Below are 144,179 nucleotides of genomic sequence, written 5' to 3'. Positions count from 1 at the left end.
TTAGGTGAAACCCAATCCTTAAATACTTGCCTGAGTGTCTAAAATCGTTATAAGAAGTTCTTTCCTGAGAGTCTTTAAGAAAAGAAATTCAGTTTCCTGAAATAGTTCAGGCTTCACGCAAAGCTGTTACTCAGGAGGGTTAAATTAAACAACCTCTAAAAGTTTTTTCCAACCATGGATTTTTTTGTTTTTAATTCTTTTATGCTTTCCCCCCTCTCTCATTTCAGAGACAATCAGCAAGGCTCCTTGGATAAGGTTATTATATTCAAGTCTTGCCAAAAAATGTAAGAAAAGAAACTCCTGTTTGATGGGATCCAGAGGAACAATTATGCTTTCTAAAAATAAGATGAGCCGAAGCTAAGGAAATGAAAACGTTTCTAAAGAAGAAGGTCAGGACTTCTTTTGTGGCCTCCTTTCATCGCTGGGTTATTCACTGTAATAGTAGCCTGCCATTTCAAACTATGACTCAGGGGCCTGGTCATGGGTTACAGAGCATTTCATCTGTGGTCACCCCACCTGCCCACGAAGAAATTGATGGTTAGCGACTACAGAGCAGGTTACTCACTGAATATTATTCTCCACCGTAACCTCCTGACCCTTGCCTCATCGAAAAGATTGGTGCTATTCTGCTTTTACCTACAGAGAAAGAGCAAGGAGGAGATAAAATAGGACCTTGATATTCAGGGTTGTGGCTCATTTCTGAAGGTCGGACATGAAAAGCTGTTTCGAATTTTGCCCCATTCGTTCTTAAAACTGCAGCCCAGGAATTTATAAGCATAGCTGCCCTTTATCTCTCCCAAGAATGAAATTGCTTTCTCCAATAGAGTTTAAAGGGATGAATTAATTCGTGTTTTTGGCAGGAGTACTCTATAATTGCAAAGAACTCTGAGTATCACCATATAGTTTTTTCCTTAGATGGTCCATTAGGAGGAACTATGGCATTCCCAAAGCTATTCTTTAATTAGGTCAGCAGCATCTGCCAAGAATCCACTCTCCTCTCAGACCAGGTTTAATCACAGTGACAAGTGACTTTCAAGTTTATACCCACACACTCTTAGATTTCGGATTTGCCCTAGAAGAAGGTTCTGATCATAGCGTTCTGAGCGCTGGCCTCTGGGCCTGACTTCCCTGTCTGCCTGGATTTGGGATTTTTGGCCTGCCCTTACCTTGTGACTTGCCCCCCTGGATTGCTGACCCATTCTTGACCTCTGACAACAGCACGCTCCTTAACATCTGTTCTACTTGCATAGAGCCTTGCCTTCCGCCCGATTCTTAATTCTGATTATTAGGCTTCTGGACCAGGCCAATCCTCACAGCCTAGGGAGGACGGAGATGTCCTTAGACTAAAATGGCCAAGACCAGAGCTCATGAATGACAAGGACAAATAACCCAAGGACTCAGTGATCATACAAATGTCCAAATGGGGGGCACATGAATTGCTGTAAGGCCTTAGATTTCACATATTATATATATGAGGTTCATATATTACAGTTAGTTACAGGACACTAATGAGAGACAGACTTTTCAAACCTAGGTCACAGAACACTGAGCATAGCCCTCAAAATGCACCCTGGATCATACAGCAAAAGATACGCAGTCACCGAATTGCTGCTGGGCCAATGTGTCAATCACGCCCCGAGGACAGCAGGCTGGGTGGCCACTTAAGACCTGAACATCAAGAAGCTAGAAGAGGTGTGGAAATTCTGAGAAGGTCTTTATCATTTAGAAACAGAAAGGCATAGTGTGTCAAACTACTTCCATTCCATGGGAAACTGTTATTCTAAATGCTCAAATATGTCGGGGTATTTAAAATGACAAGAGTAGTTTGGACAACAGCAGCGGCTGTGGAAGACCAGAAGGAATGAGGAGGGGAGCGAGGAGCTTGGTCACGGAACCTACTCAGGCACTGATTGGGCAGCTCTCAGTTCCTTTGTAAAAGGTGAGGAAGGTAATTCTAAATCACATTTATAGCCCTTCCAGTTCTGAATGATTCTTTGACCTTGAGATAGAATCAGAAGGCTGGAAAGGATCTTAGAAGGTACTTAAGTCAACCTCTAAACTTTCAGCGACATAGAGCACAGCCTCTCCCTGGCCAGCCCAGGCCCTTTCCAAACAGTTCTTACCAGGGGAAAGTCTTCTTTATCTTGAACTCACACCCTCCAACCTGTATTTTCCAACAAGAAGAAAGAGAGTAGCACCTCCCCTCCCCTACTGTGAGCGTTCTACCTCTGTTAATGCAGCTCACATATGAATTAGCATTTGAAGGACAGTCATATCACATCATTGAATTACGTTGATCTTATAATCTTTTTCACATGTGGGCATTAAGCAACACCTCTAATAGTCTGTGTTGTTTAATTGGGATTTTTATTCCAAGTATAGAACCTTAAAATTTACCCCTGTTGGATTTTGTCTTGTTATTGTTGAAAGATCCTGTAAGAAAAGCCCAAGGCAAAAAGGGATCAGTAATGGACCTTAAGAAAAAGGGAATAAGAAATAGGCCTAGGGGCCGGTCCCATGGCCAAGTGGTTAAGTTCATGCGCTCCGCTTTGGCAGCCCAGGGTTTCTCTGGTTCGGATCCTGGGCGCAGATGTGGCATGGCTCATCAGGCCATGCTGAGGCATCGTTCCACATAGCACAACCAGAGGCACTCACAACTAGAACATTCAACTGTACTGGGGGGCTTTGGGGAGAAGAAGGAAAAAAAAAAGATTGGCAAGAGATGTTAACTCAGGTACCAAACTTTAAAAAAAAAAAAAAGAATCAGGAATGGGCATATCTGGAAGACAGCAGAAAATGGAGCATCGCTTTCAAAATTCTGAGGGAAAATGATTCTCAGCCCCAAATTCTATCTCATATATCAATTAAGTGTAAAGGTAAAATGAAGCTTTTTTAGATATAAACAGTCTCAAAGATTTCCCTCTTACGTATAGTTTCTCAGAAAGCTACTGAAGGATGTACACCATCAAAACAAGGAGTCATCAAAGAGAGAGGAAGATACAAGAAACAGAGAAGTCCCAACTTGAGAGAAAAGCAAAGGATTTCCCTAGAATGACAGTGAAGAGATATCCTGGGAAGACAGCTGTGAAGCAGGCAAGAGAGCAGCCAAGTCAGATTGGAGCAAGTTGGAAAGCCAAGGGAAAGACTTCTTCAACAAGACGAGCATGATAGAATACAGGATGAGGTTGACAGTGTGGAGAGGAGATTTAGACAATTGTGGAGAGTTTCTGGTTGATTGATTATAAGTATAGAGGAACCAAGGAACAACAGCAATTTTTTTAAAAAGACACTTATTGACCTCAGGGAAAATAAAAAGTTGTGCAAGAAAGGGTAAATCATCATAATACGCTACCCGGTTCATCTGTGACTACTATCCGCACAGTTATAATAATGAAAATATGGAATCGCATTCTACCCAGGATGGGATGGGGGGACAGGAAGTGTGCATAAATATGGTAGTGGTGTGGTGGAGGGCAGTGATGAAAGAGAATTCAATCCTTTTCTTCCATGGTAGGAAGTCAACAAATAATGTCTAAAATGGAAATACGAAGAAGTAACAATATGAGCATGTTATTTAGAGACAGGAAGATAAATACCAAAAGAATAGTATTAAAGATTTGAAAGTTGTTGCCTCCGAGGAAAGAAATAGGATGCAGGGGAAAGCCATATTCTTTGTAACAAGCCTTGTAGAATTATTTGACTTTACATGCACAAAAGTTGTAATAAAAATAAAAACTAATCTGAAACAAGAATGAATAAAAGAAGTAAGTAAGCCATCTAGCCTCGCTAAGAAAATCCTTTGATGATGAGTGAAGAGGGAACAGAACCCATCCAAGACTTCAAAACCAAGTGGGAAAGGGATCAGAAGTGACGTGAAGGAATGAAGACCGCAGTTTGGACAAGTAATTGGATTTGTGGGAAAGAGGAAACGTAGGTCAACCACCACGGGCTGTCAGTTTCACCTTCAGGATGTTTCTTTACTCACTTCTATCCAGCTCCCTTCTAGCTATCCCAATCAAGGCAATCAGCATCACTCTCCTGGGGGACCACAAGCCTCCAGCTTTAGTCCCTTCCATTCCACTCTCCACGCAGCAGCCAGACAGCCCTTTCTAAAATAGAATTCTGATCATATCACTCTCCTGACAAAATGCATTAATGGCCTTTCATTGTTTATAGCATAAGACCAAGTAATTTGACAGGGACTATATATTTTTGAACGGCCTCTCTGGCTTCATTTCTCCACACCACTAAACTGTATGAAAATGGTCTCTTATCTCCACTTACCTTGCTCTCACTCCACTGAGCCTTCACACTCTTGCCCCTTTCCACCTGCCTAATTCCTACCCATCCTTCAGGACGTGGCTCTGCAAAACATTCCCTGATCCCCTCCAGCACCCCATTACAGCATTTAGCACGCTTATTCCAGTTTCTAGAACTCTCCCACTAGCCAGCAAACTCTACTAAAGCTGAGACAATATCTGTCTTAATTCCTCTATTATTCATGACTCAACTGATTACAAATGCTAGCCCTCCAGTGCAAACCAGCTCACACAAATGGGAATTGATTGGCTCACATGGGTCCAGGCATGGAGTATGTCTCAGCCACAGCTGGAGTCCTCAGCTCTCTTCCTGTATCTTATCAAGGTCTCTCTGAGTGTTGGTCTTATTCTGTCCCACTACAGATGGGCTTTCTCCACTTGGCAAGGACACTGGTTCCCATCCTTTCAACTTTGAGATTCAAAATAAGGAGGCAGTCTTTCCTACTAGCTCCAGAGAATAGTCGGAGGAAAGACTCTGATTCTCCTTGCTTGAGGCAAATGCCAACACCTGAATAAAGGAGCAGAGTCCTCTGGCCAGGCCCGAGTTTTTGTGGCCAAAGGAATTGAGCACTCTGATTGGCCAGGTCTGGATCTGTTACCAGAAGACGGAAGGGACAAGAATGTTCTCAGAACCATACCTGCCACACTCACCTTATGTACTCAGTGCCCAGTAGACACACAGTAGATGTTCAATGAATATTTGTTAAATAGATACACTTATGTTCTGGGTGCATGATGCTGTATCTGTTCTGTTTTCTGGGGATAATTTAGTAAAAGCATGTGATTTCTATAGCTAATTAGTTGGAAGAAAATGATGATAATAGTAGCAAACACTTACCTAACTCTTTTTATGCACCAGGCACTGTTCTAAGAGCTTTATGTATATTAACTTACTTAATCTTCAAAAAAAAAACCCTATATGCTGTAGATAGTATTATTAATGTTGCTGAAATTGGGATGATATCTAAATCAACCAGTCTGGGGGAATCAGCAACAACAATAGATACTCCTTGGTAATTCAGAGGTTGTAGAGGTTGGCAGAGCAGACAACTGTTGACGCCAAGATTAAGTCCTACAAAGAACTAGACTGTCTTTGTCCAGAAGAGGCTGCAGGCCTCTTGAGTGACCAGCCTCTCCTGGAGAAGGGGCCAATAACTGCTAAGACCATGGCTGTGTCATACCAGGAGCTTGCCTCCTAGGAACTATGTCCCTGTCACACACACAGGGCTTCCTTGAAGAACTATATTCTTATTGCACCCCTTTCTTCCCTGTCTTGACAAACATTTTGCTCTAGATTACAGAAGAGCTGCAAACAAGCCCCTCTCCATCCTTCTAACCAAGGTCACAGAAAAGGGAGACACAGGCAGACAAACAGAGAGAGATTGAAATGGATAGTGAATGGGAATGAAACAATTACATTCAATTTTTCATTATGATTAATAGATACCACTTAAAACTATTCATTCATTCAACAAATATTTATTCAGTTTCCACCATGTGCAGGCACTGTAATAGGCAGTGGTGAAATAACAATGCCAAGGCAGTCCCTACGCTCAGTAAGCCCAACCTGTGGGCAGTCTGTCTACTTCATTGTGTACTTCTTCAGAATACGGCCCTTACAAACGGGGACAAGGAGATGGGTGCAGGATAGGATGTCAAAACAGCCAGAGTATTCTTCTGGGCAACACGCCTCCACTGAACTTTGCTCCAGGCAGCTCACACTGTGTATCCTGTAGCCTTTTGACCTTTTCCATGGAGCAGCTTGATCCCTAATCAAATGGCCAGTGATAACATAGATCAGAAAATTGAAACTCAACAAGTTAGGATCGAGGACAAAAGAACCCGACCTCAAGAGACACTAGTTCCAAGAATATTTAGGGGATTCTTGATCATGTTAAGGGGTAGTGAAATGGTTCCTGAAAAGAAGGAGAAAAAATAAAGAAAAAGTAAGAGCCTAAAACCAATAGTCAGTGGGGAAACTAACGATTTCAGTAATAAGCCTAGAAACAAATCTTTTATTGGTTTTAATGCCACAGCCCTTGGCTTACCCCAAATAAAATGATGACGTGTTCCTGTGGATTCCTTGGAGAGTTCATCCTTGTACCATAATTAGGTTTTTAAAATTCGTTTGCTTGTGTGTTGTTTAGAACTCCTTATTCCAAAAGAGATTTAAGGTCGCATGCTGCTATAATATTTTCAGAGAGAAATTGAACAATCTGTGAGGTTTTCTTTACTTCTTATAAAAAGGGATTTCTACTGACTGGAGAAAAAAATTTTCCGAGTGAGAAAGGCGTACAATATGCTGGTGTGCTAAAATAACATTAAGAAATTCTCTGTGTCAAAAGAATGACATCCAAAGTATGCCTTTTAGATCCAACATTTTGCAGAGGAAAGAGTGCTATGCACTACGTAAATACTTAGAGGAAGTTAGATTATTTTTTTAAGATACAGAGATAAAGGTGATACTGTCAGAGATACCGTTGTGGTGTAATGACGGGGCAAGCTTTGTGACAGAAACCCTTTATTGCAAGTGTTTAAAATGTGGTTATAAAAGAATGCACTAATAGTGAATGCCTGACCAGCAATCAACTCTAGTTAATTTTTCACTAGGAAAGAAAAGGTAATTCTTTTTCTAGCCTGTTAAATATATTGATGGCTTTTCAGCAGAACTTTATTATTGTGAATCTCTTTCACTTGAAAAGTTTATTTCTGACATTTGTCACCTCAGCTCTTTAGGGAGATCATTATACTAATGGATTCTTAAGCTTGTTTTATAGGAAATGAAAGCCTAGGAGGATTAAGCCATCTTTCCTTGGTCATTGCTATGGGGACAGGCTGGGAACCATGTCCTTGGATGTTAGTAGCCCTTTGCTGCCATCTCCAATTTTGACCTTCGATGACATTTCAGAAGGCCTAGGAAGTGTCTAAATGTAAACGGGAAGAAAAATAACTTCAGTTTTCGCATTCCCAAGCCTATAGCAGGTCTTCCTGGATCCCAGAAATCTCCATTTCAATTTTCAACATTTCAGTTTCGTTCAAAGATAATGTTGCAGACATTTCTTCTAACCACGAGTATGAGTAAGGTTTAATGAATAATGAGCAATCCCCCACCAACTTGTACAGGTGGAAATGGACCTGAAGGTCATTCATCCATTCCATGAATATTTATAGAGCAGCAACTGAATGTCGGCATAACAAAGTCCCAGCTCTTAAGGATCCCTCAGGCCAGGGGAGAAATAAGATAATCACATATGCAAAATGAAATAATAGTATAGGGCCATGCATCATTAAACCATAAATGAATGGAGCAAGCATTAAGTAGCTATGGTTGACCTTAAACAAATAGACAACCAGTTATTTCTCCAGCAAAAATGCCTTTATTCAGAATCAACAAAAAACTGTAATTTGGCTTCTGTAACCATGGCGAGCCACAGGCAAATTCTGAGCAACAGGAGGAGGAGAAACTCTTTTATAGAGGGGAAAAGGAAGTTGGGAGAGCTATTGTAAACTGAGAGTCCACTGGAGGAGACTGGCAGTTTGAAGTTTAGTGGCTTTTCGTTGGTTGACTTGAGACAGTCTCTCATTGGCTGAGCTGTTGCTGGGCAAGAAGAGGAAGTCTTTCTTCTTCCTGTTGGACTCTGCAGTCATTGTACGAGCATAAGAGCTCCCCCTTCTGGCTCTTGACTTTACATGATGTTTCTGTTTATTAATTTCCACATTTTCCCCTTTTGATCGAGATCTTTCTATGAAAGCATCTTTGGTCAGGAGTCAGGTTTTTCCAGTTTCATCTGTCTTTTGTCTTTCAATGCCAGGAAGGACCTTTTCTGGGTGTCATGACCCACGTCAGAGGAAAAGTGCACAAACTAGAAACCTATTGAGGCCATATTCGAGTAATAATGAGGGGTAGAAGAGAGATCTCTCAGGCATTTTTGTTTTCTAAACTCCCTATGTTATCAGCATCATAGGCATTGGAGATCATCTGAAGCATTATATCATCATCAAAGGTTTGGTAGACAAATTTCCAACAGGCCCAGTCTGGACATCTTGGGAAAGCTGTTTCATCAGACGTCATTTGCTCCAATTCCCAGGAAATCTTTACTTTTAAGTCACCAGATGATGTGAGGTCCAGTCAGGGTTTGGTACTTTCTTTAGGCGTGTCACCTGACTCTAAGAGTCTATTCCCTGGAGTTCTGTGACACAAGGGTTAGTTAACAGTACCTGCTGTAAGCATAGGGAAAGGGGCCTTTCCAGCGAGGTTGAAGAGAGTCCTGAATGTGTCTTTGCCAGCTGACAAAATCTCCAGGTTGAAAGTATGATGTTCGAGGTCCCTGCCTCCTGACCTGTAAAAAGATGCTCTACCAAAACATGGCTATTTTTAGTAGAGTCAGTTAGGCCTTTGCAATATTGGAGTATATCTCCTTTTGTCAACTGTGGGTCAAAAAGGGAGGAGCCAAGTGCATTGGGCGTCCTGTGACTATCTCAAAAGATGAGAGTTTATGAGTTCCAAAGGGGGTGGATCTGAGATTTAGAAGGACCAGTGGCAATGCTTTTGGCCAAGGTATTTGGAGGGTCTCTAAAAATTTTGCCAATTGAGTCTTAATACTGCTGTCAGTGCATTCAACTAAACCAGAAGATTGAGGGTGGTAAGCACAGTGAAAGTGTAAAACCAGCCAAACAGTGCAGAATTGTCGAAGTACATGACCAGCAAAATGGGTTCCTTGATCGCTATGAAACTCAAGAGAAGTTCCCCAGGTGGGATCATCTTTTCAAAAGGACTTTAGCCGGAGAAGAGGCAGCTGTCTGTCCACAAAGGAAGGCTTCAGTCCAGTGAGAAAACATGCAAACATGACTAAAACTTATTTATATCCATAAGACAGGGGAAGTTACATAAAATCCCTTTGCCAAAACTCAAATGGTCCATTAGGCATATGAAATGTCTGGGAGCAGTACGAACACGCTTCCCTGGATTGTATTTTGGACAAGTGTCACAAGTGAGGTAGGCACTTTTTGTGGGCTTATAAATATTTCCCCACCAATATTGATTCACGAAAGCTATCATTTTGTCAGTAGACCAACAGTTTATGCATGTACAGTGGTTCGGAGTGAGAATTTTAGGGGACAGAGCTCTCTTTCTTTATCAAACCAACAATCATTGAATTTCCAATCTTGTTTTTCCTTTTCTGAGGCCAGTTGTTGGGCTTCTCTAGTCTGTTTTTCTAAGTTATCATTTGGAGAATATCCCTTTGGACCATGACAGAGGCTTGGCTGCTGTTGGTTCCTTTAAGGGCAGGATTCCTCGCAGAAATGTCAGCAAGGTGATTTCCCTTATCTTCCTGAGAGTCAAGTTTAGAATGCCCCAGGATCTTAGTGATAGCTGAAGAAGCAGGTAAAAGTATAGCATCCAATAGTTCCTGAACACATGGGCCATTTTTTAATCTTATGTCCACTGGAAGCAAGGAAGCCATGTTACTTCCACAACATTCCAAGATCGTGAGCTACTCCAAAAGTGTATCTACTATGGGCATAAATGTTGTCAGTTTTGCCCTTGGCTAAAGCACAAGCCGGTGTAGAATCATATAGTTCAGCCTGTTGGGCCAAAGTAGCCACAGCTAAAGGTGCTGCATCAACAATATCAAAAGGAGTTGCAATAGCACACGCTGCACAACACTCACCTTTGAACTAAGAACCATCATGAACCAGGAGAAGTTGGCGTTACCCACAGGCGTTTCCTGCAGATCGTCACAAGGAGTCGGGGGGTGATCCTTCAGCTTCAGGCAGCTGTGAGGGACTTCGTCAGGGAGGGGAGAAGAGCAGCAGGGTTAAGGTTATCACAGTGTGAAGGAGTTATGTGAGGAGAGTTAAAAGAATTTCATAGGAGGTGAGGTGGCTGGTCGAAATATGTTGAATGTGACGAGAATTCAGGAGGCCTTCTACCACATGAGGTACAAAATGGTTAAAGGGCACCTCACAATGATTTTCTCGGTGGCCTTAAACAAAAACACAGTGGCAGTAATGGCTCTAAGGCAAAGGGAGGGGGTGTCCCCATGCCACGGGGTTCAGTTGCTGGCTATAACACCCTATGGGTTGAGGGTGGCAGCCATATTTTTGAGTGAGTGCCCCAAGGGCATTTCCTTCCTTTTTATATACGAAAAGGAAAAAGGGATTCTGATAATTGGGATGTCCAAAGGCAGGTGGGTTCACCAAACTCTCCTTTAAGGCCTTAAAGCCTATGCCATTCAGTTCTTCCCATAAAATCGAGTTGGGGCTGTTGTTCTTTAGTAAAACATACACAAGTTTGGCCATTAGAGAGAAATTGGGAATCCAATTTTGGCAATCACCAACTAGACCGAGAAAACCTCACAGCTGGTGTTTAGTTTTGGGTTTGGGGAAACTTAGGACACCACAAAGCCTACGTGGCTCTAGGGGTAGCCCTTGTTCTGAATCAGATGCCCTGAATGTCTAGCCTGTGTTTGGGCAAGCTGCAATTTTTCCTTGGCAACTTTATGTCCCTTTAAGGCTAAACGCTTTAGCAAGTGGAGGCTGCCTTCCTGTGAGGAGACTTGGGAGGGAGAGCCAAGAAGCCAATGGCTCACAGACTGCAAGAAAGCAGAGCCCCTAGGGAGCTTTATAGCATCCAGATCAGCCCTCAGGATTGGTGAGAAATAAGATGCGCTCTCAGTAAAACCCTGAGGCGCCACTGTCCAGGTGAATTGTTTTCCTTCCCTGGTGAAGACAAGAAGGTATCGAGACTAGCTTCATCAGCTAGAATACTAAAGAATGCACTGCAGAAATCAATTACACTCAAGAATTGACTTCCGGTGGGAATGGGTGCTAGCCGCGTATGAGGGTTAGGAGCAACAGAGGGTCGAGGGATAACGATGTGGTTTATCACTCGGACATCCTGGGCAAGCCTCCATCCTCGGCCCTTGGATTTTCCCACAGGGAAAATAGGAGTGTTACAGGGACTACACAGGGATAATGAGGCCTCGAGCCTTGTAATCTTCTATTATGGCCTTTATACCCTGAGGGCTTCTTTACTTATAGGGTATTGATTAATTCCGGGGAGAGGTGTTGAGGGATCTGTTTGAATCTTGATGGGAGGAGCGCTGTGAATTTTACCAGTATCAGTTGAAGGTTTTGCCCATAGAGGGTGGTAGCTGATTCAATAGGGACAAATGATCAGTATTTCCAGAATCAGCTCTCGTACAGTCAGAAATGGAGCAAATGAAAGATGGCAAAGGGTCACTGAATTCAGCTGGTTGGCTGATTGGATGACTGCTGTCAAATTCTAGAATTATTCCCCCCTTTAAATTCGACACGATATTTTTCTGAGAAGTCTCGGTGTAAGAAATGAGCAGGGGTGGAGGAACTAAGGAGAAAAAGGACGCGTGTCTCTCAAACGGCCTAAACTAAAGGGAATGGGTTCCGAGACAGGAACCTGTTGAGGTTTATTAGAAATTTCAATATTTGACCTGTTTGAGTTCTCTGAGGCTGCTCGATAGTAGCGGGGCTGAGCACCAAGACTGTGGCTCCAGTGTCAATTAGGACCGACAAAGATTTATCTCCAATCCAGAGAAATTTTTCTCCAAGCCGATTAAGAGGGAACATTGGGAAAAAGCTTCTGTGGTTCCCCGGAGCCCCATCACTGGCAATTTGGAGGACATTGGAAAGAGAGGGCTGATGGCACCTGAAGTGCTTAAATTTGTAACTCTCTCTTTGCCAGTGTCCTGGCTCTTTGCACTAATAACAGAAACTAGGAGAATTTTGGTTTCGTATAGGGCCTTCATTTGCTGGAGTTGAAGGTTGAGAACTTTAGCGGTCTTTCTTTTAGGCTACTCACCCAGGGTGCAAGAGAGCTGGTTTACCAGATTAACTAAATCTGCAGGGGACATAGTTTTCCATTGCATCCTGGCCCTTTCTGCCCGAAGGGCAAGGTCCCAAGTTCAGCCTATTAATAAACATAGAGTTGAAAGCTACCCGGGTGGAACCCAGATCTGGAGGAAGACCAGAATATTCTTTTAAAACAATCTGAAGTCAACTGTGAAAGTCATCAACAAGTTTTTCATCAAGTTTTTGTTTTGTTTTGTGTTTGGCACAAGCCTGAATTTTGTTCCAGTCAGCAGGCTTTGGGAAAGCCCTAGGAATTGCCTGATGAAATCGTCTAGCGATGGCCTGAGCCTGTTCATACAACAGGTCAGGGGCTGGTCTCCCGGTGGTAATTCAAGAGACCATTCAGGATGTTCTCAGTTAGTGGTTTTCATCCAATGCTGGACCTGGCCTTCACTGACAAGCATATGAACCAGCTGCCATAAGTCAGAGTAGCAAGGTTGATAAGTCTGAATGACTGTATTAAATTCCCCAGCAAATCTGTGAGGATCTCTGGTTACTTTGGGAAAATCTTGGACTACGGTTTGCAGTTCAGCTTTGGTGTAGGGAATCGGAGAAATTAAGGTTTAGCCTTTGGAGCCTCAGAAGGCTTAATTTTAAGGGTCAGGTTCTGATAAGTTCAGAGGAAAAGGAAGTGGGGAGAGGTTTAGGGACAAGGGGAAGTTCGGTGAGAGAGTTTGTCTGAGGGAACTGAGGGCGTAGAGGAGGTGGAGACGATATAGAAGGGAAGGAGGAAGACGGCAGTGGACGTGGGGCCAGAGTGCAAGGAGCTGGGGGAGGAGAACGTGAGGCTTCGGGAGCCATTTTATCTTTCCTCCATTGTTCGTTTGCCTCGGTTAATCTTAAAATTATATTCTGCAAAGAGGCAATTTTAGACTCCTGATAACGTTTGGAAGCCTCAAAATACCAATCAAAATAGGCTTTCCATTCAGTTTTGGAAATTACAGAGCTGTGGTTGTCCAATTTGGCTTTAAGAAAAGTAAGTTTGGGGAGTTCAAAAGTTCCCCATAATGGCCATGAGTAGTCTAAATTACTTTTGGTTAAGTCAGTCCGTTTAGTGAGAAATGTGCATGAAGAATGACCACAGTAACTACACTAAGATATCACCTTACACCCGTTAGATTGGCAAAAACATCCAAAACCAAGAGTGACAAATGTTGGAGAGGTTGTGGAGAAAAAGGAACCCTCATACACTGTTGGTGGGAATGCAAACTGGTACAGCCACTATGGAAAACAGTATGGAGATTTCTCAAAAAGTTAAAAATAGAAATACCCTATAACCCAGCCATCCCATTACTGGGTATCTATCCTAAGAACCTAATATCAGAAATCTCAAGAGTCTGTTGCACCCCTATGTTCATCGCAGCATTATTTACAATAGCCAAGACGTGGAACCAGCCTACATGCCTAGAAACTGATGATTGGATAAAGAAGATGTGGTATATATACACAATGGAATACTACTCAGCCATAAAAAAAGACAAAATTGGCCCATTCACAACAACGTGGATGGACCTCGAGGGTATTATGTTAAGCGAAATAAGCCAGTCAGAGAAAGACGAACTCTATATGACTCCACTCATAGGTGGAAATTAGTATACTGATAAGGAGATCTGATCGGTGGTTACCAGGGAAAAGGGGGGGTGGGGGGAGGGCACAGAGGGGGAAGTGGTGTACCCACAACATGACTAACAAAAATGTACAACTGAAATCTCACAAGGTTGTAATCTATCATAACATTAATAAAAAAAAATATTAAAAAAAAAAAAAAAAAGAATGACCACAGTTTTTGTGGGGGGGGCTACGGTTAGGTTTTTTGAGGACGATTAGCCCTGAGCTAACATCTGCCGTCAATCCTCCTCTTTTTGCTGAGGAAGACTGGCCCTGAGCTAACATCCATGCCCATCTTCCTCTGCTTTATATGTGGGACGCCTGCCACAGCATGGCCTGCCAAGTGGTGTGTATGTCCACACCCGGGGTCCGAACTGGTGAACCCCAGGCCGCCGAAGCAGAACATGCGAACTTAACTGCCGCACCACCAGGCCGGCCCCAGACCACGGTTTTTAAACATAAAATTGGCTGGGGTCCCTGTAGGGTGGGGGCTCTCAAAATATTTAGATAACTGGGTTCCCATTTTTAGAGGTTTTTCTCAAGCAACCTAAACAGATTAAACAGTTTGCAACTGAAAAAGCTTGCACAACTCAAGCAGCATGCAGCCTGAGTATCAGCAGAGTTCTAATAGAAAAGCCTAACCCCAAAGTATCAGGCCAAAGGCTACACAGCTCAGTCCCAATAGGACAGCCCACTTCCAACGGATCAGGCCGAAGGCTGACAGCACAGTGCCAGTGAAACAGTCTGATTCCAGAGGAACTGGACCAAAGGCTGAGCAGCTGGGTCCAATGGATCAGCCTGATTCCAAAGAGTCACCAAAGCGTAAACTGAGTACTCATAGAAAGACAAGGTCTCATGCAGAAAAGGACGAAGCCTTAAAATAGATCCCCAGTAGAGCCTGGAGAGCTTCCAAATGCAAAGAGAGTGGGAGCTCAGGTCCAAGAGAAAGATTTACCTTCTGACAAATAGAAATGGCAAGCAGTAGGATATACTGGAGTATATGAGGAAGACACTTGGTGTAAACCTAATTCGGCCTGACCTTGTTTTTCCAAAAGGGGCTGATATGGCCGTTGAGCGTACATTGTATATCTGCTTTAAGCATTGGCTATGTCCCAAAGACAAGAATGAATGGCCTTGAGAGAAAGGTGCAACTTCCCCCATGTTGGCATTTCCTTAAGGATAAGCATCTCTCCCTGGTCTAGGAACTGATTGCTGCACCCACCCTGTGACCACCCAGCTCAAGACAGCAGACCTGCTCCCTGCTGTGTTCATCCATCGCTGTGCCAACAGAGCAATCTCGAGACTATTATAAAAGGGACATTTCAATCATATGTGGTACACGCTCTTCGAGGGTATATAACCACCCTGTACACCCCACTTCTTTGGTGCCCTTCCTTCCTTGGGGAAGGAAGGCCCTGGGCTATATGGTCCTCACATTTGGCTCCGAATAAACTCACCCCAAATTTTCATTTATAGATTGGTTATGGATTATCTGCGTCCACCTCCAAACCCAGGGCCAGTGAGAAAAGCAGTGAGCTCAATGGGCTCTGTTGTGGGCACTGCACCTGTTTGCTCACCAGCCTCCGAGCTGTCAGGGGTCTTCTCTGGATCCCCATACTGGCCACCAAAATGGTGGCCTTAAACAAACAGACAGTCATTTATTTCTCCAGCAAAAATGGCTTTATTTAGGATCAACAAAGAAGTACAATTTTGGAGCTGCAACCATGGTGAGCCACATGCAAGTTCTGAGCAACAAAGGGAGGAGAAACTCTTTTATAGAGGGAAAGAGGAAGTTGGGAGGGCTACTGTAAACCAAGGGTCCGCGGGGGAGACTGGGAGCTCAAAGTGTAGTGGCTCTCATTGGCTGAGTTGTGACAGTCTCTCATTGGCTGAGCTGTTGCCGGGCAAGAAAAGAATATCTTTTTTTTGGGCTCTGCAATCATCACAGGATGTGAGAGCTCCCCCTTCTGGCCTCCTGACTCCATTTAAAATGAGGCTTCAGTTTATTAATTTTCAGTAGCTACTGAATTTAGTAATTAAGTAGCTGCTAACTTTCTGAGAAGAGAGAGAATTTGGGAATGGAGATGCAGCATTGCACCGTGGAACTCAGCTGCCTACAATCAAAGCCTGGCCAGTCCTATGACCCGAAGCAAGTTACTTTACCTCTCTTTGCCTCAGTTTCCTGATCTGTAAGGAGCCAAGATGGTGGTGAGAGATAATGTAGAAGCAAAAACTGACACTTTGCTTTGTGCTCAATATAATTACACACTTTACGTTCCATAGTCAAAAGGGAAGAACACTTTGAATCCGAGATAAACCAAAAGTAACAGTTACCCTGACTGATTCTGTTCCCAAAATAATAAAATCTTGAGTATTTCCCATAAGCTTGCTAAAAAAACCACAATGTTCTCTCTTATTTCTGCTATGCTGTTGTCTGGAGATAATGTCATGACTTTTGAGACTATGATAATCAGGTGAGAAAGTTGTTGCTTTTCCCCCACAAACAGATATGAAAGCTTGGTAATCTTGGTAACTTTTAGGTTTTATCCTTTTAAATCGTTGTTTGTATTTGCTGAGCAGACCTTCCGAAGTCTCACTCTCTTGAATCTTTTTCTCCTCTTCTAAGAGCTCTGTCTCTGAGTCTTCCTTTGACGTAACAGCAGTACCCACATTCCAAAGCTATCGTAAAGATTAAACTGAGTTCATATTTATCAAACTCTTAGCACAGTGCTAGGCTTTTGCTAAATGATAAAGTGGAGTATAAGAAGGCTTCCCAGAGAAGAGCAGACTTGACCTGGTCCAGAAAAATAAATAAGACTTAGATGGAATAGGGAATGGTGTGAGGAACAGAGCAACTGAAGAACACTGAGTATGGAATGGAATGAAGAATTGGAATGGAATAAAGAATTCACTTTGAGTGTGGCAAGAGAGAGAACACTGCTGGGAATATCATTTTTGAATTACTCATTGAAAGGCATGGTCTTGTTGGTGAAGATAATAGAGAGTTAGTGACATGCTTGTGGCCAGTGACCTGACTTGACCACAATTCTGCTCTAAGAAGTCTTTTCTTCCAAAAATGCCTTTGGCAGCCAGAGCCCCTGTTAGTCGTTTGAAGCTTAACTTTACTTTGTAAGCTGCCTGCTGCCTTTGCTGAAAATGAAGCACACCATTGTTTCCTGCCCACTCGCAACAATCCCCTCAATGTCAATGGCTGTCGTTTCCTGGCAATCTGCTCAGAGGTCACCAGTGAAACTATTTTGTGAACCAATTAGCGAAGCCGCAATTAGCTTCTTTCGTATGTCCTAATAGCATTTTTTTCTGCCCTGCTATTTTGAGGTCAAACCACTTCAGCTCATCATACAATTTCTTCTAGCATATTCTGGGCTGTGCAACATTCATTTCAGTACTAGTTCTACGACTCCTCTACCACTGATCATAATACTAATCAAGAAGACGAATTCATCTGTGGACCAGTCTAGAGAGCAGGACTAATACTCTGTGCACTATTAGTCTGAAGCTTAGTTCTTTTTCGTTTCTGCCCTTTGTTTCCAACCTCTGAAATTCTATGCTTCCTTCTTAACTTGATTTTCTAATTTTTAAAAAATCATGGCATCGTGCACTGGAAACAAAGAGCTTTTACGATTTCCCGCCAGTTAAAATGTTTACCTTCCAAAATCTTTGACCCTACCTGAATCTTCTCATCCTTGGTGTTTTTCTATCTCTGAGATAGAAATATCTCTCTATTTCTATCCTTAATCTTTGTGGATGTGCGTTAATGAATGTAACTATTTTCTTACAGCAGTTCCAATTTACTTGTTGGCTAGATTAAATCATTTAGTCAGCATGGTACTGGGAAAAGAGCACTGAGTTCTTGTCCCAACCTTCACACTAGCTGGTTGCGTGCTCTCAAACAAGACATCTACACTCACTAAGCCTGACTTTGCTCATCTGTAAAACAAGAGGGTTGAACTGGATGAGACAACACCTAGGGCCCTTTCCAGCATTAAAATTCCATAATCTCTGATCTCATGTGCATCTAATCAATCAAGATGTTCTGAGAAAAGTGGCCATACTCTGTGGTCTACGCTGACCGTGATCCAAAGCTTCTGACAAGATTCCCAATGTTCCCTGCCTCTGGTGTGCTCGCCCTTATGTAATCCTCTCCCCTCCACTGTGGGCTGAACCTCGTGGCTTACTCCTAACCAGCAGAATGCAGCAAAGGTCATGGGAGGTCATTTCACGTTTAGGTGCAATACTGCAATGCCACCTGACACTAACCACCTGGAGTGAGGGCAGACGCCACAGATTTAAGGGCACAGTCCCCAACAAGATTGCCTGCTCTTCAGATGCCAGCCACAAGTTTGAGGGTCCCCAAACCACTGGCACTTCTGAGCACCTGGCTACAGATCCAGGGAATTCTCACTCCCCCTCAGGTTCAATAATTCACTAGAACAACTCACAGAACTCAGAAAAGTGCTATACTTAACAATTAACAGTTTTATTGTAAAATATACAAATTAGGACCAGCCAAAGGAAGAGACACATTGAGTAAAGTTGGGGAGGGTCCCAAATGCAGAGTTTTTGTGTCCTCTCCCTGTGGAATCAGGAAACATCAACCTCCTGGCATATCAATGTGTTCACAAGTCAGGAAGCTCACCCAAGCTTCAGTTTCCAAAGTTTTTATTGGAGTTTCATCAACTAGGCTTGATTAATCTAACCATTGGTCATGTGATATGGTTGAACTCAATCTCCAAACCCTTTCTCTCCTTGGAGGTTGAGCTAAAGGTGCCATCCCTCTGGTCACATAGTTGGTCTTTCTGACTCCCCATCTCGAGTCATCAACGTAAACTCAGGTGTGGTTTAAGGGCCCTTCATGAATAACAAAAACACTCCTATTACTCAGGAAATTTCAAGGATTTAGACGTTGTCTCCCAGGAATCAGGAACAAAGACCAGATGAATTCTTTTTTGTATGTGTGAGGAAGAGCGGCCCTGAGCTAACATCTGTGCCAATCTTCCTCTATTTTGTGTGTGGGTCACCACCACAGCATGGCTGATGAGTGGTGTGTAGGTCTGTGCCTGGGATCCGAACCCATGAACCCTGGGCCACCAAAGCGGAGTGTGTGAACTTAACCACTGTGCCACTGGGCCAGCCCCAGACAAATTCTTTATTATACAACATTAGGTTACAAAAGAGTATCACTTTCATCTTGCTAGTAGAATGTCTCTCTTATTGGGTTTTTTGGGGGTTTTTTTGCTGAGGAAGATTAGCCCTGAGCTAACATCTGTTGCCAATCTTCCTCTTTTTTTATTTTTGCTTAAGGAAGATTAGCCCTGAGCTGACACCTGTGTCAATCTTCCTCTATTTTGTATGTGGGTCACTGCCACAGCGTGACTGATGAGTGGTATAGGTCCACACCTGGGATCTGAACTCGTGAACCCAGGCTGCTGGAGTGGAGCACAGCAAACTTAACCACTACACCATGGGGCCCCTCTTGTACTGGTTTTGATGAAGCAAATGACAAGGTACCGAGGGAGGCCTCAGTTCAATCACCCTAGAAGAGCCGAACCCTGTCGACAACCATGAGTGAGGGTGGAAGTTGGTCCTTCCCCAGGTGAGGCTTCAGATAACAGCCTTGATTGCAGTCTTGTGAGAAATCCTGAAGCAGAGGGCCCAGCTAAACCCTTTCCAGATTCCTGACTCACAGTAACTATGAAATAATAAATGTGTGTTGTTTTAATTTGCTAAATTTTGGAATAATTTGTTACACAGCAATACACATTCCTAATACACCGACTATATTGTCACTAAAAGACAGTGATGTCCTGAACACGGAGACTCTAGACGATTAAATCAAACAAACGGATTTCCTACAGTAATGCTGAGTAAATGAAAAAATGAGTGGGATCTGCTTATGCGGAAAACTACCAACACAGAGAAATTAAGTGACTTAGATCAAATAGGAAATAAGCAGTAGAGAGAATTTGAACCCCTAGTGGCCAGACCCCAGAACCCGTGCATTAAAACACTACATTACACTGCCTCCAATAAAAACCCAAACTGCAAAACCACAGGATCATTGCCCACCCTTACTATCAAAGTGTGTCTCCCAGTCAAGTTTTTAACTGCCATTTACTTATATGCCAATGCTTCCAAAGAGGAAATGAAGTGTCTCAGTAATTGTACAATACACTATAATAAAGTTAAAGTTAAATCAAGGGAGGAAATCAGAATGAAGAGAATTTAAGGGTAGGAAAACTAGAAGGAGACTAAAAGGGCTTATTCACCAGGTAGAGACGGGAGTCACAAATTCTGGACTCTGAATGTTCAAGATTCTAGGGCAGAGGGGACAAAAGCGATCAATTACATGATGCACAGTGCTCTGGAAGATTCAAGCAATTAGTTGCACAGGAAAAAAACAACTGCTCCTGGGTGAAATCAGAAAATTTTTTCCTGTAGGCTCTCACAAAGGAAATACTGTGTAATATAGTCATCAACAGCCACAAAAACATCTACAGGGGACTGAAACAATGTTACCAGCTTCCCTCTCATGGATGGCTCAACATACGCACAGATTTTAGAGTAGCGAGAAAAATGGATGCAACGCCTAGCTTCTCTCTCTCTCTCTTTTTTTAAAATGTTTTCTTTCTCAACAACATTTTTTTATTCCTCCTCCTCTCTGATAGCTGCTTTTGGGTGATTTGAGCATTAGTGACAAAGCTGCAAAATCTTGGGCTGAAAAGGAAGACCAAGTACAAAATCACTATGACAATTACTATTATCATAAAGTGGAGGTGGGGGGAGAAAAGGAGGATGTAGTTCTCTAAATAAATTAACTGCTTCCTTCGTTTTGACAGTCCTCCATAGATGTGTGCCCCACATTCGGTTATCCCACCAGTTGAATTTTATACGTGCTATTAGGACACATTAGATACGAACATTTATATTTCCTCTTTCTGCAGCTGCAATATGATACTATTTAATTTCCTTGCTGTGAAATCTAACTCCTCTAACACTACCCTCAACACCCCAGCTGGGGAATGTCCTGCCTCATGTAGCTATTTGAAGTCTCTGGCTAACCTATTTGAATGCTCATTATTTCCTGGATCCCAGTGACCTTATAAATGAAGCTATTATATGATTATGGAAGAACTATTAAAAATAATATCAGGAAGCCAAGGGGTATAGAACAAAAACATGAGTAATTGCTTTGGTCTGTGATCGTTAAATGTTTGATGTCCATAAAAGGCCAAGTACTTAAAATGAGGCAGGATGGGGCAAACACTGTACAACTCTTTCCCAGGATGTCCTTTAACAAAATTTCCATGTGATTATAGACGAGCGATTCTCAAGGGTGAGGACCATCCGCCCCATGAGGGGGACTTCTTTGAAGCTGGAGAAGTGAACTGTGTAAGCCAAAATCACATGATAATGTTATAATGTTACTTTACACTTGGAAAAATGAAATGAATATTTTCATTGTAAAAACTTCTGAAAGTAATGCTCAACAAGAGCTTCTTGGCTGCAGAGAATACGTAAAAGTAGTGACTGACTCTCAAAGTCATAAGAAAGCAGGGAACGTGGGGGCGTGTCTCTTTATGGACATACCCAGCATCTCAGGACAGGGTCATTTTCAAAGAGGACATGGATTTCAAAGTGGAGAAACATTGTTCCAGAAAGTGGACCGTGTCTGATTCGTCTTCCTCTCCCCAGGGCTTATGATTCCATTTACGCAAAACTCTGAGAGAAACAATTCTACACTGCGATGATCAGTGGTTGCCTGAAGCAAGGAGTGTGGGGAGTGGGGATCGAGCGAGAAGGGGCACGTCGCCTTTTGGGGGGATGAAAATGTTCTACATCTTGATTGCGGTAGTGGTTGTAGGAGTCTGTACATTCAACAGAACTCATCAAACTATACAATTAAAGTGCCTGCGACTTTACTGCATGTAAACTCTATCTCTGTAAAGCTGATTTTAAAAGGCAACTTATATTTTCAAAACAAAACTCTTGACTCCCCTCACCCTACACCTCTTCCTCCCAGTCTTCATCTCAAGAATGTCTAGTCCATTCTTTCATTTGTTCCGATCTTGCAGTCATCTTTGACTCCTGTCTTCATTTCATCTCTCTCTTCTTTACTTTTTCACATTTGAAGGATATCTAAAATCTCATCTCTTCTTACTGCCTTCCTCTCCTCCACCTTGGTCCAAGCCACCATCACCTCCTGCCTGAAGCAGTACCTGCTAACTGGTCTCCTGGCTGCCATCTCCCCTGGCTCCTCTACTCTTCTCTCCACTGTAGCCAGAATGACACATTTACAGTAGATCAGCTCATGCGACTCCTCTGCTCCAAACTCCTCATTAGTTTCCTTTCTTCTTCATTCTATACTCCCAGGTGCTTACATGACCTACAAGACCGCACTAGATCTGCTCCCAACTCTTTCTTCCACATTCACATATTCTCAAGCACACATCCGCCCCGGAACCCTTGACTTGTTCCTCTGCCTCCAGTGACATTGACGTTGCCCCAGATATCCCCGAGGCCGCATCAGAGAGGCCATTCCTGATCAGCATACACAAAGAGCATTCGTTGTCACTCTCCATCCCCAGTCCTGATTTATTTTTCTTCATAGACCTGATCATCATCTTACATATTACGTATGTATTTTTTATCTCCCCTAACTAGAATGTATTTTGTATGTTTTGTTCCCTGCTGGATCTGGATCTGAAGAACCTAGAACAGTATCTGGGACATTGAAGATGTTTGATACATTTCTGCTGAATAAATTCAGGAATCCCTTTTCCTTTCCTCTTCTCATTTCAAGTCCCAAGCCCATTGAACATCCTAAAATTGACATGGCGAAAACTCAGCTCTTGATTTCTTTCTCCCTGCTGACGCCTGTGGCTCCCTCAGTCTCACCCTCCCATTAAATAGTGCCATCATTCACCTTGCTGCTCAAAAATGTAGAAATCATCCTTGATTCCTGTCTTTCTCTCATCTACCACTTTCAACGCATCAAAGATCCTTTTTTAGGTCTATCTCTAATATACATCCTTAATTCATCTATTTCTTTATATCTCCACTGCCACCATACCAGTCCAAACCAACATCATCTCTGCCTGGATTGTTAAAATAGCTCCTAATTTGTCTACCCACATCACCCAATCCTCTCCCAAGTCAATCTCCACACAGCAGCCAGAGACCTTTTCAAATTAGAACATGTTACTTCCTGCTGGAAAGATTACAGTAACTTCCTGGAGCGCTTAGAACAAAATCCAGTCTGCTTTCCATGGCCTAGAAGACCTCATGTGATCTTTACCCTACTGTCATTCTCCTTCTCACTATCATCAGCTACGTGGCTTTCTTTCAGAAACACCAAGTTCCTTCTGGCCCCAGGGCCTTTGCATTTGCAGTTCCCTCTGCCTGGCATTCTCTTGCTTGAGTCCTTCACTTGGCTAGCCCCTTCTGGTCTTTCAGGTCAGAGCTCAACCTCACCTCCTTATTATCACCCTCCTGGATTACTCAATTTGAATTAAACTTCACATGCATCCTGTCACACCCTATGTCATTGCCATTTAAAATTACCTTGTCTCCTTATTTGTGTAATCATTTACTGGCTGTTTTACTCCACTATGAGCTCCATAAGGACCTTTTCTCTTTTGCTCCTATGGCCTAGTGACTGGAACAGTAACTGGCATCTAGGAGGTGCCCACTGAACAGTTGTACGAGTAAAATACAATATCAGTAAATTGTACAAATAAAGGAAAATACCCTTTCAAATAGAAAGAGGCAGAGGAGATGTAGTGTAGGTCTGCAAGCATTTTAAATGTGAAAATAGTTAACTGATTTCTACCAATGAGGGAATATTTTATTTTTTTTAATTTTTTTTAAAGATTGGTCCTGAGCTAACATCTGTTGCCTTTTTTTTTTCTTCTCCCCAAAGCCCCCCAGCATACAGTTGTATATTCTAGTTGTAGGTCCTTCTACTTCTGCTTCTACTTCTGCTCTGTGGGACGCCACCTCAGTATGGCTTGATGAGTGGTGCTAGGTCTGTGCCCAGGATCCGAACCTGTGAAACCCTGGGCCACCAAAGCAGAGCATGTGAACTCAACCACTCAGCCACAGGGCTGAGGGATGATGGGAATATTTTATGTTCCAGTGGTAGTCACTTGGACCTTAACATATTCAAGTTTCTTAATTCACTAATATTCCTGAGAAACTATTTAAAAATTTTTTTAAAGGATAAAATGTTTTTTTATTAACCAAAATGTCCAATACTTGGTAAATGGATAGGTAAATTATAGACATTTAACGTTACAATTGCCAGCCTTCTATAACCTCAAGGAAAAATGTTTCTGATATGTTTTGTAAAAAAAAAAAAAAAAGCAGAATAAAACTTTCTGTATTTTTATGTTTACAGGTATGTAAAATGTGAGTGTGGTATACAAGGAATTGTGGAGTTGAGAAACTACTGTATTAGAATGGCAGAAAGAGAGGTAGTTTATGTTTTAATTTTTTCCTCTAATGTTGATTCAACAAATTTTTATAAGAAAAATTTTAAATAAAACAAGATGACGTATATCCTCAGGTCCTGTGGGCCCTATTCAGCAGCATATGCCTGCAGATGGAATTTTCCAAACCTGCTAGATCTAAGAGTTTCTTCCAGTTATTGCTAATGAAGCTATCCTGGACCCACTCCAGCACAGTGAATCCAAATCTCCAGGGGAGGGACCCAGGAATCTGTGTTTTTAGCAAGCCCTGGTGATTTGGCAACCACTAATTTAGGGCAGAAAATGACATCACGGTGACTTGAAAGATTCAGTGTACTTTTCAGTCCACTGATTGATTTGTTCCCATAAGTATAAGTTTCTCATTCTTCCACACACCCTCTTATTAAAGGACCTCAGTGAACTATCTTACTAAGCCTTTCAATGTACTCCTTCTATGAGCTCATGCGGTAGCAATGTTCTCAAGTAATATATGGAAATAGAAAAGAAATGTGGAGCCTGACTTGGGTACTCAATGAATTACAGGTAGAGAATAGAACAAGACATTGTTTATGAGATCTGGAGAGGGAGAGAAGGAAGCTCTTCTTTTTAAGTGGCATTAAAGTGATTGAGATGACAGTTTAGGGAGAGGATAATAACAGAAGATGTGGCTGGAAACACAAAGTAGAGCTTCCTATGGTCAGAGGGAAAGGTGCTCCTGTTTCTTCATCTCCTCCCCGCCTTCAGTCCAGGGGAAGGGAGAGGACCGGGGCCCAGGGGGTGCAGACCCTATGCGGGGTCGCCACTCAAGGTCTACTGGGTAAATGCTGTGAAGTTCCCCAGGAGGAAGTGGTGTTCATGTATTCATTGCCAACGCGTGATGACGTGGAACGGTGTTTCAAGAGCCTGTCAAATGAACTGTGAGGATATATAGCAGGGGAGTCAAGAGAAGGAACAGGGGACAAAACAGGTCAAAAGGCTCAGTGACTAAGTCCTTGAGTGGAGCGTACTCACCTTCTTAGGCAACAGCCCAACTTTGATGGTGAGGGCGGCAGAGTTCCTTAACGCCCTCCACTGTACTGAGCGAGAGCCCCCTCTACTGTTCACTGTGCTGGCCCCGCCCATAAGGTTAGGTCCCTGTCGGCCATGGTTTCCCATTTAACTCTGCAAGTCCACACTTAGTATCAGAGTCCAGCCCAGAACATTATTAGCTCAGCTAGAGATTCTGACACATGCCTTCCTCTCACTGCCCAGCCGCCCCTTTGCCTCCTGCTCTCTTAGATGATTTCTTAGAACCACAGTTCTGCCAAATCTTGCCCCAACTTGTCTCTGATAAGAATGTCATGGCCCAGTTTGCCAAGCCTCTTGGTATAATGGACTGCTGGCTATCCCATCCTAGGCATCTGTTTCTCCTGCTCTGGTTCCACCTAGGGTCCTTCATCCCAGCCCTTGACACTATGCTCAAGTGAGCATAAGAGATGACCAATACATAAAGGATATCTGAGTGATACTCAAGAACCTTAGCTACCTGCATGCACCTAACATTTTGTAACAGGGCCAAGGATAAAGACACCTTCAAAGAGGCAACAATTTCTTATTCTATAAGCGGCAACAGTGCCTCAAAAAGCTCAGAACCTGAGCAGGAAGGCTGGCACCCAGCTCTTTCAAAGCTCTTCTCACTGGTCCACACTTTTTGAGATGCATTTGAACCCAGCAGATGGGGTCTGAACCACAATTGTTAGTTAGATTCTGAAATACACTAGGCACTCCAAGTCTATAGCTCTTGCCATTTCATTCTCTTCTATCAGTTTTTGACTCTTGGCTCCCGCTCCATGCCTCCAATTCTGCAATCTACCCTTTCAGCTCTTGGCATCTTCTGTTCTGACACATGATAGATTGACTTAGCTCTCTGACTCTGCCCTCACTTCCTAATCTGGCTCTGATGCATTCCTGCTGCACCTGCTTCCAGTACCGATGCCCTAAAACATGCCCCCCCCCCCCCCTGCAGTGGGTACAGGACAATGACCAAGGGATGATGAAGACATTAGAAATGATGTATGTTGGTAATTCCATTCAAGGTTTGCAGGCTTTTCTTCTTTCCAAAGCTGCAGAATCATTCCGGCTTGTTATTTATGGCTTAGGACTTCAAACCATGGTGTCACATTTAGATGAAGCCTGGAAATATACAAAGCAGTTATTAATGAGTCATATCATCTCCAGGACCATAATTTCTGTCAATGACTCTGTAGGCAGGAGTCTCTAGCTAGTCTTGAATCAGAACCACTTTTGATCCTGAAGCTATGTAGATCAGGATTTGACTTGGGGAACAATTTTCTTCAGACTGCAGATTGGCTGTGACTCACACTGCTGACAGCTCCTCTATTTACCACAGCCCAACCCCTGCAGATGGCAGGAGGTGATGCTGACACTCTATTGTCAAAGAGCTGACCCTCCCTTTCCATTCCAGTGACTAATAACTATAAACACTCCCCACTCTGCATCCTTATTATTTAATCTAACTAATTAGATGTTTGTTAGCATCTGCTATGCCAATGCGCCATGCCAGGTACTTGAGGCACACAAAGATAAATGAGACACAGTTTATCTTGAGAATTACAAAAACAAAGTTAGAAAGAAAAAAAGCAAATGTATTTATTTATCAAAAAAAGTTAGATGACCTATTCTCCACAAAGCTTTATGAAAGTCACTAAAGTAGAGGCCAGTGCCTGAAAGTAAGAAAAAAAAAGGCAAAAAAAGTTCCAACAGTTAACTGATGAGAAAATCTGTGTTCTAATAGTACTATGAACTTGAGTACACAATTACCTGATCTATAAACAGAAATTTCATCACAGACTGGGCTTCTGATGCAAGTTTCTGACCACAATTTTGAGAAACACTGACCGATAGCAAAAGGAGACAGGGGCGGATCACGCCTAGCTGCCTCCAAACTTAACTGGAATATTGAGATTCAAATATCTAGCTGCCCGCTATCAACCCATTGTCCCTCACCATTCTCCATTAAAATGTTCTCTAAAAATGAGAGAAAGGGACCACAGCAAGCGAAGGATCTTGAAGCTGAAGCTATATTTGCTTTATGGAAAATCCACATTTGTGAAGAAGTGAATCATGGAAACATCTAGGTAAAGGACTTTCCAGGCAGAGAGAATGAACCTGAGGAGGGAGAATGTTGGGTGTGAGGAGGAGGAGAGGCTGGTGTGACTGAGGCACAGGAGTGATGAGGAGAGCAGCAAACGATGAGGTCAGAGCTGTCAGGGGGGCCAGAGTTTATCAGGTCTTGTGGGCCCCTGTAGGAACTTTGGCTTTTACAGAATGGGATGGAAACCATCAAGCAGAGAGATGTGTTATGACTTATGTTCCAATAGGATACTCTCGCTGCTGGGTGAGAATAGACTGAAAGAGGACCAGGGAGGATGCCAGGACACCAGTGAAGACATGGTCACAAGATTTCAAAGCCTGCCTCTAGGAGTGAAGTCAGCATAAAGGCAGAGTGCGCTGTTCCCTTGGTCTCACTCCCCTAAGTTACAACTAGGTGGACAATCATTGACCAATAGAGGATTGCCTATGGGGCACAGTAGGACATCTGAGAGATCCACACAGCCATACATATGAAGGTGGGGATACTGGGTCCCCAGGAAGCAGTGGAAGGAGTTGAGTGGATCCCTGCCTCCTCCCCAGTGTCAGCCATCTAGGGGGTCCTCATGCAGCAGCCAGAGAGCAGCTGTAAAAAGGAGGCAGGGGAGCAGGCAGGCCTGCATGCAAACACTTTCACTTTTGGAGTTGCAGCCTAGCCCTTAGGAACACTCCACAACAAGTGGTGTGACTCAGCCACCGTGTGGGCACCCCTACCAAGCACAGTAACTGGGGCAAACTTGCCCACGAGTGCAGAGTGGCCCACACAAGCATGAAAGAAAGTACCCCTCCCCTCCCAACCAGTGCACCTGCTTAGCCAGTTCCTCAGCCAAGGCAGCAGATCTACATCAGAGCACCCGCATGTCCATGTGTGACCCACCAAGCTGCTGCAGCCAGTGGGCAAATGCAGGAGCCCTATCAGCATAGCTTCCAATAGACATGCTGGGTTCAGGAAACACAGCTCCTGCTCCACCTCAGTGATGGCAGGTGGAATCTGTGACCTGATATGACCACTATGCACCAGCAAAGGATCACTTCATCAAACACCATGAAGTACTACATTAACACTCTAGAGCAGAAGAAAAATGACAAGTTTGCAGAAACCAATCCTGAAGTCACAGAAATTTACAATTTAAATGGCAGAGATTTCAAAACAGTTGTCATAGAGAAACTCAATGAGTTACAAGAAAACTCAGAAAGACAGTTCAATGAACTCAGAAGCAAAATTAATGAGGAGAAGGAATTCTTCACAAAGGTGATAGAAACTCTGTAAGAAACCAAACAAATTCTGGAGATGAAGAACACAATGAATGAGATTAAAAAAACAGTCTAGAGGGGCCAGCCCCATGGCGTAGTGGTTAAGTTCAGCATGCTCCACTTCAGCCTCCCAGGTTCAGATCCCAGGCGTGGACCTACACCACTCGTCAGCCATGCTGTGGCAGCAACCCACATATAAAGTGGAAGATGATTGGCACAGATGTCAGCTGAGGGCTACTCTTCCTCAGCAAAAAAAAAAAAGGAGAGAGACAGAAAAGAAAAGAAGCACTCTAGAAACCTTAAAAAACAGAGCTGATGTTATAGAAGACAGAATTAGTAATTTAGAAGGTAGAAATATAGAAATGCTTCAGGTGGAGCAGGAGAGACAACTAAGACTTAAAAAAGTGAAGCAATTCTTTGAGAAATATCTGACTCAATTAGGAAATGTAACATAAAGATTATAGGTATGCAAGAGGGAGAAGAGGGGTTGAAAGGAGCAGAGAGCTTCTTCAAAGAAATAATAGCTGAGAACTTCCCAAATCTGGGGAAGGAACTGGACTTACAAGTATACAAAGCTAATAGAACTCCTAATTACATCAATGTAAAAAGAACTTCTCCAAGGCATATAATAGTAAAACTGGCAAAAGTCAACGACAAAGAAAAAGTATTAAGGGCAGCAAGGCAGAAGAGAATAATCCACAAAGGAACCCCTATCAGGCTTTCAGCATATTTCTCAGCAGAAACCTTACAGGCTAGGAGAGATTAGAATGATATATTTAAAATACTGAAAGACAAAAACTTCCAGCCAAGAATACTCTATTCAGTGAAACTATCCATCAGATACAATAGAGAAATAAAAACTTTCCCAGATAAACAAAAGCTGAAGGAGTTCATCACCACTAGACCTCCCATACAAGAAATGACTAAGGGTGCCCTCATACCCGAAACAAAAAATATGATCCACTTTGGTGGCCCAGATTCACAGGTTCAGGTCCGGGGCACACACCTACACCATTCATCAGCCATGCTGTGGTGGCAACCCACATACAAAATAGAAGAAGACTGGCACAGATGTTAGCTCAGGGCAAATCTTCCTCAGCAAAAACAGAAAACAAAAACATCCTGGAGACGAATGAAAATGAAAATATATCATACCAACTCTTATAGGATGCAGGAAAAGCAGCTCTAAGAGGGAAATTTATAGCAATACAGGCCCACGTCAACAAATAGAAATCTCAAATAAGCAATCTTAAACTACTGCTAACAGAATCAGAAAAAGAAACACAAACAAAGCCCAAAGTCAGCAGAAGGAGGGAAATAGTAAAAATTAAAGCAGAAATAAATGAAATAGAGACCAAAAAATAGTAGAAAGGATCATGAAACTAAAACTTGGTTCTCTGAGAAGATAAACAAAACTGACCTTTAGCCAGACTCACTAAGAAAAAAAAGATAAGTCTCGAACAAATAAAACTAGAAATGAAAGAGGAGAAATTACAATAGATACCACAGAAATACAGATGATTATAAGAGAATACTATGAAAAACTATATGCCAACAAATTGGTAATCTAGAAGAAATGAATAACTTTTTAGACTCATACAACCTCCCAACACTGAATCAAGAAGAAATAGAGAATCTGAATAGATCAATCACAAGCAAAGAGAGTAAAACAGTAATCAAAAACCTCGCCTGAAATAAAAGTCCAGGATCAGATGGCCTCTCTGGAGAATTCTACCAAGCATTAATGAGGATTCAATACCCAGGTTTCTCAAACTATTCCAAAAAATTGAAGAAGACAGAACACTTTCTAACTCATTCTATCAGGCCAACATTACCTTGATACCAAAGCCAGACAAGGACAACAGAAAGAAGGAAAATTACAGGCCAACATTGCTGATGAACATAGATGCAAAAATCTTCAACAAAATATTGGCAAATTGAACACAGCAATACATTAAAAGGATCATACATCACAATCAAGTGGGATTTATACCACGGATTTAGGGATAGTTCAACATCTGCAAATCAATCAATGCGATACAACACATTAACAAAATGAGGAAGGGCCCAGCCCCATGGCGTAGTGATTAAATTTCGATGCACTCCACTTTGATGGCCCAAGTTTGCGGGCTTGGATCCTGGACACAGACCTACACCACTCATGAGCCATGCTGTGGTGGTGACCCATATACAACATAGAGGAAGATTGGCATGGATGTTAGCTCAGGGCTAATCTTCTTCAAGCAAAAGAAATGAATTAATTAAAAGAGGGATAAAAATCCCATGATCATATCCATAGATGCAGAGAAAGCATTTAACAAGATCCAACAGCCATTTATGATAAAAAGCTCTCAATAACATAAGTATAGAAGGAAAGTAGCTCAACACAATAAAGGCCATCCATGACAAATCCAGAGTCAACATCATACTTAGTGAAAAACTGAAAGCCATCCCTCTGAGAACAGGAACAAGACAAGGGTGCCCACTCTGGCTGCTCCTATTCAACATAGTACTGGAGGTTTTGGCCAGAGCAATTAGGCAAGAAAAAGAAAGAAAATGTATCTAAATTGGAAAGGAAGAAGTGAAACTCTTGCTGTTTGTGGATGACACGATCCTATATATAGAAAACTCTAAAGAATCCACCAGAAAATTATTAGATATAATCAACAACTACAGCAAAGTTGCAGAGTACAAAACCAACTTACAAAAATCAGTTGCATTTCTATACACTAGTAACAAACTAGGAGAAAGAGAAGTCAAGAATACAATCCCATTTACAACTACAACAAAAAGAAAAAAATATTTAGGAATAAATTTAATCAAAGAGGTGAAAGACCTATACACTGAAAACTATAAAACATCACTGAATGAAATTAAAGATGACATGAAGAAATTGAAAGATATTCCATGCTCATGGATTGGAAGAGTAAACATAATTAAAATGTCCATACTACCTAAAGCAATCTACAGATTCAATGTAATCCCAATCAGAATCCCAATGACATTCTACACAGAAATAGAACAAAGAATCAAACAACCTGATCAAAAACTGGGCAGGAGACATGAACAGACATTTCTCCAAAGAAGATATACAGATGGCCAATAGGCACATGAAAAGATGCTCATCATCGCTGTGCATGAGGGAAATGCAAATCAAAACTACACTAAGATATCACCTTACACCCATTAGAATGACAAAAATAACTAAAACAAATAGTAATAAATGTTGGAGAGGTTGTGGAGAAAAAGGAACCCTCATACACTGTTGGTGGGCATGCAAACTGGTGCAGCCACTATGGAAAACAGTACGGAGATTCCTCAAAAAATTAAAAATAGAACTACCATACGATTCAGCTATCCCACTACTGGGTATCTATCCAAGGAACCTGAAATCAGCAATTCCAAAAGTCCCATGCACCTCTATGTTCATTGCAGCATTATTTACAATAGCCCAGACATGGAAGCAACCTAAGTGTCCATCAACAGATGATTGGATAAAGAAGATGTGAGATATATATATATATATATATATATATATATATATATATATATATGTATATACAATGGGATACTACTCAGCCATAAAAGAGAACAAAATTGTCCCATTCACAACAATATGGATGGACCTTGAGGGAATTACGTTAAGTGAAATAAGCCAGATAGAGAAGGACAATCTCTGTATGACTCCACCCATATGAGGAATTTAAACATGTGGACAAAGAGAACAGATTAGTGGCTACCAGGGGAAAGGTGGGGTAGGGGGTGGGCACAAAGGGTGAAGGGGTGCACCTACAACACAACTGACACACAATAATGTACAACTGAAATTTCACAAGATTGTAACCTATCATTAACTCAATAAAAAATAATTTTAAAATAATAAAAAAATAAAAAATAATAAAAAAAGAAATAGAACAAAGAATCCTAAAATTTACAACAAAAGATCCCAAATAGCTAAAGCAAGAAAAAAAGAGGAAAGCTGGAGGCATCACAATCCCTGAATTCAAAACATACTACAAAGCTATAGTAATCAAAACAGCACAGTACTGGCACAAAAACAGACACATAGCTCAATGGAACAGAATTGAAAGCCCAGAAATAAAATCACACATCTACAGACAGCTAGTCTTCAACAAAGGAGCCAAGAACATACAATGGAGAAAGGAAAGTCTCTTCAACCCATGGTGCTGGGAAAACTGCAAAAGAATGAAAGTAAACCATTATCTTACACCATACACAAAAATTAACTGAAAATGGATTAAAGACTTGAAGGTAAGACGTGAAACCATAAAACTCCTAGAAGAAAATATAGGCAATACAATCTTTAACATTGGTCTTAGCAGCATCTTTTTGAATATCATGTCTATTCAGGCATGGGACACAAAAGAAAAAATTTAAAAATGGGATTACATCAGACTAAAGAGCTTCTTCAAGGTAAAGGAAACCATGTACAAAACGAAAAGACAACTCACAAGGGGCTGGCCCCACAGCTGAGTGGTTAAATTTGCATGCTCTGCTCTGGCGGCCCAGGGTTTGCTGGTTCAGGTCCTGGGGCCCAGACCTACACACCACTCATTAAACCATGCTGTGGTGGCATCCCACATAGAAGAACTAGAATGACCTACAACTAGGATATACAACTATGTACTGGGGCTCTGGGGAGAAAAAAAAAAAAGGAAGATTGGCAACAGATGTTAGCTCAGGGCCAATCTTCCTCACCAAAAAGCATACTTAAGAAATAAATAAATAAAGGGGCTGGCTCCGTGGCTGAGCAGTTAAGTTCGCGTGCTCCACTGCAGGCAGCCCAGCGTTTCGTTGGTTCGAATCCTGGGCGCGGACATGGCACTGCTCATCAAACCACACTGAGGCAGCGTCCCACATGCCACAACTAGAAGGACCCACAACGAAGAATATACAACTGTGTATGGGGGGGCTTTGGGGAGAAAAAGGAAAAAAATAAAATCTTACAAAATAAGTAAATAAAATAAAATAAAAAAGACAACCCACTAACTGGAGAAAATATTTGCAAATCATATATCCAACAAGGGGTTAATATCCAAAATATATAAAGAATTCATACTGCTCAACAACAAAAAATCAACTCAATCAAAGAGTGGGCAGAGGCTATGAACAGACATTTTTCCAAAAAAGGTATACAGATGGCCAGCAGGCACATGAAAAGATGCTCAACATCAATAATTATTATGGAAATACAAATCAAAACTACAATGAGATACCAACTCACACCTGTTAGAATGGCTATAATTAACAAGACAATAAATAATAAATGTTGGAGAGGATGTGGAGAAAAGGGAACTCTCAAACACTGTTGGTGGGAATGCCAACTGGTGCATCCACTGTGGAAAACAGTATGGAGATTTCTCAAAAGATTAAAAATAGAAATACCATGGGGCCGGCCCGGTGGCACAGCGGTTAAGTTTGCACGTTCTGCTTCTTGGCAACCTGGGGTTCACTGGTTTGGATCCCAGGTGCAGACATGGCACCACTTGGCAAGCCACGCTGTGGTGGGCATCCCACATATAAAGTAGAGGAAGATGGGCATGGATGTTAGCTCAGGGCCAGTCTTCCTCAGCAAAAAGAGGAGGATTGGCAGTAGTTAGCTCAGGGCTAATCTTCCTCAAAAAAAAAAAGAAAGAAAGAAAGAAAGAAAGAAATATCATACAATCCAGCTATCCCACTACTGGGTATTTATCCAAAGAACTTGAAATCAATAATTCGAAGAGATCTATGTACCCCTGTTGATATCGACCCTGATATCAGTTTTCCCACATTAAACCCAGCATACATGGGGTTAAAACCAAAACCGTCATTTCCTGCTTACTCTCTGGCTTCCTGGCTCCAGAATCCACTATCCTCCATGGAGACAGACACCACCAAGGACAAGCACCTGGATTATCTCCTCCCCACAAAGAGATACAGGCTGGTGGGAAAGCTGCTCATCAGCAAGGTCATGAGCTCCCTCCTCTCTGCAAGAAGTCTCAAGGCCAAAGACAGGCTGGTGGGAAAGCTCCGACCAGCAAGGCCATATGCTCCCCATCTCCTACCTAAAACCCCAAATAAAAACCCTTCCTTTTAGCTTTTCGGGGAGTTTGGGATTTCAGAGTTAGCTGCCCTCTCTCCTTGCTCAGCGCTGTGCAAAAATTAAATTCCTACTTTCTTCCACTACACCCGGTGTCAGAGATTGGCTTGCTATGCAACAGGTGAGCGAACTCACTTCAGGTTCGGTATCACTATGTTCATTGCAGCATTATTCACAATAGCCAAGATGTGGAAGCAACCCAAGTGCCCATCGACTGACGAATGGATAAACAAGATGTGGTGTATATATACAACGGAACAAGACAATAAATAGCAAACTCAGCCATAAAAAAAGACAAAATCATCCCGCTTGCAACAACATGGATGGAACTTGAGGATATTATGTTAAGCGAAATAAGTCAGATAGAGAAAGACAAACATCACATAACTCATATGTGGAAGATAATCAAACACATGGATAAGGAGAACAGATTAGTTCTGTTGCCAGAGGGGAAGGGGGTTCAGGGTAGGTGAAAGGGGTGAAGGGGCACATATACATGTTGTGGATAAAAATTAGACTATTGGTGGTAAGCACGATGCAGTCTACACAGAAAGCGACAGATAATAAGGTACACCTGAAATTACACGATGTTATAAACCATTATGACCTCAATAAAATAATTGGAAAAAAAACGAGGTTGTCCCAATAACCCAGGCAAGAGGTGATGGTGGCTTGGATAATCAGTGGAGATGGGGGGAAGTGGAATATTCAGAATACATTCTGAAGGTAGAGCCTACAGGATTTGCTGATGGATTGGATGTGGACCGTGAAAGAGAAGAGCCAAGAATGCCTTTAACTAAGTGGTGCAGAATTTCCTTTTGGAGTAACAAAAATGTTCTAAAATTGACCATTGCACAACTTTGAATATACTAAAAGCCACCGAATTGTACACTTTAAACCGGTGAATTGTATGATATTTGAATTATATCTCAATAAAATTGTTTTAAAAAAAGAATGACTTCAAGGGTTTGAGTTTGAGCAACAGGAAGGGTGAAGTCACCATTAATTGAGATGAGCAACACTCTGGAAAGAGTAGGTTTGATGGAGCTCAGTTGGAGATATGGGAATTTGGGGATGTATTAAGTTTGAAACGCTTATTAGACATCCAAGTGGAGATAGGTAGTTGAATCTCAAATTCACAAGAGTGGACTGGCTGGAGATATATTTGTTTTAAAAGGCACTAGGTGAAATCCACTAGAGAGTGAATGCAGACAACAAAGAGAAGGCCAAGGACAGAGCCCTGAGTCACTCCAGTGTTAAGAGATCAGGGAGAGAAGAGAGACTGAGAGGAGAGGCTAGTGGATTAGAAGGAAAATAAAGACGTATGACCTGAAAGCCAAGTGCAGAAAGTGTTTTAAAGAAGGTAGAGCAATCAACTGTGTCAAACGCTCCTGACAAGTCAAGTAAAGTGAGAACCAAAAATTGGCCACTGGATTTAGCAATGTGTAGATCCCAGAGACCTCAATAAGAGCAATTTTGAAGGTACAGTCAGGATAAAAGCTTGACTAGAGTGGATCAAGAGAGAATATGAGAAAAGAAATTAGAGGCAGCAAGCTCAGCCAACTCTTTTAAGAAGTTTTGCTGTGAAAGGAAGGAGAGAAACAGGTAGAAGTTGGAAAGGTATATGAGGTCAAGAAATTTTTTGTAGATGGGGAAACCAACGGCACATGTGTATGTTAAGAATTATTAGGTAAAGAGAGAAATTTTAATGGAGAGAAAGGAAAATTGCTGGAGTGATTCCTTGAGTTGAAGAGAGAAGATAGAATCTAGACGCAAACAGGTTAGCCTTGGCTGAGAACAAGAAAGGTTCATTCAAAGTAACAAAAGAGATGTCAGAGTACAGGGGTAGGTGCAGGTCAATGGGTAGATGTGGATGGGAGCTTGTGGAAGGTCTCTTCTGATTGCTTCCATTTTGTCATTGAAGTAAGAAGCCAGTCAATGACTGACTGCAGATGGGGAAGTGGCAGGGTATTGAAGTTTTGAGAAGAGAGGAGAAAGCGTGAAATAATCATTGAGAAAAATGGCAGCAGAAGTGAACTTGGGAAATAGACAGTGATTACAGAGCAGCAGGAAGGCCCACTTAAGGGTCATGATCATGGATTTAAAGTGAGAAGAGACAGCATGGATGCATATTTTTTTTGGCAGCCATGTTCAGCTCTCTAATACAGGCAAGAGTAAGTAGAGAGTTGGATCTAACCATACTTTAACCATATTTTAAACCATATTTTAGCCAGAAGCACAACAAAGCATGAAAGGACAAGAAAGCAGGGGGCTTTGCAATGATAATGACTATCAACGGAATTTAAGTGGAGTTAGGTGGTGTAGGAGAGAAAGACATTTCTTCTACCCCCTCTAGGTCCTTCTGGATCAGCTACAAATTAAATGGACATGAGACAGGACAACAGGAGAAAATCAAACAAAGCTTTATAACATGTATACATGGAAGAGACTCAGGAAAACCGAGTAACTCACCAAAATGGCAGACATCTTCACCTTAAATACTCTTTTCAGCTAAAGACAAAGGAGGATGTTGGGGGTAGTGGTTTGGGGCTTCAAAGGGGAGGAAGGCAATTCACACGGAGACAGAAAGCAAATATTTGGTAAATAGAACCTTGATAAGAGTGGGCTTAGCTCTGGGATGGTTTGAAACAGATATAAAAAGTTGCAGTTACTGATAATGACAAGGACTATGACATGATTATGAGAGTAAGTAGCTGAAAAAGAATGGAGGACAAGATCATAGGGAGCAGAGGGGAGCTTAGGATTATCAATCATGTTTTTTATTTTCTATATTTTATGATGCTTTGACATCTTTGGACTTCTGGGACACAGAGAGGGACTGCCCCTCCTGGGGTTAACATATTCCTAGAGATAGCAAACAACTTGCCTTTGAATACATCTTTGATACCAAACAAACCAATCCAGAGTCCACCCACCTCCTTTTTATCAGCCTCTGGCAGTTCAGAACACAATCTCCTTGCCTCAAATCACCCAGGGCCAGGTACCAGACAACTAGAGACAATCCCTGTAGCCCAGAACCTGCTGAAATTATTCAAGCTATCCAACCCTAAGCTCTCTCAGCTCACCTACCCTGCTTCGCCCATTCCTTCGTATGAAAACCACAATAAAGACTCTGGGCCGTACTTTCCCCTCTGTTCCTTCTGCCTCCTGACTGACCGATCAAGGTGCCTCCTCACGTGGTTTTGCATGGCGTGGGTGGTGTGCCCCTTCCTCTCGGGAACTATAAGTAATAAACTCTCCTTTCAAGGTAGTTGTCTCTGTGTCTGTCATCTTACCAAACCTGATCAAAAGAAAATCCCAGGTACATTTAAAAACAGAGGATAAAGAGAGAATTAGGGCCTCTGGAACAGTCCTTGGTACACAGTAAGCATTTAGTAAATTAGAGCTATTGTTATAATTCTCTGAATGCCTCACAGGCACTCAACCTCAACACGCCCCAAATCAAACTCGTTTTCTCCCCTCCCACCCCCAACCTAAGTCTTTCTCTGCAATCCGCATCTTCATTAATAGCAAACCCCGTCATCCTATTGCTGAGTTTATATAATAGTGTCATCTTTAACTTCTCCCAAGAGCTTATTTCCAACATCCAGTCATTAAATACTGTCAATTGTTTCTCAGTCCTGTCAATTTTAACAGTTTTTAACTCTCTGTGTATTTCTCTTTTCCATCCTAAAAGTCACTACTCTAAATCAGGTCCAAAATCACACTTTTCCTTAGCCTACACTATCCTCCTAACTGGTATCCCAACCTATCAACTCTCCGCCTTCCAATCTAGTCTTCCCACTAGAATTATTTTCCCAAAACACACACCTGATCAAGTCCTTCCTCCACTTCAAAATGGCTCCCAATTGCCCACAGCAAGAGATTTGCAGAGTGGTAGGTTTTTGAGAAGCTGCCTCAGCAAACAGGAAAAGATTAAATGGGGAGAGTCTTGGTCCTTCCACCTGGCTTCACCTGGAAAAGATTTGCTTTGAACTGTTCTATGCATTAGGGCTCTTGAAAGATTTTCATGTAAAAAAGGGATTTCACTACTGTATCAGTCTGGGTCCAATCAAGAGAGAGAAAGCATATAGTAATTTGAACAGAGAAAGTTTAATATCAAGATTTAATAACTATAGCAGTGGATTGGAACAATGAGAGATTGGCTAGTAAGCAGCAGACAGAACTCTGGAACAGCAAATATAAAGAGTAGCCATATCCACCGAGCTGAGATACAGCATCCAGGGAAGAGGCTCCCCCATAGCCGAGACCCAAACCTTATCGGAGGGCACAGCTGTGGCTCACAGGATGGCAAAGAAGTTGCTGTGGTGCTGTGCTGGCAGAACTTGCTGGAAATCCTCCCTCTGGAACTTACAGGAAGTCTATTCTCTAGGATGCCAGGGAAAGGTGTTCTTGGGGAGGTGTCTCACCAGAGGCACATCACTATGAAACCATCCAAGGGAGGAGGAGATGCCAGAGGAAGCTGCTGGCCACTGGATGCTGCTGACTACCATGCACTGCAGGAGCTGGTGCTGGAGAGGCCGCCCATGTGCGGCAGGAGTCTGCCAAGAGCACACTGGACCCAGTAAGCAAACCCCTTTCCTTTGGCGATGCCTCCGGAGAAAGGAAAAATATTTAAAGGGCTCATATCTCTTTTCACAAAGCAGGACAAAAGGGTGACTTTAGAGTTCAAAGGCAATAAAATTGAAAACTGGCTCAAGCACTTTAAAAGAATTCAAAAAAAAAATAATCACCATTAGTCTACAGAATTAAAATCCCAAATCCTGTACATACGCACACTTCCCTCATCTTCTAGAGGTTTACATAGTTCATGTTGTTTGCTCATACGATTCACTATGTTTGAAATGTCCTCACACCCTCCTTCACTTTTTAATTAAGAAAGCCTCTACAAGCATCCCAACCTTGTTTGATCTACATCATCCCTCAAGGTCAAGCTGAAATGTAAGCTCTTCTGTGAAGCTTTCCCTGATCCTGCAAGTCAGAATTAACCACTCCTGCTTACACGTTCCCATAATTTCTGTTTACACTCCTTTCTAATGGCAGAAGAACACAGCTAGCTGAATCACTTTGTCTGATGAATAGTCCAGGAAATTCAACTTTCCTTTCTGAATATACAACTTTAGCAAGACTGTATATGAGGAAATAAGGAGACACCAGTCCAGCGAGCCAAGTCATGGGAATCAATTCAGTGGATCCATGTCGCGAGCAATGTTGCAGCCAGATTCACATCCTCTCAGGGGTGGGAAACATTATATCTTAGTGTCTTCTCAGTGCTTTATCTATTTAGCAACCAATAAATACTTGCTGAATTGAAAGTTTAGTGGTAGAATCAAAGCTTTAAATAAAAAAGAATGCACCTAATGATAGAATTTCAGACATTGGCCATGACAGGAGCCTTTTCGTCTAATCAAAAGATGGATCTTAAAAAAGAGTTAAAGAAGAACAAAGTTGGAGGCCTCACACTTGCTGATTTCAAAATTTATTACAAAGTTACAGTAATCAAAACAGTGTGGTACTGGCATGAAGGCAGACATATAGACCAAAAGGATGGAAACAGAGATCCCGAAAATAAACCCTGACATATATGGTCAAATGATCTTTGACAAGGGTGCCAAGACCATTCAATGGAGAAAGGGCAGGCCCTTTAAGAAATGGTGCTGGGAAAACTGGATATCCACATGCAAAAGAATGAAGTTGGACACTCCCCCAACATCACATATGAAAATTAACTCAGAATGGATCAAAGCCCTAAATGTAAGATCTAAAACTATAACTCTCCTAGAAAAAAACAGAGGAGGAAAACTTCATGACATTGGATTTGGCAGTGACTTCTTGGATATACCTAAGAGCAAAGATGACAAAAGCAAAAATAGATAAGGGGGACCACATCAAACTTAAAAACTTCTGTGCATCTATGGATACAGTCAACAGAGGGAAAAGGCAACCTACAGCATGGGAGAAACTATTTACAAATCATCTATATGATAAGAGGTTAATTTCCAGAATATATAAAGAGCTCCTACAATTCAATAACAACAACAAAAAACAAATAACCCAATTAAAAACTAGGCAAACGGCTTGAATAGACATTTCTCCAGAGATGATATACAAATGACCAACACAAGCATATGAAAAGATACTCAGCATCACTAATAACTATGGAAATGCAAATTAAAACCACAAGGAGATATCACTTCCTACCCATTAGGATAGCTACTATCCAAAAAACAGAAAATTACAAGGGTTGGCAAAACTGTGGAGAAATTGGAACACTTGTGCCCTTTTCTTCTGAACGTAAAATAGTGTAGCTGCTATAAAAAACAGTATGGCGGTTCCTCAAAAAATTAAAAATAGAATTACCATATAATTCAGCAATCCCACCTCAGGAATATATCCAAAAGAACTGAAAGCAGGATCTTGAAGAAATATTTGCATACCCATGTTTAAAGCAGCATTATTTATAATAGGCAACAGGTGGAAGCAACCCAAGTGTCCACTGATGGATGAATGAATAAACAAAATGTGGTATATATACACATAATAGAATATTATGCAGCCTTAGAAAGGAAGGAAATTCTGACACATGCTACAACATGGATGAACCTTGAGGACATTTTGCTAAGTGAAATAAACCAGTCATGAAAAGACAAATACTGCTATGATTCCATTTATATGAGGTATCTAGAGTAGCAAAATTCACAGAAACAGAAAGTAGAGTGGTGCTTGCCAAGGGCTGGGGCAAGTGGGGAATGGGGAGTTGTTTAATGGGTACAGAGTTTCAGTTTTGCAAGATGAAAGAGTTCTGGAGACTGGTTGGACAACAATGTAAATATATGTAACACTACTGAACCGTGTGCACTCTTAGAAATGGTTAAGATGGTAAATTTCATGTTCTTTACCACAATTTAAAAGAAAAAAGAATAATTATAATCCATAGAAAGTCTCAAATCTCTTTTTATTTAGTCTATGAGCCTCATCCTTCTTTCTATATCTGTTACAAATCTGCTAACAGATAGGAAAGACAATGTCTTGTTTTAGTTTCCTGTTTCCATATATAAAACCCATCTTCCTGTGGCGGTGCCATTAAATGGCTGAGATCACCTCCCACCATACCTCACTGCACCCAACCAGACCCTATCCCCTGACACCTTTAAAGGCAGATTTACCAGTTACATTACCCTCAGAATGGCTTTATTTGGGAATAGCCAAAGGAAACACAATTTTGAGATGTGCACACTACAGCAAACCATAGGCAAAGCCATAAAACAAAGGGGAGGAGCACCTTTACAGAGAAAAAGGGGGAGTAAGGAGCGGCTGTTCTAAGGGAAAGGCCAATGGGGGGAAGTAACAATTCAGGGTGGTAATGGCTTCTCATTGGCTGGGCTGTTGCCAGGTGGGGAGAGAAATCTTCCTTCTGTAGTTAGTGGTTTTACCTCCTGTAGAAGATGCAGGCCTCCCTTTCTTCCTGTGTAAGGTAACTGACAGGGTGTGCCAGGGCATGAGTGCTCCCTCTGCAGGCCTTCTCAACTCGGATTTATTTAAGGTTACTTTCGTTAATCGCCCCCCCCCCCCCCCAACACACACCCTGACTAGGAAGGCAGATTGATGAGGCAGACCAGGATAACACACAGTGTCTGCATTACAGTAAATTGACTTGAACATCTTTAATCTGAGGAATTCAACACTCCTTCCATTTGCTATCTCAGCTCATCCACATATTAACTTTGTGAGATAAAAGAAGGAAAGTAATATTATTCCCTCTTATAAATATGAAACTAGAAACACATAGATCTTCAGATGCATATGCCCATCCTGTACTTGAGATCACTATCTTGCTATCTTGCTGAGGTCCTATGGTACTTTGCTGGCATAAAATCACATTTAGAACCCAGAACTCCTCCTAAAAGTTCAAATATTTGTTTTAGTTTCAAGTTTTTGTTTTGATTGGAAAGCACCTCCAAAACGAGCATTGGTTTCAGTAATTGAAACAAAGCAACCATTTGTTTTGAAGTTTTCCCTATTAAAAAAAAATGTGTAAGGAATAGAGTGGCACAGATCCAATATACATAAACAAAGGACAATTTGAATGGGCTTACTGGCAGGAAGTGGCCTAAATTGTTTCCAAAGTTGTATTCTGTTGTTTAGATCAGTGGTCAGCCTACCCTGGATGTCAACTAGTTGACCACATGTGGAGAGAGAAGGAAGTAGGAAGGCTTTCATATGCCATTTCAAGCAAAACAAAATTGCATGGAACTAGTGGATTTATAGAATAGACAAACTAAGTTAGGGAGTGACGATTCCTTTTTTAAAGGATTTTCTATGGGTTTCCTTTATAATGAGCTCCCATAATGTATTTAAAGCATGATTCCATTTACAGAAATTCTATTTCAACCCAACCTACCAAAAAAGTATCGAACTTTAATAAAACAAGGTAGAAAATGGATTCACTTCAGACAAAATGGTAATAGGTTCTATGAAAAGACATCAATACCCAATGTAGAAGTGAAATTACAATCTGTTAATGAAAATAAAACTAACTTATAAATATGCAAATGTGTCAGACACATTTAGGCATAAAGCATCTATTGAATGCTAAACAGTCTGCAACAATGGTGGGTAAAATGACCAACGGCTTACATGCCCTGATTTGGGAAAGGATGCCAATTCTGACAAGCCAGGCACCACCACCACTTCCAGTTAATCTCCTTGCTTTAGCTGTCCCCCTTTCTTCTAGCCTTAGTCATGCTTAGCGCTTTCTCTGCAGTTTCCATACTACCGTGCAACAATTAGATTAGAACAAAGACACAAAAGAAAGGATATATTGGAAACTTTAAGATTAAGACCCAGAACTAAAGAACAAAAGCTTCAAAATTTAGTGATTTGTGCACCTTTTATCTTTGTCACAGAATATTATACAAGGATACAAAAATATGGAAATATTAAGTAACCTTTAAAAACTTTTATTTTGAAATAATTGCAAGATAGTATAAGGGACTCTAGTATTCTCTTCATCCAGATTCACCAATTGTTAACATTTATCATATTTGCTTTATTAATCTCATTCTCTATCTGTTGAATCATTTGAGAGCAAATTGAGACATCATACCCCCTGACCCCTAAATTCTGCAATGTGTATTTCCTAAGAACAAGATTGTTCTAAGACCACAGTAAAATTATGCAAATCTGGAAATTTAATATGATTGCAATGTTATACAGTCCATATTCAAATTTTGCCAATTGTCACATTAATGTTCTTTATCGCTATTTTTCCTAATCCAGGATCACCCATGCATTTAGATGTCTTCTTTAGTCTTCTCTATTTTTCTTTTTGACTGGAACCTGAGCTAACATCTGTTGCCAATCTTTTGTTTCTTCTTCTTCTTCTCCCCAAAGCCCCCCAGTACACAGTTGTACATTCTAGTTGTAAGTCCTTCTAGTTGTGGCATGTGGGATGCTGCCTCAGCATGGTTTGATGAGCGGTGCCATGTCCACGCCCAGGATCCGAACTGGCGAAACCCTGGGCCACCAAAGCAGAGCACTTGAACTTAACCGCTAACTTAACCACTTGGCCATGGGGCCAGCCCCTTCTTTAGTCTTTAATTTACTCTTTGAATCTGGCACAAATCCTTAGTCTTTGTCTTCTATGATATTAACATTTTTGAAGAGTATGGGGCAGTTATCTAGATTTGTTGGCCTCAAATACAGGTTATGCATTTCCTTTTGCAGGAATACTACATTATGTTATGTCTTTTTCCAGAGATTTTATCAGGAGGCACATGATGTTCATTTTCCCCATAACCCGTGATGTTACCTTTGATTATTTGATTACGGGGATGCGCACCAAATTTCTCTATTGTAAACTTTTTTATCTTTGTAATTAATATGTAATTGTGGGGAGTCATTTTGAGGCTATGTGAATATTATGTTCCATATCACACCTTTATTTTCTAGTTTTAGCATCTTTTGATGATTCTTGACTAAATTAATTTTGTATTGAGATATAATTCACATATTATAAAATTCACTATTGTAAAGCGTACAATTCAGTGGTTTTTAGTATTTTCACAAGGTTGTGCAACCATCACCATTATCTAATTCCAAAACATTTCATCACCCCAAAAAGAAACCCCTGCACCCCTTAGCATTATTCCCCTTTCCTCCGCTCCCTCCAGCCCCTGGAAACCATTAATTTACTTTCTGTTTCTGTGGATTTGGCTATTTCACACATTTCACTTAAATGGAATCCTACAGTATGTGGTCCTTTGTGTCTGGTTTCTTTCATTCAAGATAACGTCTTCCAGGTGCATCCAGAAGGTAGTTTTAATCAATACTTCATTCTTTTTTATTTGCCTAAATCAAGTATTACTATGATTATTGAAAACGATGATATTCGAATTACATCGTTCTATCTACACTTATTAGGCAACATTATTTTTATCACTTATTTTACCATTTATCATATTTTATCAGGAAGCTCTTCAAGAAAACTACACAGGTGAATTTTAATAGACATGGTTCCCCCGCCCTCAAGTCGTTTCCAATCTTAGATAAACGGCCTACAGAGATCCCCTTTCCAGGAGTGTACATGATCGTCCCTCATTTCCACTTGAACAAACAGCAATGTGTTCCTCTGTCTCCGCCTGTCACCCCATTGGCTCCGCCCCCTCCTCCAGGTGCCCCCGCCGCCCCCGGCGGCTCAAGAGGAGGAAGTGACGCACCGGAAGTGTCCCTGTTCCCCTTGCAGTGGGGGAAGGAATCAAACCCCCAAGATGGCGGCGGCGTCGGAGGAGCGGATGGCTGAGGAAGGAGGCGGCGGCCACGGCGAGGGCGGCTCCTCCTCGGCCGTCGGCTCTGCTCAGCGCCTGCCTCCCCCGCCCCCGCCGCAGCCCCCGCAGCCGGGGTCCCAGGCGCCCCCAGCCCCGGCGCTGGCTCCGGACCAGCTGCCTCAAAACAACACGCTGGTGGCGCTGCCCATCGTAGCCATCGAGAACATCCTCAGCTTTATGTCCTACGACGAAATTAGCCAGCTCCGCCTGGTGAGGCCCCCGCGGAACCCCCGCCGCCCTCTCCGCCGGGCCGAGGTCTGGGGAGGGACGGAGAGGGGGCGCGTTCCCCGGGGAGGGAGACCCCCGCGAGCGCCCGCCGGCGCCGGAGCACGTCCCTCCCGCCCCGAAGTCTCTCTCGGCGCCAGTCCGCGGGGCTTGTCCCCCTCCCGCCCTTCCAGTCGGGGCTGGGGGCGACTGCCCGAGGCCACTCGGCCTTGGGGGGCTCCGTGTCCCCGGCCCGGAAGCGGGGCCGTGGGCGGGAAGGTCGCGGGAGTTGGGCTTCCCACCTGCGCCCGGCCGGAGCGGGGACCGGAGGGGGCTGGCCACCGCCTTTGGATCTGTCACCTTGCAGCCCCGGCCGGGCTGGGGGCGAAAACTCCGAAGCAGGCGAAACGGTCCCGGCCAGCTTTGGGTTGTCTGCCAGGATAACGTATTGTCCCCTCAACCAGCCAAGTTTCCTTGTTGGAGAGGACAAAGTAAGGCTGGTCAGTTACCCCCAAACCCGGTAGGGGTTCTGAGGAATTGGAGCACGTCTGCGTAGCCCCGACCCCGGCGCCCCAGGAGTGGACCCATGAAGTGGGGCCCTGAGAAATTACCTTTCCGGCTTCGCCTCGCCCCTGACCCTTCGCACCCAGAGGGAAGGTGCCCCTTGACACCGTGGCTCCTTGACGCGGTTGTTTTCTTTCTTGCAATTCATTTTCAAACTACTCTAATGGTTTACGCCCACCTGCCAGCTCCAGGAGAGGTTTTAGAGCTTAAAATCAGTAGTTGAGTCAGTGATTTATTTAAAAAAAAAAAAAACGTCATTGGGGTTTTGCTTCACCCCAGAGGTTTGCCGGCAGGTTTGATGTCTTAGTTCGCGCAGGTGTTTTGCTTCCTTTCAGTGAATTTGTAAGTGGTGAGGAAATTGAAGGAGGTGGACATTTTGAAGTGATTGCAAACCGACTCTGTGTAGAAGCTGAATCTGTGGTCAGAATTGTTTGTAAGAGGACAAAGACATATTTCTGAATGTGCTGTGGAGAGCATTTCTTGTTCATCAATATACCATATTTTAGGTTTGCCCCTCCAGTTTAAAACTGATCATAATTGCATTTTGGAAAGGAGCTCACACTTATTTTTTAAAGAAAGCTTGTGAATATTAATTCAAACCGATGACAGGTTTTTTTTTTCCCAGTCAACACAGCAGTTCAACCCTGCCGGTCTGCGAGGATGGAAATGCTTCATTTGAAAAGTGATGTTTCTAAATGGATGGGCCCTGAATTTCCAAATCATGTCACCCTAGAATTTCACGTAGGATCTTAAATATTTCTTCACGCTTCTATACAGGATGGTGTTTGATCAAGATTTGTGCTATACATTCGTGATGTCTGCAAGTTGGGCATAACGTTTGATTGAATTGAGCCTTTCAGCCAGACAATGGCTTTGTAAAGCTTGGAATGTCCACAGTTGTCTTTTATAAGTGTTGAGGAAAACTGTGGGTTTTTTGTTCATTCATTAGTCGTTTTACTTTTTTAAAAATTAAGAACATTTTTAAACGGGGGGAACTAGCCTATCCTAGGGGACAGGGTTAAAACACATCCCATAGTTCAATAAATGACATCTCATTCAAGTGAAATATTCTTAATTTTTAAGCATTTATCTATTCTAGGCTTTTAAGGATACAAATTTGGAGTTCCAAACAAAGACTTTTCATAAAGAGTCCCTTACCACCACACCAACCCCCTTCTCCAAGATTCTATAGCCAGTTTGCTATGGCGCAGACAGTTTTTTTCCTCTCCTTCAGTCACTATTCTCTGATTCTTCTCTTTACTTAAGGTTAATGGATAATTTTTAGATTAAATGGATATCTTTGTGGGGATTTGGAGATGTCTTTGGTTTTAGAGTCGTTGGTTTGGTATCGTAAGTTAGAATTCAGGTGATATTGGAAGAGGAAGGTGTTCCTTCTTGCCACTAGATGTCAGCATTAACTTAATTATGATCTGTTTATGAATTTGGCAGTCGAGTGGCAGTTCCTGGCAGGTGCTTTATATGCCTCTTCTATATAAGTGGCCATTGATACTTAAAGAATTGTTTGCCAAAAAAATCAAGGAACTTTAGTATGTATGCTGCTATCTGGTGTAGAAATGACATAGTCCCTTTTATTGTAAGTATTTTTTGGAGTGGAATTAAGGCTGGATGTGTTTGGAAGAGTATGATATTAATTGAGAACAGAATTAGTTTCCATAAAGCTAAATGTTGACTTTGTGGTGGCTGATGAGTGAGCTGATATATTTTCAGATGTCTGGTTTTTTCTTCCTTCCCAATTTACTTGCCTTATTAGCACCTCAATCATAATTATCGTTAGCACCTAAATTAGAGGACAGGTCCACAATCCATGTACTTGTTACTATGTATTTTCTTTAAAAGATTTGCTCCAAGTTGAAATTGCTAAAATGACATTTTTCAATTATTTGTGCAGTTTAGTTGATGATAGCCTTTGCTTCCTGCCACCATAAATAATTGAAATTTGACTCTTCAGTCCAGTTATTTCCAAGGGACTATCCAAATGCCTTATTAACTTTTTTTCTGCCATTGTCTATTGCTCCAAAAACGTACCCAGAGCCTGGAGATCCTGGTTACACAGAAATAGTTCTTTAAATATTTAACTCCAATGTACTTAAAATTATTTAGCTGAACACAACTTTTGAAATGACAAAACATGTACTTTGAGTTGTTTTTCTGGTGAATCAGGCAGTTTGTGCTGATGTAGCATTAGACTGTTTGCCTAAGCCCCCTTGACAAGTATGATGGTTTCTGAAACAAGTGGCAAAGGTTAAGAAGGGAGGTCCTACCCCTAGTTAGGGAGCAGATCAAAGCAAGCTTTGAAGGTATAACTGACTCATGAGTACAATGTTCACTCACTGAAAAACGAGTATGGAAGGCTTTTTAAAAGATGTTTTAGGGGCCAGCCCGGTGGTGTAGTGGTTGAGTTTGCACTCTTCACTCTGGTGGCCTTGGGTTCACAGGGTTGGATCCTGGGCACAGACCTACACAGGGCTCATCAAGCCATGCTGTGGCAGTGTCCCACATGCAAAGTGGAGGAAGATTGGGACAGATGTTAGCTCAGGGACAATCTTCCTCACCATAAACAAAAGATGCTTTAGAGAGGTCCTATCAGATTTTTTCCTGTGGGATTCGAGTGGAACTCCTTTAAATTTAATGGAATCCTATTAGTGGTTCAGGACATAAATTTGACTGAAGGTTAAATTCAGAAGTCTTGCTTATTTGGAATGAAATTTTCCAGTCAGTAACAAAATAAGTGAATACATGCTTTCATCTCAAGATCTTTCTCTAGAGCACTCTACCTAGTTAAATCTGTTACCCATTTATAGTTCCTTTCACAGCTTTTCTTCAGATGTGTTAGAAAGTTTCAGTTATAGAGAGGGTTGATTGGTAGGAAATATGAAGGAAAATGAGAAACCATTCCTTTCTTTTTTAATAGGAAATCTGTCTTCCTCATATCTCTTGCTCTGTACCAGTGGTTCTCAAATTTTTTTGTCCTAGGGCAGCTTTACACTCTTAAAAGTTATTGAGGACTCTAAGAGCTTACCTTAGAAAATTCTCGAAAACACAAGAATACATAGTACGTATTTCACGAGCCGTCAGAACAATATCACCATATGTCGTGTTGCCTCTGGAAAACTCCACTGGATGTTGTGAGACGAGTGAAAATGGCAAATAACATCTTAGTATTATGAAAATAGTTTGCCCTAGCAGACCGTCAAAAGGGTGTTGGGGGGCCAGCCTGGTGGCGCAGTGGTTAAGTGCGCACGTTCCGCTTCTTGGCAGCTCGGGGTTCGCTGGTGCTGATCCCGGGTGCAGACATGGCACCGCTTGGCAAAAGCCATGCTGTGGTAGGCGTCCCATGGATAAAGTAGAGGAAGATGGGCATGGATGTTAGCTCAGGGCCAGTCTTCCTCAGCAAAAAGAGGAGGATTGGCAGTAGTTAGCTCAGGGCTAATCTTCCTCAAAAAAAAAAAAATGGGGTCTTGGGAACCTCAGGGGCCCCTAGATCACACTTTGAGAACCAAAGTGCTCAAAGTTGCTGCTGTCTATTGCTGTATTATAGAGAATACACTCTCTATATTGCTGAGTTTGTTTTTTCCCCACCATCTCATTGTCAGGTTGTTGATTTTATTAATGGGTACTTAAGTACAGGTGACAAGATAATATCTTGGGGACAATTCATTCTTCCTGCAGATTCTAGTCTCAAGGTGAAGGGGTTCAATCAGTAACCCTGTTCACAGTCTCTTCACTGGGACAGAACGCACGCACCTTCCTTGAGCACACTTACACAGCACCTGGATAACAGATGCAAAGACTGTGAATGCAAGAGTGTTGAGGTTGGTCAGGAAAGACCTCCTCAAGATAATGAGTTTTTATCCAGTCAGTAAGGTGGAAGAACATGCTCGGCAGAAAAGAATGATGTATAACGTAATGCAGTAATTGGAGATCGGTGACTGCTTAGAGGGCTTAAGGTGGGATTGAATTGGGATATGTGAAGTTTGAGATGTCCTAGATTAGTGGTCACACTCCCCGCCTACTTTCCACCTTTCGTATTGCACAGACCAGTCAAGTTTAAGAAACTGTTTATGAGAACCTTCAGGGTTGACGGTGTTTGGTAGGGAAAGTAAGTAAGGATGTTAAAAAACCAAAAGTTCCATCTCTTGTCATCATCCTCATTTCATATAAGAGACCCGATGCCCCTGTACTCCCTGGTATACTGAGTAGCATAGATTCTTACAGTATTGAGGCGGGTGCTATCTTCGAGGGATGGCCTATGCATGTAAATGCAATTTCATGATTTTTGAGAGTAGGAGTAAAAGATAACCTTGGATAGAGGTTTCTTCCAACCCCCTACATCTAGCATCTTGCACTGCAGATTGATTAAAACCGGCATTGAGGGGCTGGCCCCGAGGCCGAGTGGTTAAGTTCGCGCGCTCCACTGCAGGTGGCTCAGTGTTTCGTTGGTTCGAATCCTGGGCGCGGACATGGCACTGCTCATCAAACCACGCTGAGGCGGCGTCCCACATGCCACAACTAGAAGGACCCACAACGAAGACTATACAACTATGTACCGGGGGGCTTTGGGGAGGAAAAGGAAAAAAAACAAAATCTTTAAAAAAAAAATAAATTAATTAAAAAAAAAACCCCGGCATTGAGCTGTTTGGTTTCTCAGACATCTTAGGCCTGTCCAGTCACATGCTCTTTCCTCTGCCTACAGCCTCGCCTTTGTTTCCCTCTCATAGAAAATATCTGTACATTCAAGACACACCCGAAGTGTTAGTAGCTCAGTAAAGCCTTCTGTGGTTCTTCTCTGAACTTTCCCGTTGCATCATTATTGCACTTATATGTTATATTGGAATTATCTTTGGAAGGGCCTGTTTTCCACTAAATTTAAGCTCCACATATCCTTTCATCACAAATCCTGATGGCGTTAGTCTGTGATACAATATAAGTAGTCAGTATTTGTTGAATAAATGAAATAGTTTTTAAAACATTTCACTCTTCTGAGTAAACAGCAGAAAGTATGTCATTGTGAAATAAAAGTATTTTCTGTATAAATTATAATATTGTTGAAAAATCACTTGCTTAATATTTACCCCCAACAGAGGAGATTGGAAAATTTTTAATAATTTAAAGTTTTTGTTCACCCAGAATGTCTTTAAACATTCTACAAGACCATTTTAAGAAGCTAGGTGGCTAAAAAAAGTGCTCTTGATAAGAATAAAAATTGATAAGGTAATCTGAAGCTAGTGTGTAATTAATAAGAATAGCCATTTATAGTAGTGCCTCAGGCTCCTTCATTATAATCAGTACTCAGTTCCTGCATTAATGAGGAGAATAATGGTAAAGATAATAAAAAACTGCGAATAATCAGAAAGGCTTTTCTCTTTGGCTTTTAGGATACGTTATAGAAGTCCTGGGAACAGACTTCCCAATTGTTTTGCTCAGGCTAATATTAAAATTATATTTATAATGAATATTTATTTTATCCCACACACATTTTATGACATTATATGTAATGTCATTTTGCCCCTAAATACTTATATAATCACAATATCTTCACTTCCAAAGGATTTAACATTTCATTTTATATTCACATTTCTCTCAATTGTCCCGAAAATATCCTTTATAGCTGGGGGTGGGGGTAAGGGTCTTGAATCTAATAAAACAGTCTCTTTAATCTAGAACATTCCCCCCACTTTTTTCACTCTTTCACACGTTGACTTTTTGAGGAATCCAGCCAGATGGCTTGTAAAATGTTCCACAGCGCAGATTCGTGTGATTGTGCCCTTGTGATTCACTTCTGGCTTTGAACTTTGATGGGAAGATCTTGGTCCAGCTCCATCTCTCTGAATTTTAGTAGCGTGGTGAGAGCCCTTAATGTCCTTAAAGTCCCGTATTGCCTCAGGAAGTCCTGCTTTCTAGACTGGTGCCAACGCTTTCTGTGTTGAGATCCTAATCAGTTGAGATAATTAAGGTAATTATTTCAATCTGTATAGCTGCAGATTACTAAATTTAAGACACTAATTTGAAGACCTGGATTCTTAATTTCACTTTTGCCACTGAATAGCTAGATGACCTTGGACAAATGACATAATATCTTAAAGCCCCAGTCTTCCCACTGTAAAAAGAAAGGATAGGTTCTGGTGTCTAAGTTCCTTTCAGTTCAAAGGTCATTAACAAGCAGCCTAATCTTTGGATATAGCTTCTGGATTAATTGGAGAAAAACATCAAGTGTTTGATGCATTTGAGAACTATAGAGCACTAAATGAGCACATAAAAAATATAGTTCTGTTACAATATTTCCTTGATTCTAAGATATAGTTTCATATTAACATTTTTTGAAATCAGAATGCATCTTGATCAACTTGTATGTATATTATTGTGGCAGTGCTTTTTTTTTCCAGAAGAGTTTTTATTAAATTGATAACATGTCTTATAGTTTCTATGGCATCTTGAATAAAACCAAGAAGTCTAGCATACAAGACATCTAAGACATCTAAGAAAGAAATGCTTCAATTATAATTGTAGGGCATCATACATTGTAAAACTATTCCAACATCAAGTATTAAAATATGAAAAAATGTGTATCTTAGAATCAACTAAGATTTGATATTAAAGATTAAGTTTAATAGGAAAATTGTGAGTTTCACAAATGTATGGCATATGTGTCTTCATTGTTAAGAAGGGCCATGGTGGCACAAGAATTCGAAAAAGATGTCTAAAGAAACACAAGTGAAGAGAATTTTTTGTTACTGACCACTTACGTTGGAAATGATGAAAAAGATAAACATGGCATTTTTAAATCCTTAAGTAATTAACAAAGAAAAACCGCATCTGTTCTCTCACACTAGCACAGCAGGTAACAGTGGGGCCCAAGCTAAATTTCTTCATTCTAGACTGATTTATTCCAGTAGTTCTCTTTTGTTTTTATAGTGTATTTTTGCTAATTTCTAAATGCACTGATGGTTTTTGACATAGTCATCATCTTTGTCTCTTAGATTCCAGAATTTTATTCTACTGTCTTGGGTAAATTGCCAAATTACTAGGATTTTTGTTTAGTTGTAATAGGGAAATAAAAAAATTTTCCTTTAGCCTTGGGAAATTATTAAAATACCCATAAATATAGAGCTAGACTTTAAATGAGATAATTTTGCGTTGCAAGTTAGCATCCATTGTCTGCAGTTATCGTTAAACTGCTTACCTTTGGGAAAATCAGTGTTTCTGTTTTCCAGAGGTCACTTTGCTTCTTTCTGAGTCCTGAGCAAAAGATAGAGGATCTCTCGTGTCTGTGTTTTTGTGCTATCGGTCCATCAGTGCTTACTGAACGTGAAAGGAAGAGTACCACATTAAATACTGCTCTCTTCTTACAATATTGACTAGCGCTTAAAATATTTTTGACTTTGGCTTTTGTGGTGCTGTTCTAATTTGTCTGTCTTTCTGACCTCTTATTTTCTGGTCTTTTTACCAGCTTTTAACTTAAATGTCAGCTGAGCCTCTGTTTTTAAGCCTTTATTTTCTTACCTCACACTTCTTCCTTTGGGGGTTCATCTACAGTGATTTCAGCTATCCACACATGAGATTTCCAGAACCGTAACTTTAGCGCTAATATTATAGTTGCTTACAGAAATTGATGAGTTAACTGTCCCAATACTAGATCTTTCAGAAACCGGGTGGTCTTTTTAAAGTTATTTCTCAATCCTATCTGATTTCCCTGCTCAAAATGTGGGAGATTTTATTTCTCCCAACTTTGCCTACACATCAGATCTAACTTCAGAAGTAGTTTGCTTGCTCATGGCTTATTCATTCCACATTTTGTGCCTCTGCATATGCCACCACCTCTGACTTAGCAGGCCTTGCCCTCTCTTCCTTCGAAGCCTAATTCAAATCTTGTATCATCTGAAGTCTTCCCTGGTTGACCTTAATGGTTATTAATTTGTCTTCTCGTCACCCAGTCAGCACTCAGATCCTCATAATAGTCAGCACTCAAATATTCCACTGAGTTTCTAGATTATTAAAAGACAGCTGATTCCTAGGAGTTAACTAGATTCAGTGCAGCAAAATTCGTGTATAATAAAATAACTTAGACAGTACCTTAGAAACTATTACAGTAATAACTGACCTTAATTTTTTCTTTGAAATTTATTGCTGCTAAAATATTATTTCCAATATTTCATCACAGAAGTTATCGTAGAGGTTTTAGAGTCCACAAAGACAAGAAGTGTTTTTCTACAAGATTGTCCGTCACATCAAATAGTTTTAACAACAAAAAATCGTTTTTACAACCCCTAATTTTGTTCTCCAAAGGTACCACTTTCAAGTCTTTGAGCAGCTTTTCTTTTCTTTGATGTCATCTGTTTGCTTTGTATTACGAAAGATGAAACTTGAGTCTGCTCTGATCGCCCTCATCACACATACAGATAGACGCCCACTTCTTTTCTTCCTCCAATAACACAATAAAAGCTTCTTTTTTCCTCACATAAAGTTCAGTACTGGCGTTTGTGACAATGTGATTATTCAGAATTGGGGTACTGGTTCTCAAAGTGTGATCCAGGGATCCCAGAGGGGTTCCCAAGACCCTTTCAGGGAGTCTGTAAGAGCTGAAATATTTTTATTATAGCACTAAAATGTTATTTCCATTTTTAACAAGTATGTAGTGGAGCTTTCCAGTCGCTATGTGACACGTGATGGATGTCATACTGATAGCTGATGAAATATGTGCTTGTGACTTGTGTTTTCTAGAATTTTCTAAGGAAAGAATACCTCAGTAGATTGAGTGCAGCAGCATATATGAGGATTCACTTCTGTTCTATTAAACTACAAATCAAAGAGATTTGTAAAAATGTAACTCACTAAATATTTTGTTTTAGAGAAGTTACTTTTTCTTAAAAAGTTATGTTAAAATGTATTAGTTTTACTGGTTATTTTTTCAGTATATGCTGAACAAATGTTAACTGATTTAGTTTAGTTAGAAATAGATTCTCCTATATTTTAAAATATCATTTATTAGGAATTACTCTTAGTATCAGTATTTAAAATTTGTTGTTTTAATTTATTTTGAAATTGAAAACAACTGTTTTCCTTAATACCTTTCATTTGGCATGCTGTGATTTAGGAAGGATCTAGTATTTAATATTAGACTATTTAAGCCTTCATAAGCTTCAACCTAGTTTGCCAGAATTTTTGTCCGTATATTCTCAGGATAAAGCAAACTTATATCAAGGGTTTCATCAAGATTTCATTTCAACAAGTATTTGACAAGCATTTGTGCTTGGATGCTTGCCACGAGAGGTCGAGGCACAAGACAGCTGCTGCCTGATTGATGGGGCCTCCATACAGAGTTATCTCAGTGTTTTGCCTTTCAGCATCCACACCTATATGGTGAGAATTAGCTGGTTCAGGTGGATTTTCAGGTTGATGATTCTGAGTCACTGCAAAATCTCAGGGATCAAAGAACAAACAGATTTTGTGCACTAGATTCCATTAAGGTAAGAAAGATGCTGGGATATCTCAGAAATAGAACTAAGTATATAGAGCAAAGTTTTCGAGTTGGTACTAAGTTAAACAAAATTTATTCAACATAATTTTTACCAAGGGATTTAGCATGTATTGTTTCATTTAATCCTAACGAAATTCCTCTGAGTTAGATACTATCCACAGTTTACAGACGGCTGGCTCAGGCTTTCAAATGGTAGCTGACTTGCTCAAGGATGCATAAAGGTTAGACTCAAATTTAGGTGTTCTGACTTTTGATCCTGTACTTTCCCTGTATAAAAACACCATTTTCCTTAAGGATTCAGAATAGTTGAGTTCTGCTGCATATGTTAAGATATTTTGGAGGATATGACAGTAGTGTAGACTAACTTTCTATAGTTAACGCTAATCACTAGTGGAAATAAATTAGCATTCTCATTCTGGTTATAGATCATATAAACTTTGTGGGAGGTTGAAGTTAAGTTTGAGTATACATTTTTGGCTAAAGGAGAATTTCTTTATTCCAAACCGTTAAAACCTTTGAGTATGTTGTCTTACTTATCTTTAGTGCTACAGTTTCTGACCATAATAGTGGGGATGCATTCAGAACATTAAACAAATGCTTGAAGTAAAGTAGTAAATTATTGCTCGCCTACACATATTAATTTCTTAATGTGATAGTGCAAGAGTTACAAAGTATGAGGGATTCATCCACATATATACTGATTCAGAGATTCGATGGCAAACTGAGGAATGGTACCAGCACAGAGAACTGTCAGCCATCAGTTACGAGTCTAAGTTAATTGTCTTTTATTAATTTGGTTATTGCTTTTTAAAATTCTTCTTTCTCTTCCTCTCTCCCCATAGGTTTGTAAAAGAATGGATTTGGTGTGCCAGAGAATGTTGAATCAGGGATTTCTCAAAGTAGAGAGGTACCATAATCTATGTCAGAAACAAGTTAAAGCACAACTCCCAAGGTATGTTATGGCTAGCAGTGGCAATAATTTACAGTTGGGGGTTTTGGTTTCGCTTGTTTGTTTCTTGATTTCTTTAAAGAAATCTCATTGACAGTTTACATGTTAAGTGGTTTCCAAGTTTTTGTAGCAAAGGGTACACAGATGACAGTAAGTGATTTTTACTATGGTTTGTCCACTCTCCCCGTTTCTGTTCAACATTTTACTGGAGGTTCTAGCCAGGGCAGTTAGACAAGAAAATGAAATAAAAGGCATCCAGATTGGAAAGGAAAAAGTAAAACTCTCTTTATCCACAGATGACATGATCTTGTATGTAAAGACTACACTAATTATTAGAGCTACTAAACAAGTTCAGCAGGGATACAGGACACAAGATCAATATATAAAAACCAATTGTATACACTAACAATAAACAATCCAAAACTAAAAAAGACAACTTCATTTACAATAGCATCTAAAAGATTATAAAATACTTAACAAAAGGAGTGTGAGACTTGTACGCTGAAAACTACAAGACATTGTTAAAAATAATTTAAAAAGACTTAAATGGAAAGACATTCTGTGTTCACGGGTTGGAAGACTTCGTATTGTTAAGATGATGGTACTCCCCAAATTGATCTGTACTGTCACTGCGGTCCATACCAAAATCTTAGTGGTTTTCTTTGCAGAGATTGATAGGCTGATCCTATAATGCCTATGGAAATACAAGACTCAGAATAATCAAAGCAGTCTTGAAAACAAAGAACAAAGTTGGTGGAGGACTACCACTTCCCAATTTCAAAACTTAGTACAAAGCTACAGTAATCAAAATAGTGTGGTACTGACTTAAGGACAGACATAGGGATCGATGGAATAGAATTGAGAGTCCAGAAAATTAACTCTTACATTTTTAGTCAATTGATTTTCAAGGCTGCCAAGACAATTTAGTGGAGAAAGAATAATGTTTTCAAAAAGTGATGCTAGAACAGCTGAGTATGCAAAAGAATGAAGTTGGACTCCTTCCTCACACCAATACAAAATTAGCTCAAAATAGATCATAGACCTAAGTGTAAATGTCACTGCTATACTATAAAACCCTTAGACAAAAACATAGCACTAATCTTCATGAATGTGGATCAGGCAGTGGTTTCTGAGGTATGACACCAAAAGCACAAATAACAAAAGAAAAAAGTAGGCAAACTAGACTTCATCAAAATTTAAAACTTCTGTGCCTCAAAGGATAACATCAAGAAAGTGAAAATACAACCCACAGAATGGGAGAAAATATTTGCAGTTCATATATCTAATAAAGGACTTGTATCCAGATTGTATGAGGACCTCTTAGAACACAACAATAAAAAGAAATAACCCAATTTAAAAGTAGGTAAAGGATTTTAATAGACGTTTCTCCAAAGAAGATATACTAAAGGCCAACAAGCACATGAAAGATGCTCAATCAACATCATTAGTTGTCAGAGCATTGAAAATCAAAACACTATGTGATACCACTTTCTACCCACTAAGATGGCTGAAACAAAAAAGACAAAAAATATTGGGAAGGATGTGGACAAATTGGAACCTTCATAAATTACTGGTGGGATTATAAAACAGAGCAGCCAATTTAGAAAACAGTTTGTTCCTCAAAAAGTTAAACATAGAGTCATGTGATGACCCAGCAGTTTCACTCCTAGGTATACACCCAAGAGAAATGAAAATATATCCACACAAAAACTTGTACATGAATGTTCATAGCAGCATTTTTCATGATAGCCAAAAAGTGGAAGCAACCCCGAAGTCCATCAGCTGATGAATGGATAATCAGGATGATGGAATGTCCATATAATAGAATATTGTGTAGTAAAAAGGAATGAAGTATTGATACAGGCTACAACATGGGTGAGCCTTGAAGACTGTGCTAAGTGAAAGATAACACAGAACGCCACATAACGTGCAATTCTAGTTCCTTGAAAGGTCCAGGATAGGAACATCCGTAGAAACGTAAAGTAGATTAGTGGTTGCCAGGGGCTGGGGAATGGAATGACTGATAGTTGTAACAGGCTTTCTTTTTGTGGTAATGAAAATGTGATGAAATTAGGTAGTGGGGATGGATACACAAGTGTGAATATACCAAAAACCACTAAATTGTGTGCTTTAAAAATGAATTTTATTATGTGAATTATTTCTCAATAAAACTGTTTAAAAAGTTTATAAGCTGATTTTATGGGCAAAAACATATAGTCTCTTGTCTATATATCCATGTGTAATTCTTTCATTTATCTCTGATTCAGATAGCCATTAGGCTTGATAGTCAAAACAGAAGACTAATATTTGTATTAGTCTTTGGCAAGGATTTCTGGATATAGTGATTAATTTATCATTACAGTTAAATTATGACCCAGTTGTAGATTTCTAAATTAACATGTAATTGTTAGACTGTTCTCTCAAGGCATTTTGACTGGGTGACATTTTAGTCTGTGGTGGCTCTTTAATGGTTACTTTTTGTTTAATCACAGGAGAGAGTCGGAAAGGAGAAACCATTCATTAGCTCGCCATGCAGACATCCTTGCTGCTGTTGAAACAAGGCTATCACTATTAAATATGACTTTCATGAAGTATGTGGATTCCAATCTCTGTTGCTTCATCCCAGGAAAGGTAAAATAGAATTGCTTACCTAGAACAGCTGGATTGTACTATGTAAACCTTTTTTTAATGTCAGAATTGTTCCTACTCCTCTGAAATGAGTTTCTGTGGGTGGATTTGTATAGCTTGTTTACAGTAACTAATATAAATATGTATCATTTATGTGATCTTTATATTTTAAGTTCTAATTATGAACTATGCAGTGGAAGTTCTACTGTTCTCTAGGCAAGCTTGTTAAGAGTTCATACTGAGGAAAAAATTCTCAGCTTTTACTCTTGGTTAAGATGCCAGACGTACAGCAGTGAACAAGATAGGTATTGTCCCCGCCTTCAGGATTGTTATAATTTGGGGGACGTGGAGGAGGAGGGACAAGCTGGTTTTTGTCTTGTTGAGAAACGTTTCATGAAGACAACTTAGAAACTTCCAGATTTGACAGAATCAATAATTACTGTATAGCAGTGTCCTCAGAGCTACGCCATAGTGCTAGTTAGAAATAAGGGTATTATGGCATATTTACTGTTACTAAATTAATAGACCCCAGCATTTAGCATGCTCTCAAACCTTCAGGAGTATCTTGCTTCTTGAATTCGTAAATTCAGATGATACATGTCTGTATCTCTTTATATGGAAGGGGCAGAAATGGAATTAACATTTTGCTGCCTAGTTGATACTAGCAAAAGCTTCCCTTAACACGAAACGAATTAATAACTACTAAAATTTGAACGTTCTCTTTTTATTGTTTCCATAGATAATTAGCATTGGCATTATTTTGTATGTACTTTCTCCATTTTCAGTTTTCTATGATGTTTGTTTTGGGGAAGACTCCTGTGTCTTATTTTATTTGAAATATTCTTTGGTATATCTCACTTTCCTGATACTAGCCACCAGTGCTTTCGTAGGGTACTTACTGTAAAAGAGTGACCAGTTAGAAACTTCAGATTCTGATTCTTATGCCAGATTTTATCCAGGTCTGATTTATAGGCCTTAACATTTAAGTTTTCCTGGAAAGTTCATTGAACTAATGTCGATTGCCCCCTATAGCCCTGTAGTTTTTAGTGCATATCTTGTTGTTAAGAATGTGAATATTTAAGAAACATCTTACAGTTTTCATAACCCCAGAGACAGTTCAGTCAGTCGTTACTAATGAGACTTGAGTAGTTTGCAGCAGTCCACATGGCCTGCAAAGCCTAAGACATTTAGCGTCTGGCCTTTGCAGAAGTTGCCAGCCTTTGTTCCAGTGGCTCAGGATCATGTGGTTGGAATGATGATATTTACTGTCTAAAGAATTGAGGTCAGATCCATCTGAGTCTTGTTTTCTTTTTTTTTTTTGAAACCACTTGTTGGCTTTTCACTTTAATTTCTAATACCAAAATAAAAGAATAAAACCAAGGTGGCAGTAATGGAGAATGTCTTCCATTTTCAAAATGCACTAGGTCCCCTTGGGCATTTGTTCTGGATGGCTCCTTAACTGAGCCTTTACCTTGCCCGCAATAGAAGTGCAGTGGAACGGAATATTGTACCTACCTTTACTTTATAATATAGATGTCTCCCTATCCCTTTCTCTTGTCACTGCTCTCAGCTTATATTTATGAACTACTTTCTAATTCCCAGAGCACTTCATGTACACTCTCTCATTTACTTGCCATCTCAGCATGTGAGGCAAACAGAACAAGTATTACCGTTCCTGTTTCACTGACAGGAAAACTGGGGCCTAGGGAACTGAAGTGACTGGGCGAAAGCTCTGCTCGAGTGCTCTGATTTCTCAACTGTGTTCTTTGCTGTTTTCTTCCATTTTTCTTTAATAGTCCCCAGTTCTTCACAAGAACTTATCCTAAGTTCTTTTTCTCCTGCATACCTGAACTTGACTGGAAAAACAAGCCTAAAAAAACAGAAATAATTTTTGTTTTTATTATCACACTTAATTCAGTTTGGATTATTTTGTTTCTTAAAAATGCCATCTTTATAGCTTATATTTTGCCTAAAAACACTGTGTATACTCAGAATATTACTTTTTGTGTTTATGTAGCTGATACTTTTTAGTTTACTTAAACTAAAACTGAACTGCTAACTTAACACAGTTTGCAGTATTTGGGTTGTTCTATGATCATTCACTTTTTGTACTTCTCCTTGAACTTTTCACATTCTACCTTCAGAACATAAGGACGTGGCATTTAATTTCCACGTGCGTAAGTGAGGACATTCGAGAAAATAATTTTCTTTTGTTTTAACATATAATCTTGATTTGGTATATGATTTCTATGGTAGGTTATTCTTGTTTTCCCCAAGGTATTGCTCCTGGGTTATGCTTAAAATAAAAGTTCAGGAGCTTTTATATTTTCTAAGTGAACTCCTTTTTGTGGTTTTCTATAGAATTTATCCATTTTGTTAAAATTCAGATCTACAGTAAGCATTTCATATCATAAATTACTTTTCACAAATTACTTAAGTGAATCTTGGTAGTATCATTATTGTAGTTTAAATTAGATTGCCTGGTATGTACCAAAATTTGGGGCCTTTTAATTAATAGTTGGAAAAAGAATTTTTTAAATTATTTTCTGAAAGGGCAATCACATTTACTCTTAAAATTAAATGGTAGGTTAACGATGGCAAATTGAATACGTGTTTACCTCTGATTCCTCCCAAAATTTCACTCATACAGTAAATGTGCTAATTTTAAAAAGGAAAACAAGACCCCTGAGAATGAGTCAGGAGAGGAGGTGGCAGTAACATAATTTTGGAAGCTGGAAAGGAGATGAACGTGTGGTAACTGAGTTAGCAGAACTGAGACAGTTCAATCGTAAATGGCAGTGGGGAAAGCTGAGAGGCTCCCAGTCTGTACAGCTGAACCTCAGAAAGCTCCAAGCACCTCTGAAAGTGGTGCTCAGACAGGAGGGTTGGTTGAGAGTCTATATTTAAGACTGATTTAAACCTACAGGTCCCCTCTCCAACTGCAGACAAGCTAAGTCATTGCCCTCCTACTCAGCGCAAACCTAGGTCTGATTCACTGGAGGGGTTTGAAAGGTCTCTTGACAGGGAGACCACAGTGACAACAAGGGCATTCAAAGCAAAGCTGTCTACAGAATTCAGACTGGTTGGGAGTTTGCACTATTATCTATGGCAGGAATCAGCAGACTTTTTCTGTAAAGAGCCAAATAGTAACTATTTTTGGCATTGCAGGCTGCGTGGGCTCTGTCAGAACTGCTCAACTCTGAGAAGCAGCTATGGACAACATGTGGTAAATGAATGGTGCGCTTGTGTTCCAATAAAACCTTTTTTTACAAAAACAGGCGCAGGTCAAATAGGGCCGTAGTTGCCCACCCTGACCACTACAGTGATATTCCGTTCGTCTTCTCTGAGAACTAAGAGGTTATAGATTGTTAGCTTACTCCTATGTACATTTCTCAAATCTTAGGACGTATAGAAGTCAAACTTTTTACAGTAAGTTCATGGTCAGTATCAGCAATTCACACATACCGAAGCACACATGTTAGCAGAGGCCAACCAGCCATCCTGGGAGCTAGAATAACGGAAAAAGACATAGACAGTCCCTGCTCTTGATTGTTGCTAGGGACCCTGCTCACCCTTTTGTGCTTATTGAAACACAGTGGCTCCCCAAAATCGTGGTATTCACGGGGTAAATGATTATGCAAGGTCATGAAGCTAGATTGCTCTGAACAAACTTAGAATCTACATATAAGGTGGTGTCGGTTTGTTTTTAATGTTTTGAGGGGAAAAAACTGGTGGTGGTGCACTTTTTAATTCCTTTTTTTCTTTTTTTGTTAACTTGTCTTGATACAATTTCATATGTACACAAAAATTGCAAGAATAGTACAAGGAACTCCCATATGTCTTTTATCCTGATTCAGCAATTATTTACCTTTTGTGCTGTTTGCTTTTATGCTCTGTATATGCATTTTATTTTTTCTGAACCATTTGAAAATAAGTTGGAGATATTATAACCCTATATTCTTAAATATTTCAGTGTATTCCCTAAGAACTGGGACAGCCTCTTAATACAGATATCAAAATCAGGAAGTTTAACATTGACACAATGCACTTAACTAATCGACAATCCATATTCAGATTTCATCGCTTATCCCAATAATTTACTCTTCCTAACTAGTCCAGAATCCAATCCAGGATCGTGCATGGACTTCTTAATCTTCTTTAATGTGGAATAGTTCCATATGCTTTCTTTGTATTTCTTGATCTTCACATTTTTGAAGAGCATAGGTCAGTTATTTTGAGGAATATCCCTTAATTTTTAAATTAAACAAAAGAGGTAGAGGGGAAAGTTAAGGAAATCTCACGTATAACAAAAAGACAAAGAAGGAAAATGAGAACATATTAGGTTCAGTATTCTAATAGGAGCTTTATTTGCTAAACAGTAAGTTAAACAAGATAGAAATTCTCTTTAGAGTGAAATCCATATGTTAGAAATGGGATAGTTGCGCACATTTGGTTTGTACCGTACTTTTTTAAAACTTAAAAATATTTTTCATAACTATTATTTTATTATCTCAAGCCTGGGTAGGATTCAGTGTGTGTCATATTATTTGCAAGGTGTACAAACAGCCATTAAAAGCGACCAGCCTGAGGCCTCTGATCTTCCCACTGGACTCCAGACTCATACCATTACATTCTTGCTGCTAAAGGAGTTTTCAGAAAGTGATTAAACCTACTCAGAATATGAAATATTTTGAAAATTGAGTAAATACTCTGCTTTCTTACTATGTGCCTCGAAAGCCACTGCAGCCACTGATTGAATGGTAGAAGCAATATGGTTCTAACATGCTGTGTCCTTTTCTTCATCTTGTCCTTTGCTTATAACTTTTGGACAGAGGAGGGAGAAGATTTTAATTTTATTGAAAACATGGATTATCCCACATGACTAATCTTTATATAGCGAGATGTGAAAATGTTGCTTTCCCTAATGGAAGACTAGAGCAATTGGAAAGAGATGCTCTCTTTCACACTATATTTATAAGACTAAATACAGTAAAGAATATTTCACAATTAGCTGATGGATGTAATTTAATATCAATTAGTAATCTCTGTGGGATATTTTGGTAGGAGATTCATTCTGAAGAATAAGGGTTATGGAAGAGGATTAACTGCATAATTTATGCTTTTTTAAAGTCCTAGAATAAATTCATGGTAGGTAATTGTACTACATACATGCTGATTTTCTACGCTGTCGCCTGTCCATCCACATCATCCATCCACTGAGCTCCACTCTTTCTTTAGCCAGGTGCCCTCCTCCTGCTCCATCTTTCCTTACCCTTTGAAATTCTACTTATTTCTCATTGCCAAGTCCTTCCTTAGGTCTCCCTGATTCTCTCAAACAGAGCTTTTCTCTCTACTTTCCTTTTTTCCTCACAGCACTTTGCTTATACATTGAACATATTACCATTTGAGCTATGCTTTTCTGTTTGTGGGTCTTTCACTGAGTCATCTTGCATTGGATAAGATCTCTGTCTTATTCATGCTTGAATCATTACAGCAGTCATTTCTAGTCCAGCTCAAACATACTGTAAATAATCTTCTGTCTACCAGTATTTATGAACACAAACATAATATAAATAGATCCATTAATAAAGCTGTGGATATTACATTAAACATATAAGTACTCTCTCAAGTATTATATATTTTTTAAAATCCCTTTCAATAGAAATTCTGTTAACTGTGACTTTTATGTTCAAAACAAAATCTGGCCAATAAAAATCATATCTTGTATTGAATTTAATCCTGTGGCTTGCCCCTAAACAGTTTTATTTAGATATGTCAATATAACATTTGACCATCCTTATCATTCATTTAACAGACATTTATTGAGTATCTGCCATGTGCCAGACACTGCTAGGCTTGGGGATCTGCCAGTGAAACTAGCTATGATCTCTTCTCTCATTGAGCTTACTATATTATGGGGAAGACAGAAATTAACAGAAAGATACACTTGCAATTTGTAATGTGTATTCTGAAGGGAAAATGAAGGATTCAATGGAGATATTAACATAATTTAAACTGGAAGAGGGATCAGAAAAGACTACTCTGAGAAAATGAAATGTTACTGAGACCTCAAGCATGAGTAAGGAATTTGGGGTTGGAGAAGGTGGGGGAGATATGCAGGGAGAACATTCCAGAAAAAGGATCATAATGTGCAAAAGCCCTGGGACAAAAAAGGGAGAGAGGGCTTGATTTAAATCAAAGAACTAATGGTTATTTTATATCCAGAGATGCAACATACTAGCTTTGAGGACAACGTAAAGTAATACTGGAGTGTTGCAGTGCTTTTCTTATTTATAATGTACATATAAAACTTTGATAAACACAAAACTATGGATCAGTTAATATCCTAGCATTAGTACATAGCATCTCAGTCAGTATGAAGGACCTTTATTTATTTATTTTTTGTTGGGAAAGATTCACCCTTAGCTAGCATCTGTTGCCAATCTTCCTCTTTTTTTTTTCGGTTCCCCAAGCCCTCAGTACATGGTTGTATATGCTAGTTGTAAGTCATTCTGTTTTTCTATGTGAGCGGCTGCCATAGCGTAGCAACTGACAGACAGCAAACCTGGGTCACTGAAGCAGTGAGCGCTGAACTTTAACCACTAGGCCATCAGGGCTGGCTCTTTTTTTTTCCTCCCCAAAGCCCCAGTACATAGTTGTATATCCTAGTTGTAAGTACTTCTGGTTCTTCTATGTGAGATACCACCACAGCATGGCTACTGACAGACAGCTGGTATGTTTCTGTGACTAGGAACCGAACCCAGGCCACCAAAGTGGAATGCGCCAAACTTTAACCACTGGGCCATCAGGGCTGGCTCTAAAGGACCTTTAGAAGAAAAATACTGTATTCCTACTTCGGCTTTTATTTTTATTAATCAGTTCTTAATTGTGTATAAATATTAAATCTTTCAAAGCTTTGAGCTTCCATAAATAGATATAGATAGCATATTTCTAGCTATCGAACTCCTTAAACAGGCCAAGCTGACTCTGACCTTGGAGCCATTGCCATTATTATTCCTGCCCAAAACGCTCTTCTCCCCAGATCATCAAGTGACTAGTTCCTCCTCATCTCTCACTGTTACCTTAATTATGTCAGAGAAGCTTTTCCTGACCACCTGTCTCATGCTATTCCCTCTTTCTCCACTAGTAACTATTGCAGTTTCCTCTTTTTCCCTCGTGGCACTATTTTAAATTATTTTATTATTTGTTTACTTTAGCTTTATGAGAATAAGAATCTTGTCAGCCAGTTCACTATTTTTACCCCAGTGCTTTGAAAAAGGACACGTACATAGTAAGAACTCAATAAATACTTGGATAATGTTTATCCTACATGTTAGGATATGCTCACATAATTAAATTGTAAGCCGAAGGGAAGGTACTCTTTTTCATTTCTTTTTTTTTTTTAAATATGTGTAATTGTTCCTAACAGGGTAGTTCAGTAAGTTATTATTGAAAAAATGTTATCTTCTTCTAAAATGAGTTCATAATCTAGTAGTAATGCCAAAAATAAATGTATCACTAACCATTAGCTCCTTGGGATTCTGCCTTTGACTGTCTTATTCTGCATCTTCTCACTTGGCCCTCTTAGGCCATTGGCTACTGAGGCCTCCCCGTCATCTGCACTTTCTCTCCTGAACTCCTACCTTGTATCTCCTGCTGCCTGCTGGCTGGTATCACCTGCATGTCCCATGGAATTCAAGACCAGCATAACTCATCTCCCGTTACATTTGCCTCCATGTACACCACCTCAGCCCAAGCCAATTCCTGTTCACAGCTCCAGGCTCACAGATGTGGCCTCTGCAGTGAAGTCTTCTGGGATTCACGATTGGGACACATCCTGACTATTAATTTTGCTGACATTCATTAGGCACACGTGATGCTGGACTGAGAAAGATCATCTCATTGCACTGAGCATCTGGAAACTGTTAAGGACTGTCACTTGTCCTGGTGCCATCCTGCAAGATTGTGTGTTTCTCTAGTAGTACTCAGCAGCCTGAGTGAAGGAGAAGAGAAGGTAGATTCCAGGGCTGTTCCAGAGACGGGTACTGGCTAGATAATGCAGTCGGAGGAGTGAATGGGATTCAAGGTGACTTGAGACATTTTGGTGACACAACGGTTTGGTTGATTAACCCGCAATTCTTGTGAGGGTACAGACCCTTTGGAATAGATGTCATCCAGACCTTCAGAGATGTGAATTAGCATCTTGAGGTCTATGCTGAAGCCATGGGCAGTATTAAGGATCACATCACAGGGACGAAAGCTGAGGGCAGAAAGGCCTAAGGAAGGTTCAGTTACCGTTCTAGCAGGGGAATTAGGAGCTCTTCCTAATTGTCAGAACTTCGTTTCTTCTTTACGTGTGCTATGCCTTGCGTTTCCCCATTGCAGTTATCATTAAAATGAAAAAGGATCTCTTGCTACCCTTTGGTGATAGCAAGAAAGCGGGATCTGAGGAGACCTCATTGCAATCCATAGCAAGTTTTTGCGAAAGAAAACTTCAAGGGACAGAGCCCGTGGTGGCGTGTGAAAGAGAGCAGGCGATCAGGCTGAGTCCCCGGGCTGTGGCAGGCAGATTCAGGCTAGCGTGGAGTGGGTTTGGAGGCCGGAAGACTGTGGCTGTGGCTCATGCCCTACCTCTGCCCCTGCTCACACTCAGGATTTAATTTCTTAGTATAGTCCTCTTGTTTCTTTATATATCCCTCTTTGTGTCGCTTATTTACACATCTGTCTCCCCAATTATACTGTGATTTTCTTCAGGGCAGGAGCTATATTTTATTCATCCTGATTCTTAGGCTCAGCACAGTACCTGATACAGAAAAGATGCTTAAATGGTATGAAATATAAAGTATTATAACAAGCCCCTTAAAGCCGTGAGTTACAGATGGTAATGTTATCAATGGCCAGTACATCAGTTAAATGGCCCTGTGGGTCTTTACAGGACTTACAAAACAAGCATCACTTCTCTCCCTATTTAACTATTTTCTTTGGGGAAAAAATCAAAAGTGGTAATGAGAGCTCATTTTTTTAGGTGATCGATGAGATTTATCGTGTGTTGAGATATGTCAATTCTACCAGAGCCCCTCAGCGAGCTCACGAAGTCCTTCAGGAGTTGAGGGACATTTCCTCCATGGCCATGGAGTACTTTGATGAGAAGATCGTTCCGATTCTGAAGAGGAAGTTGCCGGGATCAGATGTGTCTGGGAGACTCATGGGCTCCCCTCCAGGTAGCTCTCGTTTGTTAATGACATGGTCGTTTTCTAATAACCTTCCTCCGTCGTTTCGTAACTGGCTTTTTCCCCACTTAACTGTCTGTCTTAACTTTTCTCTGTCTGTAAATATGTATCTGCAACATCGTTTTTAATGACAACTTGGATCATAGACCATAACCTACATAACTGATCCACTACTCTTAAGTACATTTGTCTCTGGTTTTCCGTTATTTAAACTGCACGCTGAAGAACACACTTGTGGCTAGATCTGTGCACATATCCACAACTGTTGACTTAGAGTGAATTATCAGAGTTCAATTGCTAGGTGAAAAGCTACGTATATATGTGTTTCTTATGTTTCTGACTAGTTAATATTCATTATGCTAAAGCAGAATTAAACATACCAGATAAAACCCCAGAAATTCTTCAAAGAAATATCCAGTTAATTATTTCAGCCCCAGAGCTTCTGGCTGCTACTTTAAAAGACAGGGTGCGTAAGGCTATTTTGAACACTGTCCGTTCTCTTGTGGTAGCTGTTTTGCAAAAGTATATTGGGTCCTAGAGATTTGTGCCCTTCTCTACCGAAAGCCTAACTTGTTCAGTGTCTTCACCCCTTGCAAATATGTTAAATCAGGAAATAAACTTTAGTGAAACGTTTTGTTTTGTTCGACTTACTTAGCTCCCTGGAGTAGTCAGTGGGGTCTCTGAGCGGCTCTCTAATGTAATAATAAAGCCTGCAGTATCTCAGCATTTATTTCTGTCATTGAGTACCTGTTATGCGCACAGCACTGTTCTGTGGCCTGTGGAGACTGAAAAGAAGCGTAATACGTGCTGTCTGCTCTCAAGGGTCTGACTATTCAAAAGGCGGGACACATCCAGCCTCAAAGGTGAACTATCGTGGGCAGAGAAATATTTTAAAGGTGTGTCCTAAATGCCAAATGAGTAGCAGAGACAGATCTTCTTAAGGAAGCTCAGATCATTGTGGGCTGGTCTGACTGAAACTTCACAAGAGCTAAGAATTATTCTGAGCTTTGATGTGTTAGTGGAAGCTGGATAAAAATAAGCAGAGAGAGAAGGAAGAATGCATCAGTCACGGAAAAATTCTGGTTATTTGGAGGCACAAGGAGAAAATGAGCATGATGGGTTTAGAGGATGAACTGACCCAGCTGGCCCTTTTAGAAGACCTGCAGGAGAGAAGGGTTATAAAAAAATAGTGATTTTTATGCCCATGTTACATTCTGTTATTCCTAAAACAAAATAGTTCCAAAGCCTTCCTATACCATGTCAGAAATTCTTCCTGATCATCATGTGGATATAATCCACTTTTTGCTGCCATCCCTCTTGTTTTGCTAAAGTCGAAGCTTTTGCATATAACTAAGTGCAGAGAGAACTTAAGAACATGGTAGGTCTATACTTCTAACTTGAATGTTTATGTTTGCTTGTGTGAAATAAGATGGAAACTAATTATATTCTAATTTTACTACTTGTATTTTCTTATTAGGTCCTAAAAATGTTTTATAATGAAGTATTACTGGTAGCGAGACATTGTAAGTGCTTAACCGACCATTTTTAATTATTTCTCCACAGTTCCAGGACCTTCTGCAGCCCTGACAACAATGCAGCTCTTCTCTAAGCAAAACCCTTCAAGACAAGAGGTTACCAAGCTCCAGCAGCAGGTCAAGACAAATGGTGCTGGAGTGACTGTTCTCAGGAGGGAGATTTCTGAGCTTCGCACCAAAGTGCAAGAGCAGCAGAAACAGCTTCAAGACCAGGACCAGAAACTGCTAGAGCAGACCCAGATCATAGGGGAACAGAACGCACGGTTGGCAGAGCTGGAACGGAAACTACGAGAAGTGATGGAAAGTGCAGTAGGAAACTCCTCAGGGTCTGGGCAGAATGAAGAGTCTCCTCGGAAACGAAAAAAGGCCGCAGAAGCCATAGACTCTCTGAGGAAATCGAAGCGTCTCCGGAACAGAAAGTAGACTGGAACGTGGCTCTAGCTCCAGAGGAAGGCCCGGCTCAGTGGCTTCAGCAGTTATGCATATCAGGATGCCACGAGCAACACGGGGTCCTGTAGGCTTCCAGGCTTTCAGAACACAACTTAAACTTGAACTCTCATGGTTGGGACATTCTTTTCCTGCTTCTCCTGGTTGAACTGATGCACAGAATCTTTTTACTTTGCAATAGATTTGTACTAACCAGACCTGTTCTATCATGTTTTGAGGAGTTAACTTTTTTTCTGTGCAGATAATGTTTAAAGTAAGTTTATTTGTCTCTGCATATATGCACATTATATAAGGATCTTAAATCAGTCTTGACAGACTAGAAGTTAAGTTGAATACAGAAAATGTCCTGTTCACTTGAAAGAAAAGACCTACTTTTTAAATGGACAGTATCTTGTTTTAAAAAACAAATGTTGACTTTTTGTTATAAGTGACCTTTGTCTGGAATGTCTGAGAAGTAGTAAATGCTTTTTGGTATTGAAGTAATGGGTAACTAAACGGACTTCCATAGCATTGACTGGAGAAGGGCCTCTACAGTATTGACTATATATTTTTATAAACTACTGGCAAGGGACTTATCCAGTTGTTATATACACGTTTTCAGTTCTCTTTTGGGGCCATGTCCTACATTGCATGGATGGATGCATGCATTGCCTAGTCAACTCACTTAAAAAGCTCTTGCACTGGCATTGATCTTGAACCTCTCTACTTGTTCACTTTTTAGAGCAGCATCTTAGTTTAAGTGCTTAACATCTTCCACCACAACAGCTTGCCTCTGGGGGGAGGTTGTTAGTCCATTTGTCCTCCAGTTTTACAGAAACAAGAGAATATTAAAGCCCATTGCTTTATCTCTTCTCTGTAGGGTTCAGGTACACTGGCTAAGGCAGAACCCCAAATTCCAAGGCTCTATCAATATCAGACCTCTGGTAACCAGTACTCTTCCTTACTCACCACTGGGTGTGCTCATTGATCAAATGTGGTCATTACCAGTGGTGTGAGTAGGGGACCCAGTGTGTGGGATGCAGTTTTACCAGTGAAAGAAGGTTCATTGACAAAAATTGTGTTATGAAAAAGCATTTTGATCATTTCATTTCTGGGGGATGACCCGAGGGAAGCTTTTTAACATTAATTTCAAGCTTTCCTTACCCTACAACTGTAAACAAAAGCTTTAATTTCGTTTGCACTCCTGTTTTGAGCTTGTAACTGGAAAAGCATGTCTTGCACTGTTCAACCTTCTAAGTGGTCACTTTACAAACCTCCAAATTGTGTACAGTGGTTATTTTCCCCAGTTGTCCATTTTTGAGACATTCAGTTATTACTGTCCTAGTATTATTTTAATGTACTAAATTATGTAGTTGTTATTTGACTGTTAAGTTCTTTTAAACAACTGTTGCCTTGGGCTTCAGTTGGGAGTCTGACACCTGTATAAACCTAAGGGTTCGGTAAGTACCTTAGTGGAATAAAAGCACAAGGTTGCCATCTTTATCCGTCCAACATGACATGGTTATGCATCCTTTAGATTGACCTCACCAAATGAAACTTTTTCTTCTCCATTTTTAATATTGTCCTTACATAAGATTGTCCTTAGATTTTGATCAATTCTATGTCTAACTTTGAAACTCCATTTACAATGTAGTATGTTTTCAGTGAAAAACCATAAAATAACATCCAAGTGTTTCATGGTTTGTCGGGAAGGTAATTTTAAAATAAACAATTTCCAAAAACCATTTGTCAGTCAAGGTCCTCCATAAAAGTCCCCGTCTGGAACTCATTTTCTCAGCAGGTCTCATTTTTGTAATTGTAGGATTTAGCCATATTGTCATACCTTTGGAGGAGGCCTCCTGGAATACTCTTGGCCTTTAATAGTCTGCTTTCCTGGTAATAGGAAGATTTTTTAAGTAACAAAGTACATGTTTACAGGTTTACAAAGTATGATCCTTATGCATCAAAGGGATATGACCTCAGCTGATTTCTTTAATATTTGTTAATGACTTATTTAAAGTTTCCTGGGTTTCTTTTTAAACTATATCTGTACACCCTGAATGTTATCTATAGTCTTCCATAGTAAACATGAGGATTTGGCTTTCCTAATAAGCATTCACACTATTAGAAGGTAGATTTTCTGTTCCAAGTCCACATTTCTGCAGTACACACTTGTAAGCACCTAGCCATAGGGTTAATGAGTGGCACTTGTCAGTGCGTGAATGTTCCATAACAGTAGGAGAATAAAGCACTACGGCTCAGTACTTTGTTTTCAGTCTTAAATATTACTTAGACTGTCGAGCGAAAACATGTTAGGATATTGCCTTGACCAATTGGATAGCTGTTATACCTGCTTTTGGATAGCATAATGGTATTTAAGGCTAAATCAAATTATTTTGATCAGCTGAAACTGACATGTTATAGGAAAATTGTACATTAGCCTCCTGAGAGGACCATCCGGCCCTGGGTTATACGTCAGTAATGTAAATGCTGTTTGTTAGCATTGTGTCGTCCTAGAGCAACATTTCCTGAAGTATTCTTGTCGTCTTCCTTGACTGTTTTTCAGAGGAGACTTCTCTATTTTAATGGGTCACTCCCACTTATAAATTGATTATGGTACAACACTACAGACAGATAAAAATGTGAAAAGACAAATAGAAATGAAGAGGACTGCTCCCCCCTCACCCCACAGGATCCTCTGCTTACCTCCCACATGGACTTGGCTTTGATAAATATGAATTACTTCAGAACATGAGGATCTAGGTCCTGTTGTTTTTCAAGCTCCTCTCTTGATGTACAGAGCCTGGAAATAATGGGGCAAACTCAGATGTATTCAGAGTAACCATACTGTTTGGAAACTCTTGGGGTGCCATCAGGTCTAAAGCCACTGGTTTTGGAAGCAACGTTTTTTGTAAAACGTGTTTTTTGGAGTACAGAACTTTACAGGGGCTTGCCTTAATCTCTCTTTAGTAGTTTCAAGATGTACACGCTATTATTCTACTTGTTAAAATGTTAAAATATTCTATGTAGCCCCAAAGCGGGTAAAACAGAGTACAAGTAATGCCTAAATAAATAAGCTAAAAGGTGTCACTACAGCTGGATTTTTGAGAGAAAATGGACATATGAACATAGGCTATGTGTAATAAACAAAAATAATGGCACCTTAAGATTGCACTATTTTATGGATTATTTTATATGCCATTTCATAGCCTGCACTTTAATCTCCAAAGAAACGATGTATGATGTCCCAGTTGTTCCTTATTAATAAACGTTTTCCTAAGACAGGGCACTTAGTTCTATTTTACTATACTGAGTGAGCTTCTTGGAGGCAGATTCCTTTTCTGAGTTCTCTATTTCCTCAGCCATAATACTTTCTAGGATCTAGGAACTCCCTATCTTGTCTATTTCCAACAATATATAATTTTAATTTAATGTAATGTAAAATGTCATACTTGGTGATCAGCACATTCTTACATCCTGCTCTGGCAATGAGTACCCATTTGTTAACACTTATCAAACCCTCTAAAGACAGCATATGCTGTAAGTTAAGATTTGAAGCCAGGAATAAAAGGCATTCTGAAAAGAAATGTCCTGCATGATGCAGTCTCTTGGAAATGGCTGTTTCTAATATAAAATCCAATTTGATACGCTGTCCAATTCTTTGACTTGGGACCTATCTGAATTCCTTTAGTCCACAAAAGGTATTAACTTATTAAAGTTAAAACTGCTTAAAAATAACAATCTTCTGTGGCCTGCCACCTGAGTTGAGTTATTTTCAAGAAATAATAAAGTAATCTACAAAATGAAACTAGCAATTGGTTGACTGCCACCTACCATGACTTTATTTTTAATAGCAAACATTTATATTCGTGATGAATATGATAGGCGTCAGTAATGTTGGCCTTTTCCAGCTTCCTGAGAATCTTTGTTAAATTTCTGAAATGCAGAAGCTAAATCCAGATTCTTCCTGTGTCTTTGAAGAGAACCATGGGATTGCGAAGCATATTGGTAATCGGTTAGGTCCATTACCAAAGTCTACTGGTTCATCTCAAAGCCATAGCAGAAGTTCAGAAGTGTGTAAAATTCCTTGATGTGGTACCATGTCTGTTTACTTATGCTCATGAGCATCAATAAATTATTAGTTTACCTTCTGGAATTTTAATTGTTATAACCTAATTCAATCATTGGAAAGTGAAAACCCCTCCCGGTCACACAACAGGGTACGTAAATAAATGTGTTGTTACCAGTGCTACTTGTTTTCTTTGTATTTCATGCACAAAAGATTATGGAGCTCGGCCTCTAACAAATACCGTATTAATAGCCACCGCCTCTTGAAGCACTATACCTTGTGGGCTTTACAGATGTTATTTCAGTCCTCACAGCTGCCTTATAAAGCAGGTTTTACTCTATATAGGGAAGTTAAACTCATTAAAAAACACAACCTCAATGTTATGCAAGTAAGTGCCCACATGCCTACACAGGATCTGAACTCAGAACTCCCAGTCTCCACAGCTTAGGGACTTCCTGCTACACTCTACTACATTCTGAAACAGCTGGGAGCTACAAGACTCAAGGTTACATTAACTCTAAACGTAAATATATAAGCATTCCATACATCCACTAGACACAGCGCCAAAATCACTAACTTTAACATATAGAACTTAAAATCAGGAAAAAGGCTGGGCTTGGCAGAGGCAACTTTTGTCTTAAAGTTTTTTGGCATTGGATTCACCCTAGACATACGGGTAAAGCATCATTAAGGCTTCTAGAACCTGTGATCTTAAATAGGAGGCAGCGCTAGCAGTGGAGGTGACGTGAGGCCACTAACAGGTCCACAGGCGGCTCACTGGAATCTCTGCTGCCAATCAGTACAAAAGTAGTGACCACCAGTTCTTTTGCTCTGCCAGGGGAGAATACCGGTTCTCTTTTCAAAATCACTTCCACTTCCAAAACTAAATATTCAGAATTTCAGTGAAATAAAAACCTACAAATCAATTTCATCTCTGTTCTGTAAAGATGTAACCATGATTTGCACAGGCCACACTCCTTGAGAATGGCAACTCAGGGTCACTTAAGTGTCTCCTAAGTTCACAGGACTTTTTGCACTGCCCCACCCTGCCTCCTTAAGAGCCACAGGAGAGAAGCCAGTTGCTCGTGCTTCTCTGCCTTGGGCTGAGAGGACTGAGAAGGAAGGGGCACCTTGGGCTGCACCCGGTAGACTGAAGAGAGGAGCCTCTTCAGAACGCCTTGCACCTTAAGACACAACTTAGAGTAAGGGTCAAGCATACGTGCTCTAGGATCAGAACACATGGGCTCCTAATCCCAGCTCTCCCACTTCCCAGCTAGGTAATACCGGCTTGGGCACTTAATATCTCTGAGGCTCAGTTTCATCATTTGTAAAAGACGTCCTACCTCAGAGTTGGTCCAAAAATCCAAAGAAGATTCTGGGAAGATGGCAGTGTAGGAAGCACCAGGACTCTATCTCCCCACTTAGACAACAACTATACTGGCAGAATGTGACAAATGTAACTATTTTGGAACTCTAGGTTCCAGCAACAGCTTGCACGTTCAGGGAAAGACTTGTGGTTAATTTTGGTCAGTTTCAGCTCTTAGTACAGTAGCAGCCACCCATCCCCTACCCACGGCCACTTGTCAGTCAGGCAGCTGTGCCCATGTTCCTGGAGCAGCCCACACACAGCTTGCAGGAGCCAGGGCAGCCCCAAAAGACCCTGTCCTCCAAATGTTTGGGATCTGTGCTCTGATCACTGCTTGCTTCTTCTGATCACACAGGTGCAAAGAGGCAGGAGGCCTCTGTCGCACATCCTCCCATTGTACAGGGCCCCTTCCCCACTAGCTCAAGCACTTTCCTGGGGCCTTAAAGGGCCAGCACCCTCCCCCTGCCCCTGCTTCATTTTTCTCTTTTTTCCTTTTTTGGGAGCCAGACATTAAGACAAGGACATTCAAAAACAACTGTATTTATGGGGAAACTTAGAAAGTGACTGGTCATGCTGAGGGAAAGACCTGAGAGGACATTAAGTTTACAGTTCAAGGGGACCCTAAGCATGGAGACAGCCCACAACAATAAAAATAAGTAAATGAAAACAATAGCAAAACCCAGCACATCCTGTGGACAGGGGAGAATGTGATTTCCAGAGTTACCACATTATTAAATTCAAATCTGGTCTTCAACCAAAGACTAGACTTCAACAAAAAAATTACAAGGCATACAAAGAAACAGGAAAATAAGGCTCATTCAAAGAAAAAAAAAAATCAACAGAAACTGTCCCTGAAAAGGATCTAATGGCAGATATACTAGACAAAGACTTCAAAACAACTGTTTTAAAGATGCTCAAAGAACTAAAGGAAAATGTGGAGAAAGTCAAGAAACTGATGTATGAACAAAATGGAAATATCAATACACAGATAGAAAACCTAAAAAGAAACCAAAAAGAAATTCTGGAGCTGAAAAGTACAATAACTGAAATGAAAAATTCACTAGAGGGATTCAAAGACAGATCCGAGCAGGCAGAAAAAAAGAATCAGCAAATTTAAAGAGGACAGTAGAAATTATTGAGTCTGAAGAACAGAAAGAAAAAGATTGAAGAAAAACTAACAGAGCCTAAGGAGCTTATGTGACAGCATCAATAGGCCAACATACACATTGTGGGAGTTCTAGAAGGAGAATGGGGAAGGAGCAGAAAGAATATTTGAAGAAATAATGGCTGCAAACTTTCTAAATTTGATGAAAGACCACAAACATAAATATCCAAGAAGCTCAATGAACTCCAAGGGAGATGAACTCAAAGAGACACACAATGAGACACATTAGAATCCAACTTTCAAAAGCTGAACACAGAGACAGTTGAAGTCATCAAGAGAGAAGCAAATCATTACACACAGGGGATCCTCAATAAGATTATAAGCAAATTTCTCATCAGAAACTTTGGAGGCCAGAAGGCAGTGGGTCAATATATTCAAAAGGCTAAAAGAAAAAAGTCAACCAAGTATCCTATACCTGGCAAAACTATCCTTTGAAAGTGAGGGAGAAATTAAGACACTACCAGATAAACAGAAGCTGATGGATTTCATTTCCACTAGACTGCCACAGACGAAATGCTCAAGGGAGTTCTGTAAGATGCAATGAGAGGACACTAGATAGTAACTCAAAACTATGTGGAGAAATAAAGATCTCAGTACAGTTAAATACATGAGTAATTATAAAAGCTGGTGTTATTGTAACATTGGTTTGTAACCGTACTATTTTCAACATGAATTAAGGGATTAACACAATTAAGAAAAAAATTTACTAGTCTAAAAGCTAGTATTATCATAACTGTGGTTTATGACTCCAAATCTTGTTTTCTACATAATTTAAGAGATTAATGCATTTAAAAGAATTATTAGTTCATGTTCTTGGGCACATGATGTATAAACACATAATTTTGCAACATCAAAAACTGACAGGGGTGGGGACAGAGCTTGAAAAAGCAGAATTTTCATGTTATTGAAGTTAAGTTGGTACAAATTCAAATTAGAGTGCTATAATTTTAGGATGTTAAATGTAATCATGGTAAACACCAAGAAAAGAGCTATAGAATATACACAAAAAGAAATGAGAAAGGAATTTAAACATTTCACTACAAAAAAATTGACTAAACACAAAAGAAAGACAGTAATGCAGGAAGTGTGAGGGAAAAAAGCTATAATACATACAGAAAACAAATAGAAAAATGACAAAAGTAAGTCCCTCCTTTTTTTGGGTATTTTTAGTATTTCATTTTGTTTTATTGCGGTAAAATTGCTTTATAGCATTATATAAATTTCAAGTGAACATCGTAATATATTTTGAATTCTGTGTAGATTACATCATGTTCACCACCCAAAGACTAAGCACCATCCATCACCACACACATGTACCTAATCACCCCTTTTCCCCACCTCCCTCCTCCCTTCCCCTCTGGTAACCACTGATCCAATCCCTATCTCTATTTGATTGTTTGTTGTTGTTTTTATCTTCTATTTATGAGCGAGATCATACGGCATTTGACTTTCTCCCTCTGACTTATTTTACTTAGCGTAATACCCTCAAGGTCCATCCACGTAGTCACAAATGGCCAGATTTCATCATTTCTTATGGCTGAGCAGTATTCCATTGTGTATATGTGCCACATCTTCTTTATCCATTCGTCCCTTGATGGGCACCCAGGATGCTTCCAAGTCTTGGCTATTGTGAATAATGCTGTGATGAACATAGGGGTGCATGTATGTTTATGCATTAGTGTTTTCAAGTTCTTTGGATAAATACCCAGCAGTGGAATAGCTGGATCATATGGTAGCTCTATTCTTAATTTTCTGAGGAATCTCCATACTGTTTTCCATAGTGGCTGTACCAGTTTGCACTCCCACCACCAGTGTATGAGGGTTCCCTTCTCTCCACATGCTTTCCAACATTGTTGTTTCCCATCTTGTTAATTATAACCATTCTGACGAGAGTGAGGTGAGATCTCATTGCAGTTTTGGTTTGCATTTCCCTAATAATTAGTGATGTTGAACATCTTTTCATGTGCCTGTTGGGCATCTATATATCTTCTTTGGTGAAATGTCTGTTCAGATCTTTTGCCCATTTTTTAATTGGGTTGTTAGCTTTTTTCTTGTTGAGATGTATGAGTTCTTTGTATATTTTCGATATTAGCCCCTTATCTGATACATGGTTTGCAAATATCTCCTCCCAATTCTTAGGTTGTCTTTTTGCTATGTCTGTTTGCTATGTTGATGGTTTCCATTGCTGTGCAGAAGCTTTTTAGTTTGATGTAGTCTCATTTGCTTATTTTTTCTATTGTTTCCCTTGCCCAGTCAGACACAGTATTTGAAAAAATGCTGCTAAGACATATGGTGAACAGCATACTGCCTATATTTACTTCTAGAAGTTTAATGGTTTCTTGTCTTACCTTCGAGTCTTTAATCCATTTTGAGTTGATTTTTGTGAATGGTGTAAGATAATGGCCTACTTTCATTCTTTTGCATGTGGCTGTCCAGTTTTCCCAACACTATTTATTGAAGAGATTTTCCTTTCTCCCTTGTATGTTTTTGGCTCCCTTGTCGAAAATTAGTTGTCCATAAATGTGTTGGTTTATTTCTGGGCTTTCGATTCTGTTCCATTGATCTGTGTGTCTGTTTTCGTGCCAGTACCATGCTGTTTTGATTACTATATAGCTTTGTAGCATATTTTGAAATGAGGGAGTGTGATACCTCCAGCTTTGTCCTTTTTTCTCAAGATTCCTTTGGCTACTTGGGGTCTTCTCTTGTTCCATATAAATTTTAGGATTCTTTGTTCTATTTCTGTGAAAAATGTTGTTGGAACTTTGATAGGGATTGCATCGAATCTGTAGATTGCTTTAGAAAGTATGGACATTTTAATTATGTTACTTCTCTCAATCCAAGAACACAGAATATCTTTCCATTTCTTTGTGTCATCTTTGATTTCTTTCAACAATGTATTATAGTTTTCAGTGTACAGGCCATTCACTTCTTTAGTTAAATTTATTCCTAGGTATTCTATTCTTTTTATTGCAACTGTAAATGGGATTATATTCTTAATTTCTCTGTCTGCTACTTTATTGTTAGTGTACAGAAATGCAACTGATTTTTGTATGTTGATTTTGTATCCTGTGACTTTACTGTATTCATTCATTATTTCTAAAAGTTTTTTGGTGAATTCTTTAGGGTTTTTTATATATAAAATCATGTCATCTTCAAATAGTAACAGTTTCACTTCTTTCTTTTACTTCTTTTTCTTGCCTGATTTCTCTGGCTAGGACTTCCAATACTATGTCAAATATGAGTGGTGAAAGTGGGCATCCTTGTCTGGTTCCTGTTCTTAGAGGGATAGCTCTCAGTTTTTCTCTGTTGAGTATAATATTAGATGTGGGTTTGTCATATAGTACCTTTATTATGTTGAAGTACTTTCCTTCCATACCCATTTTATTCACAGTTTTATCATAAATGGATCCTGTATCTTCTCAAATGTTTTCTCTGCATCTATTGAGATGATCATGTGACTTCTATTTTTCATTTTGTTAATGTGATGTATCACATTGATTAGTTGTGGATGTGGAACAACCCTGCATACCTCGAATAAATCCCACTGGATCATGGTGTGTGATCCTTTTAATGTATTGTTGTATGTGATTTGCTAATATTTTGTTGAGGATTTTTGCGTCAACATTCATCAGTGATATTATCCTGTAATTTTCTTCTTTTGTGTTGTCCTTGTCTGGTTTTGGTATCAGGGTAATGTTGGCCTCATAGGATGAGTTAGGGACCTTCCCCTCAACAACCTAACTTTACAATTTAAGAAACTAGAAAAAGAAGAACAAACTAAACCCAAATCTAGCAGAAAGAAGGAAATAAAGATTAGAATAGAGATAAACAACAGAGAATAGAAAAACAATAGAGAAAATCAGTGAAACCAACAGTTGGTACTAGGAAAAGATCAATAAAATTGAAAAACCTTTAGTTAGATGGACTAAGAAGAAAAGAGAGAAGAGTCCATTTACTAAAATCAGAAATGAAAGTAGGGATATTACTATGGATCTACATAAATAAAGAAGATTGTAAGAGAGTGCTATGAGCAATTGTGTGCCAACAAATTCGACAACATAGACAAAATGGATAAATTCCTAGAAACACAAAACCTACCAAGACTAAATCACATAGAAATAGAAAATCTGAATAGAACTATAATTAGTAAGGAGATTGAGTCAGCAATCAAAATCTCCTGAAAAGGAAGGCCCCAAGTGTGATGGCTTCACCAGTGAATTCTACTAACAGTTTTTTTCTTTTCTTTCTTTCTTTCTTTTTTTTTTTTTTTGCCGAGGAAGATTTGCCATAAGCTAACATCCACTGACAATCTTCCTCTTTTTTATGTGAGCTGCCACCACTGCATGGCCATTGACAGACAAATGGTGTAGGTCCGTTCCTGGGCACTGGACCTGGGCCACTGAAGGGTAATATGCTGAACTTAACCACTAGGCCATCAGCGCTACCCCTCTACCAACATTTAACAAAGAACTAATACTAATTCTTGTCAAATTTTTGCAAAAAATTGAAGAGGAGGGAACACTCCCTCATTCTCTAAGGCCGGCATTACTTGGATAGTAACACCAGATAAACACACAAGATGAAAAGAAAATTGAAGACCAATATTCCTTATGAACATTAATGCAAAAATCCTCAACAAAATACTAGCAAACTGAATTCAGTAGCATATTAAAGTATTATACATTATGACCAAGTGGGATTTATTCCTGGAATGCAAGGATGTTTCAACATATGAAAATCAATGAAGTAATACACCACATTAATAGAAATCAAGTGGAAAAACACATGATCATCTCACCTGATGCAGAAAAAGTATTTGACAAAATTTAACACCCTTTCATGATAAAACACTCAACAAATTAGGAATAGAATGAAACTATCTCATCATAATAAAAGTCATATATGGAAAACCCACAGCAAACATCATGTACAATAGTGAAAGACTGAAAGCTTTTCATCTAAGATTAGGAACAAGATGAGGATGCCCACTTTTCACCATTTCTATTCGACATAGCACTGGAAGTCCTCGCCAGAGAAATTAGGCTAGAAAAAGAAATAAAAGGCATCCAAATTGGAAAGGAAAAAGTAAAATTATCTCTTCTGATCTTATGTGCAGAAACCCATAAAGATTACACACACACACACAAACCATTAGAACTAATAAATGAATTCAGCAAAGTAGCAGGATTCAAAGTCATCAAAATCTGTTGCATTTCTATACACTAACCATGAACTATCTGAAAAGTAAATGAAGAAAACAGTTCCATTTACAATAGCAACAAAATGAATAAAATACTTAGGAATTAACCTAACCAAGGAGGTGAAAGGATTGTAGAAGGAAAGCTATAAAACACTGATGAAAGAAATTAAAGAAAGACATAAGCAAATAGAAATTCACCCTGACTTCATCAATTGGGAGACTTAACAGTGTTAACATGTCAATATTCCTAAAAGCGATCTACAGATTTAGTGCAATTCCTATAAAAATCACAATGACTTTTTTTTTTTTCTGAAATAGAAAAACCCATCCTAAAATTTCATACGGACCTGAATAACCAAAACAATCTCGTAAAGGAACAAAACTAGAGTACTCACACTTCCTAGTTTCAAATCTTACTACAAAGCTACGTAGTCAAAACAGTGTAGGACTGCCGTAGAGACAGACATACAGGCCAATGGAATAGAACAGAGAGCCCAGAAACAAACTCTCGCAAATAGGGTCAAATGATTTGTGACAAGGGTGCTAGGACCACTCAATGGAGAAACACAGTCTTTTCAACAAATGGTGCTGGGAAAACTGGATATCCACATCGAAAGAATAAAACTGGACCCTTACATTGTATACAAAACTTCACTCAGAATGGACCCATGACCTAAATGTAAGACCTAAAACTATAAAACTCTTAGAAAAGACAAATCTAATGTATAGCAATAGAAAGCAGATCGGTGGTTGTCTGGGGCTTGTCTTGGGATGGGCATTGACTGGGAAGAATCAGAGAAAACGTTTTTAGGGTGGTGAAAATGTTCTCTATCTCAGTTGTGATGGTGGTTACATGGGTATATATATTTGTCAAAATGTAAAGAACCATACACTTAAGATGGGTGCATTTCATTGCATTTAATGTATTCCTCAATAAAATTAGTTTTAAAAAAAGATGATGGATAACACAATCATCAGTTCTCTGAAGTCCTTAACCTTCTCTCCGCTTCTTTCCCCTCATCACTGACATCATATGTGCCAAAATTCAGCTATAGCAAATGTATACTATTTTCAAAGGAAGAAACATAATTTATGTTCTTTCTTTTTGTTAATTTAATTTTTGAATAGGTAATACATTTCCACAGTTCAAAAATTGAAAAATACACCAAAATTATCTAGTGATAAGCTCACCTGGACTCCTGTTCCCTGTTGCCAAGTTGCTCAACACCAGCGTACAACCACCATTGTTAATTCCTTGTCTATTTTTCTAGAGTTTCTTTATGCATGTACGTGCAATTAGATAGCAGTATGTCATTTCCCTCTCTTTTTTTTACATAAAAGTTAGTATACTATAATACTGTTCTGCACATTGTTTATTCCTTAGCAATCAGTCTTGTAGATCTTTTTTAGTATCTAAGGAATTTTTTTTTTCAATTTTTATTGTGGTAAAATACACATAACATGAAATTTACCATCTTAACATTTTTAAGGGTACAATTCGGTGGTATTAAATACATTCATAATATTGTGCAACCATCACCACCATCCATCTTCAGAATTCTTTACATCTTGTAAAACTGAAACTCTATACCCATTAAATCATAACTCCCCATTCCCCTTCCTCCAGCCCCTGGCAACCACCATTCAACCTTTTGTCCCTATGATTTTGACTATTCTAAGTACCTCATGAAAGTGGAATCATGCCATATTTGTCTTTTTGTAACTGGCTTACATCACTTAGCATCATGGCCTCAAAGGTCATCCACGTTGTAGCATATGTCAGAATTTCCTTCCTTTTTAAGGCTAATACTATTCCATTTATTTATATACAACATTTTCCTTATGCATTCATCTGTCAATGGACACTTGGGTTTCTTCCACATTTTAGCTATTGTGCATAATGCTATTATGACCAGGGCTGTACACATAACCTCTTTGAGACCCTGCTTTCAATTCTTTGGGGTATATAACCAGAAGTGGAGTGGCTTGATCATATGGTAATTCTATTTTTAGTTTTTTGAGAAACCACATACTGTCTTCCACAGCAGCTGTACCATTTTACATTCCCACCAACAGTCTAAAAGACTTCCAACTTCTCCACATCCTTTGCAATACTTGGTATTTTCTGTTAAAAATTTTTTAGGAGTTCTCTATATGTTCTGGATATTAACCTCTTATCAGATATATGATTTGCAAATATTTGCTCCCATGCTGTGAGCTGCCTTTTACTCTATTGATAGTGTCTTTTAATCCATAATGTTTTTTCATTTTTATGAAGTCCAGTTCATCTATTTTTTCTTTTCTTACCTGTGCCTTAAGTGTCACATCCAAGAAATCACTGCCAAGTCCAAAATCATGAAGCTTTGTCTCATATTTTTTTGATTGGGACTGCATTGGATCTATGGATCAACTCGGGGGGGGGGTTTGATATCTTAACACGCTACCCCAAAATATGGCACCTTGGCATATTGCATATTTTAAGCTGAAGGAGTTTGAGAAAACAGCAGACGCAGGAAGGTCACTTTGACCTTGCCCCACCCTTCTCCCCTGAGCCATGAAACCCTTCTGTGAGAGGTGCCCTTCCTATACTCAGAGGAAGGAGCATCCTTATCTCTGAAGACAAAGGGGTGCTGAGAAGAATCCTAACAACTAGGACCTGCTAAGTTTCCTCCAGTTTACTACCCTTATTTCATGTTCCTTAACCTCTCATATTTATCCATGACTGTTTATTCTTCATCAAACCTAGCATAAAAATCTCAGGTTTAACTATTTCTTTGGGTCTTCATCTCCTGATGGAGGCTCCCATGTCACTAAAACTTATATTAAATAAATGTGTATGTCTGGCTCTTGTTAATCTGTCTTTGTCAGTTTACTTTTCAGACTCTAAGAGGATAGAGAAAAACTTTTTCTTCCCCTAGAGTTTCTGGCACCCAAACAGAGACACCTTCGGCTGGGGACCCCTTGCTGGGTCTGGAAACTGCGCTTAAGAGATGCTGGACATCTGACAAAAGGCAACAGAGGTAAGAATTCTTACCCATCAGTCTCTTCGATCTCTGCCTGTGGGGACCTGTCGACAGAAGGTGGTTAAGAGTCTTTTCCTTTCCAAATTCAGATCGGCAGAGGAGAAACATTTGTAAAAATTAGTGCTTTGGATTATGACTGGTTAAAATTTGGTTTGGGGGCATCCCTTGGTTATTGATCCTTTTCCTCCCGGGGGCAGCTTTGCTTCCCTGTCTGTGTCTCATTTTTGCCATAAGAACTTGGCTTGGCTCTCCCTGTGGGTGCAGGCAGGTTCTGTGAGGGCAGGCGACCAAACGTCAGGTTGGGGACGCCAGAAATACGGTGGGACAGAAATGTGGGTCGCACCTCTTTTGTGGCTAGTGTCCTACTGACTGTTGCCAGCTCTGGGACGAGGGTTGTCTAAGTCTTCCTATCTTTTGGGTGTCTTTGGGAGTGGCTCCGCATCTTGGGAGGGCTGCATCTTTTGCACCCTCTTTGGGATGCCTCTTGCCTTCATGGTTAAGTCATAAAGGGCCTATTAGCTTTGGTTTTGAGTCACTTGATAGGGATACCTTTGGTTTAAAAAAAATAAAAGAGCTATTTGGAAACTGGGCAAACGAAAAATCTTGAAGGTCTTCTCCACAAATATGAGTAAAAAGCTTTAGCCATCTGAGTAGGTAACCTTAACTTATTCCATCTGCCAGAAACACAGTTTGGATCCAACTGTTCTCCTGTGAACTAATGAGTTTTATATCACTGTACCTGACACATGGCTAAAATTTTTAAACGAAAGCTGTAAGATCTCTGATTTTGTCTGCCTTTACATTTATGTACGTTTATGTATATGTGTGTGTATGTATGTTATGTACACGTGATATTTTTCTACCTCCAGATAGTATTACCAAATTAATTTATAATATCCCTTAAAGGAGTTTCTATTCAAATTGGCTTAGAGATATGTGAGTGCTCATATAAATTAAGTATTACTAAAGCTCTCAGAAATATAGAAACTAACCCAAATGTTTTTTAAATTCATGTGATCTGGGATAATCTTTGATAAATAAAGTTAGTTTTTGAAGTGTTGGTAAAATAAAAATAGGCATCTCTTCAGAGTTGTAAATATAATGCAAACATACAATGTTTTTTCTACCTAGGTTTACTAGTCAAACAAACTTATATTATCTCTACTAGATGTTTAAGATTATAAAACTACAAATCCAACCCATAAACAAAATGTTCAATAAAAATGAATTGCTTGATGCATGTCAAGCATAGTGGTAAAAACAGAGAGAGAGAGAGATAAGAACCATACTTTTAGGTTTTTTTCCTTTTGTGATATTTTTGATACTTCCTGATTTTCTTTTAAAGATTTTATTTTTCCTTTTTCTCCCAAAGCCCCCTGGTACATAGTTGTGTATTTTTTTTAGTTGTGGGTCCTTCTAGTTGTGGCATGTGGGATGCCGCCTCAGCATGGCTCAATGAGCTGTGCCAGGTCTGCACCCAGGATTCGAACTGGCAAAACCCTGGGTGGCCGAAGCAGAGTGCATGAACTTAACCACTCGGCCACAGGGCTGGCACCGAGACCTGCCTGATTTTTTAACAAGAAAAATAACTTAAGATGAAGGCTAGCTTTGTTTAATGTCTCGTGAAGTCTTCCTGAGTAGTTTAAACATAACTGTTAAGAAAAGTGAATTAAAAAGATGTAAGTAGGATAAAAGTTTATAAATGAACTTTTCAACAATTATGCTCTCTAGTATATCCACTTAAAAGTCATTTCAAAAACCTTTTTGATAACTTTAAACCTTAAAGCTATACTAAGTTAAATGATGGATATTTATTGAATATCTAGATCATTTTCAAATAAGATACAATACTGAAACACTAACCACTGAACATACCTTTACCTACTTTTGGCATCTTGCTTTTATACAGTATAGAGAAGCTACATATATTTGGGTCTGTTGATAAACATGAGAAGTTGTACTACGAAAAAGACATACACCTCTAGAAACCTATAAAATGTATTCATAAATTTGCTACAGAATGATAGTATGTGGCAAACAGTTCACAACTATGTGGTTCCTAGTTTTCTTAGACTCTAAGTCTGCTCTTAATAAGAAATGGTAAAAAAAAAAAAAAAAAAAAGGAGGCGGGGGTGGGAGGGTCTTTACCTCTTAAGTAGTCTACCCGGGAAACCAAGATTTTGTGTTTTAGAATAAGTTCCTGTGCTTCACTTTGTCTTTATCGGGTTGATTACTTAGGAAAACCAAGACTTCTCGATATTAAAAGAGCTAAGATTTGTTCACAACTATGCAACCTTCTGTATTTGCCCTTAAAATCTTTGTCACTTTGATTAAATAGATCATTCAGTGTTATTTCATAAGGATCTGTGATCCTATTTAATCGAGTGTTCAAACCTTTTGACATTTTTGACAACTTTCAAAAATCAAATTCTAAATAGAGTCTTTTTGTCCTTGAACTAACTTTGAGATTTCCCAGAGGGCCTCTGCAAAATCTCAAAGGATTTGTCTCTCACCTTGTAATAGAAGATGTTAAACTGATTAGGTTTATTTGTATGTTAAATTACATGGGAGGCACTGTCGAATAATAAGTGGTGATAAACCCCCATAGGTTTTATGTGCATGGATATGTTACTAATTTAGGTATTCCAGAAGTGGTGTGAAGTTCATAGAAATTTGTCAATCCCTTTGTTATCCAGTTACTATCTTAAGATATTGTATGCCAAAGAAATAACTAAATTTCCTTATGAAATGAACTCTCTTCAGATCTTTAACCACGGCCATTTCTAAGTCTTTGTCATTCACAGTTATTGATTTACTCTGATTCTTCTCTGAACATGTTTACAACCAGCTCCTGTGAGAATGATCCATGAGGGCATCACTTGAATAACTTTGAGACCATGCCACTGGACTGAGTAAGAATTTCCGGAACAAGTGAAGAAGATGATGGATTCATAAAACTGCTAACCCAAGATCAAGCAGAACAAGAATTAATTACATGGGGCTGGATGAAGTGATGAGGATGCTTATAAATTTTTTGATGACTTTTTGTTTGAAATATTGCTGGTTCTTCAATGTTTTGTCTTCCAAATTTAAGAAAAACTTTTTCTCTCTTTTTTTAAGTTATCTATATAGCAATTTGGTAAAGTACACCTTCTTCCCTATTTCTTGGTTTATTTTATAAACTCTGAGCTCCAAGTAAATTGGCCTCAAGTTCTGGATTTTGAAAGGGAATTCTCAAAAATAATCAACAGTTAGAAGGTATATTAGAGGAAAATACTGATTTATATAAGCAAAAAGCAAAGGGAAGCTTCAGGTGAGCTTTCCATATATGGGGATTAGTATTTATTTCAGGCCAGCAGAAAATACAGACCAGGACCCCGAGCCAAACCTGCCACCATGCCTTCCTATTTCAAGGAGTCACCACCATCCTCATGCTGACCCTCAGCAGGCTGTTGCCCCCAGAAGTGGTACAAGCTATCTAGGTTTGGGGGTCAGCCACGTTTCACCTTATGGTCTCTTTCTGTCTGTCCAAGTCTCCAAAGCCCACTTTAGCTTTCACATTACTAGCTACAGGTTCTTTATGGGCACTGTAGAAAGGTAACATTTTCCTGCAATTAAAAGGGAAAGAAGGATACACATGCTACTCTGAACTCTTAGCAATTGCCATGTAAACATTTCCACTTAGGGGCTATTCTTCCCACCTGGATTGTAGAGTTAAAATACATAGCAATTTCTACACAGCAATTTGCCCATTTTGCCCAAGCCAATCACAGTTCTGGTAGACATTTCAGGCCTTGAGTTGGTATTACCAGAACCACCCCACCCCCTCTAGGAAGAAGCTTCATCCTTTAGACATTCTCATCAACAAATGTGAACAATGTAGTGTTTTCCTCTTAACCTCCTGCCTTCATCCTGTATATCTGCCCAGGAAATTCAGAGCATTCTATAGTGCCCTTTCAACTTTAGTTGTACGTCCTAGCAACCCACTGCTTTAAAATCAGCAGAGACCTCAAAGAGCCTTTCTGCACAGTTCCTCTCATGGACTAAGGCCTTAGCTGCAAAGTGAATTTTTTTTTTTTTTAAGATTTTATTGTTTCCTTTTTCTCCCCAAAGCCCCCTGGTGCATAGTTGTATATTCTTTGTTGTGGGTCCTTCTAGTTGTGGCATGTGGGACACTGCCTCAGCATGGTTTGATGAGCAGTGCCATGTCCACGCCCAGGATTCGAACCAACGAAACACTGGGCCACCTGCAGCAGAGCGTGCAAACTTAGCCACTCGGCCACGGGGCCAGCCCCTGCAAAGTGATTTGATTCTCTAATTTCAGTCTAGAGATTTTGTAATGAGCCAATAATGCAGATATTAGCTATACAAAAAAAATTTTTAATTTAAAAAAGTTTATTTCCTAATTTTTAGATTTATTGTGAAATATAGCAAAAATAAAATTAGTTTTTCTTGTACTGATTTATGTTTAATTAATTGTGAAATACAGCATAAAATAGTACTGTATGATAACGTGTATTCACTGTATAAAGAACAACAAAAATCACTGTGTACTAAAGAAGAAATCAGCCCCTTCATCATCAACAGACAGAATTTGAGTTAAAAACACAGCTAACAACAACAAAAATACTTAATGTTCTATTGCCTTCCACAATCATCACGACCTCTTTACCTTTTCCATTCTTCTGAGTGAATAACGTGACTTCATTTGTTTTCAAAATGTATGTTTGAATGTGTTCCCAAATGGCCTGGCCTTCTGAAGTCTGTTTAGTTGTGAGCTCAAAGCCATCCCCTCTGAGTGGATCTCAAAGCATTTCACTGAATCTGTGGGTCAATTTGGAGAGTACTGCCATCTAACAATAGGAAATCTTCCAATCCATGAATATGGGATGTCTTCCCATTTATTTAGGTCTTCTCAAATTTCCCTCAACAATATTTTATAGTTTTCAGAGTATAAGTTTTACACTTCCTAAACAACTTTATTCCTAAATATTTTATTCTTTTTGATGCTATTGTGTATGGAATTGTTACTTAATTTAATTTTTAGATTGTTCACTGCAAGGATAGAAACACAGATGACTTCTGTATATTGCTCTTGCCTCCTATGACCCTCCTAAATTTATTTATTTGTTCTAACTTTTTGGTGGGTTCTTTAGGATTTTCTATGTACAAGATCATGTCATCTGTGGATGATATAGTTTTACCTTTTCCTCTCCCAATCTGGATGTCTTTTATTTCATTTGCTTGCCTAATGACCTTGGTTAAAACCTCCTAAAGTTTATATGGATTCTCAAGGGGTCCCAAATAGCCAAAAACCATCCTGAAAAAGAAGAACAAATCTGGAGGACTCACAATTCCTGATTTCAAATCTTACTACCAAGCTACTGTAATCAAAACAGTGTGGTCCTGGCATGAAGAGAGTCTGGAAATAAACCCTTACTGATATGGTCAATGATTTTTGATGGAAATGTCAAAACCACTTAACGGGGAAATAGTCTTTTCAACAAATGGTGCTGGGAAAATTGGATACCCACATGCAAAAAAATCCTAAAATTGGACCCTTACATAATACCATATAGAAAAATTAACTCAAAATGGATCCATGATCTTAATGTAAGACCTAAAATTATGCAGAAGACACAGGACAAAACCTTCATGACTTTGGATTTGGCAATGGTTTCTTAGATACGACACCAAAGGCACAGGTAATAAAAGAAAAAATAGACAAATTGGACTTCATGAAAACGAAAAAAGTTTGTGGATCAAAAGACACTATCAACAGAGTAAAAAGACAACTCACAGAATAGGATTACATATTTGCAAGTCACATATCGGGTAAGAGATTAATATTCAGAACATATGTGCATTTTCCAAATTTCTTTCTATTTTTGACTTTTAATTTCATTCCATTGTGCTCAGAAACATACTTCATATGATTACAATCCTTTTCAACTTTTCGAGGCTTGTTTTATGGCCTAAAATGCAGTGTGTCCTAGGGGATGTTTCATGTGCTCTTGAGAAGAATGCATATTCTGCTGTCCATGTGTAGAGAGTTCTATGTATATTTTTTAGGTCTAGTGGGTTTATAGTGTTTTTCAGGTCTTCTGTTCTCTTGTGGATCATCTGTCTAGTTGTCCTATCTATTACTGGAAGTAGGGTATGGAAGGCTCCAGCTATTATTGTTAAATTGTCTATTCATCCCTTCAATTCTATCAATTTTTTTTATTGAGTTAATGATAGGTTACAATCTTGTGAAATTTCAGTTGTATATTATTGTCTGTCAGTCGTGTTGTAGGTGCGCCCCTTCACCCTTTGTGCCCACCCCCCACCCCACCTTTCCCTGGTAGCCAGTAATCTGTTCTCTTTGTCCACCTGTTTAAATTCCTCATATGAGTGGAGTCATACAGAGATTGTCCTTCTCTATCTGGCTTATTTCACTTAACATAATTCCCTCAAGGTCCATCCATGTTGTTGCAAATGGGACGATTTTGTTCTTTGTTACGGCTGAGTAGTATTCCATTGCATATATATACCACATCTTCTTTATCCAATCATCTGTTGATGGGCACTTAGGTTGCTTCCATGTCTTGGCTATTGTGAATAATGCTGCAATGAACATAGAGGTGCATGGGACTTTTGGAATTGCTGATTTCAGGTTCTTTGGATAGATACCCAGTAGTGGGATAGCTGAATCGTATGGTAGTTTTATTTTTAATTTTTTGAGGGATCTCCATACTGTTTTCCATAGTGGCTGCACCAGTTTGCATTCCCACCAGCAGTGTATGAGGGTTCCTTTTTCTCCACAACCTCTCCAACATTTGTTACTATTTGTTTTAGTTATTTTTGTCATTCTAATGGGTGTAAGGTGACATCTTAGTGTAGTTTTGATTTGCATTTCCCTCATGCACAGCAATGATGAACATCTTTTCATGTGCCTATTGGCCATCTGTATATCTTCTTTGGAGAAATGTCTGTTTATTTCTCCTGCCCATTTTTTTTTTGAATTTTTTTTTATTGAGTTATTGATAGGTTACAATCTTGTGAAATTTCAATTGTACATTAATGTTTGTCAGTCATGTTGTAGGTGCACCACTTCACCCTTTGTGCCCACCCCCCACCCCACCTTTCCCCTGGTATCCACTAAACTGTTCTTGGTCCATAGTTTTAAATTCCTCATATGAGTGGAGTCATACACAGATTATCTTTCTCTCGCTGGCTTATTTCACTTAACATAATTCTCTCAAGGTCCATCCATGTTGTTGCAAATGGAATGATTTTGTTCTGTTTTGCAGCTGAGTAGTATTCCATTGTATATATGTACCACATCTTCTTTATCCATTCGTCTGTTGCTGGGCACTTAGGTTGCTTCCACATCTTGGCTATTGTAAACAGTGCTACAATAAACATTGGGGTGCACAGGACTTTTGGGATTGCTGACTTCAGGCTCTTTGGATAAATACCCAGTAGTGGGATGGCTGGATCGTAGGGTAGTTTTATTTTTAGTTTTTTGAGGAATCTCCATACTGTTTTCCATAGTGGCTGCACCAGTTTGCATTCCCACCAGCAGTGTATGAGGGTTCCTTTTTCTCCGCAACCTCTCCAACATTTGTTGCTATTAGTTTTAGATATTTTTGTCATTCTAATGGGTGTAAGTTGATATCTTAGTGTAGTTTTGATTTGCATTTCCCTGATGATCAGCGATGATGAGCATCTTTTCATGTGCCTATTGGCCATCAGTATATCTTCTTTGGAGAAATGTCTGTTCATGTCTCCAGCCCATTTTTTGATTGGGTTGTTTGATGTTTTGTGGTTGAGTTGTGAGAGTTCTTTATATATTATGGATATTAAGCCTTTGTCAGATATATGACTTGCAAATATTTTTTCCCAGTTAGTGGGTTGTTTTTTTGTTTCAATCCTGTTTTCATTTGCCTTGAAGAAGCTCTTTAGTCTGATGAAGTCCCATTTGTTTATTCTTTCTATTGTTTCCCTTCTCTGAGAAGGCATGGTGTCCAAAAAGATCCTTTTAATACTGATGTCAAAGAGTGTACTGCCTACATTTTCTTCCAGAAGCCTTATGGTTTCAGGTCTCACCTTTAGGTCTTTGATCCATTTTGAGTTTATTTTGGTGAATGGTGAAAAAGAATGGTCAATTTTCATTCTTTTACATGTGGCTTTCCAGTTTTCCCAGCACCATTTGTTGAAAAGACTTTCTTTTCTCCATTGTATGCCCTTAGCTCCTTTGTCAAAGATTAGCTGTCCATAGATGTGTGGTTTTATTTCTGGGCTTTCAATTCTGTTCCATTGATCTGTGCACCTGTTTTTGTACCAGCACCATGCTGTTTTGATTACTGTAGCTTTGTAGTACATTTTGAAGTCAGGGATTGTGATGCCTCCAGCTGTGTTCTTTTTTCTCAGGATTGCTTTAGCAATTCGGGGTCTTTTGTTGCCCCATATGAATTTTAGGATTCTTTGTTCTATTTCTGTAAAGAATGTCATTGGGATTCTGATTGGGATAGCATTGAATCTGTAGCTTGCTTTAGGTAGAATACACATTTTAACTATGTTTATTCTTCCAATCTAAGTACATGGAATGTCTTTCCATCTCTTTATGTTGTCATCCATTTCTTTCAGAAAGGTCTTGTAATTTTCATTGTATAAGTTTTTCATTTCCTTAGTTAAATTCACCCCAAGGTATTTTATTCTTTTTGTTGCGATTGTGAATAGTATTGTGTTCTTGAGTTCTTTTTCTGTTAGTTCATTATTAGAGTATAGAAATGCTACTGATTTATGTAAGTTGATTTTATACCCTGCAACTTTGCTGTAGTTGTTGATTACTTCTAAAAGTTTTCCAATGGATTCTTTGGGGTTTTCTATATATAAGATCATGTCGTCTGCAAACAGCGAGTTTCACTTCTTCCCTCCCCATTTGGATTCCTTTTATTCCTTTCTCTTGCCTAATTGCTCTGGCCAAAACCTCCAGTACTATGTTAAATAAGAGTGGTGATAGAGGGCATCCTTGTCTTGTTCCTGTTCTCAGGGGGATGGCACTCAGTTTTTGCCCATTGAGTATGATGTTGGCTGTGGGTTTGTCATATATGGCCTTTATTATGTTGAGGTAGTTCCCTTCTATCCCCATTTTGTTCAGAGTTTTTATCATAAATGGCTGTTGGATCTTGTCAAATGCTTTCTCTGCATCTATTGAGATGATCATGTGGTTTTTATTCCTCAGTTTGTTGATGTGGTGTATCACGTTGATTGACTTGTGGATGTTGAACCATCCCTGTGTCCCTGGTATGAATCCCACTTGATCTTGATGTATGACCCTTTTGATGAATTGCTGAATTCAGGTTGCCAAACTTTTGTTGAGAATTTTTGCATCTATGTTCATCAGCGATATTGGCCTGTAGTTCTCCTTTTTCGTTCTGTACTTTTCAGGCTTTGGTATCAGCGTGATGTTGGCCTCGTAGAATGTGTTAGGAAGTGTTCCATCCTCCCTAATTTTTTGGAATAGCTTGAAAAAGATAGGTATTAAATCCTCTCTGAAAGTTTGGTAGAATTCCACAGGAAAGCCATCTGGTCCTGGGGTTTTATTCTTTGGGATGCTTTTGATGGCTGTTTCAATCTCTTTCCCTGTGATTGGTCTGTTCAAATTGTCTGCTTCTTCTTGACTAAGCTTTGGGAGACTGTAGGAGTCCAAGAATTTATCCATTTCCTCTAGGTTATCCATTTTGCTGGCATATAGTTTTTTGTAGTATTCTCTTATAATCCATTGTATTTCTGCAGAGTCTGTTGTTATTTCTCCTCTTTCATTTCTGATTTTGTTTATTTGAGCTTTCTCTCTTTTTTTCTTTGTATGTCTGGCTAGGGGTTTGTCAATTTTATTTATCTTCTCAAAGAAACAGCTCTTTGTTTCATTGATCCTTTCTACTGCCTTTTTTGTTTCAATAGCTTTTATTTCTGCTCTGATTTTTATTATTTCTCTCCTTCTGCTGACTTTGGGCTTTGTTTGTTCTTCTTTCTCTAATTCATTTAGGTGTAGTTTAAGATTGCTTATCTGGGATTTTTCTTGTTTGTTAAGATGTGCCTGTATTGCGATGAATTTTCCTCTTAATACAGCTTTTGCTGTATCCCAAATGAGTTGGTATGGCATGCTATCATTTTCATTTGTCTCCAGGTATTTTTTTATTTCTTCTTTAATTTCTTCAATGATCCATTGCTTGTTCAATAGCATATTGTTTAGTCTTCACATCCTTGTGCCTTTCTCAGCTTTTTTCTTGTAATTAATTTCTGGCTTTACAGCATTATGATCAGAGAAGATGCTTGTTATTATTTCAATTTTTTCAAATTTGTAGAGGTTTGCCTTGTTTCCCAACATATGGTTTATCCTTGAGAATGTTCCATGCATGCTTGAGAAGAACGTGTATTCTGCTGTTTTGGGATGGGGTGTTCTATATATGTCTATTAAGCCCAATTGTTTTAGCTTTTCATTTAGCTCCACTGTTTCTTTGTTGATTTTCTGTCTGGACGATCTGTCCATTGATGTGAGTGGGGTGTTGAGGTCCCCTACTACCATTGTGTTATTTTTGATTCTTCTTTTTAGGTTTGTTAATAGTTGCTTTATGAACTTTGGTGCTCCTGTGTTGGGTGCATAGATATTTATAAGTGTTATTTCTTCTTGATGAAGTGTCCCTTTGATCATTATATATTGGCCCTCTATGTCTCTCTTTACCTGCCTTATCTTGAAGTTTGTTTTGTCTGATATAAGTATTGCAACACCTGCTTTCTTTTGTTTGCTGTTTGGAGTATTGTCTTCCACCCCTTCACTCTGAGCCTGTGTTTGTCCTTGGAGCTGAAGTGTGTTTCCTGGAGGCAACAAATTGTTGGATCTTGTTCTTTAATCTATTTTGCCATTCTGTGTCTTTTTATTGGAGAGTTCAATCTGTTTACATTGAGGGTGAGTATTGATGTATGAGGGCTTAATGCTGTCATTCTGTTGCTCATTTTCCAGTTTTCCTGTGTTTCCCTTGTTTCTCGCCCTGTGTGTTTTAGCCAACCCATTGACTTCTGCAATTTCTTATGCTGGGTTTCTTAGATTTTTCCTTATTTATGTTTTTTATCTCTGGTCTGTCTTTTCGTTTAGTGGCTACCCTGAAGTTTGTATTCAGAATCTCGTGTATAACACAGTCCATTTTCTGGTGGTCTCTTACTTACTTAGCCTAGACTGTTTCAGTCCCTTTCCTCCTCCCATCCTAAATTATTATTTTCATCTCTTATTCCAACTTCTGCTGTGAGTTTGTGGTTAGAGTGATAAGATTGTCTTTGCTTTGGTGATTTACTTCCCTTTATCCTAATGCTATAGTTGAATATTTGCTATCCTATTCAGATTCTATCTGTCTCCCTACTCTGTGTTTTGTGACCCCTTTCTCCCTTTTTTTCTTATTTCAGGTATGAGAGCCTACTTGAGGATTTCTTGTAGTGGAGGTCTTGTGACTACGAAATCCCTTAGCTTTCGTTTGTCTGTAAAAGATTTAATTTCTCCCTCGTATCTGAAGGATATTTTTGCTGGATAGAGTATTCTTGGCTGAAGATTTTTATCCTTTAAAGTTTTGAATATGTCACTCCAATCTCTCCTAGTTTGTAAGGTTTCTGTAGAGAAATCTGCTGAAAGTCTGATAGGAGTTCCTTTGCAGGTTATTTTCTTCTGCCTTGCTGCCCTGAGTATTCTTTCTTTGTCATTCATTTTTGCCATTTTTACTACTATATACCTTGCAGTAGGTCTTTTTGCATTGACAAATCTAGGAGATCTGAAAGCTTCCTCCACACACATTCCTCTCTCAATCCCTAGATTTGGGAATTTCTCTTCTATTATTTCTTTGAGCACACTTTCTGCTCCATTTTCCTTTTCCACGCCCTCAGGAATTCCGATTATTCTTAAGTTGCATTTTCTCACTGAGTCAGCTATTTCTCTGAGATTTTCTTCAGTTTTTTTAATTCTTAGTTCTCTTTCTTCCTCTGTCTGGAGCCATTCAGCCTGTCTATCTTCGATTATGCTAATTTGCTCCTCTATGGTGTCTACACGAGCATTCAGGGAGTCCATATTCTGTTTTATCTGATCCATTGTATTTTTCAGCTCTGGTATTTCTGATTGATTCTTCTTTATAGTTTCAATCTCTTTTGTGAAGTAACTCCAGAACTCGTTGACTTGTTTCTCTATATTTCCCTTTACCTCATTGAGTGTTTTGATGGTAGCTATTCTGAACTCATGTTCACTTAGTTAACCTATTTCCAAGTCCTCAGGACATAATTCTGTGTTTTTGTTGTTTTCCTTTTGGACTGGAGCTTTTATAAATTGCTGGATGGTAGAGGAGAGGTTTTTGTGCATAATGCTATTATTTGGTTGCAGTTACAGCCTGTCGCCACTAGATTGGGGTTGAGAGCTGAGCATCCTGAGCCGTCTGCCTTCAGCTCAATGGCAGTGCACAGCGCAGGTTCAGGGAGGAGGGGCACTTTCTTTCCTTCGCCGACCTGGACTCAGATCAGCTCTCGCTCTCTGGTCTCCCAGGGCCCTGGCTTGCTGGGGTTCCCCCACAAGAAAGCTTTCCCCATTAGAGGGTTTCCACTGCATGGGTGGTGGGAGTCCTGGACGATCTCTGGATGTGTGGCCCCTCCCCCGCTCCTTCCCGCACCCGCGGCAGCGATCCCAGTCTCTAGGGGAGGGAGCAAAGTTCTCTCTTACCCCATTCCTGCTCCTCCGAGGACGGATCCAGCCTCTCCGCCCTCTGTCATTTGGCTGCTGTGGGTCTCTGACGACTTCTGTTATTAGGATTTTTTTTTTTTTGGTTGGAAAGCAGTTGCTCTTTTTGGTTGTAATTGGGAGGGGAGAGAGTCCCGGGTGAGCTCACACCGCCATGTTGCTCCAATTCTATCAATTTTGCTTCATATATTTTGGGGCTCTGTTCTTGGGTGCCTATCCTAATGGAATAACCCTTTTATGATTATAAAATGCCCCTCTTTTTTTTTAAGATTTAATTTTTCCCTTTTGTCCCGAAAGCCCCTCAGCACATAGTTGTATATATTTTTTTTAGTTGTGGGTCTTTCTAGTTATGGCATGTGGGACACCGCTTCAGCATGGCTTGATGAACAGTGCCATGTCCATGCTCAGGATCCAAACGAGCAAAACCCAGCGAAGCATGCTAACTTAACTACTTGGCCATGGGGCCAGCACCCAAAATGTCCCTCTTTATCTCTAGTAACATTCTTATTGTTTTAAAGTCTATTGTGTCTGATATTAGTAAAATCACACCAGCTTTCTTGTAGTTGCTGTTTGCATGACATATCTTTTTATGCCATTCTTCTACTTTCAAGTTATTTGTATCTCTGAATCTGAAGTGTTTCCCTGGTAGTCACCATATAGTTGGATCTTATTTTTTTATCTAGCCTGTCAATCTCTGCCTTTTGATTGGATTGTTTAACCCATTCACATTTAGTGTTATTATTGATACAGCTGCATTTACAATTGCTATTTTACTTTTTGTTTTTCATATGTCTCATGTCTTTTTTCCCTCTATTCCTCTTTTACTGCTTTCTTTTGCATTAAGTGAATATTTTCTTGCATAAAGCATTAATTTCTTTAATGATTTTTTTCACTATATGTTTTGGTCATGTTCATAGTGGTTGCTCTAGGGCTTTCCATAAACATTTTAACTTATCAGAATATTTCAAATTTATTCTAACTTAATTCCACCCATGAGACAGAGAAATGTTACTCCCATATAGATCTATTTCCTTTTCCTCCATTACATGCTATTATTGTTAAACATATTACTTCTATATATATTACAAATCTAAAAATATGCTGCTATAATTATTACTTTATATAATTGTATGCCTCATAAAGAAACTGAGAGGAGAGAAAGTATATCTAGAGTTTGTTTTACAGGCCTCTTTATTTACCATTTCTAGTTCTCCTCATTTGTTCCTGTGGATTTGAGTTACCATCTGCTGTCACTTCCTTACTCCAAGGCAGTTTGCTCCCATCACATGTTTTGGGCTGTTATTATCAAATATTTTACATTTCTATCTCCTATAGGCCCAATCATGCAATTATATATATATATATATATATATATATATATATATATATATATATATATTGCTTTATAAAAGTGTTTTTTAAATCAGGTAAGAGAAGAAAGTAGAAGAAATAAGCATTTATTCTTTTATAATTACTTAAGTATCTTTACTGCAGCTCTTCATTTCTTCATGTGGACTCAAGTTACACTCTGGGGTCACTTGCTCTCAGCCTGAAAAAATTCCTTTAGTACTTCTTATCAAGTGGCTCTTTGAGCAAAAAATTCTCTCAGTTTTTATCTAGAAGTGACTTCACTTTGCTTTCATTTTTGAAAGATAGTTTTTCTGGATATAAGATTCTTGGTTGACAGGGTTTTTCCCCCTAGCACTTTGAATATGTCATCCCACTGCCTCCTGGCCTTCACTGTTTCTGATGAGTCAGCTGTTAATCCTTTGGGGTCTCTTTGTATGTGATGAACCATTTTTCTCTTGCTCTTTCAGGATCTTTTTCCTCCTCTTTCAGCATTTTTATCATGACATGTCTGCGTATGGACATCTTTGTTTTATGTGCAACCTGCTTGTAGTCCTTCAAGCTTCTTGGATGTGTAGAATAAGGTTTTTCATCAAATTTAGGTAGTTTTCAACTATTTTTTTCTTTGAAATGTTTTCCTATTCCTCTCTCTCCTCTCCTTCTTGTATTCCCATTACATATATGTTGATGAGCTTAATGGTGTCCCACCTTTCTTTGAGGCTCTATTCAATTTTTTTTTTTTTTTGAGGAAGATTAGCCCTGAGCTAACATCTGCTGCCAATCCTCCTCTTTTTGCTGAGGAAGACTGGCCCTGAGCTAACATCCATGCCCATCTTCCTCTACTTTATATGTGGGACACCTACCACAGCATGACTTGCCAAGCGGTGCCATGTCTGCACCTGGGATCTGAACCAGCGAACCCCGGGCCGCCAAAGCAGAATGTGCGAACTTAGCTACTGTGCCATTGGGCTGACCCCTCAATTTTTTTTTATATGTGGTAAAATATTCATAACAAAATTTATCATCTTAATCATCTTTAAGTGTCTAATTCAGAGGCATTAAGTACATTCACAACGTTGTACATTGTGAAAGTACTTTTCCATAACTTTTTTAATCACCCCAAACCCCTCTGCCCCCACCCTCCAGCCTCTGCTAACCTCTATTACTTTTTCTGTCTCCATGTCTGGCCAATGTTTATACTTAAACCACAGCTCCCTTTTTATCAGGTTTTCATGAAGGGAAGGAGGGGTAATTCTTTGGCTTAAAAATATAATTTGAAGAAAATCCCCATTTTTTCCCAGGGGAAAAAACTCTAGAAAAATATAAGCCATTGGCCACAGGTTGGGGTGGGAATGGTAATGATTTATCACTTTTTCCACCCTGAAATAATTCCAGACAGTCCAGGATATCTATTGGCTTTCACGTGTTTATCAGTAGGACAAATCTCAGCTTAATTAACAAAGGAAAATATGAGAAATTAGTTGATTCCCTAATCTGACCACACAGCACAGACAGATGATTGCAAGGGCAAGCCTGGAGAAGGGAATGGTGCCTGAATATATTGTCGACTGGTATTCCCAAAGATTGTGGACCCCAAAGTTTGGAGTTTTAAGGAACTCCTATTTATATCATTGGTTTGCTGTAAGATGGTTAAAAGAGTTATTGGCACAGGATTTAACATGTTCTTCAAATAGTAGGTTGGTCAGCCAAGGAGAGATGCTCCTATTATAATCAAAAGAATTTTTAAAATGTCACTGAAAGTGCATTCAAAAATTATTAGAGCACTCGTACTTCCTGAGCGTGATAGCCTTGCTATTTAGCATCCTTTTCAGGACTGAGGGTATATGTCCCTCTGAATGTCCAGGGTGGAGAATCTTTTCTTTTTCTTCTCCCCAAAGCTCCTCAGTACTTCATTGTATATTCTAGTTGTGGGTCCTTCTGGTTCTGCTATGTGTGATGCTGCCTCAGCATGGCTTGATGAGCGGTGCTAGGTCCACACCCGGGATCTGAACCTGCAAAACCCTGGGCTGCCAAAGGAGAGCATGAAGTTAAGCACTTGGCCACAGGCCAGCCTGTGGAGAATATTTTAAGTGAGAGTAGCTAAATTGTATCTGCTCCTGTGACACAATAAGAAATATACGAGCGAGCCCTCCCTTGCCTCACGTGGTTCTTTCCTTTCTTGGGGCCCTCAATGATTATCCTTCTTCTATTACTTTTCAGTCCATGTCTCTTTAATCTATTGGGAAAGTTTGTATCTTTCAGGCTTCAGCAGCTTCATATCAAACTAATGATAGCACAGGAACACCAGAGTCCCTATGGCTCCTTAGAGCAGTCAGTGAGAGATTTTTTTAGTCCTCCAGGATCTAGGATCAGCATCGCTGGGCAGCTGAAAGTAGCTCCAGAAGACGAGACCACCAGTCTCTATCCCATTAAGAATGAAGAGGGTAAAATCTCTCCGGGGAAGGAGACAGAATAGGGACGGGACTCCGCCCCTCCCCCTCAGCCACCTGATCAGGCACCTCCCAGCTCAACTATTTTCCAAGTCCAGATAAGCAACCTTCCAGCTGCAAAACTTCCCCCAAGCAATCACCCAATTTCCTCATGCACACAAAGCCTTGAGATGACCACTATATGACCCGCCTGGGGTGGCGGTAGTGAGCAATACTGCCATGTTGGACCTACTGGGCAGACGCAGAGACCACAAACACCTCCACCCCGCTCCCCCACTCCCCCACCCCAAACCCACTCTTGCAGCCTGGGGCGTGCAAAGAGGACATGACCAGGACGGGGGAAACAATGCCTCTGGAGGAGGAGAATCGTGCCCAGTCTGCTCCCTCTCCCCGTAAAAGACTCAGGACGACTACCTTCGGGGAGCCAGCCAGAGAGCCATTTCTCCTGTGCTGTCTCCTTGCGCTCGAGCATAAGCCCCAATAAAACCTTGTCTTACACTTTGAAAAGAAAAGAAAAGGAATATATATATTTGGTCTTCATCCCTGGTTCTTGACATAGAGCTCCTAAATGCCTTGGATTTTCTTGAGTGATAGGAGTGTCTTTTTTTCCAATGAAGCAACTCTTGGCAGGCCCCTAGACAGCTTCAGGCTGGGGCCTCTCACTAGAAAGGCCAAAGCATGATTAAAGGGTAGGAATTTTCACCCCTACCCCATGACATCTGGGGAGTGGAGGGGGCTGGAGATTGAGTCAATCAACAATGGACAGTGATTTCATCAATCACGCCCACGCAATGAAGCCTTCATAAAAACCCTTAAAGGATGGGATTCAGAGAGCTTCCAAGTTAGTGAACACATCAACCTGCTGAGATGACACGCACATTGAGGTGGTGGTGTGCCCAGAGTGGACGTGGATGGAAACTCAATGGGCCACCCTCTGGTCTATGCATCTCTTCCACCCAGCTGTTCCTGAGTTGTACCCTTTGTAATAAATCAGTAATAAGAAGCAAAGTGCTTTCCTGAGTTCTTTGAGTCATTCTAGCAAATTATTGAACCTGAGGAGGGGGTGATGGGAACCCCTGATTTATAGCTGGGACTGGTCAAATGTACAGGAGGCCCAGGACTTGTGGTTGACACATCTGAAATGGGAGACAATCTTACGAGACTTTACCCTTGAATCTGCGGAATCTGATGCTAATTCCAGGTAGTTAGGGTAAAAGAGTTGGAGAAGAGGTGTTGGGAAAAACACCACATTATTTTGTGTCAGGAGGCAAAAACCTCTCATTTGGTGTCAGAAGTGTTGCCATAAAAACAGCAAAGAAGCTCTTCTAAACATTTGCCAGAAAAAGAACTAATTTATTTTCATGTTCAGGCTCAATGCATTCTACGGGCAATAATGTTGAAAATCTTTCCATTTTTTTTCTTTCTTTGTATTTTTTTCCCCTGAATGGTCCTGTAGAAATTCTAATCCTATTGCAGGCAGCAATGGAGGACCAGAAACATAGTATTTTTAAGAAGACATTGGCCTTTTATGGTTTTATTTTGGATGTGTATTATAAAAGCCCAGAAAACAGCCTCTGTTTTCTAGAAAACCCAAAGCCTGGAAAAGCGCAAGTGCCTTGTAAATTTATTATCAATTCCAGGCACTCACCCTGCAAAACTCAGACCCTTGAAAAATGAAAGCTATACACCATTAGCTCCACTCGTTCTATGGCTGGCTTCACACAGGTGGACAAAACCACTTCACCCTACAGAAAAGTTCCATCACCGGTTCGCGGTGTTCACTGGATCCTGAACACTGCCTTCCCCACAGCGTGAGCTCCTCTGGATCCATTCCCTCTTCCATCTGAGATCTGGAGCCAGACAGCCTTGGTTGCTTTGTAGCCTCTGCCACTTTGTAAGCTGTGTGACCTAAGATATGTCACTTATCCTCTCAAAGCGTTAGCTTCCACATAAAATGGGGGCAACACAGGACATATCCCTAATCACAAGCCTGAAGTTTTTACTTCAGTGCTCACAAGTCCACGGCTTTTCTTCTAGCCTCTGCCCCTCGCCCCTCTTCCAAATGATAAATGTCCTTTTCCAGGGGCTGGAGCTGCTGGAGACTGAGTCATCAGAGCACAGCTGCTTTGGATGAGCTGGACTCAGAATGGTGCGAACAGGAGCACGTTTAATTTTTCTTCGGTAACTGCCCCTTTACAAAACTGTTCTGTTGAATTGCTCTGCCCTGACCACGGATGAAATCTCAGGCAGATCACAGAGCCTTTTAGTCTTTCTTGGTCACTAACAAATTAAACACCTCGATCTAGGTATCTAGAACTCCACTCTCGTCCAAATAAACTTGTTACTGTCTCCCTCGACTAAAAGCTTCTTTCCTCTACCAGACAGGCCTCCTCGGGCTCAGATGCTACAATGGAGCAGGGCCCCCAGGAGGAAGTCTTCCATTTCTTCTCTCTTCCTTGTTGTTCCTCTGTCTCCTCTTGCATGACTCTGACTCTCGGGCATCTAACTCTGGGGGTGGGGAGGGTGACAGGCAGATTAAAGAGAAAGGACAAAGTCCCACATTACTGGGATGGTTTTCATCCGCCGTGCATGGCCCCTGCTTGGCACTTCCGGTTGGTTCTGAAGCTCTTTCCCCTCTGGATACCTCCACCGTAAGTCTTCCTTTTGAGAGCTACACCTCTTACAGCTGGCCCGTGGGACTCCATCCTTAGTTCCAGGATCTGGTGATCAGTGTCCCTTTCAAGAAGAGCTGTCAGGCTGCATGGGCTGTGAGGCTGCATCCATGAAGGAGCAAATCCAGCCCCCGCCGATGGTTATAACCTGGCCCATCTCACCTGCCTGCCACCTTAGCCTGCCGGCAAAGCCACTACCTGCAGAGACCTGTCCACACTCAGCCACCACACACAGCTTCCGATCACCTCTCACCTTGAGGCATTGTCATGCCCAAGTCGGGTCCCCGTCCCTGTGTATTCCCAAACACAAGAGACAAGCTCTACAAGGGATCCTGGGAAACACTCCTTACTTGGCTGGGATTAACAAAGCGGCAACTCTTCCTGCCACCAGAGAGTGTGGCCGGTGTGTGCAACAGGGAAGGAAAGCACAGCCCACCACCAACTCTCTCTAAAGAAATTGCTACCTTTCTTGATTATTCTCTTTGTTTCTTCTTATAGACGCTTCAAGGGGGGTGATAAGTTGACAATAGCAAAACCTATTTCATCATCTTTGAGTATGTCCTACACAGAACATCTAGACCCTTCTGTTCACCCTTTCTGGAGCCTCTGATGAAACTCCAAAACAAAAGGAAAAGTCAAATTTGTATCCAATTGTAATATATTTAGGGTTACATTTTAAATTTGCCATCTGAAAATGTTCTCACATTCTATAACGTGGAATTCCCTCTCTGAGTTCATGTCTGCAAGTGAGCAGACAGATGTAACACCGTTTGCTTCCCGCATACACTAAAAACGCATGGACAGTGCTCCGTGATACCAGACCATCAGGAAGCACAGGCCTCTGGCTCCTTCAGCAGAAGCAAGTGAAAGCCACTAGAGCAGGGGGTAGAGCCATGTCTGAGGGGCTTTCTCCTGAGATTGCCTCCTGACACACTGACTTGTCACTTTAGCTTATAGTCTGTGTCGCTTCAATACCTCTAGGAGCGACAGAAAGAAATAGATTTGGGAAATGTGATGGCCTTTCCCACCAGTCTGCTCTTTGAGAAATCAGGCCACAAGAGTAGCTTCTTCTAAAGTGTCTTTCTACAGTAAAGTGTCACTTTACCCCTATTTTCCAAATACTGACACAGGTGAAAGAAGACGTGAACGAATCTGTTCTGCAGTGTGCGTGGACCCATTATGGGTCAGCATTTTTCGCTCACCGTGACCACTTCAAAGACCCAGTGGAATTGGTCGTATTCTTTTCTTAGTTGGAAATGCATGCTATTGATGAATCAAAATTTATGCTAAAAATTTGTCAGACCCACTTTGGAGAGATTAGCAGCAGATGATAGATTGTTGCCTGTATTAGTTTCTAGGGCAAACCCACCAACTGGGCGGCTTAAACCATAGAAATTTACTGTCTCACAGTTCTAGAGGCTAGAAGTCCGAAGTCAAGATGTTGCCAGGGTTGATTTGAGGGCTGAGAGGGAAGAATCTGTTCCAGAACTCTCTCCTTGGCTTGTAGATGGCCGTCTTCATGTTCACACGGCATTTTCCCTGTATCTGTTAATTGTTCTTCCTTTAAAAAAAAAAGCTCTGGGGCTGGCCCCATGGCCAAGTTCACACGCTCCACTTTGGCAGCCCAGGGTTTCACCAATTTGGATCCTGGGCACGGACATGGCACTGCTCATCAAACCACGCTGAGGCAGCATCCCACATGCCACAACTAGAAGGACCCACAACTAAAATATGCAACTATGTACCGGGGGAATTTGGGGAGAAAAAGCAAAAAAAAAAAAAAAAAAAAGATTGGCAACAGTTGTTAGCTCAGGCGCCAATCTGCAAAAAAAACAACAAAACTGTTTTTTGGATTGTTTCATCTATCTAAAAGTTCAACATTTTTTTCTCCTGCCAGTTCAAATCTACTGTGGAGATTCTAGTAGGTTCTTAATTTTAGTTATTGTACTTTGCAACTCCAGAATTTCCCTTTGATTCTTTTCTATAAATTTCTCTCTCTTGATTTCTATTATCTATTTGATGAAGCATTGCCACCATACTTCACTTCTTTAAGCACAGCTTTCCTCAGTCCTTTGCACATTATTTATCCTGACTGCTTTAAAGTGTTGTGAAGTCTAACATTGGGCCCCCTCTGTCACCTGCTTTTTTCCCTATGTAAGGATCACACTCTCCTTTTTCTTTGCACGTCTTTGATTTTTTTAAAAAAAGAAGTTTAGCTAATACATTGTAGCAACTCTCAATACTGATTCTTCATTCCCTCTTCCCCAGGATTTGTTGTGGTAGCTGTTTGCTTGTTTATTTGTTAAGTGACTTGGCTGGACTGTTTTAGTGAATTCTACTTCCCCCTCAATGTGAAGGCTTTGATGTTGCTCACCAGGGGGCACAGCCTTGGGCGTGTGCACAATGGCTCCAGGATAAGAGTGGTTTTAGCAGGCACTCTCTGATTACCCCTTACCTTGACCTAAGTTGTCTGCTTCTGTTGGTATTACACCCAGCTGTTGGTTCCTCTAGTTGCTGTCTGATTGCACTGTTGTTTTTGGCATTGCCCTGGAGCGTAAATTGCTCCACAATCTGATTCAATTAAGTTTGAACAACCTTCCAGAGATACAAACAAGGTGAGTGAGGGTGATCAGCAGCCCAGTATTCTCAGTCTGCCACAACTATTGTAAAGCCTCTGCTCCATGAGTCAGGACTGAGTGGATGAATGGAGCCTTTGACTTCTCGGCTACACTCTCCTGGGATTTAGCCTCTGCCACACGGAACTGTGGGGAGAGGGGAGAGGTGGGAGCATGAGAAATGCTGACAACCTGTGCCTCCTAGGGAGACCCATAGCCCTTGACTAGGAGCTGGGGGAACAGGGAGCCTTATCTTCTTGGCCACACCTGTCCGAAGTGGAGCATCCGTTACGCTGAGGTGGGGTTGAAGGGAGTTATGGCTGTGCTATAGACATTTGCTGTCCTTACTGTAATTTAGTGGATTTCCCTGAATAAATATTTCTTCACTTGCTTTATGCCCTTAGGACAATTTCCAGAGACTTCAAATAGTTATTGTCGTTTTCTAAAATTTCTACCAGTTATGGTTGTTTTGCCGGAAGTGAGAGCTTCTAAAATAGTACCTTATTGTGGGTTTTCATTGCACGTCCTCAGTAAGTAACAAAGTTGAACGTTTTCACGTCATCCTGGGTCACCCGTGCAGGGCGTGCCTGTTTGCCCTCAGATCCATTCCTCGCGTTTTCCTGCACTGCACTGCAGAGGGGTTCACCCCACAGCCTGTGTTTTCCAGGCTCTCATGTCAGCTCTATTCGGGCTGAGTTCAGCCAAGGGGAGACATCGGGGGCATGCTGGGAGGCAGGAGGGTGAAGCCTGGGGTTTATCCCTTCCCTTCTCTTCCCTGGACTTTGCCTGCTCTGTTTGTGGCTTGAGCTCCTGCCAGACATGCCCACTGTGGCTCCAGCTTTCACTGGGTAATGCTGAATCCTGGGGTCCTAGGACACTTTCTTCTACCTTTGTCCTCCCAGCTGAGGGAATGGGAGTAGCTTCACACATTGTCCTTACTGTCCCATTTGCCTCTCAACTCCTCCATCACCTATGTCTTTTGGTGAACGGTTCTTAAAGTCAATGAAGTAGTCTACTTTTAAAATATATTTTCTTGATGGTTTGTGCTTTTGGTGTCCTATTTTAAGAAATCCTTTCCTAAACTTGACTAAACAAAATATTCTCCTAAATTCAAAAGTTTCTTACTTTAACCTCTCATATTTAAGTCTCTAAGATACTTTGAATTAATTTTAGCATAAAGTATGAGGTGGGTTCAAATTCATGTTTTCTCATACTGATAACCAATTATCTCAGCACCATTCTTATTGAAAATCTTCCCTTTTCCTCACTGATCTTATATTTCTCTCTCTCTCTCTTTTTTTTTTTTTTTTGCAGGGGAAGATTTGCCCTAAGCTAACATCTGTTGCCAATCTTCCTCCTTTTTTCTTCCTTTTTCGCCTCCAAAGCCCCAGTACATAATTGTGTATAGTTGTAAGTTCCTCTGGTTCTTCTGTGTGAGCCCCCACCACAGCCTGCCACTGACAGATGAGTGGTGTGGTTCCATGCCCAGGAACCAAATCTGGGCCACCAAAATGGAGCGTGCCAAACTTTAACTGCTGGGGCATCAGGGCTGGCTCTGATCTTATATTTCTTTCTTTTTTTTCTTTTTTTAAGATTGGCACCTGAGCTAACAACTGTTGCCAATCTTCTTTATTTTTTTTTCTCCTGCTTTTTCTCTCCAAATTCCCCCAGTTCATAGTTGTATATTTTTTACTTGTGAGTCCCTCTAGTTGCGGTATGTGGGATGCCGCCTCAGCATAGCCTGACAAGTGGTGCCATGTCCGCACCCAGGATCTGAAGCAGCGAAACCCCGGGCCGCCAAAGCAGAGCGCACGAACTTAACCACTTGGTCACGGAGCCGGCCCCTTATATTTCTACATACTGATAGGATTTATTTCTGGACTTTCCAGTCTGTCCCATTAAGGGAAGTGTCTATACCCGATGGCTTTGAGGACAAACTCACAGAATCCTGCACAACTAACCCCTTAGGGACGAGGAAACCAGCTAAACAAAATCCTTCCTCCAAAGAAGTGAGGTCCAGCAGCTTTGAGAAGGCTGTGGCTGGAAGAAACTTCGGGTTCATGGGAGACAGATCTGGTGTGTAGATTCCGAGACTGGAGACCATGGCGGGACTAAAGATTTCAGCAGTCATTAGGGACACATGATGCCCCCAAACTGGGCAAGACCAGATAGAGTGAGTGAGGCCACCAGAGCAAAAGATGGAACAGGCAGGGTGTGGTGTTGCCCCCACCACACTAAGTCAGCTTTAGTTATAGACAGATGTGTGAACTGTTGTAACTGTCCATTTATATGTGCTAGTTTTCAAATTAAATAACACAGTCTAAAATAAGTAAGAAAAGATATTTATTGGCAATTAACTACTGACTTGAAAGAGTTGTCTTTGTTACTTGGTGTCAAAGAATAGATGACATAAAATTATTATGATTAAGGTCCATTTAAAGGGAATAAAGAATTTCTTTTGTAATTACTCTTCCACGAATTAAAGTTGGCAAAGCTACCCACAGGCTAGTACCTTGTAATACTATTATTAGATCTCAACTGTGAAATTATCAAAGTAGTCTTACAAATGAATTGCCCATTTAAAAAGCAAACAAATGGAAAATGAAAAATCTACACGGAAGAATACCTTGATTTCTTTCTTTCTTTCTTTTTTTGAGGAAGATTAGCCCTGAGCTAACATCCTCCACCAACCCTCTCCTTTTTGCTGAGGAAGATTGGCCCTGAGCTAACATCCGTGCCCATCTTCCTCTATTTTATATGTGGGATGCCTGGCACAGCATGGCTTGATAAGTGGTGCATAGGTCCGCACCTGGGATCTGAACCTGTGGACCCTGGGCTGCTGAAGCAGAACATGCGAACTTAACCACTGCACCACTGGTCTGGTCCACACTTTGATTTCAAAAGTTCAGCTGCCGTCATCTGAAATTTCCTAATGCCATCAGGAACTATTGGGATTCACTACATCTTTTAACAGCAGACTGCATAGTGTCTTTCTAGAATAACTGGTATGATTGCCTCAAAACAAATTACCTGGCAAGAGTCAGGAAAAGATGTGAGAGCTAGATAACACATTAGGAAGTTTCAAAAATGCAAACTAAAAAAACATGCCTAGGTGTAATTAAAATATTTGTCAAGACGCACAACAATCCTCAGCCAGATTTGTTTCCTTTTTTTCAGGTTGTCAAAATCCACATTCAATTCAGATGTGAAAAGTAAAACAAGGTTAAATGAAAACTTTTCCTTTCAACGCTTTCCCCTAGATTCCCACTTACTCTCCTACAATGTAATCATTTCTTGGGGGTCTTTCTAAACACATTTTATGCATATCCAAGGAAACATACATTCTATACGTGTTATGCATACACTCCCCCACCGTACCCCGTGTTTTGCATTTACCAGTACCTTTTGCAGATAATTCATATTAACACATAAAGAACTTCCTCATTTTTTTTTTAGTGGTAGTATAACATTGTATATGGTTAATTGCATGTACCATAATTTATTGCTTTGTTTTTAGTTTAGTGAGGTTTTTTCCCCTAGGATGAATCTCTAAAAGATACAGACTTAAAAATCTATAACCATGATACTATCATCACAGTTAAGAAATTAACAATAATTTCTTAATATCATCACATACCCAGCCGATATTTGAATTATCTCATGTCAATTTTTAACTTTGACAACTTGAATCAGAATCTAAATAAAATCAACACATTGCAATCGTCTGATATGCCTTTTAAGCCCCGTTTAATCTAGAGGTTTCCCCTCTTTTCTTTTTTTCTCTTGCTTTTTACTTATTAAAGAACCCAGAACGTTGTTCTATAGTTTCTCACAGTCAGGAGCTTGCTGATTGCATCTCTGTGGTGGAGTTTAACGTGCTCCTCGGCCCTGTCTATTTTCTGTACATTAGCTGTTGGATCTAGGAACTCGATCGGCTTTGGTGGTGTGTGTGTGTGTGATTTTATCATTAGGCACACCATATATGGTTATCTTCCTTTTTGAAATCTTAGTCAAAGTTTCTTTTTGAATGGAGAAGTGGTAACTAATTTCGAAACAAAAAATATCCCTTTTTTCAGGAAGAGGTTCTGTGACAGACGTCAGGTTGAGCAACCACCGTGCAAGAGAAATGGTCACACCAGAATCATTCAGGCAAGACAACAAATTCCTTATTCTTCCCTCTTAAAAATGGTGTTTTCTTTTTGCTTAATTAGCTTTTAATGGCCACACGCTCCACATTGTTTCCTGAGGTATTATTCCCAGGAGGCCGCCCAAAAATGGCTCAGTGAATAATCTGCTTTTCAAAAGCAAACATAACTTGGGCCAGCTGCCACGTCCTAATGACCCAGGAGCCTCGTGACCGAGCTCCAGCCTTCCTGAACTGGAGACCTTCCCTGCCTTTACCTTCTTTCCGGGCTCGGGCGCGAGCTCCGCGCAGGACAGGCGGGAGGCAGCCGGGATCCCCCGGACGCAGCATCCCCGCCGGCGGCCGAGGGGCGGTCCCCGGGCCCCGCCGCGCCGCGCATCCCCGACCCGCCGGCTCACGTTCCCGCCCGCGCTGGGGGCGGGGCCTCGGGGCTCCGCCCCCGCCGCGGTCTCCTCGGCCGCCCCGCCCGCCGCCCACTGACAACAGCCCGGGAGCCGCCGCCGCCGCTGCCTCGGAGCAGCCGGGCCGGAGCGAGAGCCGAGAGCGGGCCCCCGAGCCGCCGCCGCCGCCGCCATGGGGAGCCGCGTGTCGCGGGAAGACTTCGAGTGGGTCTACACCGACCAGCCCCACGCCACCCGGCGCCGGGAGATCCTGGGTGAGGTCCGGGCCCGCGCCCCGTTATATGCGCGCGCGGCCTCCCGCCGCCGGGGCGCGCTCTCCCCGGCGCCCTGCGCGCCCGCGGCCGCCCGAGGCCCGTTACCAGCCGCGTCCTGCCGCCGCCCGGCCGCGCGGGAAGGGCCCGGCGGGGCGCGGGCGGCGGGGGAGGGATGGGCCCCGGCCCTTCCGCGGAGAGGCGCGGGCGCGGCCCCGAGCGCGGCGTCCGGCGGGGGCGAGCGCTGCACAGCCCGGGCCCCGCGGCTAGGCCGCCCCGGGGGGATGCTCCGGCTGGGAGAGCCCGTGCCCCGGGCGGGTGCCGGTCCCTCGCCGCGGGCGCCCGGCGGAGCCAGGCTGCGGGAGTGTGCGGGCAGGGCGTGGTCCCCGAGCATCTGGGGCCCGCGCGTCGGCCACGCTCGCGCAGACGCCCTCCAGCCCCTGGGCCGCGGGGAGCGCTGGCACCCGAGCCGTGGGACCCCGGGGGCCTGTCGGGCGGGACGGGTGAGCCCTCGAGGCCTAGGGTCCTGGGCGGTCTCGCGTTTTGTCGCAATGCTCCTCACAGCTAGCCTGGGGCGCGAGAAGGACAGATTCCTGCGTATTTTTCACCCATGCTGGTTTAGGGCATGAAAAGACTGAGTTTGGAAGACTTGCCAAGATCAGCCTGCTGGTCCGCCTAATTTAGGGCCCTTTACCTAAATCAGGCGAAGTAGGCCTTGTCTAACTCTCGGGAGGTACAGGGCGCGCGCTCAGCTTCTTGGAGCTTGTATATTAGTCATGTAGAGAATTCTCTCCTCTCCCCCAGGATGTCTTGCTGCTAAGTCAGGCAGATGTGTTGAGCGCTCTACAGACATTACTCAGTTCAGTCCTCCCGGTGACTAGGTCTGTGTTTTCCCTATTTTAAGAATGAGGTAAGAGTGAATAAGTAAACGTTAGAGGGAGATTCTAGTCTGGGGTAGGTCGCCTCCAAAGCAGAAACCCTTAACCCGTTTGCTGTTGTCTGAAAACCCAGGAAACGGCTGGGCGCTAAGTTGAATAGGAGGAATTCTTTCTCATACAGAGAATTTCCCTAGTTTTTTCTTCTCAGCATCCATTTGCCCCGTGAAAAGAAAGAGCGAGCTCCTGACTTTTGCTAGGATATCTAAAGTCAGAAATTTTATGTTTTTACAAAAAGGACTTAGTGGATCCCATTAAAATGGATTTTAAAACATTGAATCAGTAAACAGGGAGCTTGAAGCTTTACAGTGACTTTTAAGGGTAACCTTTTAAGAGACTGGTTCTCCGATGCTTGCTTGCTTTTTATTTTTAATTAAAATGTGTATTTTGCAAATCACACATAAAGATAGCATATGATACATTCTATCCATACCGTATCAACCTATTGCATAAGAATAATCGGATGTCTGCCCTGTAAAAACCAACTCCTGAATCCTGGCCCTTGGCTGTCTATTTAAAATTCCGAAAATTAAGGAAGTAAAAGGGTGCTTATTGATGCTTATCTCAACACTGAGCTTTTTTTCCCACAACCTTGTTATCACCGAACCATTTCACTTGGAAAGTAAAAGGACTACATATTTCTCAATGAAAAATATCATAATTTTTTCCTGCAGGTGTAAATATGCTCAGTGTTCCATTTCAGAGGCGGAGATGGAATAACCTCAGGAAAGATAAGAATCTGGAGATGTGTTTAAATTGTACTTAAATGATAAGAGATATTTCTGAAATTTGTCAAGCTTTTGGGAAAGAGGCATGAGAGAACATGGACAGAATGTTTAATCACCAATATCTGTACCCTAAGCTTACATTTAGAGTTACATTAAAGGTTCATTTAAAAGGCGTCTGCTTGAAATTAATGACTGTTATTAGTGAGTCAAATAATAAAAATCTAGACTAGACCATTATTAGTGGGTTAAATAATAACTCTCAAGAAATGCTCCCTTTATTGCTATGCTTACACAGGGAAACAGTATTTTCTAACAGCTTTATTAGGATATAATTCACAAACTATAAAATTCACCCATTTAAAGTGTACAGTTCAGTGTTTTTTTAGTGTATTTACAGAGCTCTGTAACTATCACTACAATCTAATTTTTAGAATATGTTGTCACCCCAAAAGAAACTCAAGCAGTCCCTGTGCCCCCCCACCCCAGTCCTAGGCACCCACTAATCTGCTTTCTGTCTCTCTAGATTTGCCTATTCTGGACATTTCTTATAAATGAAATCATGCAATACTTGGTCTTTTGTGACTGCTGCTTTCACTGAGCATAGTATTTTCAAAGTTCATCCATGTCGTGGTGTATATCAGTACCTCCTTTCTTTTTATGGCAGAATAACATTCCATTCATTGTATGGATATATCACATTTCATTTATCCATCCATCAGTTGGTAGACTTTTGGGTTTTGACTCTTATGAATAATGCTGCTCTGAACGTTCATCAACAGGTTATTGTATGGATGTATTTTCATTTCTTTTGGGTATCAACGTAGGAGTGGAATTGCTGGGTCATTGGTGACTCTATTTTGAGGAACTCCTAAATTTTTCCAAACCAGCTGTACCATTCTACATTGTCACCAGCAGTGTGTGCCAGTTCCAATTTCTCCACATCCTTGATAGTGCCTTTCTTATTACAGCCATTCTAGTGGGTGTGAAGTGGTATCTCATTTTAGTTTCAATTTGCGTTTTCCCAAAGACTAATAATGTTGAGCATCTTTCATATGCTTATTAGTCACTTGTCTATCTGCTTTGGAGGAATGTGTATTTAAATTATTTGCTCATTTTTTAATTAGATTATTAATTATAAGTTTTAAGAGTTCTTTATATATTCTAAATACAAGTCACCTATGACATATATGATTTGCAAATATTTCCTCCCATTCTGTGGATTGTCTTTTCACTTTCTTGATGGGATCATTTGCAACAGAAGTTGATGCAGTCCAGTTGATCTTTTTTTTCATTTATCACTTTTTCTTTTCTCATTTCACTAAGAAAACGTGAAACTCACAACGATTTACTTGTTTTCTTATGTTTTATAGTTTTCTTGTATTTAGGCCTATGATCCATTTTGAGTTAATTTTTGTGCATGGCGTAAGGGAGCGGTCCAGCTCCATTTTTTTGCATGTGGATAACCACTTGTTCCAGCAGCATTTGTTAAAAAGAGTATTCTTTCCCCATTTAATTATATTGGCGCTCTTGAGTTTTATATACTATTAACAGCTTTGGAAAAATTTGGTACATTATTACTTGGAGCAGGTTGATTCGTCTGAGAGAACTGTGCATGTTTCATCATTTTAGAGTATCTACAAAAATGTGTATTATCTTCTATCTTTTGTCAGATGTGTCAATTTAATCATGTTTTATATACGGTAAAGATGCTGGAGCTCTGCCTAGACAGAAATAACACGTTTTAATACAAAAGAGTTATTACTTATCCACCAATAAACTGAACAGTTGTTATTCTGTTCCTGGAGAACTGCTCAAAAATGCTCATATTTTAATGAATAACTTAGTTGAACTTTTCATTTATACCAGGAAAATTAGTTTTAGACTAATTCACTTCTAGGCCTGTAGGATTACTTATTTTGGTCTATTGCCTAGGAAATTCCTAACATTTGATAAAATGAACTAATCCTAAGAAAGATTAGAAGTTCAGGAATGGAGAGAGAAAAGGGGAAAGGAAAGAAACTAGAGGTTACTCACCTTGAGTTAACCTGCCCTTACTTCTTGTATATAAAACTGGACTTAAAATAACATCCTGTCTTGCATTTTAAGCTTTTGTTGAATTCCTCATCTCACATTTAGAGAAAAGAGGATGGAGATGCTCTTTTCCCTTCTTTATCTTTTCAAGAACATTCTCCCGGCCGGCCCCGTGGCCGAGTGGTTAAGTTCGCGTGCTCCGCTTCAGCGGCCCAGGGTTTCGCCAGTTTGGGTCCTGGGTGCAGACATGGCACCGCTCGTCAGGCCATGCTGAGGCGGCGTCCCACATAGCACACCCAGAGGGACCTACAACTAAAATACACAACCATGTATTGGAGGACTTTGGGGAGAAGGAAAATAAAAATAACATTCTCAATGACCTGTCCCAAGAAAAGGGTCCTCCTCCTTTTTGCCATCCTGGGTCAAACATACGTGGCAACGCATCAAACCAGGGGCATTCATTCTATGTGGGTTATGATCTCTGGGTTGGGAGGACACAGAGAAGAAACTCCATTTACCCTTAGGGGACACTTGCCTGAAATGCTGAGTTTTTCTTATTGGCCTTTTTCATAATACTTGGATATTTGCGTGTAGATTCAACAAAGAAAATAAAAATGTAACACAAATTAGCACTGTGCAATTCTAACACAAAAATAAATAAACAAGGAAAGTGGCACTGTAAATCCATAGAATTCTTTGGAAATTATCCTAATTTCCAGATGACTAGAGTAAGTCTGCACTGGCAAAAATTTTAAATATCTAAGTGTCTAAAAATAGGGAAATGGTTAGAAATTACAACTAGCAATTAGAAGTGATTTAGTCATTATAAAGGAAATGATGAAATCTAAGTATGTGTTATATTGTATATGTGTAAATATATTGCATATATATTGTATATATGAGTATATGATAAGTATGTAATAAGTATGTAGTATGTATAAGTATATAATATATTCTGTCAGACACAGAATAGATTTAGCAGACTTTGCAAGTTTTTAAAGCTTATAAATTTAATATATAAAGAATCGTTAGGGGCGAAAAGGGAATTGGATAACATGAAATCTACTCATTTGTGACTATCTTCCTGTTAATGTGGAAAGTCTAGATATTGAGGCTAATTTATTCTCAATTTGTTGTGACATGGTATTTAGTAACTTTACTATTAGAATAAACTCCTTCCCTGTGGTAGATAAATATTTGATAAAGTCTCTAATAGAGCGCATGCAATGATTTGGAAAAAGAAAAAAATTAATGTGTTGATTTAATTTAATTGCTGTTAATTTAGTTATAATTACAGAACTATTATGCACTTGCCTCAGTTCCTCATTTTTTTGTTTGTTTTTCTTTACAGCAAAGTATCCAGAGATAAAATCCTTGATGAAACCTGACCCCAACTTGATATGGATTATAATTGTGATGGTCCTCACTCAGTTGGTTGCGTTTTATCTAGTGAAGGACTTGGACTGGAAATGGGTTGTATTTTGGGCATACGCTTTTGGCAGCTGCGTTAACCATTCAATGACTCTGGCTATTCACGAAGTTTCCCACAATAGCGCCTTTGGCCACTACAGAGCCATGTGGAATCGCTGGTTTGGAATATTTGCTAATCTTCCTATCGGCGTTCCGTATTCAATTTCCTTTAAGAGATATCACATGGATCATCATCGGTACCTCGGAGGCGATGGCATCGATGTGGATATTCCAACCGATTTTGAAGGCTGGTTCTTCTGTACCACTTTCAGAAAGTTTATATGGGTCATTCTTCAGCCTCTCTTTTATGCATTTCGACCTCTCTTCATCAACCCCAAACCAATTTCTTATCTGGAAATTATCAATACAGTGATCCAGATCACTTTTGACATTATAGTTTACTATGTTTTTGGAATTAAATCTTTATTCTACATGTTGGCAGCATCCTTACTTGGTCTAGGTTTGCACCCCATTTCTGGACATTTTATAGCTGAACATTACATGTTCTTAAAGGGACATGAAACTTACTCGTATTATGGCCCTCTGAATTTACTTACCTTCAATGTGGGTTACCATAACGAACACCATGACTTCCCCAACATTCCCGGAAAAAGCCTTCCCCTGGTAAGTAAAGGATTTGATACATGTTCTAACTTCTGATGGTCATCTGATCAAAATTAGTCTTGACCTTGCTCATTTAAAAAGGAACTGAGTATATTTTCCCCATCTAGGCCACTCCTCAGAGAAGGCAACAAGAGTGTAAGTCCTGAGTCTGCCAGCCTCAGTTTACGGAGTTCACGCTCCCGGATCCCTAAGCCTGGTGGGAATGCTTAGGGTTTAGAAGTGTTGGATCTGCAAAATCTGCTAACTTAGGAAGTGGTTCAGAAACGGAGGACGAAATCCCTCTGTGAAGTAAGCAGAAGTTCACATAACCATCACCACTGTTAAACGGAATAGGCTGAGCCAGGAGTCGTGTGTTGGCTTGCTGTGAAATACAGGTGTCCCACAAAATCGATCTGCAGAAGAAACGCTCATCAGTTTCCAGCCCTGCAGACCTGTGGGCAGGGGGCCGGGGCTTCCCTTCACGGTAGACCTGTAGTGTATTGTTCACGGAGTAAATGAAAGAAGACATTTTCACCCTCCAAAAAAGGACCGCCTTCCTAGCTTCAGTGATCTTTCTGGTGAATTCTCTTATTAGACTTCCCATCTTCAAAATGGGTAGCTTTCACAGCTCTTTTTATCAAAAAATGTTTCCATAATTCAAAAAAAGGTAATATGTATGACGTGTAATAATAGTTTTTCTTGACTTTTTTAAGCTATGATAGAAGGGAACCATAGCCACATAATTTATGCTATCATATCCACCCAAATTTTATAGATTTCCTCGAGTTTTCAAATGCTGTTTAAAAACTCACAACATAACAACTAAATGTAATGTTTGATGATTGACTAGATTTCCAATGGAAGAAAGAAAAATTGAGAGAGGACATTGAGTCAGTGGGGAATTCTGAATCTGGACTGTATGATAGATAATTTTGTGTCAATGTTAAATTTCTTGGGTGTGGTAGGGTATCAGTGATTTTGAGGAGAATGTCCCTGTTCTCAGGGTATACATGTTGAATATTTAGGGTGAAATGTTAGGGGTCAGTTGTCACACAGTGTCTGCCGCTTACTCTCAAAAAGTTCAGCAAAGAAAGCAAAGTGTGTGGTGTATGTTATATACAGAGAGAAGGTGACTGTGACATAGTGTTAATTGGTGGACCCAGGTGAAAGACATATGGGTGTTCGTTTTACTGTTCTTTCCACTTTTCTGTAGGTTTTACATTTTTCAAAATAAAATGTTTGGGGGCAAACACAGCACTGTCTGAAGACAGCTCTGACACGGGTGAAACGTGATGCTGGCACAGCTCCTTTGTGTCGGCCCGAGCAGAGTGTGGAGCCTTCCTTTGTCTCTTCCTGAACTAGGGCGGCGAATTTTTCAAGAGATGATGGAGAAAGCTGGCTGTCCTTTGAGTGAAAGGATTTTTTCCAGCATAAACCACAGACTTTAACTTGTAATTTTCTTGAGCGGACCCAGAACTGAAAACTACTTCAGTTCAGTTCAGAGATGGCTTGACTGAAGGCCCGTGGTTCAGCAGTGGCCGTTGATCTCCCTCTGCATTTCACGCTGTCTCCTTACCCCTTAGCCAAGCTACCGAACGTCCTCAGAGTCCCTGCTCCTCCCTTTCCTGCTTTTTCTGTGGTGTATGTCAAAGAGTATCTTGTTCTTTTTTCCTCAATAAATACCTTATGTTACAGTAGTTACACTACATGTAACTATCACACAGTTAATAGGTATTTATAACAAGGTTATTTTAACAGCTTTCTTGAGATACAACTCATATATACAATTCACCCATTTAAAATGTACAATTCAATGCTTTTTAGATTATTCACAGAGTAGTACAACCATCACTCCAATCAATTTTAGAACATTTTTAGCACAACAGGTTTTTGATTTCTTAATTCTTTTTTTTTTTTTTTTACTGAGCTTTGCTGTCCACAAAATGCTATGTGTATGTTTTTTTTTTTGAGGAAGATTAGCCCTGAGCTAACCACTGCCAGTCCTCCTCTTTTTGCTGAGGAAGACTGGCCCTGAGCTCACATCCGTGCCCATCTTCCTCTACTTTATATGTGGGATGCCTACCACAGCATGGCTTGCCAAGCGGTGCCATGTCTGTACCCGGGAGCCAAACCAGTGAACCCCGGGCTGCCAAAGCGGAACGTGCGCACTTAACCGCTGCACCACTGGGCTGGCCCGTGTTTTTTTTTTAAAGATTGGCACCTAAGGTAACATCTGTTGCCAATCTTCTTTTTTTACCTTCTTCTTCTCCCCACATCCCCCCAGTACATAGTTGTATATTTTAGTTGTGGGTCCTTCTAGTTGTGGCATGTGGGACGCCGCCTCAGCATGGCCTGATGAGCGGTGCCGTGTCTGCGCCCAGGATCTGAACCGCCGAAACCCTGGGCCACCTAAGCGGAGTGTGAGAACTTAACCACTCGGCCACGGGGCGGCCCCCCTGAGTGTGTATTTTTCCACTTGTTCACAGCCTTGTAAAGTACAGAGGTAGGCGTCAGGGGTTTATGATGTCAGTGTTTGAACTGAATTGGACACGTGGCTAATAAATTCCCCAGGTTTTCTAGCTCCTAGTACTAAGGAATTCATTGATTTTTGACTTTGTCTTTTAAAAAATTTACAAATTATAACCTTTTTTGTTTTTATTATGGTTTTTAATGTATTTTTAGTCTTAAGGAGTGTCTTGATTTGACTCAAAATGCTTATTCGGGATTTGAGCTGACTCTGCCATTTTATTTTTTCAGAAGATAAGTGTCTTCTAGCTGTTAAACTGGTTGCTGCCAGGCTTTGACATAAGTTCAGTGTGGATTGGGATCCAGGTTTATTTCTATGTGTTGGTCTGTAGATCATCCTTATTCATGAGAAAATTTTAGGAAGTTTTGATCAAAGGTATTACATCTTCTTGCATTTCTTCTGACTAACCGAGAACACCCGTGTGAAAAGCTCTGTTTGGCCTTAATTGTTCCTTGAGAGTTGTATATTAATCTGCTTCTCCACAACCAGAACATAGTACGTTTCCCAAATTGAAGGAGTTGATTCTAACTGTAACATTCATTTCTCTCTTTTTCTTGCTGCCTCTTTTCCATTTTGGATTCTGCTTTTTTGTTTTCCTTTGGGATTTATCAGGATAGATTTTGTGCATTTCGATGAAGCCAGGGAACCGTTATTATTCAGCATTCAGTTTTGCTTGCTAATCACACTGGCAGTAGTCATTTTTTTAAAAGACATTTTCAACTTGAGATGGCAGAATTGCACACTTGATCCATGCTAAATTTCTATCTAATTGACATGCCACAGGAATTTATTAGTATTTGCAGGGTCCTTAATGACAGGGGTCAGGTGTTACCTTTCTGTCCCACAGTGCCAGCCATTCAGGACGTGCCTGAAAAATATCAGGTTGACTGCATTGCATGTATTTGCTGTTAAAGAGGTCAAGGGCCAAATTTTACCAGTAAAGCAGATGTTTAGTCCCTCAGAGCTTGACAGGAAAGAGTCAGTAATCCTAGAGGGTTAAGTATATTTTTTGTTGAAATGCAAACTGCTTTCCGTTTCGAAGTCCCAAAGCTGCTGCTTTTATTTATTTATTTGTTTGTTCTGAGGGAGGAAGGAAGGTCTCCTGGTTTCTCTTCTCAGCGTTGGTGTCAGACATTCATCTGTCGTCTTTCCCAGGACCCAGGGAACACGCGTCATTCACCTTGCGGCCTTTGTTCCCTTCCAGGTGAGGAAAATCGCAGCCGAGTACTATGACAGCCTCCCCCACTACCAGTCCTGGATAAAAGTGCTCTATGACTTTGTGACAGATGACACCATAAGTCCCTACTCCAGGATGAAGAGGCATCAAAAAGGCGAGGTGGAACTGGAGTGAAGGTCGCCGGAGCCAGAAGAATTCCTCTCTGAAACGTCCAAGTAGCCGATAAGGTGGAGCTCTTGCATTATTAAACCGAGACCAAGGGGTGTGGGAGCCACCCTCATACAGTTTCTGAGTGTGATCCCCGTGGTGTCAGGAAGCTAACCTGGCTCTACCAGCTTGTCCGCAGTGTTCAGCTTTACTCACAGGAAGTGTATTTGTTGTGTTGTCATTGTGGAGGATGTTTTCACCCATGTCTGACAGTTTGCAAGCATGTCATAAAGAAGCTTTTAAAAAGCTGTTTCTAGTACATTATTTTCACTATAAAGTTTTCCTTTATTAAAACTGTTAATAAACTGAGCTATTAATCACAACAAATAGTATTTATCACATTTTTGTATTTTACTGTCTCTATACCATGTAATACGGTAACCAGGGTATGGGTTTCCCCAGCCATCCGAAAGTTCACTTTAGGCCACTTGGCTTCTGTGAAGGACCTACATTGGTACCTGTTTTCACTAACCAAAAGAAATCCAAAGAGGATTTTCGCTTTTATGAAAAAAGGTGAAAAGTGAAAATAGCATTATAGAGACAGCGGCACCCCAAGCAGTGAGGGCAGCACCACCAGGCCCCTTCCCCTGGGACGACACCCAGCTTCTCAGCATCCCGCCGCCATAGCTGCAAACCATGTCTCTGAGCCTTTGTGCTCTATCTCGATTTTTTTTGGTAGGTTATTTTTGGGTTCTGGGGATGCTTCAGAAATTTTCCCATATAAGTTAGTGGTAATTACTGCTTCGCTTTACACCGTCTCGGCTCACAAAAGGTTTCGTAGGAACACTGCTTTCAGATGGTGGGGGAAACCCGGACTAGGGTGAGCTTACTTTAAAACTTCACCAAAAAAAAAAAAAAAAAAAAAAAAGCCTGGCATTTCTCCTCAAAGCCCCCTGGTACATAGTGTAATTCTCGTTTGGTCCCCGAACTTACGCCGGCCACGGGGCAAGCTCGAATTACTCATTTTAATGTCTGCTATTGTACGTGGGACCTAAATTAGACACTGCTGAAGCCTACACAGCCTTATTCATAAATAAAGTACTTACTGAATTTAATTGTGTCCAACATTCAACTTCCTTTTTCAGACGCATTGACTCCCACATTGAAAGCAGCTCAACTGATAAAGCATTTCCTGTCATTTCACTGCAGCAGAAACTGGTTGTGGTCTGATGGTAGATAGTTGGTCTCAAGTAGCCAGTACCATGGGCTGTTAGGCTCGAAGTCCTGGTTAGCTGGAATGTGTCACTTCGGTCAATTTAGTGTAATATGGTGAACTATTTAAAAAATATCATGTGGCATCAAAAAATCTAACAGTCTACAATTTGTACACACCACCAACCCTCAGGCAGGCATCCCGAATACGAGATATTATAATAAGATTCCTGTTTTTATAATTACCAGCCATCGTGCTGTTTCACCCCGCTGAGAGCAAAGAGTAGAATCCTCATCCTCGCAGGGATTGGCAACCTGCTTTGCAGACGTAATTTCATCCCCAAAGGACTGCTTTCCCTGCCTGATCCTCCTGCCTGGGAAAATTCCTCATATCTTTGAACTGGTGCTTAAACACCATTGCTTTAAAGTTTAGAGTGATAAGAGAACCAACTTTACAATCATATACCCTTGGTCCCAGTCAGTAAAAAAGTATCTGTGAAACATGCATGGATTTGAGGCTAGACATTAAATACAGGGTGGGCGCCCACCGAGCCCTCCGCTCCCCTTGCCTACAGAACACGCAGATGCTGAAGACACCCACGTCTCCTGTCGGGGCAGCCCTCCCTGAATTCTGGGACCTGCCAGCTGTGTAGAGATTGCATTATCCTTCCCAAACCTGCTGTTTGCGGTGACATGACACTTCTTGCCTGAATGGGGGTTTCCACCAGGTCTAGCCCATCGAACTCCCATCTGCCGACTCAGCTCGTTCTCTCCATCGCCGGCAGTGACTTGTCCAAAGAGGGACCTACCACTGAGGGCAGGAGGAGGGCTGGGCCGCAGAGCCTTTCAAGCACAGAGAAATCCTGAGAAATCCTTGGGTGACTTTGCACAACTTCCTCTTGCCTAGATTGCCCTTTCCCCGTTTCTGGTCTGGTTAGCTCATCCTTTGAGGCTCACACCAGCATCTGTCGCCCATCTCCACATCCGGCAGGTTAAGTTCCACTTCTCTGGGCCCTCAAGCAGTGGTTACCGTCATTCACAGCTCCACACACTGTTGTAAATATGCACAGTTTGTTTCCCTGAGGCTGGAACTCCTTAAGGACAGGAAAGACCTTTTCTTTCTCCATTCCCCAAACTAGGGTCAGTGCTTGGCTTGAAATAAGTACTTAATAAATGGAGAGAGACCCACAAGATAGTCCTTGAACTTGAGAAGCTTTTCACCTAAAACAGAAACAAAGCAAAAGATGGAGGGCTTCTGGATAACCTCTAAGTAAGTGTGTTGTACTGAAAACTGGGCGTTTATTGAGAATCTTTTCACTGAGCTCTGTGCTGAGGTTTTTACATGCATTGTCTTATTTAATTCTCAACACTTCTATGACGTAGATAGCACTATCAATATCTTTAACCTGTAGATGAGAGTAAGGCTGAGAGAGACTGAGTAACTGACCCAAGATCATGGTCGCTTGCAGAGACAGCATCTGAAATTCAGAATGTGTGACTCCAGAACCAAAACTCTTGACCGTGCTCCACATGTCTTGTCGGATGAGCCTGGTTCTGGAAGGGGAATGGGAAAGAAAAAAATAGGTCCCCATGCATTACCAAATATGTGTTTGTTCCACTGCCTTGTTAACCATTTCCTGTGCACCAGCAGTTCTGGCTGGATCCCTGCATTTTTTTGACTTTTAACAATCTAAAATAATGGGCCGTCTGGCATGCTCCATTTTGGCAGCCCAGGTTTGGATCCCAGACATGGACCTACACGACTCATCAGTGGCCATGCTGTGGCAGTGACCCACATATAAAATACAGGAAGACCGGCAAAGATGTTGGCTCAGGGCAAATCTGCCTCAGCAAAAAAAAATAAACTAAAATTCCTTTTATCTTTTTAACAGTTCAGCTTTTTATTGAACACATTAAAAGGTTTAGTCAAAAAGACCAAAGCCCATGTCATCACCTGCCTCCTCAGATTCTTCTTTCTTTTCTTCCACTTCCTTCTCTGCTGGGGCACCAGTGGTGGAGGGGGCAGGGCCAGGAGCCCCACACTGCAGAGGAGGCTCCCGATGTTGATGTTGGCCTGGGTCTTTGCAAAACAAGCCTGGCCAGAAACGTTCAACATTTACATGGGCTGCTTCAATGAGGGCATTGATCCTATCGTATGTGACTGTCGCCTCAGTCGTGCAGGACGAGATCTGAGCAGATGCAGGCGAGCTCAGAGACAGAGGCCATGGAGCCAGCGGGTGCTGGGTGGGCAGCTGCTGGGCGTGGTGAGCACCATCTGAAGTTAGGGCCCCACCTCAGTGTGGCCTTAGCTTCCTCTGAAGGATCGAGCACCTTAGCAGAAGCTGAGGAAAGGGCCAATCTTAAAATTCTAATGTGAAACATTAATGTTTAAATCCATAGCAAAAATGCGTTTATTCATTCATTCATTCTACAGGTACTTTGCCAGGCATTGCATGAGGCAGTGAGGATCCAAAGACAAAATGTGGTCCCAAATGAAGGAGCTGATGCTCCAGCGGTGGGATGGGTGTGTGGAGTCAGAATTCAATAATCAGGGACTCGGGAGGGTCACGATGTGGCTGGAACTGGGTGGAGGGCACACAGCAGCTCCCGTGGAGCAGCTGTCACCACTCTGACAGACTACGTGCAGGTGGGCATCTAATCCACGTCCGCCTGCTGACGGAGATAAGCGTGGGGGACCACGCTTTCATGGAAGGACAAATGGAGCTCCAGAGAGATCAGCCTGCAGGCGTGCATGGTGAACCAATGCCCGGACCCCGGGCAGCTAAAGGCCGTGCTCTTTCTGCAATCCTGCTTGCCCGGCTGACTTGGAAGCTCTGTGTGAACAGGGAAATGTGTTGTTTCTTGTCTTAGGAAAATCTTTCAGGAGCCTTGCTCATTTGGAACGGAGCAAGGACAGTCTGACAGCCTAGGGCTGGGAATGCCCTGGAGAAACTGTATCCTCAGAAACCCAAGAGCACAAACCCCTAAGATGCTCTCGGTGTGTTCGATTCTGAGACAGGACAAGGATGAGCACGCACGTTCCTGGTCAGGGAAGCTCAGAGCAGGGGAAAGAGAGAGCAGGGAGCAGAGCCTGCAGACTTGAGCAAGCCTGGAGTGCTGTGGGCCACGTCTGTGGTGGGGCTTTAGCAAGAAGGGGTGTGGTGACAACCCAGGAAGAGTCCCGCCTGGGAGAGGGAACAGGATCTGACAACACAAGGACATGCAGGTCAGATCATGCAGGGACTTCTTGGTCAGAGTTAATGACGTGGTAGAGGTGAAAGAATGGGGAGCAGCACGTCAAAAAAGACAGCTTTGTATGTGCTAAGTTGAGTGTGAATTGGCAGATGGCTCAGGAAGCTAATTCTTGGATCCAGCCAAGGGGAAGCTTTCAAATGCCAAGTAGATGCGTCAGTGATGTTCAGAAGGTAGTTGCTCTCCCAGGCGTGTGTGGATTGGCACACAAGACCAAAAGCAAGGGCCAAGGACCGTGTCTGTGACCTGGCTGCTTGGGGAGTATGAACAGACAGTACCCCTCTTGGATCTGGGGCACCTAGAATTTTCCTCTAAAAGTAGAACCCAAAGAAACACAAGTAGCATTTTTATAGGGTCAAGAGCGGATTATGTGTTACCAGGTACACACCCCTGTATTTGTAATCCTGGGGAAAGGAAGAGAATAGAGGCTTTGTGAAAAAGGCCTGGGGGAACTGAATTGCCCTCAGTGCTGGGTTCTAAATCCTTGGAGATCAGCAATTTGCTAATCCAAGGAGAGAGTGGACAGTCCCCTCCCCTGTTACGTTACTATCAAGGGGCCCTCAGGAAGCGTCAAATGAGACCCAGGGTGACTCTTCATTTGTCAAAAACGGGAAAGGGACAGTCATCCGCCCAGTTAGTGGTTTAAGCCTCAAATTTTCCTCTCATTTAGTAGCCGAGGTTTTTTTTTGGTACAAGGAGAGTGCCACTGCCTTCCCAGCCTGGACGGCAATCTCCCAGCTTCACCACAGCCAACATCTAGACATCTGCTTTCTCCTCCAGGCTGGGCCTTAAATATGCTAGACAGTGGCTTCTTTCCTGTTGTTGTCTTTCGTAAAAACCCTTTCATGTCACTTTCTACTTTTTGAGCATATGTCAGCTTCAGCGCTGACAGTATAAAGGTGCCAGCCCGCCACGCTGGGCTTCAAAGCGCTGAGTGGTCCCCTGCATTCTGGTCGCCCCAACCGAACTCTGAGTGCCACGGCCGGGGTCGGCTTCCTTCTCCCCATGTGTGTCCATCTCTGCCTCCCAGAGTGGGGTCACCGTGGGACAGCACCCTGGGCAGCCTTCCTGACACCTTCACTTTCCAGAGGGAATCTCCTGGGCCCAACCGGAGGCTGTCTCCCTGGTCAGGAGCCTGGGAAAGGCACTCTTGATCTCTTTCCCTTCACAGAGACATGGTCCCAATTAAACCTGGGAGCTCACCCCGCTGTGCCCCACTCTCAGGACTCAGAGTTGAAAAGAACAGCTGCGGATTCTAGTTCAAACTCTGCCATCTTTGCATTTTGTAAAAGCAATTTTTTCATCTCCTGCTACCTTCTCAAAAATACATAGATAAATAAAAGCAAGAGAATTCACCAAAAATCGAGTCTGAATGACAAATTCAATAAATTCCTCAAGGGGCCAGCCCGGTGGCGCAGCGGTTAAGCGCGCACATTCCACTTCATTGGCCCGGGGTTCGCCAGTTTGGATCCCGGGTGCAGACATGGCACTGCTTGGCAAGCCATGCTGTGGTAGGCGTCCCACGTATAAAGTAGAGGAGGATGGGCACAGATGTTAGCTCAGGGCCAGTCTTCCTCAGCAAAAAGAGGAGGAGGATTGGCAGCAGATGTTAGTTCAGGCCTAATCTTCCTCAAAAAAAATAAAATAAATAAATAAATTCCTCAACACTTCTTTCTCTCCCTTAAGAGCACTTGACTCCCTCTGGGGTGAGGGCTTGCTCAGGCCCAGCCCAGCCCGGCTCCCACGCCATCAGACAAGCCTTTCCTGGTCTAAGCAGTTTGACTGGAGCTGTTTGTTTCCACCAGAGAGAAGGGGTGGGGCACAGGAAAGAGCTAAAGTCAAATTTCAAAATCTTCCTCCATCCTTTGGGAACTGAGTTGGCTTACAGATAACTGATCCAGAGTCCCTAATTCTCTTCCTTTATAGCGTCAGGAGATTTCTCCAACTGTATGTGAGAGGCCCCCCGGGGCTCCAGGCTGGGCACTCCCCCAGGTGGGCTCAGATGGCCTGATGCACCCCTCTGATCCCTTTGTTGTCTCCTTAGAGACAAGTGTGCTCATGTACCGGGAACTAACTGTCCTATTGCAATTTAGCATCTTTTATAGCACACAACGTAGGCAAATCTTATCCTCATTGAAAGGAGGGGGAAACAGAATCAAAGTTAGGCAGCTTGCCTCCGGTCGGCCAGCTCGATCTCCGAGGAGTGGCAGAACCGGGACGCAGGTTTTAACTATCGTAGCTTCGTTCTAAGCCCAAGCCCTCGCCACCACCCCATGACACCTCCCTTCAATTACCTCTGTTTGCTCATGTGTGAAAGGAGGGCGTTGGGCCGCACTGCCATCAGCTGGGAATCCTGGGGTGTCTGAATGCTCCAGCACAGACAGCCAGAATTGGAAGGATGGTCTTCAGTGAGGGCTGGGCTCGTCCACGTCCCCATCATCTTCCCACATGCCAGGGGGAAGCAGCTAATGAGGCAATGAGCCGTCTCTGCAACCAGCTCAGGCTGATGGCTGCACTACTAGAGAAAACCGTGACGTTGCTCCCGACCCATTTGGACTTGGCTGTCCTGAGGGTTCCTCTGGCTCTGTGAAAGTTTGTGGAGTCAATTAATAATGTCAGCAAGGCTGTAGGAAGGACTTTACTTCAGAGGATAATCTGTTAAGAAGCCAAATTATTTCTGAGGCCTAAAGGATGACGTATACAAATCAGCCTGCTTATTCCCAGAAAATCATAACCGAGGGGCTGACGATACTGATGGGGTTCCTACCATGTGGGCTAGTCTCTTCTCGCGCTATTAATTCTCACATCAGCATCATCCCCATTTTGCAGCCAAGGAAACAAACGAATAGGAAGGAATAAGAAACTTGTCTAAAGTCACAGTCAAAACTCAAATCCAGTGTCTAAATCAAAGTCTATGATAGTTGCATTTCTTAAAAAGGATTTTACAATGAAGATTTTTCTTGAATTCAGAGCCTTCTTCCTAATTAGTCTAACACATGAAGTTTTTCTAAAGATAATATCTGGGGCAGGCCGAATGGTGTAGTAGTTAAGTTCGCACACTCTGCTTTGGTGGCCTGGGGTTTGCTAGTTTGGATCCTGGGCGTGGACCTACATACCACTCATCAAGCCGTGCTATGGTGGTGTCCTACACACAAAACAGAGGAAGACTAGCACAGATGTTAGCTCAGCGACCATTTTCCTCAAGCAAAAAGGAAGATTGGCAACAGATGTTAGCTCAGGGCCAATCTTCCTCACCAAAAAAAAATAATATCCATTCTACCATTCCCATGAACTTGGGCAGCAGGCCCAGTGATGGCTCCTAACAAGTTGAGAGTGTGGGTTGGGGGAATATATACAGCTTGGAAGCTCCTTAAGCCATCTCCACATTCAACTGGTCTGGAGAGTGCTTAAGTGAAAGTCAGAATAGGAGCCTGTGGCCTGGAGCTCACTTTTAACCAAACATTTTTAAGAGCTGGCTCAGAAACATATGGTCTTCCAAACAACGCAACTCTGCAAAGTCCAGTTTAGATAATTCAATTGCCATTCTAGGAGAAGCAGGCAAATCCCAGGCCCAGCCTGCCAACAAGAGAGGAAGGTAAATATCTGGATGTTGTGAGCTCCTCACATTGCTGACCTCTCTTTTCTTTCTTTCTTTCTTTTCTTTTTTTTTTTTTTTGCTGAGGAAGATTAGCCCTGAGCTAACGTCTATTGCCAATCTTCCTCCACTTTAGATATGGGTCACTGCCACAGCATGGCTGACAAGCGATGTAGGTCTGCACCCGGGATCCAAACCTGTGAACCCGGGCTGCTGAAGTGCAGCACACAAACTAACCACAGTCAACCCCATCTCCTGATCAGCAGGACAATTTGCAACTATTTATTAAGCCACAGTTGTAAAACCCAGTCGCCTGGGCCCAGGACACAGCATGGGCCTGTGAGTGAAGCACTGGGAAGGGATCCCAGCTGGGTCACCACTGTTCTGTGACATTTGGAGGAAGCCACGTCACATCTCAGAACAGCAATGGGGAAGAAAAACAGGATCTTCGGAGCCTGCAGCAATTTAACCAATTTCTCTGAGTTGGTTTCCTTATCCATCCACTTACCTCCAGGCGGCTGGGATCGTTTGTGGAGCTCATATCTTAAAGGCACTGTTGCAGTGTGGGTCTCAGTTGTGATGGTTACTACTGCCACTGGGAACCTCAAGGTGTTGCCATTGGTCATTGGGACAGCGCTAGAGACAAAGGATATGTCACCATTGTTCCAAACCACAGCAGTTAATGCTTGCTGCCCAAACTATTGCCTGGGGTTGTTTCTCTTCCCCCCAGAATTAAAAAAAAATTGTAATAAAATACACATAACAAAATTTGCCATCTTAACCAACTTTAAGTGTACGGTTCAGTGTACATTAAGGACGTTCCCATTGTTGGGCCAACCAATCTCCAGAACCTTTTCATCTTATTAAACAGCTCCCCGTTCCCCACCTCCCATCCCTGCCAACCACCACTCTACTTTCTGTCTCTATGAGTTTGACTTGAGTGTTTCTTTCTTTAAATGAGCTAAACTCTTAACTTTGCAATACATGCCATGAACATTGCACAGAAGGCCCGTTGACGCCAGAGAAGCAGGGTGGGTTCAGTCAGAGGGGGAGCCACACCCTCCCCAGCCTCAGGGTGGGGCAAATTTTCAGCATCCTGCTTCATGCCCTCTTCACAGCCCGAGAGACCGGAGGGCCAGTGGCTCACCCCACCGAAGGGGCTGGCACTTGCCTCCTATCTTTCTGCTCCGTCCTCCGAGCTTGCCTGCAGTTCAGCAGTCGGAGTTGTAACTCCTTTATTAGGCAACATTCAGAGATGCTGGGAATCCACATATCTTTGCGCTTAGTGTAGCTCATGTGGAGATGATTTCGTTTTCTACCTACCTGATCTGAATAGATACGTGCTGTGGGACTGGAATGGCCACATGAAATTAGGTTTTCAAAACTCAACCTCCTGTGGGGCTGGCCCCGTGGCCGAGGGGTTAAGTTGGCGCGCTCCGCTGCAGGTGGCCCAGTGTTTCCTTGGTTCGAATCCTGGGCGTGGACATGGCACTGCTCGTCAAACCACGCTGAGGCAGCGTCCCACATACCACAACTAGAAGGACCCACAATGAAGAATATACAACTATGTACCGGGGGGCTTTGGGGAGAAAAAGGAAAAAAATAAAAATTAAAAAAAAAAAATCCTAAAAAAACTCAACCTCCTGTGAATGTGTGTGAGTGTGTGGATGTGTTAGGTGTGTGCGGGGGGAAGTGGAAAGAGAAGAAAGAAAGAGGAGAGACCTCTAGTCTCCTCACCTCCCACACGCCTCACAGCCGTGCGCCCGCGCACACGGACCCAGATTGCTGGCCCTCTGAGATCTGGCTTCTGCTTGCCTCTCCCAGGCCCTGCTCAGGCTCCCCCTCTCACTCGCTGTGTTCCAGCCACACGCAGGGCCACTCTGCCTCAGGGCCGCCTCGGTTCCCTCCGCCTGGGACACAGATCTCGGCACCGCCAGTTCCTTCTCGGTGCTCAGGTCTCACCTCAAATGCCACCTCTAAAGATGCCTGTCCTCGCCAACCACCTGATTCTGAGTTTCACCAAAAGCTCACCCTGAGACAAGAACCTGGGGACAAGCAGCTTATTTGGGAGGTGATCCCAGGAGCACGGGGAGGCAAACAGGTCACAGAGGAAGTCAGAGGCAACCGCTGTGTGCGACTGCGACCCCTGAGTGGCTGGGTGGAGCTTCCACGGAACAGTCCTGCCGTGGGTACGGCGTGTGGAGTAATCCGTGAAGCCCTGCGTTTGCTCAGAGCGTTCTTCTGCATCTGCGTTAGCCACGAAAGATTTTTTAAGTCCCTCTGAGGCGGGAGGAAGCTGAGGCGTACATTCACCAATCCCTGGCCCTCTGTGGTTGACGGTTTCTCCTGGGGACACTTCTAGTCTGCTGGGGGTGGGGGACAGGGGAAGCCCTTAGGCAAAGAGACCCAGGAAGGCTTCTGCACAAAGGGGAAGGGGAACCTCCAGAGTGGGCAGGAGGGCACTGAGGGGTCTGCTGTGCCTCCTGGGGTGGTACACCCACCATCACCAGGCCATTCTCTGGTCTAAGCCTGGGGAGAGGGGTTGTGATGCTCAGGAAGCTTAAGCTTCAGAGCCCCTCACTGGCACAGCCCTGTGCAAGGCCCTGGAGGAGCCCTAACCACGTACTGTGGGTTGAACTATGGTGCTCAAAAAGATGTGATGAAGTCCTCACCCCTAGGACCTCAGAATGGGCCCTTACTGGACGTAGCGTTTGGGTATGTAATTAGTTAAGACAAGGTCATGCTAGAGTAGGGTGGGTGCCGAATCCAACATGGCTGGTGTCCTTAACAAGATGACAATGAGAAGACAGAGACACTGGGAGAACGAGGTGAAGAAAGAGGACTGGAGTGATGCATCTAGAAGCCAAGGAATGCCTCGGGCTACTGGAGGCCAGGAGAGAGGCCTGGAGCAGATTCTCCGTCACAGCTCTCAGAGGGGACCAGCCCTGCCGACGCCTTGATCGTGGTCTTCCAGCCCCCAAGAACCGTGAGAGAATTGTGGTTTAAGCCGCCCAGTTTGTGAAACTGTTAGGGAAGCGCTGGGAAATGAATACACCGTGGATTCGTGTGGTTATACGTGTTCTTTTTCTAAAAGAGGACCCCCAAATAAGCTCCAGGCCCCACAAAACTAGCATCTGCCTCTGCCTAGGCCCCTGATTCATTTTCTGCATGGCATCTATCTGAAAGCATCCTATTCAGGTATTTGTTTGGTCAGTTATCAGCCCCTCATGTGGACTCTGAGAGCAGGGGCCTTATTGGTCTTTTTGCCACATTATCCCCAGCTCTCCGAGGAGCCTGGCACACAGTTGGCGTTTACTACTGTCGAATAATAAATAAATTCCCTGGTCAGTTTGCCTGCTTCGTTACTTTTAACTTGCTCCCAAGGGGCTTTGGGATACGCGGAGCACAGCATGAGACAGATAATCCTGACATAGAGTCCGGAGAAGCTGGCTGGCAGCCCTCGTGTTACAGACCTTTCTTGGAGAGGGTTGGTTCACATATTCCTTCTGGTTGAGGAACCTGGAACTGTGCTGTGGACTGAATGTCTGTGTCCCCCAATATTCATATGTCGAAGCCCTAACCCCCAGTGTGATGGTATGTGGAGGTGGGGCCTTTGGGAGGTATTAGGGTTAAAGGAAGTAGTGAGGGTGGGCCCCTCGTGATGGGATTAGTGACCCTGAAAGAAGACACCCCAGGGCTTCCTGTCTACACACGCACAAAGAGGCCACATGAGCACAGGGCAAGGTCGCCACTACAAGCCAAGAGAAGACGCCTCAGAATGAAAGCTGCATTGCCAGCACCTTGATCCTGGACTTCCCAGCTTCGAGAACTGTGAGAAATAAATTTCTATTCTTTAAGCCACCCAGTCTGTGCTATTTCTTTTTTCTTTTTTCTTTAGGAAGATTGGCCCTGAACTAACATCTGTTGCCAATCTTCCTTTTTTTTTTTTCCTCTCCAAGGCCCCAGCACATAGTTGTCTATCCTAGCTGTAAGTCCTTCTAGTTCTGCTATGTGGGACACCGCCTCACATGGCTTGATGAGTGGTGTGTAGGTCCGTACCCAGGATCTGAACTGGCGAACCCTGAGCCGCTGAAGTGGAGCGCCCGAACCTAACCACTATGCCACTGGGCTGGCCCCCTGTGCTATTTTGTTTTATGGCAGTCGGAGCTGACTAAGACAAAAGATATCAAGCATTTCAGGCAGGAAAAGCCCTGGATATTTTTACTGACTGCAAAGAAGATGATTTAAAAAATCATAAAGACAAAAAAGAAACAATGCAACTTGAGTAACCACCCAACGTGCTCTGTTAATGATCACACCTCACCTGGAGTCTGGGGTCAAGCTTTAAGAGGGACAAGCTTTCCAACAAGCAGAATGGCCTGAGAAAGGCATGGGCTAGCCGGCCAAACTAGCCTCCCACTTAGGTCTCCTAGTGGGGAGAGGCCTCCTGTGAGGGGACCTTCCCCCAGAGTGTTTCTGTCAGCAGGTGTTTCTCACAGATAAGAAAGAGATAGCGCGAAAGGATTCTGGCTTCAGGGCCTTGGGACCAGCTGTCCCCTTAGGGCCCTTTCACCTCTTGGAATTAGCCTGATTGTAGGAATGAAGGTGGGTGACTGCGAAGGACAGGACAGGAACACGGTAAGACCTGCTTCATGGGGGAGTAACGTTAACATCTGATCAGGGACAAAAATTACCCCAACCCCCCGACCAGAGAAAAACTGAGGCAAATGTTCGAAAAATGCCAACAGTGGCGGTCTTTGAGAAGCAGGATTATGGTGTCTCGTCTACCTTTCTCTGAATTTCTATGAATGACTTTAGCAGCAGAAAAGAACCGAACAGTTACCCACAGGCGTATTAACAAATTGCTCTCCCACACCCAAGCTGGTCATCGGATCCCCCGCTCCAGGCACTTCTCGCGATTGTGCAAACCCACAGGCGGTACTTAAGATTACTTAAGTCCTCTCTCCTTTCATGAGTCACCCGTTTTCGCCTTGTGACTACACTTGAAGCTTTATGTAAACCCTAGACCTTTAAACTTTTCATAATTGTGCTTTGTTTCCTCAAAGAATGGGATTTTCAGCGGCTAAGACTTGCCCGACTCTGCCCTTCTCTAGCTGCGGGTAAGTCCCTTCCACTCTCTGCGGTCACTTTCTTCATCTGTAAACCAAGGATAATTGTGACATCTCCTTCCCAGGGTTACTGTGAGAATGGAGTGAGTTAAAATGTGTGACGGCGGGCGGCTCACAAACAGCCACTCTCCTTCAGCCTGGTGGTAATGACCTGGGAGCCCACCAGGTGTGCAGACACACTCACCGCTCTGCACACCCCCACCCACCCCGCAGAGGTGGTGGGCACCGTTACCACGGCACAGAGCTTGTGGCAGGTGCAACAGAGCGACGCCCTGACCTGCAGGGGCTTCTGATAGATGTGAGGACGGCAGATGTGTAACCAGAAGACCCCCAACCTGGCCTGTGATGCGGCTCGAAAGTACGTCAGCCTGGAGGGGGCTGGCCAAGTGTCGTTCTTTCTCCTACGGTTCTGATGAAGAAGCTGGGACAAACGTTAAGGGACAGTGGGCATTTAACTTACGTAGCCCACGTGGGTCACAGGAAGGAGCCACTGAGGACACGGGCAGCCACGTGTTCCCCACACTCTGACCTTGTGGAATGTGCAGAAACAGCTCTGCTGTGCCCGAGGCCCAGTGCGCTCACCCCTCTCCCCCCAGAGCCGCAGGGCTCGCTCCCACTTCCTCTCCCGACCAGCCTGTGTAAACAGATCGACACACTCGGCCGGCCCAGCCCCCTCCTCCGCTTTCATGCCCAGCACTTATCGCTGCTCACATCTGATGTGTGTGTGTGCACATGAGCATACGTGGAGCTGGATTTATTGACTCCGCCCGTCTCCTCCATCCCCACCCGCCCCAGAAGGAAAGGCCCACCAGGGAGGGGCCCTTTGGTTTTGCTCAGAGCACTGCGGCCAGTCAATAAATATTTGTTGAAGGAATTAATGAAAGCTCTCCTCCCACTTATGTTACTGCCTTTCAGTTTCTAATTTCAAGTTACAAGTGGACTATGGACTGCAGATTACTATATCTATTGTGCCCCGATGCTAATTAAAGAATCATTAGATTCACTTGAAACAAACTCGGCTTGATTTTAATCTGCCATCTGAACCAGTTACAGGTCCCAAGTGAAAAACCAATTTAGAATCCTTCAAGACTCGAGACCTAAGGCGATTCCAGAGGTCTGCCCTCTTTTCCCGCTTTACTCCACGCTCAGCCGCTGGAGGAAGGGTTCCTGGCATGAGTGCCTCATCCCCTTGTCGCCCTCACACAATGCTCCCTGCCCAGGCCACTCAGAACTGCCTCTCGACTTCAAAATGCTTCTCTCCAGCTCTCCGGCAGGTAAAAAAAAAAAAAAAAAAAAAGACCCTGTGAAATTCTGCTGGAGCAAAGTTTAATTTTGATGTCTCAGCTCCCCCAAACAGCCAGCTGATTGGGTTTGCCTGCAGGGAAAGGTAAAGGAGAGGTGGAGAATAAAAAGCAGTGTTTCGTTTGCTTGTTTATCTGAAACAACTCTGAGCACAGATTCCATCTTAAGAATGCGGTAGGCACCGTGCCTGTCCGGACTGCACGTATTCCTGAAAGCGAATTCATGTGCTCAGTGTCAGGGATGGCACGGCATCAGAGTTCACAGATCTTGCTTTTGCTTTCTGTTTGACTGAAGCTTTTTACCCAGTCACATAAAATTATCTTGACCATTCCAACCCAACCACTTCAACCTCAGCCAATTATCTCACTCCAAAGTTGTTTTTCTCCAAAGTAACCCCTCTTTTTTTTTTTCCTGAGGAAGATTTGCCCTGAGCTAATGTCTGTTGCCAATCTTCCTTCTTTTTTCTTTTTTTGCTGAGGAAGATTTGCCCTGAGTTAACATCTGTTGCCAATCTTCCTCTTTTTGCTTAAGGAAGATTCGCTTGGAGTTAACATCTGTGCCAGTCTTCCTCTATTTTGTATGTAGGTCACCACGACAGCATGGCTGCTGATGAGTGGTGTAGGTCTGCACCTGGGAACCGAACCTGGGCTGCCAAAGCAGAGCACACTGAATTTAACCACTAGGCCATGAGGCTGGTCCCCCCTGACTCTTTAAAAATGTTTTTATTGTGACATATATCATAAATACAGAACACGTACATGCACCATTTAAAGAATCATAATAGCTACAGAACAAGGGAAGGGGAAAGGGGAGGTCTTGGGGCTGTGAAGTCTTGGTTGTACAATGTGAGTAAGTCCTAGAGCACCCCTCCCACAGTGAAGACCCCCTGTGTTGTAAACTTAGAAATCCGCTATGAGGGAAGGTCTTACGTCAAGTGTTCTTATCGTGAGAAAAGAATTAATTAATCAATTAACTAAGAGGGCAGGAGGAAATTCTGGGGACGTGATCGACAGGTTTATGGCATAGCTTGTGGGGTCGTGTGTGTGTACGTATCTCCAGACTCATTAAGTTGTATACAATATACAGCTTTTTGTATGTCAATCATACCTTGATAAAGTGGTTTTTTTCTTAAAAAAAAGCAGAACAAAACAGCACAGGGGACCCCGGGGCCGCCTCCCTGTCCTACTGCCTCCATCCCCAGAGGTGCCTATTATCCTGACTTCTGTGTGAATCACCCCGTTGCATTGCTTTTTGTCTTACCTGTGTGTGGATCCCTAAAAAAACCTATTGTTTCATTTTGAGACACTGACCAGCAAGTCCAAACCTTGCTTTGTAGGGCAATGGTGACAACGCGCCCATTAGACGTGGCGTCGGCTTCCCTTGGGGTTCTCCAGAGCCGCTCCGAGGGCGAGTGGCAGGGTGCAGTGTGGACGAGGCACTATGGGTCCGGCAGACACACGGGCCAACGGGAGTGGGCTGCTCTGGCTTTTCTGCCTCCAGACTCACACTGGCTGCAGGAAGCTGAAAAGGACACATCTGCGGTGACATTAGTGTCTCCAGATGCTGTGGGAAGCGAGGCATTCCCTCCTTCAGTGAAGGGACAGAACCACCCAATGCAGACAAGCAGCGGGCCAGGCCCACCGTGGGCTCTCTGTTCACGTTCCACAGACTGCAGAAGGGCGGCTGGCTGCTCCTTGACCGTAACCCTCAATGTGTCCGTCTTCTGAGTCACCGCCGTCGTCTGTAGAGGCTGCCCTCTTGGTCTGGAGCAAGGCTGTCCTCCTGAGAGCTCCCCTGTCCTCCTCCTTGTGCTGGATCCTTTTTCCGTGTCTCCCTGTTGCCTTGGTCGACTCCCTGATTTTGGTGGAGCACATACCCTTATAAATAGGCATTCTGCTTGAAGACAATCAGCCGGGGGCTCCAGCTCCACCAGACCCATGCCTCCTCCCTGAGGGCCTCCCGCAAGACAGCCCACCAGCTGGGATGTTCTGATCTGGACTCAGTAGAGACTGTCAAAGTGGATGGGGTCACACAAAACCAGGAGGGTCAGGACTAAAAGCCGGGAGAACTTAGACTAGCACTGTTGGCCCTTGGAGAGCCCTCGGGAAGAGGTAAACGGAAGACCCGTAGGCTCTGCATCACAGGCACAGAGGAGGAGGGGTGTGTCCGGCGCTGGCTGCTGGACCTGGGGCCCGGGAGGCGCTCCCGCAGCAGCAGCATTTAGCCTTAACGGGCTGGGTGACTTGTCTCCAGGTGCCGAGGCGGCCGGCGGTACCCGAAGCGCGAGTCTCCATCCCAGGCCCCGCCTGCAGTCCTCCGGCTGCCCGGGGCCGACCGGACACCGCGCTCCGGCTTCTCTGGGAGATTTAAGGGGGCGTTGGAAGCTACATGGGACGGGGCTGGTTTCCATCCTTGACACCGCCTTTTGGCGGCTGGGAGTAGACCGAAGCCGAGGCAGGCCTGCTCTGACTCCGGGTCATCACCCTCTCGCCCTCTCAGTCCCGCGTGGTCTTCATAAACACACACTGGCCTGGAGCAGGGAGCTGGGCCCAGCCTGGAGCCTTAGTGTGTTCTCCTGGGCGGTTCACTCCGGGCCCTGCCTTCTCCATCTTAAACTGCAAGGGTGGGGCTCGAAGGGCCCTGCCTGCTTACAGGACATCAGACCCACCTGGGAGCCTGAGCATGCGGCTCCCAGGCCCGGCCCTGGCCCCGGGACTCTGATTCAGCAGTCAGAGGAGGGGCTGCCCAGCTGGCGCACTCTCGAAGCGCCTCACTGGGTTCTTGTGTCATCCTGATTGAGAAACACTGACAGACATTCAAAGGCTTTTCATAGCCTTATGACTCAACAGTTCTGAAAGAGACGACAATACAGCAGGTAATAATTTGCAAAATAAAATCCCAGTGGCCATGAGGTTGGGTAACCTCAGATCGCGTCTTGTGAAATATCCATTGTTCTCTAGAATTCCGGAGGATTTAAAGAACAACAAGCTGGGGCTTCCGATGATGCTTGAGGAGAGACGTGAGCCTTCTTTAGTGTCCCTGGAGTTAAACATTTGCCCATTTTTCTAAATCTTTTACTCCCGAGGCTGGACCACAGGATAGCTATTTCTTTGCCTCCACTCAATCCATTTAAAAATCACTTATTTAAAATACACATGGAGGGGCCATCCTGGTGGTGCAGTGGTTAGGTTCGCACATTCCGCTTTGGTGGCCCGGGGTTCGCTGGTTTGGATCCCCGGTGTGGACATGGCACCACTTGGCAAGCCATGCTGTGGTAGGCGTCCCACATATAAACTAGAGGAAGACGGGCACATATGTTAGCTCAGGGCCAGTCTTCCTCAGCAAAAAGAGGAGGACTGGCACCAGATGTTAGCTCAGGGCTAATCTTCCTCAAAAAATAAAAAAATAAAATACACATGGATTAAATGATATGTCATCTTGGATTTGCTTCAAAATAATCCAGGGCGGGCAGCAGTGAGGAGAGGACCAGGTTGGTGAAGCGGGTGAGGTGGCACATGGTGGAGTCGTTACGTTTGGTTGAACCATATCACATGGCTCTATTTGATGTTTTCGACCTACGAAAACGGCAATTTCCTACGGTTTAACCAAATACTATTTTCTTTAAGATATATTTGAAAATTTCCATAACAAACAGTTCAATCAGACATTCAGCTATGTTCTCACTGTTCCATTTTTACCTTTGTGGTTTCTCCTGCAACATAGAGCTTGACAACAACGAGCTCCTCAGAAAGACCCTATAGCCATTTGAAAGCTTGTCTGTTTTTCAAGACTTTAGACTTTACGGGGTGGTTATGGTGCAGCGGTTTCTGATACTAGCAGCTCGAGTTAGAAGAAATGTTGTCCACTACTTAATAAAGATTATTATTAATACAAGTCTCACCAGTTAACGAAGGAAGAGCATTTTGGTAGTTCCCCAGGAGACGTGATACAGAAGTCCACCTCCTGCCAAAGAGGCCAGCAGGATGCAGGAGAAGGATAAAGGCTTTAGAGTTAAGAAAGTCTCGAGTTTGACTTCCCGGATGCCGTGTATTAACTGTGTGGTCAAGGGCAAGTTGCTTAACCTCTCTGAGCCTCAGTTTGCTCAAATATAAAATGAAGATACCATATGTCTCAGTTTTGATAGATTAGTAAGATGTTGTAAGTCCACCCCCCTCTTCTTCCCCCATCCCACGCCACCAGGGAATAATGACAAAGACTGTGACACCGTGTGTGTTAAAGTACAGATGCTCCAAACCTGTGCCAGGCAAGGTGTAAAATTAAAGGGGGCGCAAATAATTTCCTTTTCAGTGAAAGAATCTGAGCTGACTACAAACTGAGTTTGGCAATAAGGAAGTGGAGAAGCTGGTACTTCAACATCCAATTCTTAGCGAGCTGAGAATAAAGGAGGCCATGGGAAGGGGCGGACTTGGAGGAGGTGCTCAGAAGGTGTTTGTCACGTTAATTCATTTGCTTTCGATCCTCTTTTAAGACAGTGCTTTTTCACTGGAAAAATGGATTTCCTTACATGCTGCAAACAGCTCCCCAAACGAAGCTATTTCCCCACCCGGCACCTCCACTTCTGAAGTGCTCAGTCACTGTGAAACTCATTTAGCTTTCTGAAACATTAATTTTGAGAAAGTTCAAGCCCGGGGCTGGCCCAGTGGCATAGTGGTTAGGTCCGCGCGCTCCGCTTCAGCGGCCTGGGGTTCGCCAGTTCGTATCCTGGGGGTGGACCTACACCATTCATCAGGCCACGCTGTGGCGGTGTCCCACACAGAAGAATTACACCCACAGCTAGGATATACAACTATGCACTGGGGCTTTGGGGAAGAAAAAAAAAAAGAGGGGGAAGATTGGCAACAGATATTAGCTCAGGGCCAATCGTCCTCACCAAAAGAAAAGAAAGTTCAAACCAGCAAAAATTCCTGGAGTATGAAAAGAAGAGCCACTCTCCACTTGGCAGGCTCACTCAATGGGCGGCCAGAGAGGGAGAGCAGGTGTTCCTGTCTGTGCAAAAGAAGAAGGCAATTTGAATTTGGGTTGTAACACACATATATAATCTCCTCTTCAAAGCTTTGTGTTGTAGAGCATGCTTCGGCAGGCCGGGCTTTTAGGCGCAGTTTCTTTGCAATGCCTGACCACACTCAGGGCTCCTCAGCCGGGGAGAAGTATGGCTAAAAGAGCTTCTGGCCAGCAGTAACTAAATCCCAGAGGGAGCCCCTTCTCCAAAGCTGTGCTGGTTCCTCTTTGGACAGCCATGAAGTCCCAGTCTGCTAGATCCCTGGGGTGGAAAAACACAAAATCTCCATCAAATGTCCCTGAGTCAGCCACGCTTTGTGCCATAAAGTGCTTCAACTGTGCAATTAAAGAGTCACTTTGTTCTTATTATGAGCCAAGTGCTACGGATGCAAAAATGAGCAGGGACTCTGTCATGGACAGTCTCAATCCAGGACATACACAGGTGACCTAATGTGAGAGCCATGGTCCAGGTCATCACAAGACCAGGTCTGAGCAGAAGGCGGAGGGAGGGACTGGGCGGAGCTTCTCAAAGCATTCCCAGCGCTGAAGCGGGCCCTGTGTTTGGGTGGTAGGGAGGAGGCGTTCCGGGTGCTGGGGACTTTGTCAGCAAAGGCTGAGAGACGTGAGAGATCACGGCGTTTTCCTGGAATGGCAATAAACCCAGGCAGGTGCCAAAGGTGGGTTGACATCAGATTACAAAGGTCCAGGTATAATTAGACTACTGAGTGCAGGCCGCTGAAGGACGTCCAGCTGAGAAGTGACATGATTAGTTAGTACTTTGGAAAGGCAACCCGATTTTACTGTACCAGGGATTGGAGCAGATGAATTAGGAGGCCATATAAAAGTTATGAAAAGTGATGATGACAGCCTCAACAGGGTCAGTGTCGCTGAGAACAATGGAAGGGACAGATTTCAGAAACAATTCTAAATAATAATGACTGATGACCAATCAGGAGAACTGAAGATGACTTCAAGATTTCTGGCGTGGGTGACAAGGACTGCGGGAGGCAGAGAGGTGTTAGGATAGAGAGGGAAGGGAAGCTAACGAATTCTGCTTTAACTTTTTCCACCTTGAGACTTACCGTGGTCTTGGAAGACAGACTGTCCTTGGCTGTGAGAGAGCATGGACTTTCTACCTCCACGCCTAAGGAAGAGTTCCTTGGAACAACCTTTGCTGAGTTTCCCTCCTCCTCTCACGGGCAAGGCGTACCTGGCAGTGGAACCAGATTGTGCTGTTGACATGCTCTCCCTGGAAATGTTTCCAGAAGGCAATGTTCTTCCAGATAACCTTGATGGTTGCGTACATCTTCAAAGCCCGGATTCTCCCAAGAGTAGAAAACAGCATTAGTGCCGGGCTACTTTATTCCATCCCTCCCGCCTGTGCCCACCTCTTCTATGTCATTTTCTCTCCACTAACCAGATGGGAGGACAGGATGAGCAAAGCACCGGTGTTTCAGGGGAAAAAGAGGGAGGGAAGGTGCTAACTCATCCTCCGGCATCCTCAGCTCCATCTGGTTCTTCCCTTTTGAGTAACCCACATTTTCAACATTGATACTCCTTGTTTTTGAATTTCAAAATGTTTATTACGAATAAAGTCAGATGAAGAATCATAAACTATAGGTAAAATTTTTCACCTTGGGTTTTTTCTTAACTTTTTAACTAAAGTGAATATACTTATAGAAAAGAGCAGAAGACAAGCATGTGGCACGATGACTCATCATCAAGAGAACACGCCCGTGTGGCCATCACCAGACCAAGGAGAGTGTGGCGACATCCCAGAGGCCACTCACCTGGAGCTCCTGCCAGGCACTACCCTCCAATAGGAACCACCGACCTGACCTCTAACGGCATCCGTCGGTTTTGCCTTTTTGAACTTTACATATTAATAAGTAGAATCACGGACGATTTTGGGTCTGGCTCCTTTCACTACTTGTGAGACTCGCCTGTGTGGCTGCATATAGTCCCTCACGGCTGCGCAGTACTCAGGCGTATGAAAACATCACATTTATCCGGTTTACTCTTGATGCATATTTGGATTGTTTCCATTTTTGGTTTGTTACGAATTTATTTATTATTTTTTCCAGAGAAAGATTTGCCCTGAGCTAATGTCTGTTGCCAATCTTTTTTTTTTTTTTTTATTGTGAGGAAGATTTGCCCTGAGCTAACGTCTGTGCCCATCTTCCTCTATTTTGTATGTGGGATGCCACCACAGCACGGCTTCTGATGAGTGGCGTAGGTCCACGCCTGGGAACCGAACCTGGGCCACTGAAGTGGAGTGGGCCAAACTTAACCACTAGGCCATGGGGCTGGCCCCGTTGGTCTGTTAGGAATTCTGCTGCTATTCTGGTGAACATACGTATGCACTCCCTTTGGATATATGTGCAGGAGTGGAACTGCTGGGTTAAAGGCTATCCACATGTCCCTTTATCATTTTTCACAGGACAAAGTCAGATTCCTATTATCAGATGAATCACCACCTTAAGTTCTCACATGCAACAGCTGTGCACCAGCCAGCAGTCTCCTTTGGACAGCCTCGTTGTTTAAGAAGAGAGAATGCATTTATTTAACACTTCCTGCATGCCAGACACTGGTCTGGGTGCTTACAGAGGCAAGACTGACAGGACTCCTGTCCTCAGGAAACTTCGCAGGGGACCCAAAGCAGAAGTCAGACAACTGCGACACCTGTGTATTTAACTGAATATTTATGTTGGTCCTTATTTTGTAAAAATAAGTTGAAAATAAAAAAGCAAATGCTGATCCCAGCGATAGGCACAAGTCTCGCAGATCTAAAGCAATGGGGTTACGGATGGAGTTTGAATGATAAACGACACCATTTTATCCCAAGTCTATTCGGCTTCTCACCTTTGGAAGGCAAGCAGCACAATTTCAAATAGAGAGGGATTCATCC

At 41.7% G+C, this 144,179-nt stretch overlaps 2 protein-coding genes, 4 long non-coding RNA genes and 1 pseudogene across 7 annotated transcripts in view; 3 read left to right on the top strand and 4 right to left on the bottom strand.

Annotated features, from left to right (window-relative positions):
* The window catches only part of LOC139080640 (uncharacterized), a 5,245-nt gene extending 4,420 nt beyond the window's left edge, over positions 1-825 (top strand). Inside the window, exon 4 of one of the 2 annotated variants that reach the window (XR_011535310.1) lies at positions 228-825. This is a non-coding gene — a long non-coding RNA (uncharacterized lncRNA). The remainder of the gene's footprint in view (positions 1-227) is intronic. The other variant, XR_011535311.1, reaches the window with a different exon arrangement.
* A 44,703-nt stretch (positions 826-45,528) lies between these two features.
* FBXO28 (F-box protein 28) lies at positions 45,529-74,935 on the top strand. Its single transcript, XM_008539371.2, has 5 exons — positions 45,529-45,865; positions 56,762-56,871; positions 59,361-59,499; positions 68,522-68,717; positions 70,290-74,935. Exons 1-5 carry the CDS (start codon positions 45,599-45,601, stop codon positions 70,682-70,684), a joined length of 1,107 nt encoding a protein of 368 aa, XP_008537593.1. The 5' UTR covers positions 45,529-45,598; the 3' UTR covers positions 70,685-74,935.
* Positions 51,882-111,894, bottom strand: LOC103563906 (uncharacterized). Its single transcript, XR_011535308.1, has 3 exons — positions 111,750-111,894; positions 53,625-53,743; positions 51,882-52,375 (listed from the first exon to the last, which is right to left on the bottom strand). It is a non-coding gene; the product is annotated as an uncharacterized lncRNA (long non-coding RNA).
* Positions 111,759-122,149, top strand: DEGS1 (delta 4-desaturase, sphingolipid 1). Its single transcript, XM_070602310.1, has 3 exons — positions 111,759-112,147; positions 117,190-117,932; positions 121,643-122,149. The coding sequence occupies exons 1-3, from the start codon at positions 112,066-112,068 to the stop codon at positions 121,787-121,789; spliced, it is 972 nt and encodes a 323-aa protein (XP_070458411.1). The 5' UTR covers positions 111,759-112,065; the 3' UTR covers positions 121,790-122,149.
* A 63-nt stretch (positions 122,150-122,212) lies between these two features.
* LOC139080639 (uncharacterized) lies at positions 122,213-123,645 on the bottom strand. Its single transcript, XR_011535309.1, has 2 exons — positions 122,765-123,645; positions 122,213-122,704 (listed from the first exon to the last, which is right to left on the bottom strand). It is a non-coding gene; the product is annotated as an uncharacterized lncRNA (long non-coding RNA).
* Positions 123,646-124,861: 1,216 nt separating this feature from the next.
* Positions 124,862-125,447, bottom strand: LOC103556472 (large ribosomal subunit protein P1 pseudogene; annotated as a pseudogene).
* Positions 125,448-140,116: 14,669 nt separating this feature from the next.
* LOC139080638 (uncharacterized) lies at positions 140,117-142,710 on the bottom strand. The gene is made up of 2 exons (XR_011535307.1): positions 142,354-142,710; positions 140,117-141,533 (listed from the first exon to the last, which is right to left on the bottom strand). It is a non-coding gene; the product is annotated as an uncharacterized lncRNA (long non-coding RNA).
* Positions 142,711-144,179: the final 1,469 nt, after the last annotated feature.

Source organism: Equus przewalskii, chromosome 31 (genome assembly GCF_037783145.1).
Source record: "Equus przewalskii isolate Varuska chromosome 31, EquPr2, whole genome shotgun sequence".
Classification (NCBI taxonomy): domain Eukaryota; kingdom Metazoa; phylum Chordata; class Mammalia; order Perissodactyla; family Equidae; genus Equus; species Equus przewalskii.
The sequence above is the reverse complement of the archived record's forward strand: the minus strand, read 5'-3'. Positions and strand labels throughout refer to the sequence as shown.

Excerpts from the sequence above, each read along its gene's own strand:
- FBXO28 (XM_008539371.2), top strand. The coding sequence starts at position 45,599 with ATGGCGGCGGCGTCGGAGGAGCGGATGGCTGAGGAAGGAGGCGGCGGC. Across the intron at positions 56,872-59,360 it reads GTTAAAGCACAACTCCCAAG|GAGAGAGTCGGAAAGGAGAA; the intron begins GTATGTTATGGC and ends GTTTAATCACAG. Across the intron at positions 59,500-68,521 it reads GTTGCTTCATCCCAGGAAAG|GTGATCGATGAGATTTATCG; the intron begins GTAAAATAGAAT and ends TCATTTTTTTAG.
- DEGS1 (XM_070602310.1), top strand. The coding sequence starts at position 112,066 with ATGGGGAGCCGCGTGTCGCGGGAAGACTTCGAGTGGGTCTACACCGAC. Across the intron at positions 112,148-117,189 it reads CCGGCGCCGGGAGATCCTGG|CAAAGTATCCAGAGATAAAA; the intron begins GTGAGGTCCGGG and ends TTTTCTTTACAG. Across the intron at positions 117,933-121,642 it reads CCGGAAAAAGCCTTCCCCTG|GTGAGGAAAATCGCAGCCGA; the intron begins GTAAGTAAAGGA and ends GTTCCCTTCCAG.